We start from the raw sequence: 144179 nt of genomic DNA, 5'->3' as shown, positions 1-144179 counted from the left end.
ATCCATATTTCTCCTGTCAAAATGATGACCCTGGAAAAATATGGAAAACCCTAACCATATAAAGCCAAATTCATCTCTGGTGTAACTCCTCACTCAGGAGCCAGCTGAGTTAAAGAATGGATGAATTAGGCCTGTAGATTCTAAAGTTTGTTCGATGCAGATTATTTTTTAAACTAAGCACACAAAAATGCATGTGTTTCATTCCTGGGGACTTCCTCTTGTGTGTGGTTTAAGTGTGCCACAGGAAACTGGCACACAAGAGGGTTTTGGCTGCTTCCCTCCTCTGAGAAATATGGCTTTGGTTCTGTTGTTACATGAGATGGTGTGGGGAGCTATTATTTAATTATGACAACTACACACATACAAGCCATTGCATTGGGAAACACACATACACCATCTGCTAGGTACCATGATTTAGCTGTAGGCGTACAAAAGTGGAGTCTTATGAGCAATAACTCTATTCTGGGAGGCTGTAAATGCAGGTCTTCTTGCACAGTGCTGCCGAGGGAGGCATTTGAGGAGAGAACATTCCTCGATGATATAGTCATTACTGTTTCAGAAAGATGTTAATTTTTACAATAAATAAGCGTAATCCTTTTATGCAGATCGTTTTAGAAAATAAACAGGCCATTTTTATGAGCTAGTTAGAACAGGGGCTGGGATGGGATTTGCAGTAAGATCCTGCATATGCTATAAATTGTAGGCAATTTTTAATTCCAAGGGAACTCACTACAAACCAGTTGTCGTTGTTGCTGTTTTTATATAATATAGAGAGATAACAATTTTTTTAAAAAAAGTTTCCAAACATGTAAACAACTAAAACATTGCTTAGTGGAGCTAATATCTTGGTTACTAAAGAAGAAAGGTTTTGTGTTCTGAGTCTGTGGTTTTAACTGAGGATCTTTATTTGGTAAAGCTCAGAATAATCACGTGAAAGACCAAGAATGTGAGAAAGCAAATGATGGGGGCTAAGCACAGACGTGCAATTCAGGAAATCCTGAGTTCTAATCCTGGCTGAGGCACCCATGTTGTCTCTAACTGTAGCAAGTTATTTAGGCCACATTTCTACTACCGTAAGCACTGAAGTCACGTGTGGGGGCAGGTGTAACTCAGTATAGATCTGGCCCTAGACCTCGAAAGGGCACTGTAAGGATTGTTGTCAAATGTTGCTGTTAAACAAGAAGCCATAATACAAGCAAGGCTCTGACATGACAGGACGGTTGTAAAAACATTTGCAGTTTGAACAATGTTGGTATTATTTGAGGTATAACAAAAGTGCTGTCTTTCAGAAGAAATATAAAATAAGGTCCTAACTATTTGTAATAATTAAAGATCCCATGCCACTGGCCATGAGTTGCAGTCAAATTCTATTCTTTAAGAAATGTCATTCTGCGATACATTCAGAGGACATCACCCTTCATTGTCACTCTGGATATGGTAACTTTTTGCCCTAAACTCTTTTGCAGTGTGACAGTGTGATTTAAGTAGCTGTATCCGACGAAGTGGGTATTGACCCACGAAAGCTCATGCTCCAAAACATCTGTTAGTCTATAAGGTGCCACAGGATTCTTTGCTGCATTTAAGTAGCTGTGCCATCCCACAACACAAGTGCCTGTATTTAAGTGGTGCAAAAATGGTATAGTGGTTAAGCCGCTAGCCTAGGATATAGGAGCTCTAGGTTCAATTCCTTGCTTTATCCCCCAGGTTTTTGTATGAGCCTTTCTGTGCTTTGGTTGCCCATCTGTAAAAGGGGAATAATAGCACTTTCTTACCCAACCTGGGTGTTGTGAGGATAAATACATGAAAGATTCTGAGGTGCTCATACACTACGGAGGGCCATGAGATAGACAGTTTGGCAGTGTACTGTTAAACAGCTGTGTTATTCCATTCCAGGAGTGTCTGCATTTCAGCAGTTATTCCATGACATTTAAAGCACTTTCCTTTCCTTTGGGATAAGAGGTGCAATATTAATGTAAGACAGTATTCTTGTCATCCATTGAATGCAGCCACCTAGATATCATAATTTAAAAACACAGATAAGACACCAAGTAATACAAAGACAAAAATCAACGGAGGAGTTGGGTTAACATCCCAAGACATGAAACCAGATTGTCACTGTACCTTAAACACCTTGCACATCTGCTGGCTTTCATTCTTGTGTACCCTTGTGCCCGAGGGAGATATTTGGCTTGTGGTGTAAGACTGGCACTCTGTCATTACCCGTGTGCAACAAAGGCTAGGCTTCAGGATGTAATACAGCAATTATTCTTTTAAAAAATGTTTTTCTTTTAACCAATTCAAATATAACTGGGATGAATGAAATTACATGAGTAAATATCAGTTTTGTGTAAAAACAATACGAAAAATGTAAATGGAATCTGGGTGTGTGAGAGGAAGAAAAACTGTTTTCATCATGAAAGCGCCTGTAATTCCCAATCAAGTGTATAATCTAATAGCCGACAATTCTGTTCACTCACTCTGGAGGCCACCACTAACATCACGGTCAGGAGTCCAGCAAAGCTCTTGTTTGTCTCTAAGAGACAGGTCATACTGTTCAGTTCCCCCCAATTTATTTAAATCTGTTACTTTATTTCAAGTGCTAATTATCTCTCACAACAAACAGAGCCTTGTCAGCTGCAATTACTGGCATTACAATAGATTATCAACAGAAAAGTCTGTCTTGAAGCAAGAAGGGTTGCCTTGGTTACCAACCCAAAATGCTTCTGTATTTCAAGTCTAACCACAATTTCCTGACTTACTTTAAATGTGGCCTCATTGATGCAATATTTCATCTCTTTTCTCCTATTTTAATATTACATATTATGGGCCAAATTTGACCCTGTATATTCCCATTGAAGACACTGGTAAGTGTGAGGACTGAACTGACCATACATGTTACATGACAGAGGGTCAGGTTCTGCTGGTGTTTTCATTCGTGTGAGGCACAAGTAATTCCTTTATCATCACCGGAGTGACTTCTGACTTGCACTAATATAAACAAGAATAGAGTGTTGGTTTCTGGATGTTTATCGGGTGATCTTCCCAGCATGGGACAAAATATGAAAGTGCTTTTTTTGACAAGTGGGAGATGGAGGCTGGTATCATGGACTGATTAAAGGTGGGTGTCAGCCTTTCAGTACTGGGAAGACAAGTGTGTTCTGATGAGCTAGAGAATAGGAAGTCAGTGAAGGGGCACAAAGTGATGGGCTAGGAAAATGATGGTTGAAGCAATGGCCATAAGTGGGGCAAAATTGCATTTGTCAAGGTTGGTGCAGTATTTGGGGGTAAGGAATGTCTTTTGTTCTGTGTTTGTACAGTACCTAACACAATGGGGTTCTGCTCCATGACTGGGGCTCCTAGGCACTATAGCAATGCAAATAATAATAATAATTATAATTAATAATCTTGTCCAGTAAAACAAATCATACACTATTTCAATTAGTAATAATGCACTGGTAAAACTGCAGACACTGAAAGTTGTGTTGTCGGTAGGAATGGGCCAGAACCTTGAAGTTCAGCTATGGATCAGGATCTAGATCCAAAACTCAGCAGCACTAAGATACAGGCTTTTGGTTTGGGTCAACATAAAGAGAGTTAGAATGAGCTCCAGATACAGATATGAAGGTTGTAGGTGTTTATGTTTTGGGTTTTTATTTGGCCCTATCTCTGATTCTGAGTCACAAAGCCACAGTTAAGTGTCTTCAGTCACCTATGAAACATTGGGTCTGATTTTATCTGTAAATCAGGAGAATTTCAGAGTCAGTGATGTTACAGTGGCGTAAACTTAGTGCAAGTGAAAGCAGAATATGGTCCATAGACTTTAGTAGTTAGATCAAGCCTTAATTGTAGTTAGATTCTAAATGTGACATCCTTACTAAACAGATTTGCTCCCTATGTGCATTAGGGACTGCTGAGTTTAGTGATAAAGATTAATTATTTCTCTTTTTACTCCTGTTAGTACTACAGAGCCAACACAAGTAGAAAAGAGTGAGCTTCATTCCATTCTTCCTTCTGCATCATCCCCAGACTTGTTTACCAAATTCTAATCCATTCCTTTTGTGCAAACCTGATACAGGCAGTTGAGCTGCACAGCTGCCACTGTGGGCCATGTTTGGCCTGAAGAACTGTTATTCCTGGTGATAGTGTCCATGAAGGAAAGAGTCCACCTTAACTCTCAGATCCTAGGCTGAGTTTACAGGACTGGGGGAAAATCCCCTATCTCTGTGCTTATAAACCGAGCATACTTGATCCGGAGATTGTTGATACAATAAATGTGAAACCCTACAATGCTGCTTCAAAGGTCACTTTTCAGAGCAGAATTACACTTCAATATATTCATTATGTTTATTGTAAGATGAATGTAATATTTATTGCTTTTCTAAAATGGTTTCCCCTACATTTAATTTAATCTTTGGTTTGGTCATGGTGCTGAGCAGGGCTTCAGATTCAGAAGATGTATTGAAGAATTGAAGTGGAAGATTGAGGGCCAAGAAGAAATTAGAAGAATTTAATAGCCATAATATCAAGACATGTAATTAGAAATTTCTTAAGTACATCAGCAATAGGAAGCCCACAGGACACTCAGTGAGTCTACTATTGAGCAAACAACGATAAGAAGATTGTAGAACCATTAGCTGATTTCTTTTATTGGTGCACAGAAGGAGAATGGGGAATTATGTACGTTGGTGTTACTATTAGTACTGAGAGCTAGTCATTGTCAAATGTAGGTATCAAAAAGATATAATTTTACATCATGAGAAATAAAATTAATGTAGATTACCAAGATCAGGTAGCACTCTCCAAATGACCAGAAGAAACTAAACCACAAAGGACCTATTAACAATAATAAGTAACATATTTGTTAGTTTCAGGGGATGGTACTAGAATACAGAGCCTCTCATCTCTACAGTCTTTCATTTCTGAATCAAAATTATCGCAAGCCAACAGTGATTAATAGTTATCATCTGAAGGCTATTTACTGGTCTCAGTCTACTTTCCAGTGGTCTCTGACTCACATCACAGAAATCATTGGTATTAATTAACACCTTTGTTGGCAGTATTAAAAAGCAAGCAAGGACTGAATAGACATGAGCCAAGATTTTTAAAAGTGAGTGCCTTAAACTAGACTCCAGGGGAGATTTTTCAAGGCAAAATGGCTGCTACGCACCTAACTGCCATTTATGCCACTGAAAACTTCCCCTTAAGGTCATATTTAGGCACCTGAGTAAGTTGCCTGGTTTTCAAAATTGCTGAGTCAATGGGAGCTGCAGTGTGATCAGCACTTCTGAAAATCAGGCAGCTTATTTGAGCATCTAAAACATGGATTTTGGGGTGCAACTTTCGTCACCTATTCTTGGAAAATTTAGCCATGGAGATTAATCTACCTTCTCTCCAGTTGTACTATTGTTGCCCATGCTGTTCTTGTTTTGTGGCTAAATGGATGGCCGCACTCCAGGGCTGTAAATTATGAGCAACATGGTTTCTTAATAAAGTACATAATGAACCATAGGTACTATCCTGGAGTGTTGGAAGGTGGCTAATCTCATTCTAATATTTTTAAAAGATGCTACTTGTTTGAATCTTGAGTATTGATACTGAGTGCTACAGTGTGATAAGCCTGACTTTTACAACTAAGGAAAACAGTTGAGAAAATGAGTAACTTCAGAGTTATAAATATGATAAGGACAAACCAGCATGGGTTTTGTATTGGGAAATTGGAGCCTGCTAAGAATAATGATTTTAGAGCCCACTGAAGTCAGTGGGATTCTTTCTACTGACCCAAATGATCTTTGGATCAGGTCCCATATCACTGAAGTGCTAGAGTGGATTCCTCAAGCTCCATGATTAAAATTCCCTCACCAAACTAAAGGTAGAGCTGGGGCAATTTCCTTCCTGATAGAATTCAGCTCATCTGGAAAGTGCTAAATCATCCCTGCTACAGTTATCACCCCTGAGCCACACGCAAAAACAACAACAAAAAAACTTATGATGAGCCCTTTTTTTCTACTTTAAAATAACCAGATTGTACTAAATGGCAGATTTTTTAAAAATACCTTTCGAAGCATACCCAGGGTCCCCATTTTATTAAAAGTCTCCCCTCCCCCCTTTTTAAAGTTCTGCTATACTCTTAGTATGCGGTGCTAAAGTCTGTTTTCAGGAACAAAGTGTAAACATTACCAGCAAGGTACAGTTCTAATATGTGTGCCTGACACATGTGTATGCCTTCTGGTTAAAGTTACGAGGAAGTGTTTTTGTTTAAATTGGAAAACACTAGAGCTGAGCGTAAAATTCTGAATTGAGACACAGTTATGAAAACTTGGTAACTGTTCAATAAGAGTTAAAATCCTCTCATGTATGAAAAAGTTGAATGGGATCAAAGAAACAAAGTTTAGCAATACATTGCCAATTGCCAGGATATAAAGATCAGCACTAGAGGATCACCTCCTCCCTCCACCCCCACCCAATCAACATGAGAACCTGTGTTGGGCAATATGTTTATTGACCAACCAAAATAGGGAGAAGATGATGGAAGGAGGAGTGACAAAGGTCTCTCAAGTCACAAAATCACTTAGATTAGCCAAGAAAAGGAAGGACTGTGATTCTGATATAGTGATTACTTCATAGAGACGGCTGGGCTACTTTAAAGTTAACTCTTATTTTTAATTCAATTTCTTAATTAAAGGTAAATCTTTAAAACTGCCCAGGTGTCTGCAAAGCATAGCAGCTGGGATGGCGGCATGAAGGAGGTGTGGACTGATGGGAGGAGAGGTCCCAAGGGAGAAGCAGTAGCACAAAGGAAAGCTCAGAGATGGCTACTTAAGAACTTTGCTTGTTATGCTGTTGCTAAAATAGATTGTGTAAGTTCTTTCCCACCTGCTTCCCAGTCTGCACTTTGAACTGTTGAACTGCACCATGCACTACTATATATATCAGCTAATAATCAGAGTGCAGACAAAGGAGTCTGGAGGAGCCTTGTTTTCAAACCAGCCTAGCCACTGATACAGACCAAGAGCTGCAAATGATCTTACTAATGATTTTGGGTGCACCCACTATGTTAGTGAGGAACTTTTTACAGTGGCTTAAGTTGGACCCTAAAATCTGCAATGCCCAAAATTGCTGGTCACATTTACAAATCCTGGCTAGACTTGGAGACCTTGGCAAATTCACTGACTTTTTTGTGCCTCAACTGGAATGTTGGGAAAATACTACACACAAGCAAATAATGAAAAACATTTTCCATGAATATCGTGTTAGACACAGCCGTTTGCGTGCCCCTCTTTTGTAACTTTTCTTAACGACATCACACTGCTTCTGATTATACCCCTGTGAGCCTATACACCAGCATTCACCTTAAGATGACCAGCGAATGGGTTTAAAATACAACTTGACCTGCCTACATGTGTCTTTTAAAATGTGTGTGTTACCTAACACACTTGGGGGGAAAAAATACACCATCCAAAATTATTCCTCTTCCTTCTTGGGTGATCATTAAGCCTGGTCAAAATTTTTCTACTGAGACTTTTTTTGGTAGAAAACTGTGTATTTGACAAACAAATGTTTTCACCCAAAGCATGTGCTTTTTCTCAAGTTCTAGGTTTTTAATCAGACAAGTGAAGTTTGGAAAATTTTGGCTAAAATTTAAAATTTTCACTTTCTGGAATGAAAAGTCAAAATTTTCTGCTGAAAATTACAATGAAAAGGAAATAAACAAAAATTGATTTCATTGTAAGGTTCCACTGGGGAAACAATCCCATTTCCAGACCAGCTCTAGTAACGACACTCTTTGAATACTTGTTAAAAGTGATCATATTTCCCCTTAGCCCTGTGAGGGGGCAGTAACTATGGCAGAAGATGCTGGAAGCCGCTCCTTTTCCTCAGTGTATATGCTCAGGTATATGCAGGGATACCATAATGATCAGTGTAGATAGCAATTACACCAACAGAGTCGGCTGTATTTTTATCTTAGTGCTAAATTGTAGTCTTGTTTTGCTATGATGGTGTATTTAAGGCAGGGTGGGAGGATGTTGAGGAAGTCTGAAGTCCCACCTAGTGCACTGGAGTTGTTACTTGCAGTATCCCAGTACATTTGTTGGTTTCTATATGTGAGTATTCAATGCATTCCCTTCAGCTCTTAATGGTTTGGCCAATTCATGAGTCTGGTATTGTTCCTGGCCTCAAAGGGGGTGTAACCAACTAGTGTGTACATGTACTAGGGAACTACTCCTGTACACTTGCTGGCAACCAACTGAAGACAGGCATGGGGAGGTTTATGTCATTGTTCACTGTGCTAAATTAGGGGCCCCTAATGCAAGTTTTCTGCCTTTAACCTGTGCTGGAATATCTGGGGCCATGTCATCTGTAAAAGCTTCAGAAAGGAATAAGGAACTGCACATAGATAATTTACAAAACAGTGAAGTTATGATGTCCCTTAGGTCTGCCTGCACCTGGGAAATTGTTCTTCCTATGCTCATATGTCCATCTTGCAATGGAATTCTGAAACTTTAACAGGAGATTCAATGTCATTTTGTACACTGCAAGGTGAACCAAATGCTTTCTGTCCATTTCATTGCTGAGAGATAGATCACTTCCATGTTCTTGCAATCACATTCTTTGCATCTGGAATGAGGTGTGGACACGTCTTTGTAGTAATTCTTTAAGTTAACTGGAAGAAATAAATCCAGTTTGTTTGTTTTAAGGCAAGTTTATCCCACTAGCATAATTTGTTTCTTAGCCATAAGAATTTAGAAGGAAATGTTCAGGATCACAACATATGGAGAAATAATTGTGTCTTATTATTTATTGTTTGTTCTGTGGTAGCACCTAGGGGCCCCAGTCCTGGACAACGACCCCATTATGCTAGATGCTTCCGTGAAGAGCTTACAGTCCACGTATTCATACATTCTTTCCAGCAGCCAGTTCTTCTGGCTTCATCATTACTGCACTTCTCTGAATCCCCTCTCATTTGTCGATCGCCATAAGGCCTGATGCTTCATTCCTCGCACGCCCAAAACTCCCACTGAATCCAATGGGAGAATGGAGTGTGCAAGGAATGTAGGCTCAGGACCTTAATCTATTTATATTGAATATACTCACCCCTCAGATGGGGAGCTCCACTAGAACAGAAATAACTAACAACAGTAGGATTACTTGAAAGCCACATAGAGGGAGGGCAGGAGGGAGGAGATTTTATTCACTTCAGCAGTACAAATAAAGCAAGAGCTTTCTTTCTAAAGGCATGTGTGGGAAGGGCAGCAACAGAGCAATTACCTGGTGGGTGGGAAAGGGGATTTTGTCACTTTGGCAGTGCTGACAGACAGAAATAAACTGCTTCCAGGGGGGAGAGCAGGATAAGAACATGCACATCAAGAGCGTAAGCAGAATTAAAATGGGCCCGTAAGGGGATTTATCGAGGTTGTTTATTTTTAAGTGCCAAAGGCCCCTGCCATTTCATCATGTGCATTAAAAAGAAAGCGAGCAAGTTACATCCAAATCAGTAAGGAAAAGTGCAAGAGGCAACAAAAGGGTTGTGCCCCTTATGCAGCTATCACAAACATGGGAGGTGGAGAGCATACACTGCAAGTCCTGTGGTGGTAAGATGCATGGTCAATCAAAGCCAAAACCCTTCCTTATCCCCACTGGAAGCAAGGAGTAAAGACGAAGCAATTTAAAACTCCCCAAGGCAGTAAGAAAAGGCTCTTTTCCCCTTCTATGCATGAAAATACAGACCTTGGTTGCAGTGCTGTGTCGGGCATAACTACCCCTTAGGGGACACAGCACATTGACAGGGTGAGCCAGTTTTGACAATATGAGAGCTATTTGAACCAGTGTGAATTTGGATGGCTGCTGTTATGTATTCAATTTTTAGTTAGTAAGTGCAAGGGCACTGTGTCTGTGATGCATTTTTCTCAGAGGGCCAGATTCTGTTACCCTTACATTGAGTAGCACCTCGCTCTATAGCTCCATTGACTCTCATGGAATAAGGTGCTACTTATTCATGAGAACGAATGGCAGAATCGGTCCCATAATGACTAATGCCGAGATTGCAATAGGGGTGTGAAATGTGGCTATTTTGTACCCACAGTTATGGATTGTTGATATTGTTCTGCTGGAAGGGATATTATTATGCATTATATGAACTATAGATAATTGGTGTATGGATTCTGAATATGGAGATGGTTCTATTTCTTTAGTCTGGTTTGTTAAACAAAACCCAACATTCCGCAACTGATAGACATGAAAAATTGCAACACAATTCTATATAATTCACAGTTAGAAATATTCGATTGCTGTATATATTTAAACACAGGTATTGCATATTCATTCACGTTATAGGGAAAGTTAGGTCTTTTCCAGCCCCACTTGCCTCTTACGCCAGATGCAGAGGGACACACTCAAGACAAGAGTCCAGTCTCTCTCTGTCTCCATAGGGGAAGCAACCACAGCAACTGGGAAAAAGTGCTAGGGGGTGGGCAATGGAAACCCTCCGGGTTCTTCCTGACCCATAATGTATCCTTGTATTTCACTAACAGGTCTCACCCTAGATGCCTAGAACTAATTTTGAGTTAGTAAGTGGTTGAGTGCCAAAGACTGGGAAACTCACTACATTAGTTCAGCACAGTATCACTTCTATTAACAAATGTGCTTCCATATGGTGAAAATACAGATGAAAAGAAAGCAGGCACACCTACAGCAAGACAGACAGCCTAGAGATTTTTCAGCTAACATGTGATGTCACATGAAATTGACATCTTCTCAGACAAAAGAAAAAAGCTTGACTTAATGAATTCTATGGGTGGGTGTAAAAGAGAAAGATTTCTCTGTGCATTATCATTATCTGGGAAGGCAATTTTGAGTTAAATTGGCATGTCGGCAATTAAGGGCCAAGTTTATAACTCTTGGTCATTGTAACTGTTTGAATTTTCAAATTGCTTATTTTAGAATTACTTTTGGTTGAACTGCCACTGACAGTCCCATCACTTTTCATTCTTAGAAAGCTTGAGTGGCAAATTGATGAGGCTTGTATCGAAGAGCCCTAGTTTTCATGTTGATACCAAACTTACGCCTCTAAAATAGAAATCCACCTACTAACATCAGATAAAATCCTCATTCATTGTGATTTGATATACTACTTCTTGATAAATGTAACACCATATGCTAAATTCATTCACTTAAGCACTATGATGTCACCATCTTTATTTTGCTTTCTGTAACTTATTTAATTTTAAATTCTATTTTGAGTAATAAAGCATATACATTTACAAGACTTTCTCAGCAAATTTCATTATTTCTGGAAGCAACCTTACCAGAGCTTTAAAATGATTCTTAGCTGCTCTTCATTTTATCTGCCAATTGTTTTAATTCTCTTGTCATCCCATGAAGTCAAAGAGAGTGGGAGAAAGGAACCATATTTTTATTTTAACAATTTAGGAATTTGGCTTATTCTGTAAAATGAAGGAAGTGGATCTCTTTAGCTTTAGTGGGTTGGCCTCTTTTTTTATCTCTGTACAAATGTATTAACTTATCATGCACTTTGTACTACCAACTCAGAGACAGATTTTTTTTAAAGTTTTTCTTCCTCTGTACTGTCACTTTTGATTCACAGTTGCTAAGCGTTGCAAGAGCTCACCAGAGGGACACTCTCCTAGTGTGATTTGCAAACTTTGAAATAACACCCACCAGCAGAAGTACCATATGCTACAAAGTTTCACAATAAACTGACAAGAGCATTTAATTTATAATTTGAAATTCAAAAAGTGTCAGGGTTTTTATACCAATAAATGCCTCTCCAGTTAGCAATGGATGATGCTTCCCTCTAAGTGGACATTAAGTAATATTAATTTCCACTGTAATTCCTACAGCGTTTGATGATAATGATGGCCACATTTAAAATCAGATCATTTCATTGTGGTAAGCAGTGGCATTGCTGCAAGGTACATTTGTGAATTTTCCAAATGTGTATCCAGCTCGTTGGGTTTATCTATATATGGATTATGGCATGGGGACTATTTCCTCTCTGTAACTTTGGTATTTCAGTGTACCCTTTTTGATAATAAAATATAGTACCAAGGAATATTTTTTCTAATCAGTCAAAGGCAAACTTCATATAAAACACAAGCTGTTCCCTTTGTGATTAATTTTCATCCAGCTGCACTTAACTACAACAGAGCCAGCAGAGAAAACTACTTGGCAACACTTCCTAATTAGGGGACGTTAATTACTGCTAAATACTATACAATTTCTATGTTATAAGAGTTCATCTAAATCAATGTTATTACAGTACTAAAGGAATTAATAATGATTTCATACTTAGAAGCTGTTGCCAAACTACCCATTAGTTCAGAGTTTAAAAATGACTTTACAATGAAATCTCTAAATCTGCATTACATAAAGTACTGGAACAGTCACAGCCAATCACACTTGGCATTTCTATTATGGATTAATAACTGCACCTGGTGGCCTCCCTTTTTCATGATTGTGCTGATGGGGTGAGTAAGAGGGAGAGGCAAAAGGAGCCATGAGGCAAAGTTTCTCCCCCTCCAAACTGAGACAGTGATGACTATCTCATATGAAAACGGATATTGATCTGGCTCATCTAGCCCTAAAGCAGGAGGCACAGCCCCACTCATCTAAAATCTTGTTTGGCCACCCACTTCACATGTTCCCTGAACAGTTAGGTAAAGGACTTGTATTGCCTTTGTTACATTATAAAGTACCCTAAAGAGCTTTCCCTTATATTATTTTTAAATATATCTGTAAAGCTTAAACCATCTGGTCTATTTGAAAATATTATTTCATACAACCTCCAGAGACCTCAAAGCACTTTACAGAGGAAGACAGTAATATCATCCCCTTTTACAAAATGGGAAACTGAGGGGGGTGAGGGAACATGAAAATAATTATCACAGTAGCCACTAACTGGCAACCTTGGTGGTGGGGTATCATTCTATTCACCACTGGTAACAGACTTTCAAAGGGAAGAACCACGGGTGCCAAAGTCAGTTGCTGAGGGCCTCGTCTAGGAGCAGTAGAATTGTGTGATTCCATCCCAGAAGAGATAAAGGCATGCAGCTGGACACCTCAGGGGTGAACTCGGGGACCAGACCAGAAACGGGCCAGAGATGAAGCTAGCCCCGTAGCTGTGACATCTGGCATAAAGGAGCCAGAGCAGACTGAAAATCTCACCCAACCGGTCCCTCTCCATGATGAAGTATATTGACTTGAACTGCCACTGCCTTTGGATTTCTGTGGTTAGATAGAGAACTTCAGTTTCCAGCGCTGTCAGGCTGTCATCTTTCTGCTTTGTTTTGTTTTAAATATGAGAAATATTTATCCTAACAATGAAGATATGCAGTCAGACTGTTGTGTTTTATGTGTGCAGAGCAGATAGCTGACTTGTAGGACTACTATTTTGATAAGAGTACCTTATGCTTAAGAACCAGGCTTAAGGTTATTTTTAAAGAATTATTCTAAATACACATTATAAAATGTTGATATGTGCACTTAGGAACATAGTTATGGTTTCTTTGTTGTTGTTTTTTAAAATAGTCTCTTTGCACATACTTAAGATGTCAGAAATGATTTGTGGTTCCCTCACCCTAAGGCTGTGCAAAAGAAACTCTTAGAACTTTAAAAGTGCTCCTAAAGTGCACATATAAACAAATCAATTGGCACATTTCTGCTGCTCCTGCCTCTTCTCATGTAGTCTTAGGGCATGCCGAGAAACTCTGAGCAAAGTAGAGTTTTTCTGTCACCTTTAGAATGTGAGAGGATATGCTCTTGTGACAATAAAAGCACTGCTAAGTGCACCTCCAATCATAAATCATTTTCAGAATTGCGCCTGGCTTTTTAATTTCTTTCATTTGTAGGATTTATAACACACTGACTTGTTAAAATGTTTATTCAATGCTTTTTGCATCACATGGACACTCTTGGCAAGATACCAGATTCTCATGTGCATTAATCTAAATCTCGGCAGCAATAATCTATGTTTTTAATAAATGACCAATAATTGTGTGCGGGGAAGGAGGATTTTCTGCTATTCTTGTACTGATTAAAGTTACCACCACTATGGATGGTTAAACTGGATAGTTCCACTCTTCCCTAACTAATATTCACCATTCTTCCTTTGTAACATTGTGTCATTTAAACAGAAAGCTTCTTGCCTGAAAATTATTTATAGAGCGTTGCAGAGCTTTATAAGATTTTTATATGCTCCTCTGCAAGCCAGTCTCCTTTTGGAATAGAGTTTGCTTTCAATTTTAGTTCATGGAAAAGAACTATTTGATTTCTTTTCATAGTTCTCAGCTCCAGAAATGTGTATGAACATATATCATCTCTTCTGACAACTTCCTTATTTCTGCTGGCTTTTGGGGAAAGCTGTATAGAATCCTAGAAGTTAAAGAGAGATTGGATGATCTAATGGTCTCTTCTATCTTACTCCTAGTACAAAATTGTGCCCTTACAGTACACGTCTGTCTAGTATTTTATTCAATCTAGTCCCAAGTGATGGGACTTCTGCTATTTCCTCTGGGAGACTATTGAGCAGCCTAACATCTTACTTTCAAAAAGATCTTTTATATTCATCCAAAATTTAACCTTTGTTAGTTTAATCTTATACTCCTAGTTCTATTACGGTGTTTACACTAAATCAATAGAAGTTAGGAACCTAAATACTTTTGAGGATCTGGGCCAAAGTGTTTGATTCTTCACTGTATTCTGCTATTTTATGCTGCTGCACTAATTTGATTTCAATGGGCTACATTGGCATAAAACTGGAGTAACACAGTGGGGAATGTGGCCAAAAATAGTTATACCTGTTGCATGTCATCAGTGTGAAACTCCTGAGTGAGTGCCAAGTATTACTCCTGGGGGAATTCTGCGTCACCACGCATGCAAAGAATTTATGTTCCCCACAGATTTCTTTGCTTTCCCACAGAAAAATTACTTTCTGATGGGGAAACAAAGGGAAGCCACAAGAGTGGTCTTGCGACCCTCCCTAGCAGTATGGTCCGGGTGCCCAGGGCAACCAGCAGAGAGGTAAATCACTATGGGGTAGGGAGCAGGATTGGGGAAAGCCAGGTTGGTGGCTCCTACTCTGTGCCAGTTTCAGCTGTTAGCCCCAGCTGATCTGGGGAGGGTGGGACTTCCTCTTCCCCTGCACAGTATCCAGGGCCATGTTAAACCCACCCCCAAATTTCTCCCCTGGGTGTAGGAAGCTCTGTAATCTCTTCTCCTCCCACACTCTCCCTGCACTTCCTGCACCCATCACTCCTCAGATGCAGGGTGGGGGATCAATGTACAGGGAGCTACTCCCCCATTTGGCCAACCCCTGTGCATCCAAATCCCCTCATACCCAGACCCTCCCACCAAGCCTCACCCTCCCCTGCACCCAGAATCCCCCTCCCGACAAGCCCCACTCCCCCTGCACCTGGACCACCCCAATGAGCCTCACATATCTGGATTCCCCCCTACCAAGCCCCAACCATCTGTGCCTGGATCCCCAACCCACTGAGTCTCACTCCCCCTGCATCTGGACCCCCTAATTGAGCCCCCCACACCCAGACCACCCTTCTGATCTCTATTCCCCCATACCCAGACTGCCCTCTGCTGAGCCCCAACCTGGACCCTCCTGCACCTAGAACTCTCCAACAAGCCCCTGTGCATCCAGATCCATCCCCCCCCCGCTCCCAGATTCCCCCCACTGAGCCGCTGGCACCCAGATTGCCCCACACAAACCTTCTCACCCCACACCTGGATCTCCCACACTAAGCCCCTCCACACTTGGATCCTGCCTTGCTGAGTCTGCCTGCCCACACCTGGAGCACCTGGAACAGAGGGGCAGGGCCCTGGGGTGTTTCTGGGGCAGGCCCAGTCCTTGCGCTGGATCAGGGTTGGGCGCAGCCTCACTGCTGAGTCTGTGTCCGGGGGGGAGCTGCACAGTGATCGCCCACCTCTGTGCAGCCAGTGGCCTGTGCTCCCCAATGCCTTGTTGGAGCCTCCACATTTATTTGACAAATAAAATTTGCAGAATTTTAAAATGTTATGCTCAGAATTTTTAATTTTTCTGTGCAGAATGCCCTCAGGAGTAGGTACTGTTAACAATACCTATACCACTGCCCTCTAGTGGAGAAAATGTCAGACTTCCTCAAGAAAATAAGATTAAGTCACTGCTCAACAAATAAGCAGGTGTGCATGTTGTATCTAAGGGCATAACACCCGAACTTCTCAGATGCACCACAGGGCCCAGAAGTGTAGCATTATACCAATGTTTTGTCCAGGCCTGGACTTCTGGAAAGGTCCTAGCAGAGTGGGAGGAAAGGATCATCATCCTGCTTTATAAGGGGTCAGTTCCACACTTGCAGTAGCTACAGGCCACTAAATCTGCTTTCTGCTCCCAGAAATGTCCAACTCCAGACTCTTCTTGTGAAATGCTGTTACTCAGGGTTTCACTGCTGGGTGACCTACAATGGAGACTCTACTTTTTACTCTTCATCTGTTATCTGAGCTCCATTTGACAGCAGCATATGTTGATCTAAGGCCACCTTTTGATTATGTCAACAGAGCTTCCCTATGGAAGACCCTATGGGGCACTGGAATTTTCAACATCCTCCTGAAGTTAATTCAAGATCTACACAATGACTCAGGGGCACAAGTGTGATGGAGGACTCATAGGCCTGATAAGATTACGTTAGATCTGGGGTGAAGGAGGGATGTATCCTAGTCCCAGCCCTGTTCTTCCATGCAATGGATTGGCTGCTTGAACAGGTCTCCACAAATACTACTGTAATTGTCAGTTCAACTTCTTTTACTGACCTGATGACATCATCTGTGTAGTCCTCTTTGGCCAGGATGCAAATATCCTTAAATAAAGATTAGGGCTGTCAAGTGATTAAAAAAATTAAACACGATTAATCACGCTGTTAAACAATAATAGAATACCATTTATTTAAGTATTCTTGGATGTTTTCTACATTTTCAAATATATATTATAACAGAATACAAAGTGTACAGTGCTCATTTTCTATTTCTTTTTATTACAACTATTTGCACTTGTAAAAACAAAAGAAATAGTATTTTTTCAGTTCACCTAATACAAGTACTGTAGTGCAATCTCTTTATCATGAAAGTTGAACTTACAAATGTAGAATTATGTACAAAAAAAACTGCATTCCAAAATAAAACAATGTAAAACTTTAGATCCTACAAATCTGAAAGCATGCTCCACACCTCATCCCACTCAGATTTTGGAAGGCACTTCAGATTGTTAAACCTTGGGTTGAGTGCTGTAGCTATCTTTGACATCTTACATTGGTACCTTCTTTGTGTTTTGTCAAATCTGTAGTGAAAGTTTTCTTAAAATGAACATGTGCGGAGTCATCGTCCGAGACTGCTCTAACATGAAATATATAGCAGAATGTGAGTAAAATAGACCCAGGGACATATAATTCTCCCCCGCAAGGAGTTCAGTCACAAATTGAATTATCACATTAATTTTTTAACAAGTGTCATCAGCATGGAAACATGTTCTGTGGAATAGTGGCTGAAACATGAAGAGGGATACGAATGTTTAGCATATATGGCATGTAAATACCTTGCAATGCCGGATACAAAAGTTCCATGTGAATGCCTATTCTCACTTTCTGGTGACATTATAAATAAGAAGTAGGCAGAATTATCTCCTGTAAATGTAAACAAACTTGTTTGTCTTAGCGATTGCCTGAACAAGAAATAGGATTGAGTGGATTTCTAGACTCTAAAGTTTTGCATTGTTTTGTTTTTGAGTACAGTTATGTAACAAAAAAAAGCTACATTTGTAAGTTTCATCTTCACAATAAAGAGATTGCACTACAGTAATTGTATGAGGTGAATTGAAAAATACTGTTTCTTTTATCATGTTTACAGTGTAAACATTTATAATCCAAAATAATATAAAGTGAGCAGTGTACACTTTGTATTCTGTGTTGTAATTGAAATCAATATATTTGAAAATGTAGAAAAACATACAAAAATCTTTAATACATTTCAATCGACATTCTATTGTTTAACAGTGCAATGAAAACTGTGATTATTCACAATTAATTTTTTTATCACAATAATTTTTTGAGTTAATCGCATGAGTTAACTGCGATTACTCAACAGCCCTAATAAATATGCACTAGAGAACTTCAGCATGTGGTAGTTGCCCTTGGACTAAGATTTCTTGGGCAAAAACAAAATCCAGAGTGTCAGCACAAAAGTTGTGATACAAGACATCTGTGCCGCTGGACAAACCCTGGAAGTATTGGATGAGTTCATCTGTCTGAGCAGTACATTTTCATCAAATGGGCACAGCCAGTAAGACTTCCAAAGGAGAATCAGTTTAGCAGCCCCGACCATGAAGGACCTGCATAGTATCTGGAGCCAAAAGAAGGTGAAATTATATGCAAAAGATTTCTCAAACCTGCATGCTTCCAGTCCTCTTATATGGATCTGAAATATGGAAGTTGCTTAACCAAGACAGCAGCTGGCTGGAGGCATTGCATATGCATTGCCAGCAGTGACTTCTGGGCAAAATATGGTTTGATTTTTTCAGGAATAGGGATGTATTATTGAGGACTAGCCTGGAGAGGATTGAAGTCAATTGTCACATCTTGGTCATACAGCCACCTTGGAGATAAAGCCTCTGCACATTGAGCTCTGACAATCCGACTTGAGGTCAGGAAGAGACATTTTCTGGCCACTGACTGGAGGTGGCCATGTGGTCATTCACAACTAACCTCGTAGCACCAGATCAGTAATAAGCCAGTGAAGCTTTTAGACACCTGAAATAAAGCCATACAATGTGGCCTACCATGGACATTTGGAGCTATGGACCTCTGCTGTCTATACATGTTGTTTGTTAACAACTGATGATGATGTTGCCCTTTAGGGGCTGACCCAGAGAACACATGAACTATTAACACTGAATAAAGATTTTTTTTCTTTAGCTCGAGGGAAAGGGGTCTTTATTTTTTTAGCAGGAAGTCTAGGGTTTTTTTATTATTGAGAACCATGAGGTTCTGGTGCAGACAGATTAATGGGAAGAATGCAGGCAAGCCATACTGGGGACGTTAGCATCACAACAGAAGCTCCATTTGTATTGATGGGAAGTGAGCTCTGCAGGGTGGCAGTCCACATCAGTGTTTCTTCCTGGTGTCATGAAGAGACAACCTTCTGATGCTTACGGACAGAGGTGAGACTTGATCTCACAGTGATCTTTGACACTTCTGTGCCTAAGATGCTGTTGACTCACCCATGAGACCTTGAAAGGATGGATGGAGTTGCATTAAGCTAATTCTGCTCATTCTTCTCTGGCAAATACCAAAGAGTCATGACGGGCAACTGCTTCTCCTTCCCGAAGGCTCTCACCTGTAGGTCGCAATCCTGTCACTATTCAACATTTTATGTGAGAACACTAGGGGTGACTTTTGTGACAATATGGTCCCCACTGCCCTCACTCCACCAGTGACATCAACTCTGTTTTCCTTTCTCTTCCCTCAACATCACTGTTTTCTCCCAGCTATTTCTGAAGCAAATTCCATCTTGTGTGGAAAGGAAATGGTCTCAAGATAGATTTAGGAGAGCATGGCATTGCTGGAATAAAAAAGAAAATGCCCAGAGAAGTTGCAGAAGCTAGGCCACATTCCCTCTTGGGGAGGGTGGGGGAGGATCTGTACCCCCACTGGAGAAGAAAGTACGCAGTACCTGGGTGCGGCTGGATCTATCAGGCCTCCTGAACACGTTACAACACTAGGCAGACAGCTTCTGTCATTTTTAACTAGCCAGGAGATTATGCTCTTTTCTTTAAGATGAAGCCTTAGTCTCAGTTATTTGTGCTTTTGTCACCTCTGTGCTGGCCTGGTGTAATAAATTGCCTAGGACTGAAGGGAGATATCAGGCAAAAAATTGCATCTGTTTCATCCCCTGAAAGCATTCCATCTAAGTGGGACAGATGCACACTAGTGCTCTGGGAAGTTCAGTGGGTCCCGGAGTCTCTTCAAGGTGTAGGTCTTTAGCTTTAAACGGCCCCAGTCATCTCACAGACCACATATCACAGTAAGCCATTACCGATGAAGACTACAGCCACCTGACAGAACCCTGAATGAAGCTCTTATAGGCTGGGACAAGGCGTTCTCAGTGGGATTGCCTGCTTCCAAAGGTCACTATGAATTTACTATTTGAAGGGAAACATTTTAAGGTTCCTCTCTGTGCAGGCCCTCCCACAACAGCAAACAGGCCTAGCAATGCCTTTCCTCTCATTAAACAAGATAATCCCATTGATGACATCATCATAAAAAATAAAAGAGTAGGGAGGGGAGTAGCGTGCAGTCCTTTGTTCATAGATCCTAGAGGTACAAATGTGTCACAGCTCGGTGCTAGATACAGTGTGATCCTATCCCTTTGCAGGATTTTGTTTTAAACATTAGAGAACTCATCAAACCCTGTAATTCAGGATTAAAGGGTGCTTGGGAGAAAACCTCCTGGATATAGTGTACTGTAGCTTTAGAGCTCCAATTCCCCAACCTTGGCACTCTCACAGTGCATCTGTTTAACATCCTGCAGGTCCTGGAATTCACTCTGAGAACTGTTCTAACACAGCGTGCCACAGAACCGTCCCCCCTGTGCTCACATTATGCTTCTCTTCAAGTTCAGAGGGAAACAACACAAGTTCTCTTTTTCCTACGCTTCTTCTCTTATCCGCTGCCTAATAAAGGTGTAATATGAAATGTTGGAGAAAAAGTAGCTGTTTTTCCCTACAGTAGAATTCCTTTTTCAGTTATTTTTAATCTGACATCTATTTTAACATGTATTCACACTACATTTATTTAAATTTCTCCCTCCCTTTTGTTTTATTATTTACCTCCTGTTCCAAAGAGATCACAAAAGATGTTATTTCTATGAACAAGGGGTGGTGGTGGTCTTCTTTACTTTACTCCCCACCTTTCTTTTTTCCCTATCATCATCCAGCCAGGTGCCTGGTTGAAATTGTGATCAGATGGGGGTGATTTCACCCATATTTTTGGAATTGGATTAGATTTCCACTAACCAGACAACTAAGTGTGTCTTGCTCAGAGGCTGGATCACTATGCTGTGCCTTGATTGAATTCAGTTCCTGAAATAAGTCTGAGCATGAAAGAGTGCTTTGGGTTAGACAAGAAGACCAAGGTGCAGTTGATGCTGTTAGTATCCAGACAGTACCCCACTATAGTGCTGCTGCATGGATTCTCTTCTGGCGCTGAAGAGAACATCCACAGTTACATTATGTATGATTTAAAAATATTATTTAAAAAATATAAATCCTCATGCTTCTAGTCATAAGTCAACAACTAACTCACGGGTGTAAGGCAGAAACTTCCTCTATCGGCAGCTAACTTCAGCATAAGGTTTTAGCACCTTCCACTGAAGCATCTGGTGATGATTGCTGCCAGAAACAATTTACTGAACTAGGTAGACCACATGTTGGACCCAATTTGGCAAGTCCTACACTGGATCAGGCCAGTTGTATTCTTACCTCACAAATAGCAGGGAGAGAGAAGGAATGTGGCCAGTTAAAAGTATTGCTCTTGAGAGTATGCCAGGAATCCCAACACCACAGATCTCCAGGTATCCAAATGGAGTGTCAGTCCAGCCATGCAGTGCTATAGACTCCTTTCCTGTGGTAGAACATAACCTACTTTGTGATTATGCTGTTGTTGGCTACCTGGCCTTCAGTTGTGGGCTTCTACTGCTTCTGAGAAGAAAAACTGGTGGGTCTAATGTTGCTTCTGCCAGAAGCAGCATTAATTTTCAAGGAGAAAGCTGTATTTCTCCTAGAAGAACATCCATTGCAAAGTAACTACTTTGTGGCTCTTCCACCCCTGCAATCTGGCTACATCCTCCCTGAAATCACAGTCAACCTCAGACATCATTGGGTGTAGGAGCAGCTGGTACTTCATGAGGGTAGGTCCTGCTCTATTTCATATTTAGTGCATTTGTTCCTCTCCACACTGACTGGTGAAGGGGTGCTCTTGCTCTCCCTCTTTTTTTTTTTTAAAACCAAGGTACCCTTGTTATCAGCATGTGAGAGCTGTTCTATCTCAAACACATGATGCAAACCCGCTGTGGCTTGTAGAACTCTGCAAACAAATTTCACACTAATGGCAAAATGGAGAGGTGGTATTTTTATTGGTTTTGCAGAAAAAACACCGTGTTTTTGTGCCTCCAATTTTTACAACTACATTAAACAGTGCTTACTGTGCCGGCAAACTCCCTTTTCCATGATCCCTAAATAGGGAAAGACAATTGGGCTTTTGTGCACCTACACCCTGTAAATAGAGCAGTACCAAATGATTTCTTTTGAAGCATCTGGTGTATCTACCAATGCCAAGGGCAGCATAGTGTATACGATGGAGCAATATTTTGATCTGCTGAATAGTCATTTTGCTTTGGATAGAGATAAAGGGAAAACTGTAATGCAGGCCAGAGAATGCAGTAACTGCAATCTCTAAATAAATAAAATAGATGACTATCATATGATCCGTCCATAAACAATGTGATGAATGCATGCTGAGTCTGAGTCAATGGAACCAATGGGAGAGGATGAGAAATCAGTTTGATTTCATGATATTCTCTCTCTAAGGTCAAGTGAAAGATGATATAGGACATAAGAATGGCCATACTGGGTCAGACCAAGGATCCATCTAGCCCAGTATCCTGTCTTCCAACTGTGGCCAATGCCAGATGCTTCAGAGGGAATGAACAGAACAGGTAATCGAGTGATCCATCCCCTCTCTCCCATTCCCAGCTTCTGGCAAACAGAAGCTAGGGACACCATCCCTGTCCATCCTGGCTAATAGCAGACATCCCCTTCCTTTAATTTTCCTCTCATACATGTGCTAGCTGCATTAGCTGTTATTAATCAGCCATTGTTTAGCATGAACATGTGATAAAGCTGGGATACCCACTGTACTCTGTCACTTTTGGCATGATCTATAGAGCCACTGGGACTTAGGTGCTTGTTTGTCATGGTTGGTAAGGAGGGAATCCAAATACTATTTGCCAATATTACTTTTAAAAATAATTTAGAACATAGAATTTGACTGGCGTGTCAATTCCAAAACGAACTGTAATAAAGTCTAACAACTGTGTTTCCATGAGTTTGGTTTTCTAGTATTTCTATTTGGTAGTGAAATGTTCTGCTTTTTAGTCCATCTAAGGCAGCAATTCTACAATGTTCCCTTGAGCAGACAGGTCAACATTTTGAAAAGTGACTAGGGATTTTGGATGCCGTACTTGAGACACCTTAAAGAGGCCTGACTTTCAGAGATGGCAGTTCAGCAATTTCTGAGAACTGGCATCCCTAGGCTATCTCAAGTTAGGCACCCAAAACTGAGGCAGTTAAAATCACTAGACATTGGAATAATCTGACCAGCACTGGAAACTCCTTGTTTCAGCTGCTAAATGTCAATAAAAGCTAAAACTGGAATAAATTATTTGCAAATATTAATTTTCCAAATAAGCAGTTTTTGTAGTTCCTAATGGGAGAGGAGGTATCTGAACAATCTGTCTATTAAGATGTGGTCTCTACTATGTAAAAGTTCTTGATTGCGTGATCTAAGGTATTTCTAGGCCACCCATCACATGCCTGCCACAGCTTGAAAGCGGTGCTCTCTCCAACTCCCTGACAGTACAACTTTATCACTCTTAACCCAGTTTAGACTATCTGGGATTTCAATGCAAATGGTCAGTTGGCATTTTATATACTACATCTTTGTACCAAGAATAGTCTCATCCTCATCTGCCCTATTAAGAAGTGACCAGATGGAGATTTTTCTGTCTTTCCCTCCTGGGTAAATTGTATCTAATTAAAAATTATTCCCTCCCTCCCCCTTCCTGCTACCCTCCTACACATTTTATATATCATCTAGAGCAGTGCTTCTCAAAGTCGGGCCGCTGCTTGTTCAGGGAAAGCCCCTGGTGGTCCGGGCCAGTTTGTTTACCTGCCGCATCCGCAGGTTCGGCCGATCGCGGCTCCCACTGGCCGCGGTTCACCGCTCCAGGCCAATGGGGGCTGCAGGAAATGGCACAGGCCGAGGGATGTGCTGGCCGCCCTTCCCGCAGCCCCCATTGCCCTGGAGCTGCGAACCACAGCCAGTGGGAGCCACGATCGGCCGAACCTGCAGACATGGCAGGTAAACAAACTGGCCCAGACCACGAGGGGCTTTCCCTGAACAAGCGGTGGACCAGCTTTGGGAAGCACTGATCTAGAGGTTACCTCTGGTTATTTCAGCAAAGGATTATCAGGTCCTGGATAAAACTTGGGGATTTTCTTTGGGGAGGCAAGAAGTCAAAGTTCTAACTGAGCAAAGTAAAATTAAAAGTAGATCAGGCTGTCCTGATGTTATGTTTTACAATGTACAGGGTTGGTTGTTTACTTTAGAAAAGGGGATGGATGGTGGGCTTCTGCTAGAAGGGCATTACAGCTGTCAAAATACAATTGACACAATCTGAAATTTACACCTAGGATATAATCCCTATTGAAGTTCTTTCTTTGTTATAAAATATAACAACTGAAAACAATCTCCTTTTTTGCCATGCATATCGGCACATGCAGCATCTTAGAAATGTTCTGAGCTTGGTTTGTACAGCCTTTCACTTGATTCTCTATGGCAAGAATTTTTTTCTTAATAAAGAAACTAAAATGCTTTAAAAAGGTACACTAAGATCCCAAATCAATAACAGGGCACTGAAAATGTCCTCATTTAAAAAGAATGGTTTTACATGTTAGAGCTACAGCAGGACTTGAAACAAACTTTGCATCATATCATCCCATGAACTCTGGAACTTTGTATTTACAGCTGAACTGCACAGGTGGCTGCTGCATCTCTAATGGGCAGAACATAGCCTTGGATCTGAACTTTCCCAAAGTTTGGAGTTCTTCAGATATGGTGCCAAACTTTCCATGCAGGCTATCTCCAGTTAGTAACTGACTTCAGGCACAGTCTGTCCTATGTTTCTTGGCAGCAGCTGATACCATCATAATAACCTAGGCAGGGGCTCATCTTCCTCAGGGATTTATTTGACAATATGACCTTAATATCCTTCAAGCGGTTGTCAGAAAATGGGAAATGGCTGTAGCAGTGGACAGGCTGGAGGAGGCAGTACAAACCTAGGGCCAGTCACATAACACCAGCAGACTGTTTATTATTAAAAAACAAAGCACAAAACAGGTTTAATGTAATCACTTTTATTTTTATTCATTTTTCCTCCTTTCTCAGTGTATCATAAATTCCAAGACAGAAGCATTTAAAATGTGAGCAGATGATGCTTTCTAGAAGTTCAGCTTTTTCAAAATATTGATTGTCCAGTTGAACAATATTTTAGTTGGGTCATTTTTTTTTAACACCTTGAAGAAAAGACGTGAGGAGCAGTGGATGGCTCAGAGGAGTTGCAAAAGGCTGTGTTTAAATCTAGGTTTACCTCAATGGCTGTATAATGGGAGTCTAAAGACAAAGAAAAGAACAAAATAAAACAAACCTGGGACAACAGGTGTTGCGGGTCAAGAATTGGGAGTGCACTGGCAGAAATGTGTGCAATTTTGCTTGGCACCTAACTATGCTATGCGGCATATTCTGCCACATTTATTTAGATTAAGTAATACATAATTATAGGAGTAGCCCCACTGAAATCAATGAGATTATTTGCAAAGCAAGGTACTCATGTTGAGTAGTGAAGGTGGCAGCAACTGGTCCTTTAACTGTATCAGCACCTATACAGCACTCTTCGTCTATGGATCTCAGAATGGTATTAGTCCCTATGTTGTACATAAATTCTTACAAAAATGTCTGAAATTTAGCAATTACAAAAATAGCTTTAGGCCATAATATAGGGATTGGAAGGTCTTAGCACAGGAGTTACATTTTTCCTTCTCTGAAATGGTTTGGTATAAAAATACAAAAATATGCTGCATACATGTTATGGTTTACCTGTTATGGTTGCTCTTCTCTGACTGTGACTTAGGCCTGGTCTACACTGTGGGATGGGCGGGGGAGAGAAATCGATCTAAGTTACGCAACTTCAGCTACATGAACAGTGTAGCTGAAGTCGACGTACTTAGATATATTTACCATGGTATCTTCACTGCGGTAAGTCAATGGTTGACGCTCTCCCGTCGACTCCGCCTGCGCCTCTCGCCCTGGTAGAGTACTGGAGTTGATGGGAGAGTGCTCGGCGGTCGATCCAGGGGGTAATGTAGACAAGCCCTTAACAACAGCAAGTGATACTAGCCTGCCACCTATTCCATGTGAAGTGGCTGCATTGGGCCATACCTTTGCCTTCCACCACAGCATGGGCGCTCAGGCACAGGAGCAGAATTTTGCCACAAAGTTATTCTACTCAAGAACTGGAATTTTCCTTCATAAAGACTTGCAATGAAGTCAGAGAGAAGCTCTGTGATAAAAAGCACCACCTTCATTTTGAAAAAGAATATGGCTACACAGCTCAGTCTAAGAGACTGATTCTTGTGTGCTGCAGGAGAAAACCAGAAAAGGTCAGAGGCACTTGGAGTCTATTGCCTGCTAGGAAATCAGCTTAAAACACATTTTCTAGTACCAAGTATTGCATATAGGATTATATTCTCTGCCAATGCTGTACTCCATTTTTCCTGCTGTTCAGTTTATCCATTTGTCTAATAGTACAGTACGCTACTTTAAAGCACTGGAACTCTGGTAGAACTTCAATATTAAATAAACCAAATCTTGATTTTTACATTACAAGAATCTCCTTGAAACTAGCAGTTTGATATGTGGCTAAATCCCTCCCACCTTAATCACACGATTAGTCCCGCTGAAGTCAGTGGGACTAGTTACAGCAATGAGATAATCAAGATTTACCATATTTCTAGTTACCAAGAAGAATGTAGTGATGACACAGTACATTCAACTCACTGAAGTTTGATCAGCAGATGGGTAGTGAGTTGGGTATTATTGTTACAGTGCTGTAAGTATAAACACTACTTTACCCAACGTGTAAAAGACAGGGAGCAGCCATGTGTATATGAAACCTCTCAAATAACTTATCTTTTTACATATACATTTTAAAAATGTCAAAAGTAAGTTGTTTTTAGACAAAGTCGAAAACTCAGCCTGTAAGTTCTTGTACAGCAGCAACATTCAGAAACTGACACTCTGAACCTGTACATCAAAATGCAAAGTTCTGCATGAACGTGTTTAAAAATTAGGTTTTTGCCAAGCAAGTTAGGCTGAAATTTTCAAACTTGAATGTCTAAAGATAGGCACCTGAATGTATATTTAGGCATCGAGATATGGATTCCCTGATTTTCAGTGGTTCTGATCTCATTAACATCAGTAGCAACAGTGGCTGCTTAGCTGTTCTGGAAATCAGGGATGTAGATACCTAACTATAACTACTCAAGTTTGAAAAATTTGGCTTTAGCTACAACGGCACTTTATTTAAAAAAAAATAGCCAAGTTTCATTGTCTCCGATTACAGTGTCTGAAATATAATTTAAATAACAATTAATAGAGCAACATGTCTATGGCTAAAGCTGCAGCCTAACTGACATTGAAAAAACCTGCAAAATCTGTAGCTCTTGAAAGTAATTAGAGATCTGTAGCATTCCACAGATACTTCATATTCGGCTTCTGGAAAGCATTACTAGGCGATTTAAAACTTTTTCATAGTATTACAATGTTATCATTGCCCCTGATATGCTTTTCAGGCTGGTCTGAGGAAGACTTTATGTTATTAACACTGCAAATCTTTACTAACTATTTCAGATTTACTTTCTACCCCTCCAAATCCCCCCATTTTGGCTCAAGCACCACTGAATAGACTTGAACATATTTTTAAATACCACAAAAATATGAAGACAGAGAATTGGTTCTTTTATATGCACTTTTGGACTCCGTTGCAGGAAAGACTTTAGGACATTATTTTCTTTAAATTCTCTTTATAAACATCATCCTGAATTATTCATATGGCTAAGCCATTGGCAGGTCATGGTAAGCTGCATATCTGCCAGTCACATGATGGTAAATCTGCAAGGAAAAGGAGAATTTATAATGGTATCATACACAACTAAAATTTAAAAGATATCATTAGCCAACAAATTAATGACATGTTGAGGGGCAGCTGGGTGTTAATATATTTTAAAGTGTGTGTGTGTGTGTGTGTGTGTGTGTGTGTAAAGATTTCTATTGACTACAATGGGCTTCAGAACAGACTCGTGTTGAATATAAAATGTACTTTTTATTTATGTCCCTCTCCCCCACCTATCATTTGGCTACTGGTTGCTTTAGAGATTGTAAACTCTTTGGGCACTAGAAGCAGATGAATACTCTAGAATGGGTGTAACACGGCCCTCTTCCCTATGGCTGTTCAGTAGGAGGAGGCAAAATCTCCTACTGTATGCTGCTACTACTGCAGAGGGTTGTATCTTACATCACTGGCATGGCAGGCAAGCAGTTCCTAGGCAGGTACCAATATCTGGCCACATCCCTCCTTTGCTAACACAGTCTCACTTCCTGAAGGGTGAGAAACAAACATGGCATAGCTGCAGGCTTTGGAGCTCAGCAGCAGCAGAGTGACTCTGAGTGGTTGAAAGCCAGCAGAGCAGATTCTCTCTGCTCAGCACTGTGAGCCTGGCCCAGGTAGCTGCCTAGGGAGGCAATGCAGACTGACTGGATCATGGAAGCCCCCTAATGACTCCCTGTAGCAACAAGCTAGATTTAAAGAAATTCAGCATGGAAGCAAAATTGTAGTTCTTAAGTAATTAGAATCGTGCTCCATTATCCTTGAAATGGTGTGGAATACATATTTCATGAAAGCAATAAGCAAACATTTTCTAGAAAAAATGTTCTCTCTCAACCAAGACTGGAAGGAACCTCCCTGGGGCCTCAAATCCAGTCCCCTGCTATCACAGAACTAACCTGTCTCTCGATATCGGACAGCAAAGTACTGGCACCTAGGCGAAAGAGGTCTGATTTCAGCCATTCATCTCCTAGCTCCTCCTTCATCAATATGAGCCAGGTAAGAGCATCCTTTGCAGTACGAATGCCTCCGGCAGGTTTAAATCCAACCTTAAGAAAAGTGTAATACATACAAAATACTATTTATTTTCAGTGATTTGTCTTCATTTTAGGAGAAATGAAAATCTGCATATCTCCAGCTGGGAAATGTCCACAATGTACAGCCAAGACTCTGTTATGGGTTAGGGTCTAACTTTAGGCAAAGCCTTGAACAAGCAATAGTGTGTAAGCTGCACCAACTCAGGAGTAGTCCTGGAAGGCTTTGTGCCTCAGACACCCCTGTGAAAGGTACAATTCCCTCCCTGCTTCCTCCTTGCTTCTGGAACCCCAATGAGAGACTGGGGTAGAGGCTAGACTGTGCATTCCCAGCCACCCCTCCACCCCCCACTCACATGCTCTGGGGAAAGAGGGAGAGGATAGGTAATGTCTCCAACTCCTACATGCCTGTTCCCAAGTTCTGAGTAGCTGATGTAGGGATATAAAGGATGATTCTTATTCCTTTGCACAGGCACAGTCACCATCTAGTTCTAAATGTCTAATAATAAACACACACACAAACATCTCCTCAAAGATGTGGGAGTGAAGAGGTCTGTATGCAATGGGAGTTATCTGTCAACAACTGAGAGGCTTCGATATTTTACTGAAAGCGCATGCATGATAATTACTGTATATGCTACCAGTCTGTACTTTTAAGCTATATTTAGTACACTACAATTAATATACAGTTAATTGCCTGGATATAATAAATCTTTCTAGAGGGATGCACCAAGTTGGGTCTGTCCCTGCTAGACACATGAAGTTTTGTTTGTTTGTTAATTTGGCAAATACTATCATTCCAGGGAACATCCACAGAATGTGTTTTTTATCAGAACTGAAATGTAGGGCTCACAATATATGAAACAATGTAGATTTGAAGTTAAACAATGCATGCTGTGTTAAGAGAACACATTCTGGGTCCTATGTCGGCTGCATAGCCATACACTTTTAGGATTGCAGAATCCGTCCACATCACAGTCCTTAAGAGCCTAGGAGTTCCTACACTAGAATGGACCATTTATCCATCAAGTTCATTATCCTGCCTTCAGCAGTGGTCTATACATATGCCCTGAAGCTTAAAAAGCAAAGAGAATAAGAAGCAGGCTTGCTGGTATTTGATGTAATGCAGGAACAATCTGGATAGTCTGCAGTGTAGTATATAGTGGTGCTTTCACAATTCCCTCCACTCCAGGAAGATTCTCCTCAGAGAGCCCTGAGATCTTCCCTGTTCCATTTTTTTCCCTTTCATTCTGCTTTCTCCTTACGCCCTCACTCCCTGAGAGGATTATCAATCTGCTAAATATTTGAAGCAGTTATAGCCTGGAAAGCACGAATCCCATTTTTTAGAGGATACAGTGAGATCCATAAGAAAATTTACTGGAATTAAAAAAAAATAATAATTTAACTACGTATTTGGTAAAGATTATAGTAGTTTAGCAAAACAAACTTGTAGAAGAAGTATATTTCTCTCACACTGAAGCATTCTAATAACACTATTTCTAAAAGATAAAACAGGAAAAGCAGCTGAATCTGAAATGCAGAGAGAGAGAGAGAGAGAATGTAATAGCTCTAGTTTTCCAAAAATAATTCAAACCACAGCAACTGGAAAAACATCTGCAATGCAAAGAATTAAAGCAAAGGGTATATGGTGTCCATTTTTCTTTCACAAAGGGAAAAACTAATGAAAATCTCATTAGATTCTTCCTACCAGTGTCAAAGCTCTTTGAGATAATCTGTGGCTAAAACAAGTAAACTTCACGTTTTCTTTAAAAAAGGGTGAGGAGAGAGAAATTAAAAATAACACTTGCACAATTTTTCCTGTTCAACATGAGTATTCTAAAGAAGTTTTTATTTTTGCAAAGAACTGGCAAAGACTGGCCTATCCTCGCCTTCATTTCCCAGCTTTCCAAAGAGCACATCTGACTGCCATAAAAATGCAAAAAAAAAAGAAAAAGAAAAAAAAAGAAAAGATATTTAATTCAAGAGCTGCATAAAGTCTAGCTGCCTTTTCCCTGCTGTTTCACAGCATTTCATTATTTTGTTTAATAAGTTCATCTCCTCGAGAATTTTCTCTTCACCTTATATTATTAAAAGTAATATGTTTTTCTGGATTGGGGGTTTCCCAACAGAAAAACCAATTTGTGTGTGTCCTTCAATAATGACAGGAAAAGATTATTTCCCATTATACTGCATGCTTTTCATATCACTACCACAGCTTATCATTCAATAAATGTTACTCTGCAACCTGTTCCTTTCCTTGAAAAAGTTTAATTTCTGTATTAACCTGTTTTTGCCGGCTCACGCCTTGCTAGAAAGCTTCTGTACAGCAGCAGAATTCGTTTGTTAAAAGAACCATTTAGAAATCTCTTGTCACTGATAAAATTGTCTTCAGTTAATAGAAGGATATAAAGTCAGTTTACATCTAATTCTCTCTCTCTCTCACACACACACACACACACACAGACGGAAATAGTCAATGGCGTCACATAGGCCTCATCCAGACTAGGATAAAAGGTGTGTTGTTGGAACGTACCATGTTGGGGGTTGGGGCACGAGAGGGGGCTAGGGGTGCAGGCTCCAGGTGGCGCTTACCTGAAGCAGATCCTGGAAGCAGCGGCATATCCCCCGCTCTGGCTCCTACATGAAGGCACAGCCAGGTGTCTCAGTGCGCTGCCCCATCCACAGACGCTGCCCCTGCAGCTCCCATTGGCCGTGGTTCCCAGTCAATGGGAGCAGTGGGGCAGCACTTGGGGCAGGAGCAGCGTGCGGAGAACCCTGGAGGCCCCTACGCATAGGAGCTGGATGGGGGACATGCCGCTGCTTCCGGGTGTCCCCCGGGGCCATGGCACGCACAGAGAGGGGCAAGCACCCGTCTGAAGCACCGGAGCAAGGCAAGCCCTGGACCCTGCTCCCCAGCAGAAGCTCAAGGGCCAGATTAAAATGTTTGAAGGGCCGGATGTGGCCCCTGGTCCGTAGTTTGTCCACCCCGCCCTACATGGCCAAGAAGAAAGCAGTAGAATTTGTACTTGGGGTGAGACTATAAATTAATCAAGTCAGAAGATACAACATTTTACTTACAAGTATTGCATGTATTGGGTCAATTCTCAACTGATGTAAATCTGTGTTGCTCCATAAACTTCAATGGATCTAGGCCAATTTCCATCAGCTGAGGATCTGCCCCACTGTTTATTAAAATTCACATTTAAACAGCCTAACTAGTAAACCAAAACACTATATATATATGCAATGGGGACTGAATGGATGCTGCACAAACTTTCCCAGGGGGGAAAAATTCCTCTTTAACTGAGACTTAACATGGGACGTTTCAGCCAAAAAGGAACATTTTTATAAGCAATTACAAAGAGGCAGCTATAAGGAAAGTTGAGTTGCAGCTTGACCTATATGAAAGCTAAGATATATGTTCATCAATCAATCAACCAACCAATCAATCATATGTTCTGTATTTTGAAAATATTCAGGTTTTACCACAACTTCTCAATGACATTGTTTTCATTTACACAAAAGATTCCGAAAGTAAGAATTACCTTGTTGCCAGTTTTCCAGTAGAAATCTCTAACAGCTCGCACCATGACTATGCCTACTGGAAGGGTGGCATTAACTGCTTCTTTTCCTGTAGAGGTCTTAATAAAATCAGAACCTTAAAAGGAACAGAAAACTCCATGGTAGTTTTATAATAACAGTAATTCTTTGCATGTATATATAGCTCCTTTCATATTTTACAATCATTATTAAGCCGTACATCATCCCTGTAATGTAAGAATTATCCTTATTTTACAGCTGGGGAACCTCAACCACTGTGAGGTTAAGAGTCCTGTTCAAAGTTTCAGAGCAATTCAGAAGAACAACCAGGGGAGAGAACCTAGGCATTTCTATGATTAGTTCCTGTCTCTAGCCATCAGAACACAATCTGTCCTCGCTCATGTGCCAATCAGCTAATGTTATGATATACGACATTTAATGCATGGTCAGTAATATATGTAGGCATTAGAGAAACATTCCAAAGAAGTGGACAGTTAGCCTTGGTTCCTGGCTTATTTCACACTGCATTTTCATTTGAATACAACGTTATTCTTCACTTTGTGGCCTGAGCTCGTGAAGTATTGGTTGTACCCGGCTGCATTTCAGTGTTGTCTTACGTGAATCCTGCAACACAGTACTCAGTTTGCAAAATACTACTTTTTTTTGGAGGGGGAGGGATGTGAGCATAGCCAGGTGTCTGATGCTGTTCCCATACAGTTCAATAACATCACTCCCATTGACTTCAGTGCAGCAGGCTGGAGCCCTGGAAACTGCAGGCTCTTTAACTAGCAAAAGTAGTCCGGGAGACCAATTCAACCATAGTGTAAGCCTGCCGCTCCCATTTAAATCAAATTACATCTGCTTACACCTCGACATCAAATTTAGCTCAGGGTTTGTTTTATAGCTCATCTGAATGGTGGCATCTTCAGCAGCACAATGCCTTCTAGCAGTAATCTGGAGCAGTTTCACTACGAGAGGAAAGCAAAGGAGGCCATCTCTTGAATCACACCACATCCCACAACACCATGGGTTTCCCTGTAAGTTTCCCATTCAAGTACTGAACAGACCAATTGCTGTGTAAGCTGTGTCATCTGATGAAGATCACATTTTGACCAGATGGGGCAACACAGAAACTCTTCTTAACACCACGGGCATGCAATTTAAAGTAAAGGGCAATTAACAATTGACGGAACTTTGCAAAAAATTATGGTGGAAAAGGTAATCTCTTTTATTGGACCAACTTCTGTTCTTACCTAATCCTTCTTGTCTCTCTAATATCCTGGGAAAAACATCGCTACAACAACACTGCAATCAAAGAGTTAAGGTCACCCAAACACTAAACAAGTTATGTACTTTGGGGCCACTCCCATTGAAATCAGAGTTTTTCTTCTGATTTAAAAGGGAGCAGGATTGAGCCCACTGTATACACCTGATGGTCACATCTTTTTTTTTAAATGGAAATGAAACTTTAACACTATCAAATTATATTTTTTCAGTTTTTCTTTTAAGTGCAGAATTTAAGTCCTTCATTACAATACTTCCTCTCCCCACCACAGTACAAGGTAAGTCAAAGCTTTTATAAGTCTTATAATTACAAGTCTCTATGGTACAGTTTCATTAAAAACTTTCATTAAACAACAGCTGCCCTTGTATATGGTCTTCTAATCAATTTGGTCAAACAGAATGACTTCTAATCAGCTGTTGATAAAAATAGAAGATGAAATTTTAATTCTAATAGATTAACCACAAACTCAAGATAGTCTTCAAAATCCATCTAGCTCCATTCTCCAGTGGATTTAACGACTATTCAGCAACTCATTACTAAATAGAACAAGATGAACATTTTCCAGTTCATTAAAGAAATGTACTATGTATTTTTGCATTGTCCTCATGATTCGTTACAGGGAGTCTTAATTACAAGATAATGGATAATGGTTATTAAATGCAGACTCCAGTAATGAAGCTCTATTCATTTGCGAGCCTCAGAGACTGCGAAGAGGGGAAAATAAAATTACTAGCTTCAAAAGATTAACGGATCAAATTATTATTCAATTTTGAAAATTTCATTGACTTCATAGAAACAAGAAGAGATTAAAAACTATTATTAGTAGAAAAGTAATGCATTTATTTATTTATTTTTAAATAATATCTTAAGGCTATTATCAGAATAATCAGCTTTTGGATGTGATCGTTAGACAAACATACAGCCAATTTAGCATCACCTCCTAACAATGAAAACAATACATTTTTATTTCATGAACAAATTCTATTTATGATACAAGAGCTTGCTAGCAGGATTCCATAAAGAATCTTGCAGAACCCAGAAGATGTATGCTACTAGAGAGCACTACAGGGTAAGGTATTATTAACATTTTATATTTCACTTATGAAAAAAAGGGATTTAAAAATCGACCACTGCTTTAAGGAGCATGCCATTAAGTGGAATTCATGCCAACCTTGTAATTGGAGTTTCTGGTGACATTATTCACCAGCTCCGTGTTTTCTATACTTGTAAAAAACAAAAAACAAAACAAAAAACATGCTACTGACAAAAATTCAGCAAGAGTTTGATCAGGTGATTCAGATCATTTTGAACCTATAACCATCATCTAGCCTCCCTTTTATGAACGCACATACACAAAGGCAAGTTTTCAAATACATTTCTAAATAGCTTGTGAATTAGAAAGTGACTCAATGAAATACTAAGACTAAGATCTTCAAAAACCGGTGTCTAAAATTAGGCTTCTAGGTCCAGATCCTCAAACGTATGTAGGTGCCTAAGTCGTTAGGCACTTAAATATCTTTGAGGATTTGGTCCTTAGGTCCCTATATAGGCCCTGATTCCAGATCATGCAGAGCACAGGTGGAAGGGTGTGCCAATGCAGAACCATTTTGTTTAGGTTTTCAGTGGCGCTTGAAGGGAGTTAGGCACCCAATTCCCATTGCATTTCAGTGGGATTTGGGTGCCCAAAATCTTTAGCTAGCTTTGAAAATCCCAGTCATTGACTTCAATGGAGTTTTGTGCATTCTCATTAGTATACCTGCATGATATATTATACATAGGGACCTACCAAATTCATGGTCCATTTTGGTCAATTTCAGTCATAGGATTTTAAAAATTGTAAATTTCATTATTTCAGGTATTTAAATCTGAAATTTCATGGTGTTGTAACTGCAGGGGTCCCGATCCAAAAGGGGATTGTGGGGGGATTGCAAGGTTATTGTAGAGGAGTCACGGTACTGTCACCCCTACTTCTGCGCTGCTGCTGCTGGCAGCCCTGCCTTCAGAGCTGAGTGGCCAAGAGCGGTGGCTACTGGCCGGGAGCTCAGCTCTGAAGGCAGTGCAACTGCCAGCAGCAGTGCAGAAGTAAGGATGGCATGGCATGGTATTGCCACCCTTACTTCTTCATTGCTGCTGGTGGGGCGCCGCCTTCAGAGCTGGGTGCCTGGCCAGCAGCCGCCGCTCTCTGGCCACCCAGCTCTGAAGGCAGCGCAGAAGTAAGGGTGGCAATACCACGACCCTCCTACAATAACCTTGCAACCCTCCCACAACCTCATTTAGGTCGGGACCCCCAGTTTGAGAAACACTGGTCTTCCCTGTGAAATCTGTATCGTATAGGGTGAAGTACACAAAAGACCAGATTTCATGGTCTGTGACACATTTTTCATGGCCGTGAATTTGGTAGGGCCCTAATTATACAGAACAAGGGACTGTGGTGCTAACTAAGTGTCCTAATTTACAAAACACTGAGTACCCAGCACTTTTGAAAATCCCATTGGCTACACTGGGAGCTGCTAGATCAGGCCATGTATTTAGGTACCTCAGTGTGGACTTAGGAACCTATATGTTTTTTTAAAAAAAGATTGACAAAAGGGTTCAAACATCTGTTATTAGACTGGAATAATTTGCAACACTGTGGTTACAAGAGAGAGATAGCCCTGTAGGGATCTCTTTCTTCAGGATTTAATTATTTATTTTGGGGATGTAAGGGAAGTGTGACGGGATGTCTGCCCCACACAAGACTGGAAGGGGTTAAGGCGGCCAGGCAGGACAACTAACTCCACAGGCTGTATCTGGAAGGTGAGCCAAGGAGCAGGGAACTGAAAACAGGTTCAGCTGGGCAGGAACAGACAGGGCCTATAAAGCCAGGAAGCTGTCAACAGACAAGGGAAGACTGAAGGAAGACTTTGGGACCCCGGAAGGGGGGAAACAGAGGTAATGACCTAGACAGAGGGCTGAGTCATGAGAAGGAGGCTGCCGTTTCTGGAGCAAGAGGGGCCACAGGAGGAGAGGACGGTGAGAGAGACACCACCAGAGGAGGGCACAATGCCTGGCTAGAGCTAATCTCTAGGATGACCAGCAGGAGGTGCTACCAGTGGTGAGTGGACCCTGTGACAGGGAGATATTGCTATTTAGTACAATCTGGTGCATTTCAAAAGCAAAAAAGTGTACTTTTCAGAAGAAAAGCTTTGTGAGCCAGAAATAGTTGCAAATACCTAGTAAGGATGGTTTAGCAGCATCTAGACATGAGGATGAGCTCTACCAGAGGTAGAGACAGCTACACTTCTATCTTAGGTACTTGTATGGCCCCATTACTGTAGTAACTTATTCTCACAGTACTCCCATGAGGTAGGGCAGTGCTATTATCCCCATTGTAGAGATGGGAACTGAACAGAGAGTCTAACTCACTTGTCTAAGGCCAAATAGCCAATCTATGGCAGAGCAAGGAATTGAACACCAAGACTCCCAGGTATCAGCTTAGTGGCCTAACCACTGGACCATCCTTCCATACTTCCCCAATTCACTTCACATAGCAAAGATCCCTTATATCCAGTGACGAGCTGCCAGAATGTTAATAACCAGTTCCCTACCGGGTCTTCAGCAGCACTTCGGCGGTGGGTCCTTCAGTGCCGCCGAAGACCCGGAGCAAGTGAACGACCCACTGCCGAAGTGCCACCACCGCCCTGTCCCCTGACTGCCCCGAACCCATCCACCACCACCCTGACAGACCCCCGGAACTCCCATGCCTACCCAACCCCCCCATTTCCCATCCCCTGACGGCCCCCCCGAACCTCCGCCCCCTCCAACCGCTCCCTTCCCTTATCCAATCCCTCCTCCTAGCCCTAGCCCAGCCCCCTTACCATGCTGCTCAGGGCAGCATGTATGGATGTCGCACAGCCCGCTGGAGCTCGCAGCCCCACCCCCTTACCTTGCCGCTCAAAGCGGCAGGAGCTGCCCAGGAGCAGTCCAGAGCGCTGGCACCAGTGGCGTGGCACGCTGAGCCCCTGCAAGAGGGGGAAAGGCGGGGGAGCCTCCCCAGGCAGGAGCTCAGGCAGGCCAACCGGGACGGCCCACAGGCCAGAGTTTGCCCACTCCTTTAACAACTGGTGCTAAACCGGCTTGTAAATTTAACAACCAGTTCGCGTGAACCGGTGCAAACCAGCTCCAGCTCACCAGTGCTTATATGTGTAAATGTAATTGAGCAGCTGATTAACACTGTCGAATGTTGTTTAGATTACAGTTTTCAGGAACAATATTATGGTTCTATAATTAAGCAATAAGAAATAATAAGCAGTGTAGCAATCATGGAGTAATCACAACCTTTGGATTGCAAAGCACCTCAAATGCCTTGCGGGCATGATTATCTCCTGATAACTGCACACTGCTTGTAGTTGCTTAGTCCTAATAAAGAACAAAGATGTGGCTGGCACTTTAAAATAATGGGCAATTTTCCTGCAATTCTCTATAACTACTAGTAAAGCACTCGTGAAGATTTCTTTGTTATTGTACCCCGGTTACAATACCATGTGGCAATATGAGGTAAATGTATGTCCCTACAAGATCTCTAGGTCACATATAAAATGACTGGGTGCCAAGCTGACTTAACACAGGCACACAGTGATTGTACCACGTGTTGAAGAGTAATTAATACATATTGTCAACAATGGATACATGTTTTATGGCCAAGATTGTTTAAAAATGTGCCTAAAGTTAAGCTCCTAAGTCCATACTTAAGCATCTAAATAAGTGGCTTGACTGTGGGAGCTGCTAGGTGCTCAGCTCTTTGAAAATCAGACTAGTTAAGGATTTATGTGCCTACTTCTAAGTTACTATTTTGGAAAATTTTGCTCTATCAGTTTACAGTAAAGTCATTTACATTGTCAAATACTGCATAGTGCATTTCTGCTCTGAAAAGTGGCTGTAAAAAGTACATCAGAGCACTCCACACTCCCTGTCTCTCGGTAAGCCCATATCATATTTGCTCTGGTTATAAATAAAAGGCTGACCTTTCTAATTGCTAGTCCTGCCATCTCTGCTTGGGCTTCAAGAGTCAAAATGGGTTCTTCCCTTCTTGCATATCATCACCAGTAATTAAGATTCTGCCCTTAGGGACACTTGTGGGCCTTACACAAATCATGAAATCCTTCCTCATGCAAAAGTCTCTCAAGACAATAACTCTGGTCAGAGCAGGATGCTGCACCCATAGATGATGTGTGGTGAGAATGATGGCATTAGAATCATTCATGGTTAGCACAATTATAGTGTCTACTGCAGTTCTCCATAGGATAGGAACAGATCATTAGTATTGTGTTTCTTGCATGTTCATTTTATGTGTGTTCTTCTTAGCGATCCAAAAGGAAGAGCTACATCAGCTTTTCTTATTCACCAGTCTGCCCTGTGTGTTGAATATTTTTGAGAGGGGTTCTTCCAATCCAAATTTCACCAGGCATAGTTGGAGGTAAAATACATACTTTATCAATACAATCATGTATAATGAAAATTTCATTTTTTCCTAGCTGAGGTTTTCATTTTTCTAATGTAAAACTTGCATTTCATTCAAGGGTTTCAGAGCATTTTATCTATATATAGATTCAAAACACCCCTGTATGGTATTATCCCCATTTTGCAGATGGAAAAACTGAGAGGGATAAAGTGACTTGTGTAAGGCCACATAGTAAGACAGAGGTAGAGATCAGGAAGAGAGCCCATGAGTCTAAATACCCACACTCACTCCTACTGAAATCATTAGAAAACACTCCCTCAGCTTATCCAACAAGAATGGAAGCTTGCCTATACTATGTTTCTTTACCTAATAATTGCGTGATTACTATTCATAATTGGCTCAGTTATTGAGCAGGGCAGCATAAATAATGGAGACATGGTATGTGCCAATTTTCATCATGTTTGAAAATACCATGGTGTGTCCAATTCTGAGTATTCTAGTACACGCGATTTCCCATTTTAAACATACAATTAGGTGCACTGGTTTGAAAATCTATCTTTACTTGAACTGAATTGCACTGTGTCACTCACTAGCTCTTATTAGGGTAATCTAAACTAAATATCTAGACAATAAAACTATTGTACAATATGTATAATAATATATCTACTCTACATATTATTTATTATTTATTGACTGTCCAAGTTTTAGATCAATATTGTTTAGTAGTACAAGATATTGTCCAGCACAACCTCTATTACACCCGTTTTAGGCACTAACATATGTAACTATAGCAACATATGCTCTGCCACAAGTAACACTATGATTTGGAAGAAAGTAATAGATATGTACAAATAGTTTAGAAGAATAGCAGTATATAGCATAATATGCTACATATGATTTGAGCAACTGGGTTTAATTTTGTGCTTTCTAATGCCGATAATATATTTGTTCCAAACTCGCTAACACTAAAAGTCAGGTATGCTTGAGCATTGTCTATTAACTTGTGAGAAAATTACTCAAATTGAAGAAATAGCTGCTTAAAATGGATTTAGAAATACATTGTACTGAACAAAACAAGCTAGAAAATTAGTCTATTTCAGGATTAGAAAGTGCTATGAATTCTAAACATAACTTTTAAAAGCCATATATAACACAACCAAGATCATGATACTTCAATGTCATCTTGAATATTTTTCCAATATTTTATGATAAAAGTACTTTAAGATGCTGTCCCTGCTCTCTAATTCAGAGAGCGAGAGAATGTGTGAAGGTTATATGCCATGCCTGAAAACTTAGAAGACAGAGTCTCTCCTGTAGTCAGCTTCTGCTCAGTGAAGAAGACTATGGAGGTAGCATCATGACAGTTATGGCACCAATCATAAGGCCCAACTAATTTGGCTGCCTTTCTCCTGGGTCCTAGCTGTCATCCACTGCAGTTGCACTTCCAACACCGTGTATCTCTGGCCACAGCCATCCCCAATTTGAAGCTAAGATATCTTCTAGGCCTTGTGACAGGATTTTTAGATGGGGGAATATAAAAGGGAAGATGGAGCATAGAAGGGAGATCCTTTACAAATCTTAAAGGTCTGGCAATGGAGATGAGGAAAACATTTGGGTCAGTTTTTTTTAAATGAATGTATGCCCCCTCTTGCTGCATGTTAGCAGACATGAATTTACCCTAGAATGCTGGGGCCTGATCTGCAACTCTTCCTTATGACTGAGTAGGCACTACTCCCGTTAGTAAGGTTTGTAGGACTGGCAATTCAATGAATAAAACTCTCCGTAAATTAACTTCTCTACAGGAGGGATTTGGCTCCCTATGCATTTTAAAAGTCAGCTACATATGGCCTTAGCTACTGTCAAATTGTGTATTTGTATTTCACATGGATGCTTTATCAACACCTAGTTTGGTAATACTTGTAGTCTGACTGAATTTAACCACAGTGCTAAAAAAAAAAACCAAACAAAAAACCCATACTCTTGCAGGTATCTGTCAGAAGTGGCTATAATCCAGGGAATGGCTAAACACTATGTTGGGGGTTTGATTCTCTGGGTCCACTAGTCAGCAGTGTCCATTCCTGATCTGGTAACAGGCTACAAACCATCTTCTGGCTTCCAAACCAACACCTCCCATTACAAAATTAGTAATCTGATTTAAACAGCCATTTTTTTTGGTAAAAGACCTTCTAAAAAGAATAAATATTCACACTTGCTTTGCATATTACCCTACTTTATAAACCTACATATTTATTTTTAAATGTAGATCTTACTTTTTAAAATATTTTATATATTAATAAAAATCATTTTGAGTTTTGGCATTTAATTCCAAATACAGCAGATGGGAGGAACTGAACATGAAACCTTCTTTGTATTAGATGTATAAATCCTGCCAGGTATTTGGTAAGGAGTTATTAAATGTCAACTTTCAAAGAGTCTGTATGTATAATGTCTTTTTTTTTTAAATCAACTAAAGATGGCAGTCTTGTGTGAAGAAAAAAAAATTAAGGTACTGCCTTTGACAATATTGGCCACTTTCAGGCTACCTCTTCCATATTTGCATACACAGGAAAAGTGGCCAAGTAAAATATTGGTCTCCACTCCAAGTTTCCCAACATACAGACTTGTCAGTAGGTAGATCTTCTGCAGTTATAACAACACAGGAGACCTTGTGCAGAAGAGCATGATCAGCTCCCTGACATGGCTATTTTGTCCGTAGGATACTCATGTGATTCCAACGTACACAGTGATACTGCAAAAATTAGCACTAACGTCTGTCTATCTATACAGCACTATATATGCTTTGTGCAGTGTATATATTAGCAGACATTATATAAAAAACACAACCAATCAGCATAGTAGCCCGGAGAAATAGAGGCTTGAAAAATCTGGCTCTGATCTTTTGAGCTGAGTGTATTCTTTAACTCTGTCACCATTTGCTAATATTTAAGCTGATGTATTGTACCAGACATAAGAACAATTTTTCACGGCTTAGGTTTCACATTTATTATTGTCTTGAGTGATCTATGTAATCTAGTGTTGAAATAGGATCATAAAACTCACTACTATATTTTATGTCTTCTTCATGTATAACCTAACATATGAATATTTATACAAAAATGAACAATAAAAGAGGAGTTTAAACATGATCTGTATATTTTTGAACAGCAGTTGCTTTTAATTATATTAATTTCTTCACTGTTTAGAGCATGAACTAAAGATCAGGATTCCTGGGTTTCATTCCTAGATCAGCCACTGATTTGCTATGTCATCTTAGACAAGCCACTTTGGCTAAAATTTTCAAACTTAAGTGCCTGAAGTTAAGCACTTAAATATAGACGTATGCACCCAAGTAAGCGGTCTGAGTTTCAGAGGTTCTGAGCACTTGCAGTGCCTACTTAAGTCAATAGAAGCTATGGGTGCTCAGAATCTCCCATCTAAATTAGGTGGCTAACAAGGGCTTGAATAAGGCTCTAAGTGCAAAATATTAATACTTTTGCACCTATTTGGCTGGCTACATTTTTAATTTACTGCAACTAAAATACCTACATTAAACAGAATGGCAGCTAGTAATGGGAGGCAATATTTCATCAACCTGCTAAGATCACACTATGCAGAGTTAAAACATGCAAGATGAAACAGCATAATGTCAGCTGCCCCAGGTGTGTGTTTATAACAGAGTGTTTAAATGTGACTATCAGATGTATTTGCAATAACTAAAGGGCTAGCCTTCCCCCCAACCCACATCCCCGAGGCTACCAATAAAATCAAGGGAGGAAATACCATTGATTTCAATAAGAACTGGATTTGGCAACTTATTTAACAACTTTATTAAAATAGTTCATAATCACTAAAATGTAAGTGCTGAAAAAAGTGGCACATGAAAGGTAAATATTTATAAGGTGGTTTAAAAAATACATTTCTTGTAAATTTTGGCGGCGGAGTAGTCTGAAAAGAATGGTAGTAAAAGGAAGTTTGTTGTTTATTTCTATAACTTATTTTGGTCTAAAATGCCATTAAGAAGCCCCAACATCTGCTCAATAGCAGCTGTAAGTAACATTATGAACACTCAGACAATTTATATCTTTCCTTTTTATTAAAAAATAAACAGGTCTTTTTAAATTATTCACTAGAAAGTTAACATAAAATCAGTGTGGTAGCAGCTAGCGCTCTGCAGAAAGGCATCTACAAGCTTTGTAGGATCCTGCTGATCTAAATCTTTCTACATTTCACTGACTACTCTGCTTTTTATATGTTGCCGAACCCAATTTAGCAAATGAAAACACTGAAAACCTATATGCCATATCAAAATCACATCCATAAACAATAAAGAATGGAAAATACATCTAGTGCCCTGCTAATTACTTTTTCCAGCTTGAAATGGCTCCATTCTCAGCTCCTCTTTGCAGTGCACCAGTCCCAGTCAAACAATCTCAATCCCTCCTTGCATCCATGTTCCACAACTCCAGGAATTAGATATTAGCCTCAGCTCTCCAATACCTTCTGAATAACTACGTGTTCTGACAGAATATTGACACAAATTAATAATACTTTGTGCTTATCTAGAGCATTTTCCTATGTAGATATCAAATCTCCTTGCGTCCTATTTGCCTGCTTTGGAAGCAACACTCTCAAGCGTGGTACAAAAGACAAGGGCACGGGTTAGATCACAGAAACCCCCTTGGGAACTGCCACCTGATGTGCTGAGACTACCTCTAAGCCTGTTTTCCCTGGCAGCTTGGGACTTCAGAACCCTGCCTGGTTGTGCCAGACATGCTAGCCTGTTACAAATACAGACCCAGGTCTGAACCATGTCCCCCCAAAGCTGCAGGCTTAACTCAAAACAGCTTAAGAAGTGCTCCTGTCTCCAACACCCAGTTCCCATAGGGTCCAAACCCCAAATAAATCCATTTTACCCTGTATAAAGCTTATACAGGGTAAACTCATAAATTGTTCACCCTCTATAACACTGATAGAGAGAGAGGCACAGCTGTTTGCCCCCTAAGGTATTAATACATACTCTGGGTTAATTAATATGTAAAGAGTGATTTTATTAAATATAAAAAGTAGGATTTAAGTGGCTCCAAATAATAACAGACAGAACAAAGTGAATTACCGAGCAAAATAAAACACGCAAGTCTAAGCCTAATACAGTAAGAAAGTGATTACAGATAAAATCTCACTCTCAGAGATGTTCCAATAAGTTTCTTTTACAGACTAGCCTCCTTCTAGTCTGGGTCCAGCAATCACTCACACCCCTGTGGTTACTGTCCTTTGTTCCAGTTTCTTTCAGGTATTCTTTGGGGGTGGAGAGGCTACCTCTTGAGCCAGCTGAAGACAAAATGGAGGGGTTTCCAGGGGCTTAAATAGACTCTCTCTTGTGGGTGGAAACCGCTCCCTCCCCTTGTGCAGAATCCCCTCCACAAGATGGAGTTTGAGTCACCTGGCCAAGTCACATGTCCATGCATGACTTGTTCTCCACAGGAATGTTCCCAGGAAAGCTCAGATGTGGATTGGAGTCTATCAAAGTCTATTGTCAGATTAAGTGTTTCTTGATTGGGCACTTACTGAGAATAGTCTTTTCTCATGGAGCTGACCAAATGCTTCACTGAGGCTACTTAAAATCAAACAAGTACACAGATAATATTCATAACTTCGAATACAAAAATGACACATGCCTACAAATAGGATGAATATATTCAGTAGATCATAACCTTTGCAAAGATATGGTACATGACATATGTAGCAGAAAACATATTCCAGTTATGTCACATTTACTTTCATACGCATATTTCTAGAAAGCATTATGGGATGCAACACCGCAACCTCTTAAGACCATACAGAGGAGGTGCTCGCCCTTAAGTCAGCCTCTTTTGTCTCCGCTTCTCTAACGTTTTGGCTGAATGGTTCATGCAAAATAACCCCCCAAAACAGTTACTAATCTTTTGTAATGGTTGTTCTTTGAGATGTGTTGCTCATGTTCATTCCAGACTAGGTGTGTGCGCACTGCGTGCCCAGTTTCCAGAGATTTTTCCCTTAGCGATAGCCAAAGGACCAGCTCCAGTACCCTCTGGAGCTGTTCATGTATGTGCTGGGTCCTGCTGGCTCAGCACTCTCTCAGTTCCTTCTTGCTGATAACTCCAACAGAGAAGTAGGAGGGTGGGTCCATGGAATGGACATGAGCAACACATCTTGAAGAACAACAGTTACAAAAGGCTAGAATAAAACATGAATATATGGAGATATACCTATCTCATAGAACTGGAAGGGACCTTGAAAGGTCATTGAGTTGAGTCCCCTGCCTTCACTAGCAGGACCAAGTACAGACCCTGACAGATTTGTTTTTGTTTTTTGCCCCCAAATGGCCCCCTCAAGGATTGAACCCACAACCCAGGCTCACAGGACTTGGGCTCCAGTGTTATTTAAATGCAGCATAGACATCTGGGCTCAGGCTGGAGTCTGGGCTCTGCAGCCTGAGCCCAAATGTCTACCCTGAAATTAAACAGCCCCACAGCCTGAGCCCTGCGAGCCCTAGTCATCTGATGGGCCAGCCATGGATGTTTAATTGCAGTGTAGACATAGCCTTAGGGTCTGATGAAAGGGTCCATGAAAGTCAATGGGAGTCATTCACCAGGTTTTAGATCAAACCCTTATTGATTAACAAAATCTTCTTATGACTAACTTGGTTCTTTATACTGGAATATTTTCGCATGAGTAGCTTTCTGTCTCTTTTTTCTATCTTATTTTGCCATTTGTTTATCCTTTTGTATACTTCCTGTTTTGTATTTGTATGTTTTATGAATCACTCAGATTTCTTCTGCTATTTATCACAAACCAGTTTTATTTGAATGAATGCAGACAATGTTTCGTGCTTTGCTACTGAAGATGTTCTAGACAACAAATTCCTAATCAATTTTCTTATTCAACATGTTTTTCTTTTAAGTCAATTTCATATTCCGCTACCTTAGGCACACGCCTTCAAGATAATCTAAAATCAGATAAGCATGATCTCTACACCGAGCCCATTTAAAGAAAAACAAAACAAAACCCTAAAGTCATGCCTCTTATTTCCACAACTGTATTAAATTTCTTTTAATGGTGGTGAGTTTTCCAGCTATTGTTCCTCCCAGCAACCTCTTAAAATTACTTTAATATTTCATAAGTCAATTTTGCATTTCTATAATTTCTAGATACAGTAAGTTAAATATTTATTTCTATTTATCGCTTGTTTTGTTAAATTTAGCTGCTGCTCAAGTAATAAAAAACAACCTGAAATAACACAGAAAGATACCAGTACCCTGTACATCTATTGATTTTCATAATATCTACAGGTTTTTAAATTATTTCAACCCATTACCTTCAATAGAGAGTCTTCACAGATGCTAAGTTTATGCTATGAAGCCATATTATTTTGATGGCATGTCTGACTAGAACTATCCACTCTGCAATAATTTCTGAGTTTGATGCGGTATGAAACTTCAGAAGTTTTAGCACAAACTCTAACAAATTATTTAATAGGATAGCAAGCTTTCATTCATGAGGACAATTAACACAATAGGGGTGCAGTCTCACCTCTATGCGTTGGTAGTTAGAAATGGAAAACATATCATTTACTTAATGTTTGCTGCAAAGAGCTTTAAGATGATCAAATGAAAAATGTTATGCAAGTATTAGCACTAGAATATGAATAGAATGTTGACCCTTCACAACAGTAGCAATAAACCTTATCATAATGCTACTCCGTGTAACCCACTGTTCAGCGTAACTTATGCATCCTGCTCCAGTGCGTGATTCAGTGAACCACTTGCTCTTTTTCCCTCAAGTGGTAGAGATCTGTGCTGAAGGTCCTGGTCCTTGCTGATAAGCCATATGGGAGGGTTATTACGCTGATGTAAGATGACAAAGGCTGTCAACCCTTTGACTAGTGTAAAACAAAGCACAGTTTTACTGTATAACTGTGATGGTGGTTTCATTATCACAAAGACAAGTCTCTAAGATACATTTAGCAAATTAGAGAATGGTAGGCAAGATATAAATGGAGTGATCTCATTGACTGCTCATGCTTTAGGACCGTACTACTGAAGACTTATAAAAGGTCTCCCTTTGGGTCAGATCCAAGCCTAGTGAACTCACTGGAAACACTACTATTGCCTTCAATGGGTTTTGGTCATTCATCCATACCTATACTAGATAGTATCATTTCAACAGAGTGGAGCTTGCACCAAGCCCTGGGGTATCCTGTGCTGCCAGTGAAGTGCTGCTACTCCATCTCGCATGCAGGTCTCTCTGTTCTGACTCCATGTTGCTCAAGGCAGAGTCAACACTGGAGGCATGGCCATAGGGAAGAAATGTGATACCGCTGCTAGGCATCCTCAGCCAGTATACTGCATTCCTCCTTACACTGAGCTCCTCAAGAAGCGTACCATGCAGCTTGTTGAATCTCTCCCATTGCATAAGAGAATGATCTAGGGTATGTTTTAGTTGGATTTCCATGCATGCAGCATATGGGGTGGGAAATTAGCTGCTAAAGAAAGGCATCCTTTCCTGCTCCAGACCCAGCACTACACCACCCACCTGGCTCTCCACTGCAACCTGCAGCAGCGCCCTTCTTCCCAGCTGCTGCCTCCCCTGTTTCTACCACAGACTGTGCCAGGGGTCAGACCCAGCTACTCCCACCCAAAAACTTCAGGTCTTCCCTTGCTGCATATTTGGACAGCCCCTTTGGAGGCTTAGCGGCTTAGCTGTACTCCTACTTTTTCCTCACCAGCAGACCTGAGCAAATAAAAGACCGTTATCTTTTCCGTAACTGGTGTTCTTCGAGATGTGTTGCTCATTCCCATTCCATAATAGGTGTGCATGCTCGCCACGTGTATCGGTGCCAGATGTTTTTCCCTTAGCAGTATCCATAGGGGACAGGCTCTGGTGCCTTCTGGAATGGTGCCTGCCAGCTCCCCCCACCCTCAGTTCCTTCTTGCCGGAAACTCCAACAGTGGGGAAGGAGGACGGGTTGTGGAATGAACATGAGCAACACATCTCGAAGAACAGCAGTTACGGAAAAGGTAACTGTCTTTTCTTCTTCGAGTGCCTGCTCATGTCCATTCCATATTAAGTGACTCCAAAGCAGTACCCTTGGAGGTAGGTAGGAGTTCCCGGACGTGTAGATTGCAACACAGCTCTGCCGAACCCAGAGTTGTCCCTGGCCTACTGAGTGATAGCATAATGAGCGGTAAATGTGTGGACAGAGGACCACGTTGCGGCTCTTCAGGTGTCCTGGATAGGGATGTGCACCGGGAAGGCCGCTGAAGATGCCTGCGAGTAGGTTCTGACAATCAGTGGCAGCGGAACCCCCGTCAGGTCGTAGCAGGTCCTTATGCATGAGGTGATCCAATTGGAAATCCTCTGCAAGGACACCGGGTGACCCTTCATCCTATCTGCTGTAGCGATGAAGAGTTGAGTCAATTTTCGGAAAGGCTTGATACATTCTAAGTAAAAAGCTAAGGCCCTCCGGACATCCAGGGCATGAAGACACCTCATTTCACTGGTCTTGTGCGGTTTGGGACAGAACACTGGGAGGAAGATGTCCTGATTCATATGGAAGGTGGAGACCACCTTTGGCAGGAAGGCCGGGTGAGGCTGCAGCTGAACCTTATCTTTGTAGAAGACCGTGTACGGAGGTCCTGGGGTTAAGGCTTTAATTTCAGAGACCCGTCTTGTTGATGTCACTGCCACCAGGAATGCGACCTTCCATAACAGGTGGGAAAGGGAGCAGGAACCCAGCGGCGAAAAAGAGTGGGCCAGTGAGCCTAGAGAAGACCAAATTAAGATCCCACTGTGGGACAGAGGTCCGTACCTGTGGGATGAGTCTCTCGAGCCCTCTCAAGAATCTGTCTGTCATGTCCTTGGATCGGTGGCTGAAAAGTGGAGATGGCCACAAGATGCACTCTAATGGAAAAGTGTGCCAGGCCCTGGTTACTCAGATGAAGCAGGCAGTCTAAGACTGTACGGAAGAGTGCGAGGGAGAGATGCCACATCCGAGCAGGTCCGCTCCTCTGGGTTCAGCCATGCAGCATCCATGCTGAGAGGTGGAGGACATGAGGTTGGGGTGCAGGAGCCGAGTGTGGGCCTGTGACTGCAGGTCTGGTCGGTTGGGCAGGGGCCAGGGAGGAGCCACTGTCAGGCTCATGAGCATGCCAAACCAGTGCTGGCAAGGCCACACCAGGGCTATCATGATAACCTGTGCCCTGCCTCTCTTGATCTTTGCAAGGACCTACTGATGAAAGGAATTGGAGGGAACGCATATATCAGGTTTCCTGACCACAACAGGAGAAAGGCAGCGGAAAGGGACTTTGCCCAGACTTTGCCACAAACAAAACCGATGGCATTTCATGTTTAACCTGGTAGTGAACAGGTCCACTTGGGGAGTTCCCTACCTCTGGAAGATCATTCAGGCTACCTCTTGGTGGAGCGACCACTCGTGGTGAGAGGAGAAGGCCCTGCTGTGGTGATCCGCTAGCATGTTCTTGACACCAGGGAGTTGACAAGCTTCCAGATGGATTTCGTGGTTGATGCAGAAGTCCCACAGATGGGGATAGCTCAGTGATTTGAGCACTGGCCTGCTAAACCCAGGGTTGTGAGCTCAATCCTTGAGGGGGCCACTTAGAGATCTGGGGCAAAATCAGTACTTGGTCCTGCTAGTGAAGGCAGGGGGCTGGACTCAAATTCCCTTCCAGCTCCATGAGATAGGTATATCTCAATACATTATTTTAATAGCCAGGATGCCTTTCACATGGAGATGGCCAAAGCCATGGTGCGAGCTATAGAGTCTGCTGTGTCCAAGGCTTCTTGGAAGCCACTCTCGCTGCAGCAGCGGCCTCTTCGAGGATCGCCCGGAATTCCTTCTTGGACCTTTCAGACAGCGAGACCTGGAACTTGGCCATGGCTTGCCACATATTGTAGTCACAGCAGCCAAGGAGGGCTTGGTGGTTGGCCACTCTCAACTGAAGGCTAGAAGACTAATAAATTTTTCGCCCAAACAGATCCAGTCTCTTCGAGTCTTTATTCTTGGGTGTAGCCCCAGGTTGACCCTCCCCCTCCCTCTGATTAACGGCCTGAACTATGAGGGAGTTTGGGGCTGGGTGACTATAGAGATACTCATGGCCTTTAGTTGGCACAAAATATTTGCACTCAGCCCTTTTTGAGATGGGTGGCAGGGAGGAGGGGGTTTGCCATAGGGCATTAATTATTTTCGATACAACCTCGTGTAGGGGTAAAGCCACTCTAGTGGGTGCTGTGGACCAAAGGACGTTGAACAGGGAGTCAGATGGCTCCTCTAGCTCCTCTGCCTAAAGCCCCAGGTTGGAGGCGACCCTCTTCAAAAGCTCCTGGTGAGGCTTAGCGTCATCTTGTGGAACTGGGTGTGGGAGACCTGTAATTGCTTCATCCGGCGATTATGAGGATGAATCCAGCACCGGGGGATCCATCACATCCCCTGGCAGTCAATCTGGCTGCTCCCCTAGGTACTCATGAGCCTGGGGGGGGCCTTTCCCTGTGGGGCCTCCACTTCTGGAGGAGGGCGGGATACTGCAGCTGATGGCCTATCTGAGGCCCCCCACACTAATCGGGCAGCCTGGGAAGACTGGGTGAATCCCCATGGATTCCAGGGGTACCACGCTGCTGGCTATTGGGTCAGAGGCCTGGGGTCATTTGCAGTACCGAAGAAGTCAATGGTACCTCTGGTGCTGGGACCTGATCAGCACCGGAGTCGTAAGCGGAGCAGACGTTGTGGAGTGACCTCACCGTAGTGCCGGCCGCTGTGCCTCAACGCTGACCTGTCCAATCAGGACTAGCCCCTCCCGTGGGACCCCAGGGATCTTTGATAGATCTGCATGGGTAGACTGGCAATCTACGCCTCATGCTGCTTGACCTGTACTGGGATCTAGAGTGGAACTGGGAGTCGAAGCAGGCCAGGCGTCGATAGAATCTCCCTGCAGGGCCTCGGGCGTCGATGGGACTTCAAGTCGATGGAGGCCTTCGTCACTGTCCGGGGTGGCAGGCATAGTAAGGAGGGGCTTGACTGCTTGACATGAGCTGGGGCCCAACTCCCAGATGGAGTTGTCGAGCCGCCCAGCACGGGTCTTGGCTCTCCTCCAGCCCTTTCCTTTTCCTTACAGGAAGTGGGAGATCTTCCCTTCGCGGATCCCTTGGGCTTCTTGGCCGAGGCAGGCTGGCTTGGAGACGGCAGCGGCGGGGCGCTCCGTACCGACGCTGCCGTGCTCAGGGCTGAGTCGGACCTCTGCTCCGGTGCTGGGGTCAGTGCCGACTCCGTCAGGAGTGCCCTGAAACGGATGTGTCTCTGCTTTTTTGTTCTGGGTTTGAACGACTTACAGATGTGACACCTTAAACAGCTAACGTGTGGGTCACTGATGGGCATGGGTCGCTTACAACAATCGCATGGTTTAAAGCCTGGGGATTGGGGCATGCCACATCCCTAGGCTGAGTCCTGTCCGGGACCAACTAACTAGAACTAATACTAAGGATAATTACTAAACTATATACAACTATTTTACAAAGAAACGTTTGTGAGGCACATTGAACTAAGGCAAAGCTAGCTGAAGCACCAGAAGTTCCAGCACCGTCACTGGCAGCAAGATGGAACTGAGGGTGGGTGGAGCTGGTGGCGCCCCTTATACCACGCCATGAGGGCACCACTCTAGAGAGTGCCAGAGCCAGTACCCTCTAGATACTGCTAAGGGAAAAACTTCCGGCACTGGTACACATGATGAGCACACACACCTAATATGAAATGGACATGAGCAAGCACTCGAAGAACTATGTTTTACGACAGAAGAATGTGTGGACAGAAATGCATCTCCACTCCACAAACAGATCTTCTCTGAGGAGCATTTGGCCTTCATTCCTTACTCAGGCAAAATGCCCAATTCATCATGTGCCTTTAAGCGGAGTAATATTTTTCATCAAGAAAATTCTCCCTCCCCCCCCATTTATTTGGTACCTTTCATTCAAAATGTTCTACAACCTTTACAAACATTCATTAATTAATCTGACAAAAGGACTGGTGAAAGGTATTACATCCATATTACAGATGGCTAAGCAGAAGCCCAAGGAGGTTGAGTGACTTGTCTAATGTCAATAGCAGACTGGCAGTCAGGAGTCCTAATCCTCGGTCTTCTGTTCTGTCTCTGAGTATACTACTTTCTTTAGTTGTTCTCCCTCCCTGACCCGTTTGTCTGTCTGTCCATCTGTCCCCCAAGAGCTCCTTGGGGAAAGCACAGTCCTGCTTGCAGGGCTGGAAATCACCTTGCATATCATGGCCGCTACCAAATGAAACTATAATAATTCATAAATAGTAGGCCAGATTATCTGGTTTAAATTGGCATGGCTGCTTTGATTTAGGGGAGCTAAGAATTTGCCCCAGTGTGTTTGTATATGTGCAAATAAGCCACACTGCTAATTATGATCGTTTGCAATTTCTTGTCAATTTTGTTTTCTAATTACCACTTTCTACATATGCAAACATCAAGAATCAGCAAGTGTCATCATTTGAGAAGTAGGGAGTGCCCCAGCACACACCCTGATCTCCCTTCCAATACTGCTATAGAAGCCAGCTAGTACACTTTTTGGTAAGTAGAAGACCTAAAAATAGGCAATAAATGTGTGGTGCTGTATAAATATTTGGGTTTGCAGCTTATTGAAGTGTAAACTAATGAAATTCTAGTATTCTCATTTTATTTCTATAGCGCTCAGACTCTCCCTTGCAGGGGTTTTCTATTTTTTTCAGTGCCTCTGTTTGTTTCTGGTAGTAGTTTAGCTCTCTACTTAACCACATTCTCTTCTGTTCCTCTTTTGACTTTACTGGAAGAATTTTTATAAGATCCCCTACTGTTTCTTAACTACTTTCCACTCCTTCACTTTTGATTCCCCATACATAAATTATTGAATTCCAGACAGATTTTTCAAATCTCATTTTGCATTCCTTCAAGGTCTGCTTTACCCACGTCCAATATTTTTTTGTGTCACCATCCTTTTTATGGACTGTCATCAGCAATTCAAATCTGAGGATGATGTGATTGGATCTTTAGAGCTTTTCAACTTCAAATTTACCTCTCATGCCTACATTATTTCCAAAGATTAGTTGTAGAATAACTCTAAGCTTGTTGGCAATTACACCATTTCAGGGGGCAGTCCTACACTGCCTTATTGAACATGCATCGTCCTTCATTTTTCTATTACTGCTTTTTCACTCAGAATCAGAACAATTGAAGTCCCTTTTATTGCTATACCAGCCCTTTTCAGAAAGAGAGAGAGAGAGTCCTATTTCTGCACAAACATTTCCTGCTCTACCTTGTCATCCAAAAACATTTTTAGTCCATAATCTAATTTAAATGTTTATTCAAAACCCTCCTCTCTGTCCTGCACTGTGATACACAATTCCATACAGCTGATCTCCAGTGCACAGAATCTATACTCATTCTTTACACTGAACTTCTGGTGATGTCAGCTGAAGTTCTGAATGTGCAGAATAAATGCAGACTATGCAGGATGCAAGACATCTGCTCTGCAGAATGGAGAGAGTTATACAACGATAGTGTGGTTTCTTTCTGTTGATTATGGGCCTGATTCTCCTCTCACGAAGGACCAGATTGTGACCTGCTGTACACACCCATGCAGGGAAGGAAGAAGGTGTAAAGTGCCTCCTTGCTCTGACTATCAGTGTATCATGTGTCATCCCACGAGTGGAGTGACGGAGCAGTCTGAGAGGCTGCTATACCCTCTTCAACAACAATGAGTTGGAAGGAGCAGGGATTGGGTCAAACATTAACTTCATTCCTCCCCCATCCCAACACGCCAGTCAGTGCAGTGGAACTGCTGTGGAGAGGAAGCAATTCATGCCCGCTATGGGACTCACACAGATTACTTCCCTCTGGAGGGATGAAAGGAACTAGGCACCAGACTGTTCCTCAGGCTAACAGTCTGGACCTGTGTGCTCTTGGAGCAATTATCCACTGCCCCTTACTCAGGACTTATGGTAAGGACACAAGCTACCCTTTACCACTGTGTAAAGCAGAAGTAAATTAGTGAACTCAATGATATTGCAACTCTGTAATAAAAAGCAAAGAATAGGGCTCAACATTGTTACATCTCTTGCCACACCTTCTCCTGCTTTGGTTTGCTTCTTGCTTTCAGTTTCATAATTAACTAGATCTCTGCAGTTTTAGTTACAAATCACAATATTCCTTAAAGACAATATGCTTTGAACTCTGAGTGACATCTCAACTTCTGGACGGAGCATAGGATTTAAAGTCAGGAACGCCTGAGTTCTAATCCCAGTTCCTGATTTGCTCTGCCAGTTGGGTTCTCCTTATGTAAAAAATCAAAAAGAGACTCCTTTTACACATCAGTGGGGTGTGGTAAAGGTTACTCTGGCAATGTGTGTAGAGTGCTTTGAAGATGTATATAGTTATCTTAAGTGCTATATATTATTATTTATTCAGAAGTCTAGTTGCCTAAACTTTCCTATGCCTAGTTTTTCACTCAGGTTTTGCTAGCTGGCTCGCCTCCTTTGTTCATTTCTCATAAAACATTTGCTTGGAAGAATTTTTCTCCTTTGGAGCAGGATAGTCCACATGTCACAGCAGGAATATGTTCCCAGCACCCAGACAGCTACCAGTATGTTTACTGCCCTTCATAGAACAGGACATGGTGCTTAAAATGCCAATAATTGCCAGCTCCTTTCTGCCCATGCTCCCAGTATTCACAGCATAAGTGGAGCTGCACCAGCATTAGGAACAGAGGAAATTTTGTGGGGGAGGAAGTGAGACAAGACTCTATTTTCTAGTGCCCACCCTCTAAACACCTTGGATTGTCCTTTCTCTTCTTTTAAGCTATTAGCCTGTCACATCCCCTCTTCATCAAACTGTGGGTGCCTGTGCAAGGTGGTGTACTGGCCCTTTAAGAATCAGGCCAGTACTACCATGTCCTAGCACAGGAAACAGTATCATTGAGGGAGAGGAACTCCTCTAGGGTTTGTGAAGAAGCCCAATCTATTGCCTGTGGCTTCAGGGGCCCTAGGCTGGGAGCAGGGCCGGCTCTACTGTTTTTGCCGCCCCAAGCACCGCGCCGAATTGCCACCGCAGACTGCGGGGGCAGTCCATGTGCCGTTAAGGCAGCACACGCGGTTCCACGCTGGCGGCAATTTGGCGGTAGCTTCTGTTTTCAGCCGGAAGACAAAAGCCGCCGAATTGCCCCCGCGGGCAGCTGAACATAGAAGCTACCGCCGAATTGCCGCCGCCATGGAAACGCATGTGCCGCCCTAACTGCACACGGACTGCCCCCACTGTCTGCAGTGGCAATTCAGCGCGCTGCTTGGAGCGACAAAAACACACGGACTGCCGCCCCTTGCAGATTGCCGCCCCAAGCACCTGCTTGGAATACTGGTGCCTGGAGCTGGCCCTGGCTGGGAGTTCTATGAACAGGGCAGGCTAGAACTTCTCCCTTCCCTCATTAGTCAGGGACAAGGCTGGCTTTTTGTAAGAAAGCCAGTCACTTTCTGAGATCCAGAACAGCAAGTCTGCTGGGAAATGTCTTTCCTAACAGTCCTGGTTTCTGGGAAGGTCTGCTGGGAAATTTGGAGGGGTATATAAACAGCACCATTCTGGCCAAAGAGCCAGACTGTGCTAGTGGGCTTTCCTCAAAGCAGTGGGTAAGAGAGACCATTTGCTTCAATTTTGGTTTGGTTGTAAAAGTTTAATTGTTTTTTATAATGAGCTGTGGCAGATACTTCTGAAGGGTGACTAGGAAACTGGGAATTTTTTTCTTTTCCTGTTTGAGCAGACTGAAATAAAGTCTCGGTCAGGAAATGTTTTCTGTTTACGAATTCCATCTGCCTTTTTTCTTTTGTCTGGCCTGCCAGTTAGCCCTTTCACATAGCAGTTTTCCTCGCTCCTTTATATTTTTTGCTGTTGTTATAATACATAGAGATCACAGGTGTTAGCTTGTTCAGACATTTGCCTCATCCTCTTTTTAAACTCAATTATTCTAGGATTGTATTTCCAAATGTATTTGACTAAATCCATTATGCTTTGATATGCAATCATTTAATTTCCTTAGGCATATTTAGTCATTTCAAAGAGCACCTTTGTTAAGGAGTATGGGTTACACCTTCATGACCTTTCCGGGGGTAGCTGCATACTTGTGTGAACACTTCTAATAGTCTAATAAACCCAAACATCTATAACAGCTTCAGAATCTCTTCCCCCACACTTCCCAGGGGTGAGACAGAGGAGGGTCTGAGTGATATCAGACTAGCTTTCTTGTGGGGAAAAAATGACACAGACAGAAAACTAGCTCCTAAAATGGGTACATTTATCTATCAGTTTCCACATCTCAATCCCCTACCTGCATCCCTTGCTCCATAAAAGTCTTCAGGTGCTAATGGGATATTTTTGAAAATTGGACAATACGGCTAAAACCCATTTTTCAAAACCAAACAAACTTTCTGCATGCAATGTGCCCTTACTTAATTCATACAGAAAAGGTTTTCCACATGTTTTTTGAAGCTACAGCTGCCTTCCCCATTCTTGTGCAACTGGCTTGCCAATTTTTTGATGTCTTTGTCAAAAACACACAGGCCTTCTTGTCATAAGCAAAGCTGTGTACACAGGCTAAGATAGAAGCAACGATACATATAAAAACAATTTCCAAGCGGAGAAAAACTTAGCACAGCGTCTACTGGTTTGGAGAAAATGTGCTCTTATTTGGCCCCTTTAGTCTTGGTACTGCCAATAGGTTAAAAGGATTGAATATCTGCTGTAGGAATGGGCACGACTTGCACAGCGAGTGCGGCCACCAGCACAGGAATGCCACTGATTGGTTCAATCTCCTCAGTGTATGGCAACCAGCTGATAGAATCACAGGTGTAATCAGTGTCCCTTAAGAAGCTGATCTTCCTTAACCCACCTCTAAGGGCATGTTTTCACTAGCAACATTAAAGCTTTAACGTGGCTGTGTAGTCGTGGCACCAGCTCTCCCAGAGCTGTAAAAATACCATGAGGGGAGTAGCTCCCAGCGCTGGTGCACTGTCTACACTGCCACTTTACAACACTGAAACTTGCAGTGCTCAGGGGGGTGTTCTTTCACATCCCTGAGTGAGACCACTGTAGTGCTGTAAAGTGCCAGCGTAGACAAGGCCTAAGTGTATGTCTACACTGCAATTAAAAACCTGTGACTGGCCTGTGTCAGCTGACTTGGGCTCGAACTTAGGGACTGTTTAATTATAGTGTAGAAGTTTGGGCTCAGACTGGAGCCCAGGCATTAGGATCCTGCAAGGTGGGAAGGTCCCAGAGCTCAGGCTGAACAGCTACAAGCCTGAAAAGCTACACTACAATTAAACAGCCCCTTAGCACTAGCCTAAGTCAGCTGGCATGGGCCAGGCATGAGTGTCTAATTGCACCATAGACATAACCTAAGACTTCAAAGACCTCAAGAACTGACAGCATGGCAGATAAACAGCCAGTGATGTAAGATTCATGATTCATATTGAATTGCAGTCTGCTTTCTTGAAAATAATGTACTTCCTCAGCCACTTATGTGAACTCACTCCCAGGTGCCACTATTTTTTCCCTAACACTGCAAGAATTGCATCTCTTAGCTAACAGATTATCTTTAGAGGGATGTCAAGATCTTTGTAGCTATTTACCACAGGGTTAAATAAAGAGAGGTGTATAATGTTAAATATTCCAGAAGAATTAATACTGTCAGTCAAATCTCAAAGACTTCATCTGGGCTTTCCAAAAGAGCTTAAAAGGAGGCAGGTGTCTAGCTCCCATTGAATTTCAATGGAATTTAAACACATATTTTCCACTCCTTTGAAAATCACAGCCTTCAGCTAGGCACTCGTTTTGCCAGATCAGATGAATGGTACATGTAGTCTAGTATCCTGCTTCTGGCTGCTGTCAACACCTTATGTTTCAGAGGACAATGAAATGCTTGAATAATGTGGCTACAATGCACTGTGCAATGCTGAACATTCAGAATGTGGTTGGGCTGGGGATAACGTAATGGGGATGTTAAGAAATTGAATATGAAGGAGCACTTCCTTTAAAAAAAAAAATCTGTGACTAGTGTTGACATGTGCCTCATGTTCTCTAAATAGTAATGTAATCCAACAATATGACTGCATGCAATAAAGTCACATGGGCTGATCCTCTAACTTATTTTTTGGGTTTGTTGAATAGCTGAGCTCCAAGCACTTGATCCCCAACCTTCTCTGGGCCTAATCCTAAAACCGTTAGGCCAATGGGAGTCTTTCCATTCATTTCAATGGGTATTGGATCAGGTGAAGAGCGCTTGCTAAATATGTTGCCTAGCAAAGTCTAAAGAACAGGTAGGAATCCTAGGCCAAAGATGGACTTTTGTCCTCTGCCATAAGGAAACAGAATTGGGATGTGAAATAACATAGGACCTGTCTACCTGGTGACAGAGGGATACCTCACCACTGCAATTAAGACCATCCTTCATTATAATCTTGAGAGGACAGAAAGGCGATAGGGCCTTCTCGGTCCCAAGAACTCTCACCCTTTGAATATTTACTGAAGTATATCCCTGGCCTGCTCCACAAATTCCTGTTGTTTAAGGGACAAAGAGTTTGTTACCATTGGGAGGAGGGTTAGTTTGCTGACCTGGATTTAAAATAATGACACAGAAAAAGTTCTTTTGATGTAATTCTGGGATTAATTTGGGATTGCTGTAGTGCCTACAGGCCTTTTGAAATTTGCAGGACTTAAGGAATTAATATTAGCACTGCAGCAGCCAGTTGTTTCTCCAGTTATGTTTCGATATCACTGGCAACATAAAATCTAATGTAACCCATTATTTCCTGGTTTTCGAAGGTGCTGGGCACCCATAGTTCCTACTAAAGTCAAACTGCCATGAGTGTACAATACCTCTGAAAATCTGGTAGTATCCATACAGAAATGCTTAGACAAAATAAACCCTTGACAAATTATCCCGGGAGTCAGCCAGAAGACGTCTCTTACTTGCCACCAGTGTTCAAGGTGCACACAAGGTTTGGAGCGACAGATGAGAGAAGATCAAAGACCCTAGACATTAGACATAGCATTTTTCAGGAGTGAAATTAAGACACAGAGAGGAGTTGCACAGTTAGCACCCCATTGAGCTGAAAGGAGGAAATTTCATCTCTTTTAGGGGCAAATCCCACCCACTCCCCAATGGGTACGGATGGCCCTCCTGTAGCGGAACCAGTTCTAGTATGCAAATGGAATGTAGCAGCACTTGGAGTGGCTATGCAGAGCAAGTGGTACAGAGGCTTCTCCAGCCATGAGGCTGTAAGGGCAACAGAACTTCTCTGCTGCCAGTGATTGCTCAAGGGCAGAAGGATTCCTCCCGCTCCGGCCCTGGAGGAAGTTGGCAGTGCACAACCTGACTGCTGAGACTGTTTGCTAGTCCCAGGTTTAGATCTCGGGGGCCTGTCTGTTTCAGATTAGCTGTCGGTAAATTCAAGATGGCAGCACTGAATCGGCCTATGTTCAGAAGGGTTCCTTCACCAGACAAGGGTGAATAATTTATTTTAGATTAAAGCTTATTCTACAGAAACTTCTGGCTAAGATCCCACCAACTTGTCCCAGAAAACTCCCTATGTGCCTTGGCAACTGGATTACTTAGATTGTAACCACTTTGGGGCAGGGATGATCTTTTTGTTCTGTGTTTGTAAAGTACCTAGCACAATGCAGTTCTGGTCCATGACTGGGGCTGGTAGGCACTATTCAAATACTACTACTAATAGTAATAGTTAAACCACAGAAAGGCATATCTGTCCATTTGAATTTCTGGTGTCCTTACTCTTTACACTCTTGGGGCCCGTCCCAATCTAGGAACCAGATTCAGCATCACTGTAACCTTTTTAAAAGTTAACAGGATTGACAGCATGCTTCTTGCTAGTAGAATTTGTAGCTGTTTCCATGAGTAATTTAATGAGGGTGAGGATTTCAAAAATAAAGAAAAAATCAAAGCCCACAGCTGTAATGCTTTTTAAATTATGATTCTTCTGTGGTGAAAAACTTATTATGGTCGCAAGAATTAAGCACATTGAAATCAATGGGAGTGGCTGGATCTGCAGCTGTTTTGCAAATCAGGTGACTTCTTAGCATGCCTAAATATGGACTTAAGAGCCGAACGTGGAACTCAATTTTGAAAACCTGAGCCCAAGTTCACAATTTTGACTTGGTGTGGTACTATCAGCTTCAGGCAGTAACAGATATTTAACAGCAAAATAATCCGATCACAACAACAGTACAAATGTTTACTTTTTTTAAAAAATCCTCATCTCTGTTAGGCATGATAGCAAAAAGTATGCTGTCAAGCCCACTTTTCTCAGGATCATGCAATGGCAACTTTTCTTTTTTTTTGCATCCATGCATGCAAAATGATAGTTTCTAGCATGGTCCAAGCAAGACATAGCGTCAAATTTATCCTTCATGCAACCACCTAGTTCAATGGGTCTGCTTGATGATCAGCACATATGAAAATCAGTTCATGTATTCAGGATCTGAAATAAAGATTTAGGAGCTGAAAAGTAGGCACAGCTTTTACAAAAGAAATCATAGTATTGGTTGCAAAGAAGTTAGGTGCCTGAAAATAGAGATTTAGGAACCTAACTTTAGGTGCACAGGCTCAGATTCTCCAAGGTATTTAGATGCCTAACTCCTATTGATTTCAATGGGAGATAGGCATCTAAACACCTGTGAAGATCTAGGCAACAGCACCTTATTTTTCAGAGGTGCTAAGCACCTGCAGCTCACACAGACTTCAACCGGAGTTTTGGGTTCTCTGTCTATGTGAAAGTCAAGCCCCCATGTTTCCAAATTTGACCCAGACCCCTTGGATACAGCTCTCCAGTCAGTTCAGATTCCCACACCCACTCTCAAACAGAAAGCAAGAGATCAAAATAAAGAAGCTATTATACATATTCACAAGGATAAGTACTTACAAAATGAATCATGATGCAAGGAAAATCATTAACAATAGAGCCACCTGCTGTACTGCAAGAAAACTACACAGTAAAAAAAAAAGGGGGGGGGGAGGAGATAATGTATAGAATAAACCAAAATAATTTGCAGTTTTCAACTATTATGTATTACAAAAGAGGTGAAAATGATCAGCAAATCAAATTAAACTACAGTGTAATTGTTATATGGCTCACCTCTTGTCACAGGTCACCTCTTTGATGTATGGATAAAAAACATATTTACAAGCATAGTCCTCATCACTGTACTATGTGAATATCTCAAAAACACTAAGGAATTGAGCCTCTCAACACCCTTTAGGTAGAAAAGTATCATCTCTATATTACATAGAGAGAAACTGAGGCACGGAGCGAGGTTAACTTGTACAGGGTCACAGAAGAAAGCTGTGGCAGAGCCGAAAATTTTTATTAGAGTAGTATTTGTTCAATGTCGATAATGTGCTTGGCAATTTATCCTACACAAAAATAAAGATATTCTCTGTCTCAGAGAGCTAACCGTAATAAAGATGGGCACAAGCAAGACAGGATACTCCAGAGATGGGGATAACTTAGGTGATTCTAATTTAAACTTCCCTCCATCTAATTCAATTATTGAAGTCTCTTCTTAACGAGCACTGTGAAATACGTGGGTTTGTAGAAGGGGTTTTGAGAATAGAATCCTTGTCAGCTAACTCCTAGTTCTGAGTCTTAATTATGAGACCAACTTATGTCCCTAAAACAGGGGTCAGCAACCTTTCAGAAGTGGTGTGCCAAGTTCACTGTAATTTAAGGTTTTGCGTGCCAGTAATACATTTTAACGTTTGTAGAAGGTCTCTCTCTCTGTCTATATTATATAAATAAACTATTGTTGTATTTAAAGTAAATAAGGTTTTTAAAATATTTAAGAAGCTTCATTTAAAATAAAATTAAAATGCAGATCTTATCAATTTAGTGTGATCCTTGCCTGGGGTTCCAGCCACCGGCCCCGCTCAGCCCGCTGCTGGTCTGGGGTCCAGCCACCAGCCCTGCTCAGCCCACTGCCGGTCTGGGGTTCCGGCTGCCGGCCCCTTGCCAGTTGGGGTCCCTGCCGCCGGCCCCGCTCAGCCTCCTGCCGGCCTGGGTGAGCAGAACCCCAGGCTGGTAGCGGGCTGAGGGGGGCCAGCAGCTGGGATCCCAGCTGGCAGGAGCTGGCGGACGGAACCCCAGACCGGCAACGGGCTAAGTGTCTCAGTCTGCTGCCGGTCTGGGGTCCCGGCCACCGGCCCCACTCAGCCCACTGCCAGTCTGGGTGAATGAAACCCTAGGCTGGCAGTGGGCTGAGTGGTGCCAGCAGCCAGGACCTCAGATTGGCAGCAGACTGAGCCACTCAGCCCACTGCCAGTCTGAGGTCCCGGCCATCGGCCCCACTCAGCCCACTGCCAGCTGAGTGAATGGAACCACAGCCCGGCAGCGGGCTGAGTGGCTCAGCCCACCGCTACTCTGGGGTTCCGGCCGCCGGCTCCTGCCAGCCAGGGTCTCAGCCGCTGGCCTGCTCAGACCGCTGCCAGCTTGAGGTTCCCTGGGGGTCCACAGGCCAGCAGCGGGCGCTGAGTGGGGCCGGCGGCCGGGACCCCGGCTGGCAATGGGGCAGCAGCCGGAACCCCAGAACGGCGGTAGGCTGAGCCGCTCAGCCTGCCGCTGCGTGCCATCAAAAATCGGCTCGCGTGCCGTAGGTTGCCGACCCCTGCCCTAAAAGCTTGTGTAGACTAAAGGAATTTGCAACGGGCTAATATACATACATTGCACTGGTACAAAACAGTGCTTGAACTGTTGTCATGCACCTACCCTAGGGGGGTTGCACCGTCACAGCTATATCAGTGCAAAACAAACAAACAGTAAATCACTTCCAAAAAAAAAATCACTTCCTGTTTATGCTGAGCTGTTTGTCTCCCACTTACTTTGCAGCTTTCAGCTGAGGCTTAAGGATCAGATTAAAAGTAATTTTCTTTGATGTTTTCAACAAGGAGGAAATATTTTGCAATTTTGGAGTGCCTCTTAGCTGCAGATAGAGAACACTGCTGTTTCTCGGTGTCCCAATTATAACCTGACTAACCATTTTACCGCTAAAATATCTAGTTGATGTGTGCTGTTATTACTCGCTGGAGATTTTGCATGTAGAGTATCAACATATGTGATTTGGGAAGCTAACCGTTTCATGGAGCTGTTATTCTCTACACAATGGATGTGAAGATGGAAATGGGGGTTTTCCAAATCAATCTTTCTAGGCAGTTTTCACTGTATTTAAAATATTAAAGTGACAGAATCCAAGCTGGATATCTATCTGTAAGTATTTTGGAATTGCTTGGACCAGGGCTGGCCTTACCATGAGGCAAACTGAGGCGCATGCCTCAGGTGCCAGACTGTCGGGGGGGGGCACCACTAGGACCCAGACTGTAGAAAATTGTGTCTGCTGCTGGTGCATATGTATTCTCTCTGCTCTAGATGCACAGAGATGGTGGAGTGCTGTGCTGGAGGAAGGAGGGCACAAGAGACATAACAGGCAGGCAGGAGAACAGGTGAGAGAGAATAACAGAAAGCAGCAGGAGCTGCAGAGAGAGAGAGAGGAAGAGGAGCCTCTTATGTACATCTCTAACACCAGCTTCTCAGGGAGCTTCCTGTTTCCTGCTGCTTCCCTGAACCCACTTGAGGAGAACAGGCAGTCAGCTGAAGTAGTAGGAGCCAGGTAGGCCCTTAAGACACTGATCTCTTCCCTCACTCAGGCCCTGCTACCAGCCTGCTTATTTGTCCCCTTCAGTGTAGCCCTGACTTCAGTGTAGCCCTCAGTGTAGCCCTGAGTGTTGAGAGCCACTATAGCTGGCACAGAACAGACAGTCATGAGTGAAAGAAGAAAACGCCCCTCTGGGGCAGCATTCAGAAGAAAGAAAGAAAGCAAAGGAAGCTTTTCTATCTAAGCAGGAAGGAGCTCTCCAGACCCAGTGAGGATGTGAGTGGTGAGGAGATGTCTGATCTTCCAGTTATTCAGAGTGCAGGTGACCTGGCAGCTACTGCAGCATCCATATCTCCGTCTCAAATGGATGTAACCATGCACATTCCTGAAGAAAAGTGTAGATCACAGAAGAGTGTGGTGGAGGCACAAGAAACAGCTGCTGCTGAATTTAGTTCCTGGAGTCTAAATGATCCAGGACTGTGGAGCCACTTGAGCAGTAGCCTGAGGGACTTCCTTGTACTGCATGGGCCACAGCAAGTGAAAAACTTCATGTTCCCCAAAGACAATGAAAATAGAAGTTTCCATCCAACATATTACTGGCGTGAAATCCCTAATGGTGAAAAGTGGAGAGGCCATGGCTTATGTACTCAAAAACCCAGAATGCTGCATACTGTTTTTGTTGTAAATTCTTCCAGTCTAATGTTCCAGCCACATTGGGTTCTACAGGAACAAAGGACTGGAAAAATCTGGCTAGAAATCTGGCATGCCATGAGAAGGCAGCAAATCACCAAAGAGTTTGAGATGAGACTAAGGTTAAAGGCCACCATAGATGATCAGCATCAAGAGAAGATTGCATCAGAGTCTCTTTACTGGCAAAATGTTCTGAAAAGGCTCATTGCCATTGTGAGAATGCTTGCTACCCAAAACCTAGTGCTGCGTGACACTTCAGATCAGCTGTATGTGCCAAACAATGGAAACTTCCTTAAAATTGTGGAGCTGATGGCTGAGTTTGATGCTGTACTCCAGGAAGACTCATCTAAGAAAAGTCACCACCCAAGAAATGTACACACACCACTACCTTGGAAAAACAATTCAAAATGAGATCATACAGTTACTGGCAACAAAAGTCAAACAGAAGATTTTGACATATCTGAAGTCAGCAAGATATTACTCTGTTATTCTGGACTGCACACCTGACATCAGCCATACGGAACAAATGTCTTTAATGGTACGTTTTGTAACAACAACACAACCTAGTGAAAATGTCCCTGAAATGGTGACTGTCAGAAAACATTTTCTAGAATTTATTGACACTGATGATACTGGTACGACAAATGTGCTTCTTAAAAGGCTGGAAGATATGGGAATTGCGATAGCTGACATGAGAAGTCAGGGCTACGATAATAGTGCCAACATCAGAGGAAAGAACAAGAGTGCAGACACAGATCCGAGAGTTAAACCCTCGAGCTTTTTTTGTCCCATACAGTTCTCATTCATTGAACTTGGTGGTCAGTGATGCAGCATCAGCTTCTAGTGAGGCTGCTGAATTTTTTAACGTAATTCAAAGCATCTATGTATTTTTCCCTGCATCAACTCATCAATGGCAAATTTTGAAGCAACAGCTGGGAACATCCTCTCTGATACTGAAACCGCTGAGTACCACACAATGGGAAAGTCGAGTGGAGGCGATAAAGCCTATCAAAAACTAAACTGGGAAGATAGATGATGCCATAGTTGCTCTTATGGATGACAATGCTATGACAGGAACTGTTCGAGGGAAATGGAATCACCAGAAACATACATAACTTCAAATTTCTGTGTGGCTTAGTGTTGTGGCCTGACATACTGTTTGAAATAAATGTTGTAAGCAAGAGACTCCAAAGTGTTGACCTTGATATATCTGGAGCAATGGAACAACTGGACAAAGTGAAGTCATACCTACAGTCTTACCGGTCAGATGAAGGATTTCAAAATGTTCTAAAGAGTGCACAGAAGTTAGCAGAGGAACTTCACACTGAAGCTATTTTCCCACCCATTCAAGAATACAAGAGTCACCGAAGAAGATGACATTTTGATCACGAGGCACAGGATAATCCCATAAGAGACCCCAAACAACAATTCAAAGTCGAATTCTTTAACCAGGTGCTAGATTGTGCAATACAGTCATTTGAAGAACCTTTCATGCAGCTCAAGGAACACAGCAGTATATTTGGGATATTTTATGATATTCCAACCCTCCTCACTATACCTGAAGAAGACTTACACCAGCAATGCAGGGCACTAGAGACAGTATTGACACATGATGACATGCGCAATATTGATGCGAGTGATTTAGGTGCTGAACTGAAAGCCCTTTCAAGATACATTTCAGCAGGATCAACTCCAAAGGCTGTTCTGGAATATATGTGCACAAATAAGATGACCACCCTCTTTCCAAATGCTTTTGTTGCTCTGCGCATACTTCTAACACTTCCTGTAATGGTTGCCAATGGAGAATGCAGCTTCTCCAAGCTGACGTTAATAAAAACACATCTACGCTCCACAATGGCATGGGAGAGGCTGGTCGGCCTTGCAACCATCTCAATAGAGCATGAGCTGGCCCAGACTGTGGACCTTCAGCAGGAAGCAGTTCAAATCTTTGCAATCAAGAAGGCACAGAAAGCACCACTTTGATTATTCAAACAGATAAAAATGCCAGTGTTTACTATGCAGACAAGAAAAAAGTTACATTTGCTGTTCAGGCGTTTGAAAGTTGTGTTACTTACATTTTTTGAACAAGGCATTTTAAGTTGTTAGTTCTCCTGTATTGGGGTAGGTAGCAGAGCAGTGCCATGAGAGGAGAAGAACAGGAAGAAGGCAGAATTGAGACTTTTCAAAGTTTTGGCTCAAGCAAGGGAGCTCATTTGAGCTCCCTGCCTCAGGTGCCAAAATGTTGTGGGCCAGCCCTGGCTTGGACAAGGATCCACCCTCCCTCCCCCCAAAATTGTATGCATCCCTGTTCAGATGCACTGAGGATGGGATGCTTTAGCAGACAACATTTGCTCCCTGAAAATGCAGAGTGGCCTTGTCATTTTGAAGCTATCTGCACACAAATACTAATGAACGTTATCTGTAATGCCTATAACAGCCACAGTATAATAGTCTTATAAAATAAATCAAAGCAATGCTTTACTATCAGTGTATAAAAGAATTCTCTAAAAGAATGATCAAATGAATAAAATCCATTAAGCACTTACTGGATATGTTTTCAGTTTTCATTGATCTGACTGTATTCTAGTACTGAGCAGTACTTTTCCACTGCAAATTTCTATTATACATTTTTAGAAGGGCTTGTCCAGTCAGGATGTTAATGCACAACAAGTCAAGGTGTGAATATATAGCATGCCAGCTTGCCACACAATAACATCCCATATGCACACTGCTACAGTACACTAAAGTTCCATTGTCAGAGTGCATTATGGAACTTTTAGTTCACTATAGCAGTGCCCATACAGGACGTTACTGCATGGCAAGTCAGTGCACTGTAGATTCGCACGATGGCTTGCCATGCACTAACATCCTGAGTAGAGATGCCCTAACATCGGGTGATATTCATACCTGTGCAGAGGCCCAGCCCAAGGCATATGCACCACTTAAACCCTGAGAACATCAGACTTCAGGGTCTCAAAGGTGAATTTCATCCTCAACACACAGATCTAAATTTGTACCTATATAGGGATAGACAGGGCTCATCAACATGAGCTTACAGGAGCAATCCCAACAATATTGGAGCAATATGGCCTAGTGTATAGAACACAGGACTAGGATTAAGAGTCTCTAGTTCTATTTCCATCTCTACAACTGACCTACTGGGTAACCTTATGTAAGTCACTTTACCTCTCTTTGCCTCAGTTTCCCATCTGGAAACTGGATATACTAATCCGGACCTCCTTTGTAAAGTACTTTGAGATCTAATGAGAAGTGCTATTTAAGAACATATGAGGAGGTAGAATTATTATATGGGACTTACTCGTGTAAGTGGTCATTGGTATGAGTAAGGGTTGCACAATGTAGCCCAAGGTAAATGGAAATAGTTCTCCCATATGTACTATTTGGCAAATTAATAATGTTTACAAATCAGATTTTTTTGTCCATATTACAACTGGTCCAAATGTTTTGAATTCTGAAATTTTGATGACATTCTGAATTTAGATGAAACTTACCACTTTACTGTAAGTTCTTGAGAGGAAGAAGTGTTTCTTACTATCGGTTTGTACTGTGAGTAGTAGAATGGGGCCCAGTCTCAACTGGGGCCTTTAGAAGCTGCTATAAATATAAATAAATAAAAATATAGGAAATTTTTTTTTTACTAAACTTTTGCAAATTATTCTTCCCATTTTATGACCAACTCCAGTAAATATCATAGTTTTATACAAAACAAGTGACATATCTTACTACCTGCGATATTAATCGTTACTAACTGGGGTGTTAGATCACAGTTCTGTTTATTCTAAGTATTTAACATCCAACTGTCAAGCCCCTAATTTAAAACGAAAGATTTTCGTGACTGTATTATATACAGAATGTTTAAAAATGCATATATTTACCTGCCATCATCGCTACCATGCTGGCTTTGTAGACATTGGTAAGTGATCCCAGCTCTCCTGTTGCCAAGATTGTTTTCATGTGAGCATCTCCACAGGCCTGACGAAACTGACGGATCTCTTCATAGAGGCCTACAGGGAAGTCATTTTAAAACTATAAAAGCTGGTCAAGAAACATTCTGAAGTATGGTGTTTATTTCCACTTCTGGATGAATGCAAACAGGTCTAAGAACTAGTTATAAAGCAAAATGTTAAAGATTCAGTGAATCACATTGCTGTGTAGGTAGTTAGCACTGCTATACAGTTTCAAATTCATTTTAATAGCTGTTAACTTCATTTCATTTAAAATCAAGAAACTATTCAAATATGTATGGCATATGAGAACAAGTCAGCAGTATAAACAGGACAAAGACTTAAAAATCTCACTGACTAGCCCTAAATATACCAATAAAACATTATCAATACTTCTAAAGTCTCTCCTGTTTGCTTGTTAATAGCTTTCCTGTACATTCATTGTGTCATTTTTCTCCTTCTCACTCCAGCCTTCTGATGCTCTCGGCCTTGTCATCAACTTTCTGGAATGTCTTCTACTTTCTGGAATGTGTTTTGCAGCCTGTCCCACTCCATCTCATCTTCCACTCCTCTTCTACCCAACCATTTCTAATTCTGCCCTTAGATGACATACACAGTTCCCAGTGGAGTTGCATACATGCATCCAAGGGCAGAATTTGGCCCTTATCCTTATCCATAATTGATAAGATGAGCTGGTTAGAATTCAGGAAGGAGCTCTTGTGTGAATCTGTAGCTATTAAACAAACAAACCAAAAAACTCTGCTTTTGAATCTGAAACGATTGTCATAGCCACAGGAATGCCACGCACCCAAGTGCCCTTCCCTTGCAACTTGACAGGCTCTTATTTCAGTATGGACTAGAATAAATTTGAAAACATTAAGAAACTTCTAATTGACATTGTTTTAAAAAATGATTACACCCCTTTGACCTGATCAGATAATGAGGGGTGAGTGTGGAAACACTGGAAAATCCACCATATTTTGGTGGAGACTGAAGTATTCTAAAATAACAAAGGATGGGAAATAGCCGCTAGATAAATCCAAACATGAATATTAATACACAGTCATGCTTTTCTAGTAAAATATAACTACAGACATTTTGAAAAAGGGCATATACTCCAACATTAGCGACCTGGAGAAATCAAGTACGGGAAGCCCTTTTAGTGGAAACAATGACAGACAGCTTTATATCAGAATCAAGTAGTTTCTATAATATAGTGTTGCCATTTTTGAAATTTTAACAAAATAAAGATACAGATAAAAGGATGATCAACCAAACTAGGTAACAAATTCAGATTACGAGTAAGATTTGTTAATACATGAATGGAAATCAATGTATATTAATACACCTCTACCCTGATATAACGCGACCCGATATAACACGAATTTGGATATAACGCGGTAAAGCAGTGCTCCAGGGAGGTGGGGCTGTGCACTCTGGTGGATCAAAGCAAGTTCAATATAACGCAGTAAGATTTTTTGGCTCCTGAGGACAGCATTATATCGAGGTAGAGGTGTAATGATTAACTATATTTAAATACATCTTTGCTGTGCAATGGACCATGATAACTGTGGACACTACAGAGCAAAGGCATGTTTAGTGATAAACTAGCAATCCTCTCTCCACCCCCAAGAGACGCTCCAAACCATTCAGTGGACTTATCAAACTGCTTCACTGCTGGTCCTCCATTCCACCTGCTGTGCTTCTGCATTCTATTGATGTCAGGATGTAGCTGCTGTGTTTGATAGCACTGCAGTGTTCCACTGCGACATACTATGCATATTAGCAGACAACTGGCTAATGCACTTAGTGAGTCCCTTTATAGACACCTGGCTTACCTCACATCTCACTATGTACCCAAAGTGTGAATTAATCAGTGCTACCATACAGTCAAACATGTATTATTGATACTCCAGAAGCCTCCTAGATCAAATCAACACTCAGAAAGGAAACACAAAGAACCTGTGTTATTTGCTTGAGTAGAGGATTTGATAAGTGATAATATGACTGGCTGATGCTCATGTTAGATCATGATACAGTCTCTTTTTGTGGAGTGACTATTTCCTGAAGCCTTTAGAAAACCAAGAAAACAGCTTTCATGTTCTACTAGTTTCAGTAGCAATAAGAAAAGATTCAAGTTTTCTCTAGTTCTAAGACATGCCGCCAAAAATTTCAAAACAAATTAATAGAATGTAAATTTAGGTTGGATGCCATGAAAGAAAATTATCTTGTTCTCTGAAGGTAGTGCTGTAGTTATAGTATTATTCCCCCCCATTGATATGTGCTTCTATATGAAATTAAGTATCAGAGGGGTAGCCGTGTTAGTCTGGATCTGTAAAAGCAGTAAAGAGTCTTGTGGCACCTTATAGACTAACAGACGTATTGGAGCATGAGCTTTCGTGGGTGAATACCCACTTCGTCGGATGCATGTAGTCTATAAGGTGCCACAGGACTCTTTGCTGCTATATGAAATTAGTGCAGGAATGAGTTAACTGCCTCACTAGCCAATGGCATGTGTGGCACCTAATGAAGAGGAATAACTGAGGCTCCTCAGCCATCAGTATCTTTTCTGCCACATTCTTCAAGGTAATGGTGAAAATGCAAATGTACTTTTTCCCCTGACTCTAGCAGTGGGGGCACAATAACATGTCTGTAATAGTTACCATATATTCAGAGAACAATTGTTACAGATATCTTGTTTTTATATGGTGCCTTTGATCCTAAAATATCCCAACACACTTTTCAGCTTTACAGCACCTGGGGGGGAAGGTACCCTACGGGCACAAGTCATATTGCAATATAGTAAAGAGAAAGGAAGTTTTGATCACGGATTCAGTATTCACACAGAGCAGACGGGAGGCCATTTTAGGGTTGCATGCAAACTATTTGCACAAGCTTCATGATACTCAAGTTGCATGCTTCCTAAGGAAACCGGGCTGAGTAGATCATACCGGACTTGAACTCATGGTTTCCTGGTGCCTGGGCTTTGTACGTGGTAGGGTTTGCTGCCAAAAATGTGTGTCTGTTGTTCAGCTCCACCAGTCCCATTACTGGGAAAGTGCAGACAGGATGCTAGCAGCCCTTGGTATTTTAACCACTATGTTGTTCAGATTTCCTGAAGAGGGCTAGGTGACAAAGTGGTTAAAATGCCAGTGACTGCCTCATGCCTTGTCTACACTAGTACTCCTTTTGCTACAACTGGTGGCACTGAACCAGTTAGTAGTAATGGTGAAAAACTTCTTTTATGTAAAAAATGACTAGTGTAGAAACATCCTTCTCGTTTCAGATGTGAAACTTAGACCATTACACTATTCCACTATCATTGGAAAGGCTGTGAGAGAGCCAACTTCTGGCTGTTGTAAAAAAAAAACTGGCCAACCAACCCTCAACACTCCAGGGAAAATTGTTAATAGTAGCATCTTGATACACAGAGCAATATCTGTATTAAAAGTTGTCACTTCAACTCAGCAAAGACTCAAAGGGGAGAAAGAGAATCACGGCCTGTCTTCTAGCCTTTAGATTTGGGCAAGATCCTCAGCTGATGTGTAAATCAGCATAGCCCCATTGACTGTTGTAAATTGGTACCACTAAAGTCAACAGAACTGTGTCAGTTTACACCAGCTGAGGAGCTGGCTGAGGTACAGTCTGTGCTGATGGGGATGCAGAGTGGCATGAAGCAACAGCAGCTTTGTTAAAAGACTGAGCCCCTCAGTGACTCAGCTCAATCTTAACCTTCTCCACGGCCTGCCAAAGAATTTTAGTGGATTTGTGGCCCTCTATTATCTTAAAGTTGCCCAAACCTGTTTTAAGGAATTTCTCCTTTTCTGGTTTGACTTTCACTTGCTCTTTCGTTGGTTGGTTGATTTTTTAATCTTTCTTTCCTTTCTCTTCTCACAGTTCTCTCCCCTCCGTTTCCATTCCTCACCCATCTTCTTGCAATGAGAATCAGAAACAAGGTCCCCCGCCAAATCCAGGCAAGTTTTGGAAGGCGAGCAGGCAGTGAAGTGATTTTGTGGATGTCACGCTCCAAATACAGGTCTGTCAATAGCCCCGTTAACAATGCAGCTTCCTGTTACCAAAGTCCAGTGGGCCAATGGAGATGGAGACAAATGTTGAAGTGTCCTATTGAAAAGGTGACAGATCCTTCAATTCCTTAGTGGCATCCGAGAAGGAAGCCTTACTGGAACCAATATTGGGGAGGGATTTGGTATGCAGTTCCCCTGTGGAATTTGGCCTTCAGAAAGACATTGGTGCTTCAACTATAATAGAGCAGCTGATGGTGGGCTCATAATTACCTAGAAGGGATTGGCGGAGATTGAGCAGCATGATCATGGCATCTCAGCAGGCTTTGGGACCATAGTGCCCAATCCCACACACCTATTGATGTCAATAGAGAGATTCCCATTAACTTCAATGGGCCATGGATCATTTTTTGACACATGGCCTATACTGTTGTATAGTGTTCCATTTCCGTTTCTGCAGCCTATTGCTCTCCCAAACAAAAATGTAATTTGCCTTTCATTCATGATATGCCAGTGGAAAAATCAGATAGTTAAGTACACAATACTTTCTGAAAAGTACTACTGTACTAAATCTGCTCTTTAACAATTTTTTTAACATGCACCATTAGAAAGCATGTTAAGAAGTTGTTAAAAAGCAGATTTAGACTATTATATTTCAAGTACAATAAATATATTCAACAATATGTAAGAATAGCTTTAAAGTAACTCTCTGTATAATTGGGTGTTCACTAAAATACTTAATATAACATTGTCCAGCAACTTTTTAAACAAAGTCACAAAAAAATTAGAAAATGCAGTTTTCATCTATCAAGATGACTCTAATTATCACACAGTCTAGGGGGGAAAAGCTGAAAAAATACATAGAAACAGAAAGATCTAGTTTGCAAAATAAAAAAACCTAATATAAACCACACATATTTTTGTCAAGAACACCTGAAGTTTTGAAGAATCACAGCATGAGAAAACAACCATAAAAATACACTGGGGCTACAAGTATATGCAAAGGTTCTGTCATTATTATAAAGCACATGAGCAAAGCAGTTGTGGTTTATGAAGTCATTGGAACAAAGATGTATTTACTGCCCTCGCCACCACTTTTCAATTTTATATAACACATGGGTCCTGCTTGGAAAGACTTCCTTAGCCCTTTCTCTGGCTTCCTCAAATAAATTGTAGAATGCAAAAAGATTTATCATTTCTAGACATTACATATAGCCAGAGTTTGGGCTATATTATAAATCATATATATGTCTGTAGAATGTTAATCCTATATACTGAACATCAGCCTTGCAACAAAATTTCCTCTCATCCACTAGAGTTCCTTTCCTTGATGGGCGAGTTAAATATCAGGGTTTTTATTCCCCCTGTTAACGTCATCCTCAATGTTGTAAGGGTGGGTGAGTAAATTTTGTTCCTTGGATAGTTCTCTTTTCATGACAAATACAGTACACACAGATGTACATTCCTACATAAACTCTCAGAAATCTATCAGTGATAAACTCAGTGACCCCCTTGTGGAAATAAATCACAACTATTTATTATAAAAAAAAACTGCTTTCTTCACGTTTACCACAACATTTTCTGTGGATAAAAGAAATGAATAAAATGACGAAAAGTCAAAATCTGATTTGTTTACTTTTAATCTACTCCACCCACCCTGTCACATCTGAGTGCTCCTCCCCAGTTACTTCTGTTCCTACGTAACTGTCTGTCACCACATGCAGAAAAAGCTGATACAGTTCAAGTTAAAACATACACACCACAGCTGCAGTGGTGCCAGTTCATCCTGTTTCATGGGGCAAAGCCTAAGACCTGCAACTTCCGATTAACTTCAATGGGAGTTAATTCACTTTAAGGCCAGGAAGGTCCATAGTGATCGCCTAGTTTGACCTCCTGCATAACACAGGTCACAATTTCACACAGTAATTTCTGCATCGTGCCCAATAACTTGTGATTGAGTGTCAGGTGCTCAGGATCTGTCCCTGTGACAGGGCAGCTCGGCCCCGCACTGGTACAGAGGGGATTAATCCTAGCACAGGAAGCCCCACCCCTGAGGCTCCGCTGGGCATGCTCCACCTGGAAGTCAGGTGTAAAAGCCTGCGGAGCTGCTCAGTCAGGGCTGACTGCCGAGGAGGGACACTTGGCAGGGGCTCCAGCCTAGGAGCCATTACAGCCCTTACCTACGAGAGCTGAAGAGCCAGAAACCTGGATCAGAGGCTTGCTGCTATCGGAACCCCAGGGAGTGTCTGGTGCTGAGGAGCCTGGAGACCCTGATACCATATGGACCCCTGCTGCAGGAAGTGAGCCAGAGAGGGCGAGGGAGTGGTACCTCCCACCCTTATGAGGTCAGTGTGTTTCACTAGATTCCCTGCTGACCCTGTGGTGGACTGTTCTGCCGCTGGTAGGGCCCTGGGTCAGGGCATAGTAGAGTCGGGTGGGTCCAGGCCCCCCTATCAGGGGCTGCCACTCCCTTGTGATGGCCTCCAGGCACCAGCCACTAGGCCCCCAGTTTTGCCTCCAAAGCTGGCTGTATTGACTCTCGCCACTAGGCCACGCTACCCCACTAGGGGAGGGGGAATTAGGTGGACTTTAGCCATTGGGCCGCATTGCCCTAGGGGCACATTGAATGGACTCTGGCCACTAGGCAGCATTATCCCACTCGGGAAGAGGCAGTAGATGGGCCCTGGCCATTGGGCCACACTCTGCTGACTACCAGGCGGGGTGGTGTGTGTGTTAGAAAATGGACGTAGGCATAGAGAGGCAGGGTTACCTCTCACCCCCCTGACTTAAGGAGTCGACGAGGTACAAAGCCTGCCACAGTCCCTCTATTATTTCTTCTTTGACATCCCTTTTCATAATCATGTACAATATACTTTAAATTCTATTTTCTGTCGATTACATGGGGTAACTCGGTGACCCCTGTTCTAAGAAGTTTGTGTCTAAAGCCTGCCCATGCTGTGACCTCTGAAGCATGGTAACTGCAGGCATGTTCAGAAACAGCTATTCAGCACTGTTCTGCACATTAAGCAGAACAATTCTTGACAACTTTTTCAGGCACCAATTGTCGCTACTCTAGGGCAGATTGGTGTTCTCTTGTGGATAGGGCTCTCTTGCAGCCAACTGGGTTAGCTGGAACTGTGCTCAAGACTAGTCCTCACTCCCGTTCCTGGATATGCAGTGATAATATGCTTTGTAACTCTGATGGTGAACAACAGGACAGCTATGAGAAAGTGATAGGGCTGGATGGAATATCTGAACTGTATGAGAACAGTGTAATTGTCAGATGTCTGTCTGAACACTAAAGAAGGAAAAAATACAAATACTGCATTTTTTTATAATATGGCCACCACTGAGCAGCAGTGGCCACTTCAAGTCTGCTGTGGGGGTGCAAACCCTGCTCAAGCAATAATGTGGAGATAGTCACGTAGACGCACCCGTTTCATATGTGGTTCTCTCCTTGCCCATACAAAAAAAAAGGGGGGATGAGGGAGGAAATTGCAAACTCTTTCTATTTTATATCAAGTCTTGCAATATTTGATGTTTCACTTATAGTCCCAGCTCCCAGAGACAAGCGATTATACAAGAACTTTAGTTTTCAGTTACAAAGTTTATAGCTCTCACGGGTTGTGGAGAAAAGTTTGTGAGCCAAGTGAACCCTAAAAACTCTAGAACAAGAAGGCAAATCAAAAGAACTAATTTTTTTTGCGGGGGGAGGGGTTTTGTTTTAAATCTCATGCTTTTTGCATACTTGGGTTTGGCAGTACTCTCTGTCCAGCTATCCATAGCCTTAGAGATCCCTGTGTGGGCAGGTGGAAGGTGCTGTGCCTTTTTTTTCTCTTTGGCATTCAGCTGATCTTAATACCGTCCAAGTTTGTATAGCTCCTGCTGCAATGCGGGGCTCCCTTAGGAGGACTGTTGGTGGGTCAGGGAGCCTTTGGCTGTGGCTGAATGGAGTGGAGGAAAGCAAATAAACTCAGAGCAAATGTGGAGACAAAGGGGCCTGTTGTGCAGATGGCTCTGGCCTCCAGTAGGATTTAGAGGATGGGGAAATCTGAGTTGAACCTTTTCTTTTCTCCTTAGGTGGATGGGACAAACCCTGCCTCAATGACAGAACTATCTAATGGAAACACTATGAGGGAACTTTTCGAATATCCCCCTCACTGATCCCAGTCAGTGGGTTTTTCCACAGAAGGGCACAACCTGCACTTCTAAAAATTAATTTGTTCATATCTGATAACTAATTATCTGCTTTTTTTAAATTTAAACATTTTGATTTTTGCAGCTCTCAAGAATGTTTAATAGTGGAACTATATAAGTCGCCCTATCATTTAATTATTTTGGTCCATATTAGGATCCTACACAAAAAAACTATTATTCAGAATTTGGTCAGATAGTAAAAACAGAAGGGGGGGGATTAATGCTATTGATATTCTGCATAGTGTAACCCATTAAAATGCTAAATATGTTTATGAGAAGATTATTTATGAATAGTTCCATTTGTATACACCCTATAAAACGTGCTAGAAGTCTGTGGCTCCACTAATGTCTCTATTACTACTTCATAATAGCTTGGTTTGTGTCTACACTAAGCAGTTTCTGAACCACGCAGGAAAGATGCTACAGAATCACATTTGAACCCAACTAGTGCGCACACTGTTCCAACTAGAAGTCTGGCACATCTAATCTTTGTAGTCTGGTCACTCAAAGGGTATGTCTACACCAGGGGTAGGCAACCTATGGCATGTGTGCCAAAGGCGGCACGCGAGCTGATTTTCAGTGGCACTCACACTGCCTGGGTCCTGGCCACTGGTCCAGGGGGCTCTGCATTTTATTTAATTTTAAATGAAGCTTCTTAAACATTTTTAAAACCTTATTTACTTTACCTACAACAATAGTTTAGTTATATATTATAGACTTATAGAAAGAGACCTTCTAAAAACGTTAACATGTATTACTGGCACGCGAAACCTTAAATTAGAGTGAATGAATGAAGACTCAGCACACCACTTCTGAAAGGTTGCCGACCCCTGGTCTACACTCATAAAATGCTTTGTTTTAGAAAATGTGCTAACACACACATTTTAACTCGCATGATGCTAAACACAATTTGGAGCCTACTGTAAACATGCATTTTTGTGTTTAAAAAATGTGTTAGCTGATCATGGGAGGGGGACATATGATTAACCACAATCAATTAATATATATATTTTTAAAACCCACACAATGGTACTAGTCTATTCTAGAAGATAAGTCATGTTTAAGTTAAAATGGTGCTAGCTCATTTTCTAATGCAATACATTTCCACAGTGCAGAAAAGGCCTAAACTGGCTTCTAAAATGGTTTCACTTACCACTGTTTAAATTGTACAAAACTCTTTTCAAAACCAGTTTAGCTTCATAGTAACATGGATAGGGCATAAGTATCTCCCATGTCACTGAATTAGACTAATTTTTGCAACACAAAAATCAACACAACAAATTAGCTTTAAGATGGCATTTGAATGATAATGATTATTTATATCTCCATTTAGATCCTTAGAACAAATATATTGTGGACAGCAGCTGTTTGAGCTTTCTGCTTACTTTCCAGTTAGTATATTTCAATCTTTTACTGGAGGTATGACCTCTAGTGGAGGAAAAGAGGATCATCTACTTACCATGGCAATTTCAGTCTTGTTATTATTTATTATTTGTTTCAGAGTAGCAGTCGTGTTAGTCTGTATCCGCAAAAAGAACAGGAGTACTTGTGGCACCTTAGAGACTAACAAATTTATTTGAGGATAAGCTTTTGTGGGCTACAGCCCACTTCATCGGATGCAGGCAGTGGAAAATACAGTAGGAAGATATAGATATACACAGAGAACATGAAACTATGGGTGTTACCATACACACTCTAACGAGAATGATCAGTTAAGGTGAGCTATTATCTTTACTATTTCCCCAAGCTTATTCCCCCCCACACTGTTCCTCACATCTTCTTGTCAATTGCTGGAAATGGGCCATTTTCATTACCACTACAAATAGTTCTTTTTCTCTCCTGCTGGTAATAGCTCACCTTAACTGATCACTCTCCTTATAGTGTGTATGGTAACACCCATTGTTTCATGTTCTCTGTGTATATATCTTCCTACTGTATTTTCCACTGCATGCATCCGATGAAGTGGGCTGTAGCCCACGAAAGCTTATGCTCAAATAAATGTGTTAGTCTCTAAGGTGCCACAAGTACTCCTGTTCTTTTTATTATTTGTGTTCTGGTAGCACCTAAGAGCCCCAATCATGGATCAGGACTCCATTGTCCTAGGCACTCTACAAACACAGAACAAAAGGACTGTCTATGCCCCAAAGAGCTAACAATCTATGAAAGATTGCCAACAAAGGTTGAACTAGGATGGCTTTTGTGATGCAGATGTCAGTCCACAATGATCTGGACTGAGATCACCAACTTATTTACTGCATCTGAAATCAAAATAGCCATTTTGAAAGATAGCCAAGCTGATGCCAGCAACCTGGGTTGCTGCATATATTTGAGTACAAGCTGGTATAAGTGAAGAATATGGTGCAAAAGATCAAGATACATGAACAAGTTAGCACTAGGATAACACTCATGAAGATACAAATATTGGCATGTTGCAACTGATGAAATTTTAGTCCAATGCTAATTGTTAATTGAAGGAAGACAGAGATCAGAAAATATGGTATGTCACTATGATGATTACATTTCCTTAACTAAACTCAGTTATCATATGTTCCTTTCTGAAGTGTTCTCAGTGAAGGCTATTAGTGCTCGTTTACCTTTACATGGAGATTAGTTATAGGACCATTGTCAGCACTTAAGGCAAACCATTCACAGTACATTAAGGGAGAACCAATTAGAGTGAAACCATCTCCAGTATTATTACACGTACTAATTAGAGAGAGAGAGAGAGAGGGAGGGAGGGAGGGATAGAGAGAACACTAGTAACAATATGAACTGTAAATTTGTACTCTCAACTTCAAAGAAAAGCAATTAGAAGACACATCCATTTTTGTCAAGAACCAAAACACACATTTTAACGACATACCATCTACACTGACAACCCGTTTGGGTATTTTTTTGACCATTCTGTTTGTGGGTACTTAGACCATCAGCATTCACTTTTCTGCTGTCTCATTTGAACTAAGCAGAAGTTGGGAAATTATTTTTCAAATATCTCTTTATATAAACTCTTTCAAGACTCAATCTAAAAGTCAAGATTTTCCAAAGTGAGCAAGTGATTCTTGCTGTCTAATATGACATCCCTTAAAGTAGCCTGAATTTTCAGAAAGTGGTAAGCACGCCCACCATCTGAAAATCAGGCTCTTTCAGCGTTTTTCCAGTTCAGCACTCAAAAAACAGAGGTATCCAGATCACTAGTCATTTCTGAAAATCTTGGCCCACAGTGAGCAATCAAAAGTCAAATTCTGCCATCACCAACATGGGCAGAGGATAAAAGTTGGCTCCTTAGCTTTAGCAAGTGCTTACCTTCCCACTGGCCAGTCAGCACAAGGGTTCTGTTAATTACAATGTCGATCTCTCTGGCACCATCTTCCACTGCTATCCTAATCTCTTCTAATCGGTTTTTCAGTGAAGTCTGTGCAGCTGGAAACCCAGTTGCCACTATGATGAATGGGAAAAATAAAGTTGTGAAGTAAGCAAAGACTTTTATATAAATATAATTGTTATTAAGGCAGATTGGGGGTATAAAAAGTCAAGTTTTTTTTTTCTTTTTTTCCCTGAGAGGGAAGTTACTCTACAGCTCCAGTAAAGACTCAAAGACCTAGGAGGCACCGAATTCATCCCCCACCTCATTTACAAGAACATTAGTTCTCCCCTTGAGTTCCTTAATCAGTGCTTTGCTCAGTTTTAAATGTCTCCTGCAAATTGATTTCTCCCACTTTCCTTACAGCTATTTCCAGTTCAGCCTGGCTAATACATATAAGTCCATTGCCTTCAATGGAGTTCTGCCTGCATACACAAGCTCTGAATTTGTCCTAATGTGTGAAATCATCTTTGATATGTATGTTCTTCAGTCCTCCCAAATTCTTTGTAAAAGGTATTTGAAAATAAGTGCAACTAATACAGGCAAGTAATAGTCACAATATAAGTAAAGTTGAATGCAATCATACCCTATTCAACAGTCATTTGAATTTTTGTACTTAAACAATATAAAGATAACTTGGAAAGGAAAAAAATTATCCTTGTTCCACTCCCTCCCCCTCTCTCCCCTTCTGATGTATAAAGAGAATCTGGAAAAGTTCTCTTTCCCCCTTGCAAACACAAACATGTTTTTGTGGTGTTTTTTCAATCCTAAATTCCACATTGTCTCCTCTCTGTGGTGCCTGAAGAACTAGTAAAATGATGACATCATAAAGAGTCGAGACAAAGGTATTTTTACAGGGCTGGACCCTTGCACCTGCACAGAGCCTTGCTGACTTCAATGGGGTGGAAGGATCCACCTGCATGCAACCTAAAAGCTGAGCTATTAAGCAAGGAAGGGTTTTGATTTGTTGATGCTAACAGCTATTCAGCTTTAATGACTAATTCCCCTTGGGAGAAAAAATGTCTGTGTCAAATTAATTATCCCTACGCCTTCAGTTCAGGTATGAGATCAACATACACACCTCATAGACCCCCCCCAAGAGATCCTCCGCCAGCAAAATTTAGACTTGACAACTAAAAACTTGACATTCCAGATACTTTTTAGTGAAAAACAAGGAGTATCCTCCCCACCCCAACCCACCCCCAGCAAAAAACCAACCAACAAAAAAACCAACAACCCTTTCAGGTATTCTTCACCCATTCTATAAAAGCAAAAAGGGCACAAGCCCACTGGGAAAATAATCTTTTAAATAATACTTGTAAAGAAGAGAAACTTACCTGAAGCTACTGGTATGTTACAACCAGCAGCCTTGAGTGCTTTAACAGCATCAGCTACTCTAGCTGGATATACACAGACAGCCGCTGTAGTAATACCTGCAAAAAGTTAAAATCCACTGTTTCACCTGTATATTTCTATGTAATGTGCATTGTCTTCTAGTCCACACTGTGGCCTTGTGTGCACTAGATTTTTTTTTTAAATCTCCTACTCTTGCACAACCACTAAGTGCTCTCTGCAGGCTGTAGCAACCGTGAGAGCTTTAATGACAGCAGGGCTCAGGTGGCCACTGGTAGAGCTACCACCATGTCCGTCAGCCCTGCCCTGAGAACACTGAGGCTGCATCAGTAGTAGCTCAATCGCAGACACAGTTTAAGGCTGGAGTTCTTTATACGCCAGTTTCAGACCCGTTTGCTCTGGGATTTATGATGTCAGAAACTATGCTAATAGAGTATTGTACCTAGGGACCTATAGCGCAGTTTGACTAGCATGGGATACCGTTTGTGTTAGCACAGTTTCACTGTGTTTCTATTTCAAATTTTATTCTCAAAGTCTAAGAAACTTGGCCTGATATTTAATAGTTTTTTTTTAAATGTATAAAGGATTAGAAAGAATTCATAAATCAGAGTTTAAAAAGGGATTGGGTCTTTCCTATTTCATGACTATGGCTAACAATCCAGGGCCTGATTCACCACTGTGTTACTCTAGTTTTACACCACACACCTCTGTTTAAAACAATAGAGTTATGTCTGTGTAAAACTTACCATTGAGATTCGTCGATCAGGCTCCAAGTGTTTATACAGTATTGGTGGGTTTGGTTTTTGTTTGAATGTTGTAGTTCAAACAAAGCACCAAAATCATGTGGCATTTTAAAACAGTCTCCTGTATCTGACACATCAGTGATATTAATACTTCTGAGAAGTTACGTTGTGCAATGCTGAATACTGTATGAAAATACGCCATTTTACGGCCGTCATTTAATAGAAACTCTGTATGGCCACATCAATGCCTTAACAATTCCATTCCAATCAGTATTGGGTGTAAGATTTAGACTTATATTGAGGGCCCAGTTCTGCAAGATACTTTGGAAATGCCTATGCCACAGCAGGGAGGTGTGATTCCCAGTGCAGGTAGACAAACTTGTGCTAACTCTGCTCAAGCTAGTGTGCTAAAAAGAGTAGCATGGAAGTTGCTGCAAGGGTGGTGGCTCAGCTAGCTGCCTAAGCTTGGACCCAAGGAGTCAGGTGGACTTGGACAGCTAGTCTGAGCCACTGCCCATGCAGTGATGTCCACACTACTATTTTTAGGGCACTAGCAGGTCTGTCTGCCCACATTGGGAATCATGCATCCCAGCTGCAGTGCAGACATACCCTTACGGTCAAATCCTGACCCCAATGAAGTCCCTATTAGTAAACACAACTACCTGCTATTTTCATCCCTTTCTTAGTTACTGACATAACTGGGTGGCAGAGACAATTCTGAGGAGAGAAAAAAGCCAATTTTTTCAACACACAGCACGTGTCTGTATCTAATTGTCTGCACAAAGGCGAAGAGCCAGATCCTGGAGCTATACAGAATAACCTCAGCCAGGGTTATGACCCAAAATATTTACAGACACTAAAAAAAGCCCAAAGGTTTATTGGGGATATCACGTGCATTTAATGCAAATAGATTTAGTGCCAACTTACCATCCAGTTATTAAAAGAGAGATGTATTTTTTTATATTTCATAGTTTTATTCTCTTAATGGTTTCCATCTCAAATACTGTAGTGTATTCTATAACTGCCCCTATTGCAATCTCGATCTGGGATCTGTAAATCAAGGTGAGGTTTTTCCCACCCAATTCTTACATCAGAACTAGGGAGAAAGATTTTGCAATCAGAACTTATTTTACCATTTCTTTGAATGAGACTTTCTAGGATCCAGTTCACTCTTCCAGGGCTGTTTGGCTGTGCAATACTAGCGCTAACATCAGTAATGTTCAGGCAGTAGAAGTTGAAAAAGAAGACGTCAAGTTTATGTTCTGTCCATAACCAGTTTTATAAAGCCAAAGCTTGCAAGTAATGTAACCAAAACCATCATACCTTTATCATGCATATTCATGGCTCTCAAAAGATCTTCTCTGATTGGATGCTTGGCTTTGTAACAAAGCCTGTGAATGTTTGAAGGGGTGTCATCACCTGAAAGGGTGGTGAGGTCTATGCAGGTGACAGCTCTCAGTAGCCAAGCAGCCTTTTTTAGGGAAAAAAAGTAATACACAAAAATAGATTAAATTTTTAAATGTGGCCCAGGTGATTTAGGAGACTAAGCCTATCTCAAAAGTGAGTCACTTAGGCACCTACGTTTCATTGACAATCAATAGTGCTTTTGAAAATTTTACCCAGTGTCTAAAAACCAGCTACTATATAGTCAAAGGACAAGTTCCAATTTATGGCACATGGATCAAAGGCTGAATAATGAGCAGGAATCCTGGCATATTATTCCACCAGGATCCTAAAACAATGATGCTTGTATCTGGGCAACCCACTGGAGGAAGGATGCAACCTCTCCCCAACAGAATTGGCCATGTGCCCATAACATGCTAAATCTGCCTCATGCAGAGCCAATCTGCATAGAAAGCATGGACATTTTGCCAGTTACTTCAATGGAGCCAGGATTTCACTCTAGGTGTCTCACATATGTTTTAATATTTGGGTCCTAAACGCTAGGTGTCTCCGATTTCCTGTCTGTAAAATGGGAACAATAATATTTACCTATCTTCCTGCAAAAAAAGTTGGGAGAATTGACTAACATTTCTAAAGCATTTCAGTATCCTTGGATGAAAGATACTACAGAACTTCAAAAAATATTTTTAACTGTGATTGGGTTGTATTTTTTTACTTCAGAAAGTTAGCTTTTTACATCAACGTTTTTTTTTTATAACCTGGTTTAAATTAAAACAAAAATTGTTTTCCAAAAAGAAGGGAATATTTAATCAGCTGCTAAGAAAGGGATTCTAGTCTCATCCCTTAGGAAATGAGTTGTGAAGACAGATGTAGTAAACTGCTTCCAAGAAATGGTGTGAACTTTATTTGTTTTAAAATAAGATTTTGGCTATATATATACACATACATACACACACACACACACACACACACACACGGATATAGACTTGAGCCACAAAGTTTGGATGTGGAATATTATCTACATCTGAACTTTCCCCAAAGTTCAGGGTGTTCAGAGTTAAGGATCATATTCAGGCCCATCTCTATTTGTTAGGCAGCACCTGAGTAGATGAAAAAAGATGTTTATGAAAACAACCCCTCAGTGTTCTTTAAAGAAAAACTGAATTATTTAGCTCAACAGTAGTGTTACTACATAAATAAAGAGCTGAAGGGTACCAGGGGCAACAATGCATCTGTCCTGCAGACACATTAAGGAGGACAGCAACCCCAGAGTAAATCACCACCCCAAGTGATTATATCTATGCAATCCAAGGGGCTGATCCTTCACTTCGTTGCACCTTATGTGAATATGTGGTAATTTACAGCAAATCAGAATGCTCCTCATAGATATTAAGGCCATAAGGGACCATCATGATTATCTAGTCTGACCTCCTGCACATTGCAGATCACAGAGCCTCACCCACCCACTCCTGTAATAGACCCCTAACCTCTGACTAAGTTACTGATGTCCTCAAATCATGATTTAAAGAGTTCAAGTTACAGAGAATTCACCATTTACACTAGTTCAAACATGCAAGTGACCCGTGCCCCATACTGCAGAAGAAGACAAAAAAATCCCATGGTCTCCACCAATCTGAACTGGGGGGAAATTCCTTCCCAACCCTAAATATGGCGATCAGTTAGATCCTGAGCATGTGGGCAAGACCCACCAGCCAAACATATGGGAAAGAATTCTCTGTAGTAACTCAGAACCCTCCCCATCTAGTCCCATCACTAGCCATTGGAGATATTTGCTGCTGGTAGCCGCAGATCAGCTACATGCTATTGTAGGCAGTCTCCTCATACCATCCCCTCCATAAACTTATCAAGCTAAGTCTTGAAGCTAGTTAGGTATTTTTTTTGTCTCCACTGCTCCCCTTGGGATGCTGTTCCAGAACTTCACTCCTCTGATGGTTCGAAACCTTACTCTAATTTCAAGCATAAACTTGCTGATGGCCAACTTATATCCATTTATTCTTCTGACAACTTTGGTGCTTAACTTAAATAACTCCTCTCACTCCCTGGTATTTATCCCTCACATGTGTTTATAGGGAGCAATCAGATTTCCCCTCAGCCTTCTTTTGGTTAGGCTAAACAATTCAAGCTTTTTGAGTCTCCTCTCAGAAGGTAGGTTTTTCATTCCTCAGATCATCCTAGTAGCCCTTCTCTGCACCTGCTCCAGTCCAAATTAATCTTTCTTAAAGACGGGAGACCGGAATTGCACAGAGTATTCCAGAGGCTTCACCAATGCTTTGTATAATGGTACTAACACTTCTCTATCTCTACTGGAAATACTTCGCCTGATGCATACTAAGACTGCATTAGCTTTTTTTCCACAGCTGCATCACATTGGCGGCTCATGGTCATCCTGTGGTCAACCAACATACCCATGTCTTTCTCCTCCTCGATCTCTTCCAACTGACAAGTCCCCAGCTCATAGCAAAAATTCTTGTTAGTCAATCCCTAAGTGCATAACCTTGCATGTTGCACTATTAAAATTTCATCCCATTTCTATTGTGACATTGCACCCCATATTATTCATAGTTTTATGATTATGATATAATTATGATGCATTTATAACAAGATGGGTCATGTAATGTGTCATTGGAAAAGTTATGATTTGCTGAATATGATTATCTTATTTGTATGCATGTATCATTTTTGTATTTGAAGTTATGAATATTGACTTTGTACGTGTATTTCACAGGTAGTCACACCTGGATGACATCCACTAGGCAAAATGCTTCCAAGTCTAGATAGCTGACTGTGAAGGGCCTATTCAAAGTAATGGGCCATTAGGAAAAACAACAGGCCTTAGGAGATGCGTATCCCCCACCTGGTGAGCCTTCCTGAGAATGCTGCAGACAGCTTGTAAGTAATGGCTGCTATGACTCAGCAAGGTATGCAAGGGCATGTGGCCAGGCCACATGACACGGAACCCCATCTTGGATACCAGTGTTTTTCCACAAACTGAGTTTGGTACAAAGGGTTCCCACCCTATGCTAAAGCTATGTAAGTCAGGGAGTGACATCATCTGTTGTTCTTCACTCCCCCACAACTGAACACCTAAGAGAAGCTCCTAAGGAAAAGGACTTGGAACAGGGGTGGGTATCCCAAGCTGCAAAGCAAATGCAGCTTGTCCCTTAAGAATCTGCAAGCTTGCTATCATCAGCCAGGGTGAGAAACTGCTAATTCATATCCAGTCTATCTAGTACGTTAAACTTAGTTTGCGGTTTTGTTTATTTGCTAGGTAATCTGCTTTGATCTGTTTGCTATCCCTTATAACCACTTACAATCTATCTTTTTGTAGTTAATAAACTTATTTTATGTTTTAATCTAAACCAGTAAATTTGGCATGAAGTGCTTGGGAATCTTAGCTCAAGGGGCAGGGGCTGTTGCATTGCCTCTCCACACTGAGGGAGAGGCAAACTCTATGAGCTTATGCTGTACAGTTCCCTGTACAGTGCAAGATGGCATAATTTTGTGTTTATACTCCAGTGCGGGTATGCGTGCCTGGGGAGCTGGAGGTTATCTTGACTGTAGCCTCTCTATTGTTGGTTCGTGCAGTGGCTGGTCAGAGAGCCTGCAGGTAACTGCAGCTGGATGTGTCCCTGCCTGTGTGAATTCTGGTGGAAGTGTAGGACCAGGAGCAGGTCTGCAGCTTGTCACAGCAGCACAGTGTGAAAAGGAGCCCAGACTGGTGAGTCAGAGGGCTCAGTGGTACCCCAGTTCCAGGTGGCACCCTGCGGGGAAACCTGTCACATCTGTTACTCCAGTTTTCAAAATCATCCAGATCTTCTTATATGATATTCCAGTCCTCCTCCAGATTGGCAACACTGTACCTCCCAACTTTGTGTCATCTGCAACTTTGTGTCATCAGCCTCACTTCAGTCCCTGGCAAAATCATGGAGCAGGTCCTCAAGGAATCCATTTTGAAGCACTTGGAGGGGAGGAGGGTGAGCAGGAACAATCAACATGGATTCACCAAGGGCAAGTCATGCCTGACCAACCTGATTGCCTTCTATGATGAGATAACTGGCTCTGTGGATATGGGGAAAGCAGTGGATGTGATATATCTGGACTTTAGCAAAGCTTTTGATTCGGTCTCCCACAGTATTCTTGCCAGTAAGTTAAAAAAAGTATGGATTGCATGAATGGACTATGAGGTGGATAGAGCGCTGGCTAGATTGTCGGGCTCAACGGGTAGTGATCAATGGCTTGATGTCTAGTTGGCAGCCAGTATCAAGCAGAGTGCCCCGGGATCAGCCCTGGGTCCAGTTTTGTTCAACATTTTTATTAATGATCTGGATGATGGGATTGATTGCACCCTCAGCAAGTTCGCAGATGACACTAAGCTGGGGGGAGAGGTAGATACGATGGAGGGTAGGGATAGGGTCCCGAATGACCTAGACAAATTGGAGGATTGGGCCAAAAGAAATCTGATGAGGTTCAACAAGGACAAAGTGCAGAGTTCTGCACTTAGGAAGGAAGAATCCCATGCACTGCGACAGGCCGGGGACTAAACAGCAGTTCTGCAGAAAAAGACCTGGGGATTACAGTGGACAAGAAGCTGGATATGAGTCAGCAGTGTGCCCTTGTTGCCAAGAAGGCCAATGGCATATTGGGCTGTATTAATAAGAGCATTGTCAGCAGATCGAGGGAACTGATTATTCCCCTCTATTCGGCACTGGTGAGGCCACACCTGGAGTATTGCGTCCAGTTTTGGTCTCCCCACTACTGAAGGGATGTGGACAAATTGGAGAGGAAGGCAACAAAAATGATTAGGGGGCTGGGGCACATGACTTATGAGGAGAGGCTGAAGGAACTGGGGTTATTTAGTCTGCAGAAGACAAGAGTGAGGGGGGATTTGATAGCAGCCTTCAATTACCTGAAGGGGGGTTCCAAAGAGGATGGAGCTAGGCTGTTCTCAGTTGTAGCAGATGGCAGAACAAGCAGCAATGGTCTCAAGTTGCAGGGGGAAGGTCTAGGTTGGATATTAGGAAACACTATTTCACTAGGAGGGTGGTGAAGCACTAGAATGGGTTACTTAGGGAAGTGGTGGAATCTCTGTCCTTAGAGGTTTTTAAGGCCGGGCTTGACAAAGCCTTGGCTGGGATGATTTAGATGGTGTTGGTCCTGCTTTGAGCAGGGGATTGGACTAGATGACCTCCTGAGGTCTCTTCCAACCCTAATATTCTATGATTCTATGACCTATCTCGCAGACGTCATCACCACCAGGAACGTGACCTTCCGTGACAGATGGGAAAGGGAGCAGGAACCCAGTGACTCAAAGGGAGGGCCAGTGAACCTAGAGAGGACCAAGTTAAGATCCTACTCAGGGCCAGCTTTAGGAACTGCGGGGCCCGATTCGAATACCCGGCGGCGGTCCGAGTCTTCGGCAGCACTTCAGCGGTGAGGGGTCCTTCACTTGCTCCGGACCCCCCGCCACCAAAATGCCGAAGACCCGGAGCGAGTGAAGGACCCCCGTGGACAAAGTGCCGCCAAACACCCAGTCCACCGCCAGGTATGTAAAAAAAATTAAAAAATTAAAAAGGCACCTAAGGCGCAGGGCCCAATTCCGGGGAATCAGGGGAAATCGGCCTAAAGCCATCCCTGATCCTACTGCAGGACAGGAGCCCACACCTGCGGGAAGACTCTCTCGAGCCCTCTCAAGAATATGTCATGGGAGAACACTGTCTGGCCTTAGAACAGCAGGTGAAAAGCAGAGATGGCCACAGGACCCTAATGGAAGAGTGCCAGGCCCTGGTTCCTCAAATGGAGTAGGTAGTCCAGGACAGCCTGTATGGAGGTACACGAGGGAGAGATGCCCCATTCAGATGCCCAGTGGGAAAACCTCATCCACTTAGCCAGGTATGTCAGTCTAGTTGAGGGTTTCCTACTTTTCAGGAGGACCTGTTGGACTCCTTCGGAACAGCTCCGCTCCTCCAGGTTCAGCCATGCAGCATCCACGCTGAGAGGTGGAGGGACCTGAGATTGGGGTGGAAGAACTGACCGTGGTCCTGCGACAGCAGGTCCGGTCAGTTGGGCAGGGGCCAGGGAGGGGCTGCCAACAGGCTCATGAGTATGCTGAACCAGTGCTGGCAAGGCCATGCTGGGGCGATCATGATGACCTAAGCCTGGTTTCTCTTGATCTTTGCCAGGGCCCTGTTGATGAGTGGAATTGGAGGGAACGTGTACATCAGGCTCCCTGACCACAACAGAAGGAAGGCATCGGAGAGGGATTCCTTGCTCAGACCCTGTGGAGAACAAAACCAGTGGCATTTCCTGTTCTGTCTGGTAGTGAACAGGTCCACTTGGAGAGTTCCCCACCTTTGGACGATCATACAGGCTACCTCTGTATGGAGCAACCACTCAAGTTGAAAGGAGAAATCCCTGCCGAGCTGGTCTGCCAGCATATTCCTGATGCTGGAAAGGCAACAAGCTTCCAGGTGGATTTTGTGGCTGATGCAGAACTCCCACAGATGGGAGTGCCTCCTGGCAGAGAGACAACGAGCATGCTCCCCCTTGCCTGTTGATGTAGAAATTGAGGCTGTGTTGTCTATCAGTACTCGTATCACCTTGCCCGACAGGTGGGGCAAGAAGACTCCACACACCAGCCGGACTGCTCAGAGCTCTTTGACGTTTATGTGTTATGCGCTTCCTCCGGGGACCATATCCCCTTTGTCTAGAGGTTGCCAAGATGTGCCCCCCAGCCTAGGTCTGAGGTGTCCGACACCAACTCGATGGAGTGAGGAGGGTTGTTGAACGGACCCCCTTCCAGGACTGTCCTACAGTCAGTCCACCAGCTCAGCGAGGTAAGTATCGCCTGGGGAATGGTAACCATCTTCTCCAGGGGGTCTTGGGACTGTGAATAGACTTTCACCAGCCATTGTTGCAGGGGCCACATCTGGAGCCTGGCATGGCAGACCACGTAAGTGAAGGCTGGGGACCCAGTGGTCTGAAGTTATAGTGGTCCAAGCCAGGAGGAAAGGGGAAAGGTGGTCAGATAACACTGGGAAAGATGGATCCAGGGAACAGTCTGGTAGGTCGCCCTCGGGCGCACCCTCAAAACGACTATTTGGCCCCCTGCTTACAGGTTGAGCCCAAATGGGCAGAAGGTGGAGGCAGGTGACTCGGGCGGTGCTTGTAACCCTTGGCTCGTTTATGGGGCTGGTCTTTCCGAGGCTGGCTCCCCTGGCCCTGAGGCTGCTGTGCTTTGAACCGCTTGTGTGCCAGGGCTGGGACGTAGAGACCCAGGGTTTTCAGGGTGGTGCAGGAGTCCTTGAGGCCATGCAACTTGCTGTCTGTTTGTGCCGCAAATAGGGCCCTGCCATCGAAGGGCAGGTCCTGCAATGACTGCTGGGCCTCGCTGGACAACCCAGAGAGGAGCAGCCAAGAGACTCACCACATGGAGATAGTGGAAGCCATGGTGCGGGCAGTAGCAGCAGCATCTGACGCTGCCTGGAGGGCCGCCTTGGCCGCAGTCGTGCCCTCATCGAGGATCGCTTGGAAAGCCTTCTTGGAAGCCTCAGGGAGCCACCCTTCGAACTTGGCTTGCCACATATTGAAGTCATATCGGCCAAGAAGGGCTTGGTGATTAGCTACTCTCAGCTGAAGGTTGGAAGACCAATAAACTTTACGTCTGAAAAAATCCAGCCTCCTCAAGTCCTTATTTCTGGGAGTGGCCCCAAGTTGTCCCTGCCTCTCCTTGTGGTTAACCGCCTCAACCACAAGGGAACTGGGGGCTGGGTTGAAGTATAGGTTTTCGTGCCCTTTGTTTGGTACAAAGTACTTACGCTTAGCTCTTTTAGAGATAGGCGCCAGAGAAGAGGTGGTCTGCCACAGGGCATTAGTGATTTTGGAGACCCCCTTCATGAAGGGGTAGGGCCATCCTGGTGGGAGCCGAGGACCAGAGGACATCAAACAGAGAGTCCAAGGGCTCTTCCAATTCCTCTGACTGAAGCCCCAGGTTAGAAGGGACCCTCTTCAAAAGTTCCTGGTGCATCTTGGTGTCATCCTGAGGAACAGGGTGAAGGGGCCCCCATGATAGCTTTGTCTGGCAATGATGAGGAGGATACTGGTGCCACCTCCACATCCATTGGTGGTCCAGCAGCTTGGTCCCCCGGGTCCTCCTGGACCTGCAGGGTCTTACCCCCTGAAGTCTCGAGCACTGAAGGGGGACTGGATACTGAGGCCGCTGGCCTCTCGGAGGCTCCATATACCAATTGGGCAGCCTGGGAAGGTTGGGTGAACCCCCAGAGGTTCCATGGGTACCATGGTGCCAGCCACTGCACTTGAGGCCATGGGACAGGTTTCAGTGCTGATAATGTAGTCGGCACCACCGATACCGGGGCTTGCCCCACAGTCAGGAAAGCTTGCTCAGAGCCGGAGCTACCAACAGAGTGGTCGGTACCAGGTGACCAGAATCAGGCTGAGCGGTGGCTCTTGTCTGACCGGTGCCGGTCTCAGCGTCCCAAAGCCAACCTGTCCGAGCGAGATTGTCTTGGTCGGGCTCTCAGGGACCGACAGCGTTTGGTGGATCTACATCGGATACCCGGCGATCCACGCCTCACGCTACTCGACCAGTACTGGGACATCAAACGGGACCGGGAGCTACTACAGGCTGGTTGCCGGGAGGATCACCCTGAGTAGGGCGATCTCCTTCTTGGAGATGGGCAATGACAGCCTGGCGATCTGCGGTCTCTGGTGTCCAATTGGTCCCGGGATCGGTACCATTCCCTTGCAGACGGTCGGGGCTGGTCCCGGAGTTCCTGCCAGGTGGCACGTGCCCCAGAGGGTCTGCACCAATCCAAGGTATGCCTCGAGTCCCTCGATCGGTGACCCTGGTGCAGGGACCGAAGAGGGCTCAGCTTAGCCTGCCTCTCTAGTCCTGAGGCGTGACGGCTTCAGGCAGGCAAGCGATGGCAGGACATCCCTCTCTTTGGGGAACGGTGCCACTGAGGCGGGGACACACGTATAGGTCCCACCATGGGTTTTCCCCTGAGACCGGGATACCACTGGAGCCAGTGTGGGCGGCACCAGGAGGGTCAGGATGTCGTGAGCCACTTGAAGGGCTTCGGGTGTTGACGGTACCTGAAACTGACCTGGGCCCTCACCGCTATCTCGAGTCGCAAGCAAAGTATGGGATAGGCTGTACCGCTCGACCTGAGCTGGGGCCTGAGTTCCCAATGGGGGTGTTGAGCTGCCTGGCACGGGTCATGGCTCGCCCCCAGCCCTCTCCTTTCCCTTGCGGGAGGTAGGTGAGCTTCCCCTCACAGTCTTTTTTGGTTTCTTGACCAGAGCTGTGGAGGGGAACTGGTGCTGGCTTGTGGATGGCACCAGCAGAGCACTGAGCACGGAGGCTGCAGTACTCGGTGAAGAGTCGGACCACTGCTCTGGTACCGGAGTGAGTGCCGACTCCATCAGGAGCGCTTTCAGACAGATAGCACACTCCTTCTTTGTCCTAGGTTTGAAGGACTTGCAGATACAGCACTTGTCACCTATGTGCCATTCGTCCAAGCACCTTAGGCAGCTGGTATGTGGATCACTGACGGGCATAGGCCATCTGCATCAATCACAGGGCTAAAGCCTGGGGACCGGGGCATGCCCCATCCCCTGGCCGAGTCCCGTTCGGGACTAACAAAGAGTTGAGAACTACTAAGGGTAACTAAGAACTACTAACTATATACAACCATATTACAGGTTTTCAAAGTTCTCAAGAACTGAGAATGAAACAACTCTAGACAAAGCAGCAAAAGTTCCAGCACCATCACCGGCGGCACGAAGGAACTGGGGGGGGGCAGAGGGGGAGCAGCCAGCGGCGCCCCTTATACCGCGCCATGCGGGTGCCACTCCAGAGGGTGCCAGAGCCAGTCCCCTATGGATACTGCTAAGGGAAAAACTTCTGGCACCGGTGCATGTGGCGAGCACACACACCTAATATGGAATGGACATGAGCAAGCACTCAAAGGAGAACTTTTGGACATACCAGAGACTTATTGCAAACTAGCAGATTAAATATCACTGCTATTAACCCTGATCTACAGATTCTGAAATCAACTGTAATGTATATGATTCATTTTAACCATTTAATAACTCTCTTTTAAAAGCCCTCCACGCGGGCCCAGCCCGGAGCTGCCCCGCCGAGAGCCGCAGGAGCCAGCCGGGGAGGAGACGATGCCCTCGGATCTGCTGACCCCCTTCGTGGAGCTGGACGATCCTCTGTGCCAGGCCTTCCTGAGGCTGAACGTGGGGGAGGAGCCTGGCCCCACGGCGAGCTGCCCGGTGGGATACCAGCGCGCCTTCTCCGCCTGCCCGGCACCACCGTCCGGCAGCGCCGAGCCCCTGGACGATGCCCTTGGCGCCTCGGATGCCCTCTGGTCTCTCCCCGGCCAGTGGGACTGGGCCCCGGCGCTGCCCCGCACCAGCCTCCAGCGCATCCCGTTCCGGGCGGAGCGCTCGACCAGCATGATCGAGGGCTGCCGGGAGGGGGCGGCGGCCGCCTCGTCCCGCTACAAGACGGAGCTGTGCCGCACCTACGAGGAGAGCGGGGTCTGCAAGTACGGGGCCAAGTGCCAGTTCGCCCACGGGGCCGGGGAGCTGCGGGGCCTGAGCCGGCACCCCAAGTACAAGACGGAGCTGTGCCGGACCTTCCACACGGCCGGCTTCTGCCCCTATTGATCTGGAGTGAGTTTCTGGTTCTTTGGAAATGGAAGAACCTAATATATGTGATTTCTGGTTTTAATAATCATTTATCACAGAAGTCTGGGTGATGCATGAAGGGCTAAAGGGCCTGAAGGGGACTGTCTGTGGCTCCATGATAACTAGTACAGTATTTAGGAAGAACACATTTGTTACTGGCTTGGTGAAGTATTATGGTAGAATACACCACCAGTCTGCATATATGCCCTGTATTCTGGCAATGTGACCTGAGATTGATTTTAGCTGTGTCCCAAACCAGGTGTCATGACAATTGGCATAGTCTTGGCAGGATACATATAGGTCAATAGGGCTTTGGATCGGAACCCAGCACTGTTAACATTTAAAGTTGATATTGAGCGTTTTAAGGGTTAAAAGTTAGTGACCATGAGTCAGTCACAATCCTATGAGGTTATGAACTTAAAAAGTACGTAAAGATAGAAGAATAGGTCTTACAGGGGACATCGCCGATCAGGACATGAGAGATTTGCTCATGGAATGTGACCAAAAGGCAGCAGCAGAGGCAATCCAGATGCAGACCCTGGCGAACAAGCAACAGTTTGAGCATGAAGAAAAAACGGCAGAACTTCAAATGAAGGAGAAGGAGGCTGAGGATGCAGAGGAAAGAGAATACCAGAGATGCTTAGCAGAGGCTGAAATTGAAAAGGAGGCTCATAAAATGCACATGGAACAGATACAAGCCAAGAGAGAAGCACATCAAAAACAGGTAGAGGCTCACAAGCTGCAACTCCACGTCCTGAACAGGCAAAGAGAACACCCTGTGGATACTTCTCCTCTCAACAACAGAGACTGAGATAAAACCTGTCCAATTTATAAAGAATCTAAGTAGCTTGAAGAATTTTTATCTACTTTGTGGTGTTCGTAAAATTCCAGAAGAAAACTGGATGCCGATTCTCCTGACCAAATTGACTGGTAAAGGGAGGCAAGTGTTTAATGAAATGGGGGTGAAGGAAGCTTTGGATTATAAAAAGATTAAAGCAACTGTACTGAAAAGGTTAAAATGCCTCCTGAGCCCTATAGGTTGAAATTTAGAAATCTTAAGATGTCGGATAATGTTACTTATGTGGAATGCACACATAAACTGCTTGGTTATGTTAAGAAGTGGGTCATGGGAGCAAGAGCATATGATGACTTTGGTAAACTGTTGAATTTAATTACTCTAGAGCAGTTGCTTAGGCTGACACCTGAAGACGTTAAGGCTACAATATGTGATAGAAAGCCTGACTCAGTTTTAAAAGCAGCAGAAATCGATGACAAATATATAGCAAATAGGGCTCATGAGGGGTGTAAGCCCCCGAGGAAAGGTAATCCCTCTGCACCCCAATTTAAAAGGGTTGAAAGGTTTAATAAACCTAACCCTAATTTTGTTAAATAACCTCATAAAAGTCCAGAACATAAAACCTCTCACTCTAAGGGGAAACAGGTGATCTGTAATCACTGTGGAACCCCATGCCATATAAAACCAAAATTGCCCAAACCTTAAAAACACTCCACAGTCTGCACCCACGAAACCTGCTTTGAGTGCTAATGCTGTTACCTTAAATACAGAGGCTAACCATGTAAGCACTAACACTGCCACCTTGAGTGCAAATGCTGTCACTTAGCCTGAAAGGAGATGGAAAAGGAAGGGAATGATCCCACAAATTATATTAATGCTGAGTCTCTGGATGGTAGCAAATAATTAACAGTGCAAAAGTTAATAATGTTAGCTGTGTAGGATGGCACTGTTAAGCATCTGATATTACTTTAGTTAAAGGAAATCTTGTCAGAGCAGGAGATTTGTTGCCAGATAAGTGTGTGAATATTTTGGCTCTCTGAGTTCTCTGTGAAAGTACTTTTGGCCAAAATCCACCTGGAGTGGGAAAATGTTAAAGGTGATATTGTGGTTGGTATTCGCGATTTGCTACCCACTGATATCTTGATTGTTAACAATATAATAACTATGTTTAATCAGGTTAATATCATAACCAGGTCACAGGGAAGGTATGGCTCTGATGCAGGTACCCTGCCTGGTATCAGTGAGGAAAACTTTAGCAGGTAGAGTGTGTCTCCCAGCTTATGCCAGTTGAGAACTTGTCTGATACGATTCTGAGGTGATTCTGGACTTAAATTAAACACAGGAAGAATTTGTTGCTGCTCAGAGTAGTGCCCCAGCTGAAGAAGTAAGAGGAGGATTTTTTTTTTTTTTATGAACGATGGATTTTTGTTTAGGAAGGCTCCTTCAGGGAAAGAGAGGCTTCCTAGTGAACTTGTAAACAGATAATTAATTGTACCTAAAGAGTGCAGGAGAGAATTGCTCCCACTAGCTCAAGAAGAGCCATTGTCTGCTGACAGTAGCAGTGTACCCACTGAAAAGGCTGTCCCAATTGCTAACTGCCAGAGCTTTCCAGCTGAGCACAGCTCCACTGACTTAACTCTACAGAGTACCAGGAAAGGTGGCTTAGCAAAGGTTTCAGAAGGGGAAAATGGAAAAAGAATTTTTGGGGAATATAAAGACGCCCTGTAACCAGTTGGCTTTGCCTAACCAACATTTTAGAGTAATAGAGTTGTTGGCACATGGGTATTCCTATGCTGATTCTTTAATGGAAAATGCCCAGGACAGAGAGGCTGATGCAGCACCTGTCCATCTAGCTTGTGTGTCAGATCCTGCTTGGGTAACTGACTTTTCAGAGCAGAGCAGCCGTGCAGACGACCCCTTGGGAACACAAAAGGTGGTGGAAGACAGATTGTCACCTCTAGACCCTTTGAATATGTCCTAGTGAGATCACGCAAATCTGATTCCACGTGGAAGCACAATTTAATAGTTGAAAATCACCAGGACACTGATTCTGACATGCGGGTGGAAGCTGACTGTATCTCTTTGAGACAGAGGTCAGTCTTTGAACTTGTAATGGCTGTAGATTCAAAATCAAGCAGTGAGCAGTGTCTGCGAACATGAAAATTAACTGGCTGGGAGGGGGAAGGGAGCTTTGCCCATCGCCACTTAACCAAAGAAAGCTGCTGAGAGGATGCTGCTAGAAACAGACATTCCTAGTCAGCAAGTAGAGTCTTTTAACCATGAAGGCTCAGATTACAACTGTCCAGGAACAAGAGGCGGAGAAGGGATGGATCCTGAAGGTGAGGGCCACCAGTTAATCCCAAGAGGGTAAATAGGCTTTTTGCATGTGCACAACCATGGCGTTGAGAGACAGCTCCACAGAGGATCTGCTAGATTCTCCTACATCCTTACCTCACCGAACCCTAAAATACCACAGCCCTAAAGATATGATTGAATTAAAAGCATATGCCAAGGGAAACATTAAGATGAAGGAAAATCTAGTGACTAGTTGTGGTGCTAATGATAAACCTTGTTTTTCATTACACGGTTTATCATAAGCATCATAATTTTCATTACAAATGAGTTTTTACAAGTATTTTTGTTATACCACGCTTTCTGCTTAGACAGTTTGCCTCTGAGGTCAGTTTGTTCAATACCCTTCTTGAATCTTTGCACAGTGATGACCATGTTTACACTAAGGTATCTTTTTTTTTTTTAAATACAGTATCACACTCTGAATGCAAAATTGATGTAGGAATGGGTGTCCCAGATACTGCTGAATACATCCTAAGAATTTCCCATTCTTTGTAAGGACTGTTATGGGGGCCATGCCCACAATGTCACTGAATCCCTTTACAAACTTACTGTAACAATTAGTCAGACCAATAATGGATTGGACCTGCTTCTTTGTTCTAGGGGCATGGCCTTTACTTCTAAGTCATCAGGGCATACCAAACTATTGTTCATCCTGTGTCCTATATGGATACTTTTGCAAACCCTATTCTGCATTTGGAGACCTTGGCAGTGAGGTTGAGTTCCTTCAGCTTTTGTAACACAATTCTTACATGATTTATGTGATCTTGCCAGGAATTACTGAAACCAGCTAAACTGTTTATACAAGCTCTGGCTAATGTTTGTAATCCATTCAACACTTTGTGAACCAGTATAGTGATTTTATGGGCTAACAACTATGTCGCCTTATGTCACCACCAGTATGAGGTATATGCCCTGTATTCTAGCAGTTTGACCTGAGATTGGCGCTTTTACCCATGTCTCATACCAGATGGCGTGACACCTAGATTATCTTTAATCTCCACCCCATCCTCAGCATTTAGCGGTGCCATTTCTTCTTTACTCATTATGTTCTTATTTATATGGCTATAGAACCTTTTACTACTGGTTTTAATTCCCTTTGCAAGGTCCAACTCCGCTTGGCTTTTGGTAGTTCTCCCTTTATCCCTACACTTTCTGACCTCCAAGAGGTAGCTTTCCTTGCTGATCCACCCCATCTTCCATTCCCTGTTGGCTTTCTGCTTTCTCTTAATCACCTGTTTGAGATGCTTGCTCATCCAGCTTGGTCTCAAATGTTTCCCTACAAGGTTTTTCCCTTTGCGTGGGATGCAGGCTTCAGATCGTTTCTGCAACTTTGACCTATAGTAATTCCAAGCCTCCTCCACATTTAGATCCTTGAGTTCTTCAATCCAGTCCACTTCCCTAACTAATTCCCTTCGTTTTTTTTAAATTTGCCCTTTTGAAATCAAGGACCCTAGTTGCAGATCTATTTTTTGTTTATCCTTTCATTTAGTTTAAACTGAATTAGCTCATGATCACTTGAACCAAGGTTGTCCCCTACAACCAGTTCTTCTATAAGGTCCTCAGTACTCACCAAAACCAAATCTAAAATGGCATCACCTATTGGTGGTCAGCAATATTTGGTGAAGAAATCTGTCCGCTATAACATCCAGGAAAATTTGGGCCCTACTATTATTAGTAGCACTTGTCCTCCAATCTATATCTGGGAACTTAAAGTCTCCCATAATCACTCAATTCTCGGTAATATTTATTTCATTAAAAACATTAAAGGTCTCTATATCCAAATCGGATCCTTGTGGTCTGTAGCATACCCCATCTGTTGATCAAGCACTATCCCAGGGGAACCACTACCAGCTTTCTTCCCCAAAGTGATTTTAGCCCAAACAGACACTGTCTTATCCATTCCATCACTTCTAATTTCTTACCAGTCTACCTCATCATAAATATACAATTCTATTCCACCACATTTACCTTTATTTCTGTCTTTTCTGAACAGCACATACCCTTCAATACCTGTAATCCAGTCATGACTACTATTCCACCATCTTTCTGTTATTCCTATAATATCTGGTTTCACTTTCTGCACCAGTAGTTGTAGTTCCTTCATTGTGTTACTCAGGCTCCTTGCATTGGTATACAAACATCTTAGTTGTTTCTGCTTGTGTTCACCCACATTCCTCACCCAATTGGGTACAGTCATTCTGCTGCCAGTATTGCCTACCTGACTGTTAGCTTCATTGGTATTGGCACTGTCTTTCCTCTTAATGTTCATTTTCCTACTCACTGCTGTTCCTTTCCATTGCTGTATCCTTTCTTACCTGATTTTCCTCCTGCTCAACATTAGAATCAGGTGTGGCGATTACATGAGCATCTCCCAACCATCTCCCCCAAGTTCCTAGTTTAAAGCTCTTTCAATCGGTGGTTCCAGCCTCCATCCCAGAAGTCTATTTCCCTTCTTATTTAGGTGGAGTCCATCCCATGAGAATAGTCCTCTGTCCATATATGCCTCCTAGTGGTCAGACATCCCAAATCCCTCCTTATAGCACCACTGCCTGAGCCATCTGTTGATCATCATAATCCTGTTTCACCTTCATTCTCCTCTTCTAGGGACTGGCAGAATCCCACTGAAGATCACCTGAGCCTTCATTTCCTTAAGCATCTTCCCCAGTCTGGCATAGTCTCCCTTGATACGTTCCAGCGAGAGCCTAACAATATCATTTGTTCCCACATGAAGGACAATCAGTAGATTCTTTCCTGCTCCCATTAGGATCCTCTTCAGCCTCAGGTCCACATCCTGTATCCTAGCTCTTGGCAGACAGCAAACCCTTCTGTTCTCCAGATCAGCACTGGTGACAGACCTGCCTGTTCTTCTTAGTAGGGAGTCCCCAATCACATAGACCTGCCTTTTCCTGGTGATGGTGCGATTCTCCAGACTTCCTCCTGTTCTTTCTGGTTGCAAGTCCTCTTGTCATTTATTCTCCCTTGCAATCTTCTGCGAGTCTTCCTGTATCCTCCTGGGGCTCTGAACTCTGGGTATCTCCATTAGCTCTTCCCTCTTCTTATAGGACTAGCCACTCTTCTCTTCTTCCTTGTCCTCCCTCCTGTGCGCCTTCTTCATTTTCCAACTCAGCAAACCTATTCCTGTGCTCAATTTCCCCTTAACTAGCCAGCCTTTTCCTCTGCCTGGTTCTCATAGTCACATGCTTCCACTGGCCACTTTCCTCACCCAGCAGTCTCCTCTCCAAGTTCTTCAGTCCAGCTTGCATCTTTGAGTCTTGGCTTTTCCCTTCAGCCTGCTCTTGCCTTCCCTCCATCATCTGCTGCGATCCCCTTCAAAACTCAACCATAGTTTTCACCTGCATCTCCCATCCTAGGATCTTCTCTTCAATCAGCTCTATGAGGTGGCACTTCATACAAAGCAAGCTCTTTTCAGGTACTTGCTCAGGAAAATGCACATGCCACAGTTTCCACATCCAGTCATCCTCATTGTCTCTTCCATTCCTTGGATCACTACCACTGCAGCCTCTATAGCGGTCATATCCTGCCCTCCTAAGCACCTGTCAATGAAAAAAAAAAACACACCAAAACAAAACTAGACATCCCCGTCCCCCAAGCTGTCTTTACACACTCCCACTCAAACTACCGTTAGCTGACTCCTGTGCTGCTGGCTGACTGCTTGCCTGACTTTATAGGACCTCTAATCAGCAAAGCCCCACCCCCAATCAGGGTTCTGCTTCTCGCACAGCACACTGCCTCCTACCAGCATCTGCAAACTGAACAGGGGAAAAAAAGAAAAAAAAAAAACCCTCCCACAAAACAGAAAAAACACACACAAAACACACTCACTGCCTCTAAGGTACAGGGGCTTGCCTCCTCCCTTCTCCTCCAACAGAACTCCCACTCAAACTCCCGTTTACAGCTTTGTTTGCTGGCTCCTGTGCTCCTGCTCCTGTTTTATACCCATTTCACACAGGTACAAATGACTGCCCAGGGAGAAGAGAAACAGGCCCCAAGCATCTAAATGTTCTCTAGGTTAAGAAGCACTCCAAGATTTTTTTTTAATCACTATTGGTATTTCTCAACCTAGCATTGGGGGAAGACCATATAGCTACAATGTGACTCTAAACAATGCAGGACACTCATAAGAGAGACTGTAAACCAGCTTCCAACCTGCCTTAAACTTGCTGTAACAGACTGGGGGGGGCAGAATGATGTTTAAAAGTGTGTTTTTTAACTATTAATGTTATGATTGTTGAACACTTCTTACACCAAGGTAGAAAGCTGTCTTCCAGATTCTTCCACTGGGTTTTCACATTGATAGCACCAAATGCATCCTGACGTAAACAGAGAGAACTTTCACTGTAGTTCATGGGAACTGTGCTAACTTACACCAGGGTAGAATTTGGCCTCTAGCATCACAAGTTTTGACAAGAGGGCTGCCTCCAGCCATAAGCTCAGAAATACCAATTATAATGTAACAGTTTCCTAATTCAATGTTTAAAGTTTTCAGTTTATTCCTGGAGATAAGCCATTTTTCCCTATGCTATGAATTTTTATACAGCTGGCCTGAGCAGAACAGGTGTAGTTTTTCTTTAAGACACTACCACAACTTCCTATGGGTCAAGTTCTGCCCTCCAATAGGGCTCCCATGGGAAATTCTGAAAGCTGTGTGTGTATTTGAAGGCAAAATCTGGCCAAGTCTTGGGACACTCTTGCACCTTGCCAGGTTTTCTATCACAGGGTCCAGTTCCATACCTTTTATGCATGTTAAACATTTATTAATGCAAGTAGCCCCTCTGAAGCCAGTGGGACTCCTGGCAAAATACTGCTCAACATGCATAAGGGTTGCATGATGTACCAATTTCTTTACCATGAGTCCCACAGTAAGTTGCGTATTTTGAATTGTACATAATTGGTTAAGCAAAAAAATCACACATTCGGGATCGTTAAGGAAAAAAAGAGTTAGGTAGGTCAAACTTGACAGGGACCACAATCATATCATACAGCTTTAAAATTAAAAAATAAGACTTTGTAGAGAGATCTGTCTGGGAAACAATAAATATGCTTGGATAGTAATATACAGTTTAATCCACTCATGAATAAAGATGCCTGAAATCCATTTGTAGTTTGGCCACTCATGAGTTATCAGGTTTTTAACTTTTTTTGGAGAAATGAATCATCTTAGTCCAACTCATCATCATCAAATACAAATTATTAAAATAAGACATGGACAACTGCAATCCTTTAGGTTTACATGCATCTTGAATGAAATCCAATACTACAGTCTAGAGAGGGGACATGACGGCTTTAAATATACAGAAACAGAATGCTTAAAAAGAGCACTTACTTGCCAATCCTTTTTCACAGTTCTTCGTGACTGAATTTGTTCTGCATGCCTTATAACTGCGGGTTGATTCACTTGCACTCTTGAGATCGAGCCAAGGTCTAGGAAGAAGACTCCCATTAATTTTAGTGTATTTTTAATATATTTTAATGGTATTTTAAAAGGAAAGGTCCTTATAATTCAAGTCCTTTGAAGGTAGCTTTGGACTCGTGTGCCCCTTTAAGGACTTAAAGGCCTTTCACCAATGCAAAATATTAAAAACCCCTTCAGCATGACACTTTGTCAACACTTATTCAAGGGAAGGGTCTGTGAATCAGATGTATATACTGGCTTTTTGTTTCCTTTTAAAACTTCTGAGTTACTGGTAATTTAATGGCGTTGAAGGATGGCAGATTGCTAGTCCTGGACTCTGAAATCTTCTATGCCTTTAAGAAGTACAGCAGAGAAAATGGCAGTTCAGTTTCCTCACACTGCCCACCAGTGTGCTTCACTAACCTCTGACTTGTCCCTTGAGGGGCAAGATCATGCCCGTTCAACCTTTGGCTGCTCTGCTCAGGCTGCCAGTTATAACCAATTGTGATGTGGACACTTGTCTCCTGGTATCTATGCTTCTGCCGTCATATTCACCAAAGCTACCACACAGCGCCTGTGATGGTAAGGAGTTTGGGTCACTATTGTCCTAGGCAAATTTCAACTAGCAGCCTACAGATCAGGCCCTGTATTCACCAGTTTCCAGAATCATCCATTCTTTGAAAAACACACACACATGCAAATTGACTCTCTCAAAACCTATGAGATGCTGCATACTTCCTAAGAGGTGCTAAGCACTTTCAGCCTTTAAGGAAATTGAAGGCAGAACATTCAAAAGTGGGTACCGATTTGGATGTTAGGTGCTGGGATCCACAAACTGCAAGTGAAGTCAACAGGAGCTGCGGCTTCTTCCCAACTCTGATAGTCAGGCCTAAGGTGTTCCAAGCTGAGCACCAAAAATTGGAGGCACTCAAAATGAACATCCGCTTTTGAAAACAGGCTAAATAGCAAATGAGAGCTGAGGGCACTCAGCACATTCCAGGACTAGGCCTTCTACATCTTCAGCTTTGAAACTTTCATTGGCATGACAATGCAAATGTTTTAATTTGAATTAATGTTCACTTGTGTACATATCCTCTTGATCAAATAATGAGTCAATGATGAAACTAAAGGCAGATGGATATAAGCAAAGAAAAATATTCCATAAATCTATGGTCAGTTAAACTCCAATTAGTTCTTCCTAAATATCTCTTGACCAGGGAATTAAGCCCTGTGGTCACTCTGAAGACAACTTACCTATGGATAGTGCAAAGACTCAAGGATAAGATTTCCAAAAGTGACTAGTGATTCCGAGTGCCTCCATTTTTTAAAGCCCAAGTGGAGGTACCTTGAAGGGGCTTAATTTTTCAGGAGGTGGGTGCTCTGCACTTTCTGAAAAATCAGGTCCCTTTTAAGGGTCTTAAGTTGAACACCCAACAGCTGAGGCAACCAAAAATCACTAAGCACCTTTGCAAAAAGCGACAAAGAGTCCTGTGGCACCTTATAGACTAACACATGCGTCTGACCAAGTGGGTATTCACCCACGAAAGCTTATGTTCCAATACTTCTGTTAGTCTATAAGGTGCCGCAAGACTCTTTGTCACTTTTTACTGATCCAGACTAACACGGCTACACCTCTGATACTAAGCGCCTTTGGAAACCTTGGCCCAAGTCTTTTTCCTCATTGGACTTTAGGGGTGACGATGGCCAGCTAACACATTTTTAAAGTTGTTAAACCTTGTCTATGTTTGTGTTTAAAATTGTGTTAGTTCAAATATATTAGACAATGATTTTTCAGCACAGCCCGTTTTCCTAATTTATATATGACCTGGGACCTTCTGGAAGCTCAAGGAGGAAACAAGTGTGACTGGGAGGTTAAGGGGAGATGTGGTGGGAACACAGAACGAAGGCAAGAAACCAAGGCCTGGTCTATGCTAAAAAGTTAGGTCGACTCAGTTATGTTGCTCAGGGGTGTGAAAAATCCATACCCCTGAGTTATGTAGTTAAGGCAACCTAATCCCCAGTAGAGACAGCACTAGGTCAGTAAAAGAATTCTTCCATCGATCTAGAAACTGCCTCTCAAGGAGGGGGATTACCTAAATCGATGGGAGAACCCCTCCCATCAGTGTAGATAGTGTCTACACTGAAGCGCAACAGCAGGGTAGCTGCAGCTGTGCCACTGTAATATTTTAACTGCATTTATCAGCAGAGTAACTGGAGATATCTGTACAAAGCTAATACAACGCAAAAATTTAACATCCCACCATGCCAACATTTTCTTACTACCATGTATTTATTTACAGATAATTAAACAAGCAACAAAGACATAACGAAAACACTGGCTGCAAGCAGAGAAATCAAAATGAACCAAGTGTGTCAGATGTAATTCTAGAGAACAAATGATCATTTACAAATTTGTAACATTTCCATCAAGACTGTAGCAGCTTTCACCATACACATCCACTTATGCTTTAAAATCAGAGAGGAAGGAACTTATGTAATTGCAAACACATTTTATAACAGAAGAACCTCAATGATTCTGCATTGGGTAAGACAAAAACCTGCACATTCTGTTTCAAAGGAACAGCACTCTGGTCTCGCCCCACATCTCTGAAAACATCGGAAAGTGCTATAGCTTATATGTTCTTATAGCCTGGGGTTAGTGGTAGAATTTTCACCCTTTAAGAATTTTTGACAAATGAAATGCAACTGGAAGACCTTTGAACATGCACATATAAACAGTTTAACTATAAGGTAGCTGATCCCTTAGAGCTTGTACACACTAGCACTTACTTGGGTATAACTTTAAGTCTCTCGGGGTGTGGAAAAGCCACCCCTCTGAGCAATATAAGTTACACTGACTTAAGTGCCGGTGTGGACAGCGCTATGTCAACAGGAGAAGCTCTCCCGCCGACTGGAGCACCCACGGGAAAAAAATAGTGGGTGCTCAGCACTCACCAGCCACAGCTGATCGGCAGCTGAAGGAGGGCAGAGAGCAGTGAGCAGGTAGGGGCCTCAGGGAGGGGGCAGAGTGGGAAGAGGCAGAGCGAGAGCAGGGCATTGGGGGAGGGGATGGAGTGGGGGCGGGGCCTAGGGACAAAGCGGGAGTAGAGCACCCCCAGGGAAAAGAAAAACTCAGTGCCTATGGATGGGAGAGCTCTCTGCACTAGCAGCGCTACAAGGGTGCAGCTACATCGGTACAAGCTGTGCTGCTGCTGTAGCAATTCTAGTGATGTTGAGATCCTGAAGTGATCAGTGTTCCCAGAACCATTATATACAACATTTGACTTAGTCTACAGAGAGGAATTAAAACATGGATCTGTGTCAGAGCTGTGATTCTCCTCCTATGTGCCTAGTATACAGGCAGAATCATTAGACCTTGCTGCAATTTATCAAGACTCCTGATAACTTTAGTACACCTCTACCCCAATATAACGCTGTCCTCGGGAGCCAAAATATTTTACCGTATTATAGGTGAAACCACGTTATATCGAACATGCTTTCATCTGCCGGAGTGTGCAGCCCCCCCCCTCGGAGCACTGCTTTACCACGTTATATCCGAATTCGTGTTATATCGGGTCACGTTATATCAGGGTAGAGGTGTACCTACTGGGGGCAGCATGACCTTTCAATCCCTTTGGAAGATTTGATCAATTATTTTAGTAGCTCAGTACCTTGTCTGAAATGCTTTACCTCTTCTCTAATAAGACCTACTGTCCACAGTTATTCCGGCACTGGACAGCAAACAGTGAAGAGTTCTCTTTGTTCATAATGTCCTGATTCTTTCCAGACTCACTCACTGTGTTCAAGGCTATGAAAGACAATTGAGTTGATCTGTCAGAAAATTAACTTTGTATCACTTCTTCATGGAGCTAAAAAGTCTGTCGTAACACGTGACTGCTTGTACAGAATATGGAAAGTATGCAGAAGAGGAAGGATTGGAATGTTAAATCCAATTTGTTACAAATCGGTAATTCTTTCCTTTTGTGCTATCCTATGCCATAAACCTAAATCTGACTGAGCGTGAGTCTACACAGCCAAAGCTGTGCACAGGTTAGCCTACCAAAGTGACACAATAGCAGTGAGGACAGCGCAGCACGGACCTCAGAGTGGGCTAGTGAGCCGAGTACATACCCAGGGACCATGCAGAACTTGTGCTACCCACACTGCATGGTCTTCACAACTGTTATCTACACTAGCTGGATTCAAGCACGCTTGTGTCAGCTAGCCTGCGCATCGCTTTTGCTGTGTAGACAAACCTTCGGGGGGTAAGACGAAACTTCCCCTGTGGGCAAGTTATTCCATTATTATCCACTTTAGAGTCTTTAGCAACTTCCTCCGATGCATCTGATACTGGGCATTCTTAGGGACATAATACTGTACTACAGTGGTCCCCAACCTTTTTGTGGCTAGTAGCACATTCATGTTTTCAGAAGAGTGTGGCGGGTGCCAACAATTTTTCAAGACTTATTTTGTATTTGTACATTAAATAATTTGAAAAACATCATATTTAATATTACATAATATATGAATCCATAAGATAAAAAGGGTAATTTTACATGTAAAAGGTATTAATTAAATTATTCGGCAATTACTCTTTCACCTTACCATGTGAATTTGCTCTTTTTTATCTACCTGTAAGAAAAATTAAGGAGTTTTTACAAAATAAATATCATAAACAGTTTTAATCTTATTTATTTTTAAAAAGTAAAATGTTGAACTGTTGGTCCAAATATATTTATTATTCTTACTTTAACACAGAATGAAGCCTGCAGCCCCGGAGTTCTCTGTCCCCGGCAGGTGCAGGGCCATGGTTTCTCTCCGGCTTAAGCTGCGGTCCTGCGCCTGCTGGGGACAGAGAACTCCGGCGCCCACAGCCTGCAGCCCTGGAGAAGCCGGAGAGAAGCCACAGCCCCGGGCCTGCCGGGGACAGAGAACTCCGGCACCCACAGCCTGCAGCCCTGGAGAAGCCGGAGAGAAGCCACAGCCCCGGGCCTGCCGGGGACAGAGAACTCCGGCACCCACAGCCTGCAGCCCTGGAGTTCTCTGTCCCCAACAGGCGCGGGGCCATGGCTTCTCTCCCCTGCTGGGCACTAGGTGGGCACACATAAATGCCCCGCGGGCACCACGTTGGGGACCACTGCTGTACTAGATGATCTAATCTGGTTATGGCAGTTCATATGGTCCTAGTTAACCCATTGGTCAAAGCTACTGAGGAACTCTGGAAGGGAGAATCACAGACATATATTTGAGGAAGTAACACGCACGTTAACAGATATATTTGGCTTAAACAAAAGACACAACTGAGTCTGTGCCATTCGAGAGATGGTTGGACAACTGGGGAAAACCAACTATCCCATTAAGGGATTCTTCTGTTAACTCAACTTACGTTTTCAGTTTTCCCATTCAATACCCTCTTAAAAACTCATCTGTTCAATATTAATGATCATTACTACTACAACACCGAAAAAGCATGCCAGAACAAATAAAACAAGAGCCCAGATTTTTACAGATTACAGTGCTGAGCAGAGCAATGCCTAAATACCTTTAAAAATCTGGACCAAAATCCCTGCCAAGAAGAATTTACAATGTAATATTAGACGTGTGAGGGTAACAAAAAAATTGTAAGGGATGTGGTGTGGAAGGACAAAGGTTATGGTAATAAGCAGGAGCAGATGGAGTCTCCAATGCAGCACAGATCTTTTCTTCAAGCACACATCTCTATTAATTAAGAAGGGGATGGGGAAGAGTAAAATAAATAAATATGTATCAGCATAATCATCTCTAAATAGATTTTCAAAGTTTCCCATGTGGGATCTTACCAGACCTTTAAACATAAATGTCTTTATTCAGAAAAAAAAATCAGTCTCAATCCTAACTTATGTCTATTAAAATTCAGAACATAACCATTATTTTAAACAGAACTGTTTGCCTTGGATTTTTCCCCCCACTTTATAATTTAGAGAGTCTGGCTAGGGAAAACTATATTTAATTAGGCTCATTAACCTTGCAGTGTGAACACTCCTTTTTTTTTTTAAATAAGTCATCTGCTAGTCATCTGCATAGTCATGTGGCTTCAGGGATAAAAGCAATTAAAGCAGCTACATTACAGCTAATTAGCCAATATTCTGTAATCACACTCTTAAAGTTTACTTTTTCCTCTGAAGACATCTGAAAACCTTCAAAACTGTAGTTAAAGTTTTAACAGGAAAACCATTCTCTTTTGAATTGGTAACACAAATCCAATAATACTAAGCTTTTCCATCAGTAACAAATAAATAAAAAAATCTGCTCCAATACATAACCTTATAAATACCCAATCTACATAACCCACTCTTTTTTTTAATGCAGATTTGCTCCTGACCAAAAGTTGGACTTGTATTTAATCCCTTTGAACAGCTAAATTGAATGCTTAAAAATAACTATTTTTTTTAAAGATAGTGTTTGCATTTTTAGTGGTAAAGTGAGAAATTCAACTAAACATAGTCCAAATCCATCCTCCCACACTCATTTACATAGGCCTAATGAGTTCAATGGAACTACAAATGTAAGTAACAGCTCAAGGATCAAATCTCATAATGGAATGTGTTAAGTTGGTTACCACGTAAAGTGGGTTTTGAGGTTTGATTTTTTGAGTTAGAAACTATAATCATGTGAGACATTTTGGGTATCACCCAAACCAGTAAGGGGTTCTGTCACTACATACACTGTAACTCTGGGGGCCTTTGTGCTGTGCGGCGGTTGTTCAAATTTCTGAAACCAGCGTTACTTTTGGCAGGGTGACACTAACAACTCTTCCAATCCCAGGTCTCCCCAAATATGCCCATTGCAAGTTCTTAATTACCAAACAGTCAGACCGTCACCCTTTGGTTCGTCATCCCTGAAGGCATGAAGCCAGCCCCTCAGTTACCAGCTCACTTTGGCACACACGCTCTACACAGTTTGCACAATAGAGACCCGCTTGGGATAAAAATAAACAAAGTCCATTTAATAGAAAAACCACAGATCCAAGGAAGAAATAGCAAAAGAAAGCAAACATATACAAGTTACACAGAAAACTAACATAAAGATGCAACCATTCTGATTAGATACAATTCCCCTTTCTAAGGCCTGGTCTACACTACGCGTTTAAACCGGTTTAAGGAGCGTAAAACCGATTTAACGCCACACCCGTCCACACTAAGAGGCCCTTTATATCGATATAAAGGGCTCTTTAAACCGGTTTCTGTACTCCTCCCTAACGAGAGGAGTAGCGCTAGTATCGGAATTACCATATCGGATTAGGGTTAGTGTGGCCGCAGATCGACGGTATTGGCCTCCTGGTGGTATCCCACAGTGCACCACTGACTGCTCTGGACAGCAATCTGAACTCGGATGCAGTGGCCAGGTAGACAGGAAAAGCCCCGCGAACTTTTGAATATTTCCTGTTTGCCCAGCGTGGAGCTCCGATCAGCACGGGTGGCGATGCAGTCCGAAATCAAAATAAAAAAAGAGCTCCAGCATGGACCATGCGGATGTGATCGCAGTAAGGGCAGGCAAATCTGTTCTATCAGCGCTCCGTTACAGAAGATGAAATTCAAAATCATTTTTAAAAAATCTCCAGACAGACGCCATAGCAGGGACTCAGCGCACTGCTGTGTGACAAGCGTAACGGAAAGCCAAAGAATCAAATGGACGCTCACGGAGGGAGGGAGCGGGGACTGGAGGACTCAAGCAATCCCACAGTGCCTGCAGTCTCCGAAAAGCATTTGCATTCTTGGCTGAGCTCCAAATGCTTCTAGGGTCAAACACAGTGTCCGCGGTGGTTCAGGGCATAGCTCGGCACCACCCCCCCGCCAGAAGTGAAAGGGAAAACAATCCTCTCTTGACTCTTTTACATGTCACCCTATCTTTACTGAATGCTGCAGATAGACGCAATGCTGCAGCAAACACCAACATCCTTGCTCCCCCCCCCGCCATGGGTGGCTGATGGTGCAATATGGCTGATATCCATCGTCATCATCAGCCTATTGGCACATGGGGCAGTGCAAAAGGACTGGTAACCATGCCGACTAGCATTCAGTGAGGTCAATCATGGGCGCCTGTGTAAAAAGTCCTGATTTTTCCTGGTAGATGGTGCAGTATGGCTGGTAACCGTCTTCATCATAGCAACAGGGGGCTGAGCTCCATCAGCCCCCGCCCTTCATGTGTAAAGAAAAGATTCAGTTGTCCCTGGACTAGCAGCGGGATGCTGGGCTCCTCTCCTCCACGCTGCTTAATGTCCTGTCTGGACTATCATAGCAGCTGGAGGCTGCCTTCCACTCATTTCTCACTAACAAGTCACTGTTTCTTATTCCTGCATTCTTTATTGCTTCATCACACAAGTGGGGGGACAATGCTACGGTAGCCCAGGAAGGCTGGGTGAAGAATGGAATTAACAGGTGGGGTTGTTGCAGGAGCACCCCCTGTGAATAGCATACAGCTCATAATTTCTGCTGGATCTGACACAGAGCAGAGCTCTCTGGTTCTATGATACAGTGGTTCTCTAGTACACTTGCCCATATTCTAGGCAGGACTGATTCTATTTTTAGATACCAAAAAGGAGGGATTGACTCAGGGAGTCATTCCCAATTTTGGCTTTTGCGCCCCTGGCTGATCTCAGCCAGGGGCACTTATGACAACAGCAAATGGTGCAGTGCAAAAGGACTGGTAACCATGATCATCTTATTACCAATTTATGGTATGGTAGATGGTACAGTATGGCTGGTAACCATCTCTGCTGTCATGCAAAAGCAAAAGCATGCTGCTGTGTAGCGCTGCTGAATCGCCTCTGTCAGTGGCATCTAGTACACATACGGTGACAGTCACAAAAGGCAAAACAGGCTCCATGATTGCCATGCTATGGCATCTGCCAGGGCAAGCCAGGGAAAAAAGCCGCGAAATGCTTGTCTGCCGTTGCTTTCCCAGAGGAAGGAATGACTGACGACATTTACCCAGAACCACCCGCGACAATGATTTTTGCCCCATCAGGCACTGGGATCTCAACCCGGAAATTCCAAGGGGCAGGGGAGGCTGCGGGAACTATGGGATAGCTACGGAATAGTTACCCACAGTGCAACGCTCCAGAAGTCAACGCTTGCCTCGGACCGTGGACGCACACCACCGATTTAATGTGTTTAGTGTGGCCGCGCGCACTCGATTTTATACAATCTGTTTTGCTAAACCGGTTTATGTAAAATCGGAATAATCCCGTAGTGTAGACGTACCCTAAGAAGTGTTACCTATTACCTTAAAACAATTTCTTAGCCTACCCCCTAGCTATACAAAGGACTCAGGGCTTGTCTACACTCGCACTCTACAGCACTGCAACTTTCACGCTGGGGGGAGGGGGGAAAATACCCCCACCCCCTCCAAGCACTTCAAGTTTCAGCACTGTAACGTGCCAGTATAGACAGTGCCCAGCTCCCAGCGCTGGTAGCTACACCCCTCGTGGAGGTGGGTTTTTTAGAGCGCTGGGACTACGCGACTACACAAGCCACGTAAAAGCACTGCCACGGCAGCGCTTTAGTGTTGCCAGTGTAGACTAGCCCTCAGCATTCATGGACAGCCTGGAAACTAACCCCCAAGCTCTGGATACTCTTCAGTTCAAACACCTTCATTTTAAAAGGGGTCTGAATTTTGTTTCCACCTCAGTCACTAAAGATATTTAAAGTGGGGACAACTCCTTCCTTTCTTAGTTCCTGAAGATTGGGGTTTTCTTTTCAATTTCAAGCTGTTCCCATTTGCTCTGGTGGTTCCTTACTGTTTTTTCCTGGCCTGGACCAGGGGCTAGGTGCTCAAAGCCAGTCTGGTTTGGTTGGGGAGGCAGCCCCACTCCATGCCTGATTGCTTCGCTGCCCTGCTGCAAGGTGATGCTGAAGTTGCACTACAGTTAAATTTTTGTATATAGATAGATAAGATAGATACACACACACACACACCCTTCATAACTGTATCCTATATGCTTATCTCATGATTAAGTTTTATGTATTACAAGCTTTCATACAAAATAATATAGTATGCAATCAGTTGGTTTAACTGCTTATTTTGGGGGGGGTTAAACCTTCTGTTCTCTTGTTCGGGTGGCTGGATGCTGCTTGTCACATCATGGTAATACAGTGGTCCTTGCTCCCCATGCTAGGCTTCCAGTAGGGCTGCAGTCGTCTCTGTCCTTCCATGGCCCCAGTCTAACTGGATCCACGCAGGTGACCCTCGCGCACACAGACAACCCCATTGACCTCAAGAGGACGCTGCATAGTTGCAAAGATCCACCTACTCAAATCCAATTATTATCAGGCATGTTAGGAATGTGCAAGAGCTCCTGTATTACACACAATCACACAAATTACTTTCCATGGGTCAAATCAATCAGTTCTAAAATTAGAGCTGGTCAAAAACATTTTAAACAACTCTCAACAAAATTTTAAGTTGTCAGTTTTGCAAGGTTTTTTTTTTCACATTACCTAAAAACCTAGTGGAGGGAGGGGAGGAGGTTGGTAAACAAAAATGTTGATAATGATTTTTACAAAAATGTCATTGAGAAACTGCGCACACAGAGTTGGAACTACAGTACATGAAATTTTTCACAACACTTTCAGCTAAACCACGGTTGAAGCTGTTTGTTTTTTCCAGAAAGGCCATTTTAAAAAAAAACACTAGTTAAAAATTGTCCACCAACTCAACCTAAGAGTATTTTTACAAATATTTTCATTCTTTCTCCTAGAGGTGGGGAGAGCAGTGCTAGGTGGAGGAATAACCCTGGGCAATGTGGAGTCCCACATTTCTCCCAATGCACAGAGAAGCATGAGTCACTGTAAAGGCGCACACATGTAAAGAATATGATCAGGAAACAGGTATGGAAACCTAAATAAAATTACATTAAACAAATGTCAAGGTTGCAAAGTCGAGCACCTACAAGTTATGAAATGCCAAAATTAAGATTGCCTGTGCTCTGAACTCCCCTTTTCCCTGCCCCCAACTCCTCTCCCATCCTCTCTCAAGCTCCTTCCCCTGTCCCCCAACGCTGCATCTTTTCATCCTCCCCCCTTGCCCATTCCCCCCCCATCTGCATTCCAGTTAGGTTGCATCCTCCTACTCTACCATGCTACCTTGATGCCAACAGAAGGCACATTGAGCACACAAGAGACAGTACTGTGAATCTCAAGAAATCAAAAATCATGAGTTGGCCCCCAAAAGTTTGGCCAAAAAAATTATGATTTTAAACAAAAATATTATTTTTTTGCAGTCTGTCCTTTGACTTTTGAACTCCCCCTGCCCCTCCCCAGTGTGTGTCGGACAATCAGTGGTGCCCACTCTTCCATCTGTATTGGGTAAGGTGACTATGGCCCTTGCTTCACGATCTCTCACCCCCACATCTGCCCGCCCATCTGCCCAGCATTAATCCTGTCCCTCAATGCCTCCTCTACCCCCAATTCAATCTTTCCCCTCAGTTCAGCCTCCCTACTCCATCAGACCTCAAAACCCTCAGTTCAGCCCCGCCCCCAGAAACCTCCACCATCAGTTCAGCAGTTCCTACCCCACTCAGTTCAGCCCCCTCAGGCAACCTTAATAGTCAGGCTCTACACCAGGGGTGGGCAAACTTTTTGGCCCAAGGACCACACCTGGGTGGGAAAATTGCAGGCAGGAACATGAATGTAGGGCTGGGGCGGGGGTGCAGTGTGCAGGAAGGGGCTCAGGGCAAGGGGTTGGGGCAGATGAGGGGTGCGGGGTTTATGAGGGGGCTCAGGGCAGGGGTGCAGGGAGGAGTGCAGGAGGGGGCTCAAGGCAGGGGGTTGGGGTCCAAGAGGGGTGAGGGGGTGCAGGAGGGGGATGAGGGCAGGGGGTTGGGGTGCGGGGTACAGGAGGGATGCATAGTACAGGAGGGGGCTCAGGGCAGGGGGTTGGGGTGCAGGAGGGGTGCAGGCTACAGGAGAGGTGCAGGGGGGATCAGGGGGTTGGGGTCACTGGCTCCATGCCGCTCCCAGAAGCAGCTGGCACCATGTCCCTGCAGCTCCTGGGGGTGGGGAGGGCAGATGGCTCCGCGCGCTGCCCTCACCTGTGGGTACTTCCCTCGAAGCTCCCATTGGCCGCGGTTCCCCATTCCTAGCCAATGGGAGCTGCGGGGGGTGGTGCCTACAAGTGAGGGCAGCGCGCAGAGCCCTCTGACTCCCCCCAGGGACCACAGGGACGTGGTGCCGGCCTCTTCCTGGAATGGCACGGGGCCTGCAGCACGATGGGGGTGGCAATCCTGTGGGCCGGACCAAAGCCCTGACAGGTTGGATCTGGCTCGCGGCCCATAGTTTGACCACCCCTGCTCTACACAAAGTAGTTGCATCTCTGGTTTTAAGCATCCTTCTTTTTATCTTCCGTCTGTAACAGGGCATCCCTTCTTCCTCTGATGAGGCTACCTCACATGAAAATCCCTCTGGGAGGATTATGATAAACTTCCTGGTGGAAAGTCTGTATATCAGTTTGCTAACCCCACAGTGAAACCAAATGAGGCAAGAGGGGAATGCTAGAGGCATGCATTACAAAAGTCACTCCTCTGGAGAGAATTCTCTCCAGCAAAAGTCTATTTTATTCATCTGATACAGACGTAGCCTGTGGCACACCAAAGCAGACCAATGGCCTATCAAATCCACTATCCTGTTTCCAGTAGTCTATACCTGGTGCTTCAGAGGAAAGTGGTAAAACACGCAGACTAAGCACCTGGTCAGGGCATCTTTGGAAGCAGTGTGGGAGGGGGCAGATTCCTTCCTCCCTGGATTCCTGTGACAATCAGTTTATACATAAATACCTGTATTTATTCCCCAATCTCAGCATGTATAGCTACAAATGGTGTAGATTGTAAAATCCGCTAGCCCTTTTCAAAATCTGCCTTCAGTACGTGACTCTTGTGGCGAGCAAATTTCACAGGCTGACTGTATTCTGTATGAAGTGGTATTTCCTTTTATCCGTTCTAACTGCACCTTCCCTTAGTTTTAATTAAATAACTACCTTCTTCTGATATTATGGGACAGTGGGGGAGGGGGCGAGAAGATGGAATTAATTATTTTTAATGCTTTATTTTACAGAAAATAAGGAATGTAAAATTGCAATAAACAAAGAGTGATTATATCATATGACACGAGTTGAGGACAACAGTCTCACTTTCATTTATGGAAAAGATAGGCATGCTATAATCCTGGCATCTTATAAGACATTCTAGATGTACAAGTGACATGTTTTAGCAGAGAAGAGAAGAGAAAGGAAGAAATCAAATGGAATAATCTTTTAAATCTTTTAAAATTCTTTGTAAATATATTTGACCACTAGGTGTCTACTAGAAAACTTGAATCGCCATCCAACGATTGTGTGCAGCAAGCATTACCGGGTAGGCATGAGGCAAATGCTTTGCACTGCCACTGAAAAGTCATTAGCACAAGCTAGCTAAGCCCTTAGAATACCTGCTGAGCCCTCCCATTTTGCATGGGTCTAGTAGAAAAGGTTTGTAACATGGGCAGCTGCCAACATAGCAAAGCCATGAAAATGGCAGAAATGTAAATGTTCAAAGTGTCTTTATTTTAATGCTTCTGACTCTGATATGAAAAACTTTCATGTGATCCGACCAAATTCATTCTCTGCGTTCCCCAGTGTAAATATGTCATTGACAGTTAAATCACTGCCTCTTGAGAATCCATTGGTGTCCTCAGCTGCTTGTTTGCATGCTCTGTCCACACAATGCACTTTATTTTAAATGACTCTTTCTGCTTGAAGTTTATTTTACATCTAAAGAATTAATACATACAGGACCTAAGCAATCCAAAAATATTTAAAACAGCAGCTCTCCAAAGTTTTTAAAAAGAGTATTTGATTTTATTATTATTATTATTATTATATTTTATTTTATTTTTGCCCAATTTGGAACACCTTGGACCTGTTTTTTTTTAGAAATGCTAAGCACCCATAAGTCCAACAGAAGTTAATGGGATCTGCAGGTGCTCAGAAAATCTGGCCCTAGGTGTCTCAGATTTGACTCCCAAACACTAAGGCACCTTAACATTTGGGACACAGTCTATGTCGCTCCATAAGGAAGGTTTTACTTAACTAAAAAAAAAAAAAAAAAACAGACCTGAAATATTAATATTCTTTAAGAAATGGATTTAAAACATTCTTCCAATATGCAGGCCGGAACACCTCTAACATTATTTTAAATGGCACTATTGATCCTGATGGATCCCACAGTGGTTTCCATACTATAATCTTGCACTCAAAATAAGTCAAGGAGGAGAGCTGTTTTGGAGAGGGGAAAACAATTAATTTCAGAAGGGAATACTTGCTATTGAAATGTTTTGAACACACTGGAATGTGCATTACAGAATGAGTGGTAATAATAAATTTATGTAATGCTTTTCTGCTGTAGATTTCAAAGTACTTTACAAATCATTATTTTGGAGTTTTGTTGTAGAAGGTAGAAACCAAGGAATAGAACGGTTAAGTGAGTTGGCCAACGTCATGCAGCAACTCATGAACTGAGCCAGAAATAAAAACCAGGTGCCTCTGAGTTAGTCCCATAACCTATCCACCAGACAATACTACCTCCATTATATTCACTTAGATATATGGATCTATTTGAGGACAATTTACTGAGAGGGATACAATCTGCTTTGCCTGGTAACATCATAGGATTCTACATAAACACTTCATAGTGAACCACATAGGTGATCACTATATAAGATGTGAACACTAAAGTAAGTGTTTAAAAAAAAAAAACACGCAATCTGCATGAATAAGGTTTGCAGATACTCTCCAGTATGATGGTATGAGTCAAACACTGAATACTATCATACATATGCCAGCAAAAAGATGCCTTTCAGATAGGGACACTTAAGGGTCACTTCAGGTTACCCCAGATCATACACTAGATCAGTGGTTCTCAACCAGGGATACACATACCCCTGGGAGTACACAGAGATCTTCAAGGGGGCAGGGGCAGAAGGTTTGTATAATTTTTGTTGATGTCCAGAACGGGTTCAAGCCCTGCCCTCCCTCTCCCACCCCGACCTAAGGCTCTGGGGGGGGAGTTTGGGTGCGGGCTCTGGGAGGGAGTTTGGGTGCAGGCTCTGGGCTGGGTAAAGGGGTTGGGGTGCGAGAGAGGGTGAGGCGCTTACCTCAGGCAGCTCCAAAAAGTGACCTGCAGCAGCAGACCTGGCAGCAGCTCCTAGGCGGGGAGCCGGGGGATCTCTGCATGCCACTGCCCGCAGGCACTGCCCCTGCAGCTCCCTTTGGCCTCAGTTCCCTGCCAATGGGAGATGCGGAGTCGGTGCTTGGGGCGGGGGCAGCATGCAGAGACAAACCCCCCTCCCAGGGCCACAGTGATGTGCCGGCCGCTTCCAGGAGTGGCGCGGAGCGAGGGTGGGCAGGAAGCCGCCTTAGCCCCGCTGTGCTGCCAGTGGTGGTGGCTGGGGGCCCCCTGGGGCCTTTCAAATTGCCTGAAGGCAGCAGGCAGGGCCAGGAGACACTCTAGGTGAGGCACGTGGAGGCGGCAGGCAGGGATGGGGGAGAGACCTGGCCCCGAACATTGGTGGAGCTGTGCCCCCGGGCCCTGAATATTCCTGGAGCACAGGCACCATGGGCCCATATAACTCGCCACCCCTGCTGGGGGTACATCAACTAATCTAGATATTTGCCTAGTTTTGCAATAGGCTACATAAAATGCACTAGCAAATTCAGTACAAACTAAAATTTCATACAATGACTTTTTATACTGCTTTATATTCTATACACTGAAGTGTAAGTACAATATTTATATTCCAACTGATTTATTTTATAATTATGTGGTAAAAATGAGAAAGTAAGCCATTTTTCAGTAATAGTGTGCTGTGACACTTTTGTATTTTTATGTCTGATTTTTGTAAGCAAGTAGTTTTTAAGTGAGGTACAACTTGTGGGTACGCAAGACAAATCAGATTCCTGAAAGGGGTGCAGTAGTCTAGAAAGCTTGAGAGCTGCTGCACTAGATCATAGTACCTCAGCAGCTTGCTTGTAGGAAATGCAACAATTCAAAGACATGGAAACAAAAGATGTCCTTTTGGTTAAAGATAATGTAATGGAGGACAAAAAAAATTTTTTTTACCAGAAATCTTGTGGGAAACTCAGAATCAGTCCAGGTGGGGAAAATAATCACTTTCACTCCAGGAAGAAAAAAAGGAATGTACAGAGAAAGGTGAATCCCTTGATTCACACATGAGGATGCAATGAGTAGAAAAACATCCCATTCTCCCACCACCCAATAAGGATGGTGAAAGGAACAGAGAAAACATTGATTCAGTCAGAACCCTAGAGTCACAAAACAATCAGGGCAGGGAGTCCTGCCTTGTTTTTGTGGCACTGTTGGCATTTGCCTAAAGCTGCTTGGAATAGCAGTGGTGACAACTCCTGAAATGTCTTTATAAATCTTGCCCTACTGGGGTATTACTTAAAGCCTCGGGTTCTGGAGATAGGTGATTACAAGTGAATCTCACCATTAATTTAACAACAAAATATATTTCTAGCCTTCATGGTTATGGAGAAAAGCTTGACAATGTGACCCACGATTAGCCTAAAGGCTAAAGAACAAGGAAAATAAGAATAACCCATATTTTTTAAGCCAATCTCATGATGTCAGGGGCCCTGACTCAGGATATTTGAAATTTTGAGGTTGTCAATACTGAAATAGTGTGAAAATCTGTTTTATAAACACATCCTTGGATTATAAACCACCAGGTTTGGAATCAGCCCCTTCATACTGCTTTATTGGTCTCTGTTTGTGAGCAGTTGCACCCTTGGACTTTTGTTTTCACAAATGTTTATGGACAACAAATTTTGGGCCATGACCCCACATTTGTTTAACCAAGAAAATAATGTTTCAGAAGAAAGCAGTTCATAAAAGTAAGGTCAACCGTGTGGCACAGATGACTAATCACTAAGTTCAAAGACCAAATTCCAAATACTTAATCATCAAAACCTTGAATGATCCATAGGTGAAATATGCTCATAAAAGCTACTCATCAATTTTACATAATACAAAAACTCATTTAAAACTGTGATCTCCTCTCAGACAGTGCAGCAGCAGGATAATTCATCATATAAAAAGTTAGCAAGTAATAGTTCAAACAGATAGAGCCAACCCCAAGACGACAATTCCATTGCACGACAACTTTCGAGCTTTGGAACAAAAAGAAAAACTTTCAAACGATTTCACAGAAGTGAAACTGGGAGTGTGTAAGCCATACCCCAGGCCAGTACCCGAGCCACCCAGCTAGAGAGAGCCTCTCATTCTCTGTCCTTCCTGATGAAAGTTCTGTGGAAATTGACATGTTCCCACCTTGATACTAACTGTTCTGGAGGGGTCCAAATGTCATGTTGTTGGGTCACAGCTGGCCCATGCTGACTTCTCTACAGCTGCTGTCCAGGAGGCATAGATCTACCAGCAGCAACAACAAAACCTGGGAGTCCCATTATTACTTCTGCACACACATCCCTTCCCTGAAGGCTCAGGCAGGGATTGGGGAGGATAAGATCCTTAGCGCCCCAGTGGGCTGTTGACAGCTTCACCTCCACTGGGGAGTCCGTACTGTCCCCTAGGCACCTGAACGCTGGACAATGTCTTGACTCCCTCCGTGTGTCTGCTGCACGCCCCCGCCCCGCCCTCCCCTCCATTACACGTGCAGGCTGCGATCAGCTGCTGTCCCTTACCCAGCTCTGTGCCCGGGTTTCTAGCCGACATGATCAGCACCAGCACCAGCAGCCCCCCCGGCCTGAGTGCGGTACTTCCTGGGTACGCCCCTGCTGAGCCCTTTGCTCCCTCCCCTCGCACGGCGGGCAGGAAACACGGATCCCGGGCTGGGCGGCTCTTTCGTTCCCCCGCCCAGGCTGGGAGGGGCTTGGTGCGCCAGCTCCGCGCTTCCCGCCAAACTCCGATCAGACCCTTCTGCGCGGCAGGAGAGCCTGGGGGAGTCGCGCTCCCCAGGAACAGGCCACCCTTGCATTGCTGGCTGCGGGCAGGGACAGCCCGTTAGCTGCTTCCCCGCCTCCATTATGCACTCGTGCGTTGCTGTCGGCACGGGAGGCAACCACTGCATCTTCCCCCCGTGCACAATCACACATTGCTGTATATGCCTCAGGGGACATAAGCCACTGCCCCGGCACAATTATACCTCGCACTCTCCACCCCGGGGATGCTGACCGGCTCCCTCAACGAATGAAACCCTGAATTGTTGTCGGCCGGTAGGGAATGCTGCCTGGTGCCTCTTTAAATTGGTTCAGGTGTTTCTGGTAAGGGCAACACCGTCTTAGGGGTCTGTTGGAAGAAGGCACTGTATAGGGCTTGGGTAGTTTTAGTTAAAACACTGCAGCTAGAACATGAATTTTTTTCACATAAAAATAGATAGTGTGTGTGTGGCCTTTCTTTTCACAGCTGGTGAAATGCATTTTTTATTTACAGCCTTGAATAAAAATTAAAATAAGCCATCACTCACAGCTAACCCAGCTCCAGGGATTCTCCAGACTTTAGTCTTCAGTATAAACAGCCCACACAAAAAAATCTAGCTTCAGCAACATACTTTCTCTTCCTCATAATAAATCACAGCTAATTGTGTTTCCCTTCCTGATAAAATCTATTTTCAGTTTGTGTATGTGGCACTTTGTACCTCAGGGGAACACCCAGCACCAGGCCGGCTCCAGGGTTTCTGCTGCCCCAAACGGGTAAGAAAAAAAAAAAGTCACGGCAGCGCTATGGCACCACTCCACTCTTCGGCAGCAATTCAGCAGCAGGTCCTTCGCTCCAAGAGAGACTGAGGGAATTGCCACCAAAGACCTGGATGTGCCACCCCAATAGCAGCTGGAGTGCCGCCCCTTCGTATTGGCCACCCCAAGCACCTGCTTCTTTAGCTGGTGCTTGGAGCCAGCCCTGCTCAGCACCCCCCTGTTCATCCTTGTAAAATAATTGTGTGGTATCCAATGCAGTTTGTCAAGTCAGGTGTCTCCAGAAGGCTCATGATGCACTGAGCACTGTTACAGTAATGTTATAGTAAGGTTATAAGCTATAATTTCATGTACGTAGTTATGAGGCTGAAAATGTATCCTCATGCCTTAAAATAAGCCCAAGCAAAAACTCTCTAAGAGCAGAGAGATAGTTCATACCTCATCAGGGCAGGTATGGGACAAACCCAGCCCAGTGTCACAGGAACAAAGGACACTGGCCTAGGCAGCAACAAAAGGATCTGTTGGACTCTCCAGTGAGTCACCCCCCTTCCTTGGGCCGATTTGGGACTGCGATGAGGTAACGCTCACCTGACTCTGAAAGGGTGGGGGGGTAGGGGGCAAAGCCAAGAGAGAAGAAAGAACATGATAAAAGGAAGAGATTTGCCAGGCTCTCTCTATCTCTCACCTCCATCTACAGCCACCACACCAAGCCACTGACGCACTGATCAAAGCGGAGAGCCTAGCTAAAGGACAATCAGCCAGCCCATGGTGAGAAGCATCTAAGTTTGTAAGGGTACTGAAAATGTTAAGAGAAGCTTCGAATGCATTTTGCTTTTATTTCATTTGACCAAATCTGACTTATGTTTTGACTTATAATCACTTAAAATCTATCTTTCATAGTTAATAAGCAGTGCATTTGGTTTAAAGCATGCCAGAGACCTCCCTTGGGATAAAAAGCCTGGTACATATCAATTTCTTTGTTAAATTGACAAACTCATAAAAGCTTGCAGCATCCAGTAGGCATAACTGGACACTGCAAGATGGAGGTTCCTAAGGTTGTGTCTGGGACTGGAGATACTGGCTAGTGTCATTCAGTTGCACAATCCAAGGAGCAGCTTACATGCCAGAGGCTGTGCGTGAACAGCCCAGGAGTGGGGGTTTTCTCAGTAGAGCAGGGTAAAGCTGGCTCCCAGAGTCAAGGATTGGAGTGACCTAGCAGATCACCGGTCCAGATAATACCAGAGGGGAACGTCACAGCATACACATTTAAAATTTGTTAGATCTTATTTAACTTCCCTATGCACTCATTTTTCAAAGTTTGGGTCTCACACCCAAAACCTTTTCATATAAGTTGGCTGTTTTGGCCCCATCCTTCATTCTAGCACCAGAAACTGCAAAATTTCACTTTGATAGATCACTACAAGAGAGCAGGGGTCAGTGCTACAAGATTTTGATACAGCATATAGACTTTGGATAGTATTTTAAGCTATTAGGTAAAGACCAATTTAAAAATTAGATTAAAAAGCAACTAGGTACTTTTCAACACAAACTTCAAGATATGATAGTTGGAATTTAGCTTTTCAAACTAAGGCATGTACCTGATTTTTTCAGAAATGTTGAGAACACAATAGCTCCAATTGATGCTAGAGGAAGCCACCAGGCAGCTGCGTGATTTTTGAAAAAAGGTGAACACCTAAGTAGCTATTGGATGCTCAACTGTTCTGAAAATTAGGCATCTGTTTAAATATGGATTTAGGAGTCTAAAATTAGATTATTCATTTAAGATCTTGGCATTGTCTATTTCTAGTCCTCCACTGCAATGAAGTATTACTTTTGTAAAGTCTGTTAAAGTAGGGTCAGATAGTTTTACTATAAATTACATTTGACAGTTACTACTACTTTAAAATATGCAAAGAAAACAAGGAATCATACTATGTTTGACTTATTTTAACTTTTATAAATCCACTTGAACTCTTACCTGCATTCACAAAGTTCACTTTTTAAATTTTCTTTAAATCTTAACAAGTATGATAACGCTACATATCATATTTCTTTTGAAGAAGCCATTCTGGTATTTTAAGGACTGCAAGTCTGAACACCAGAAGTACAGGAAACATTTTAAAATCCTCATCCCCATGCCATGAAATTCACATTTTGGTTCACTTTGAATTTATTTGGCAGACTATAACAGCAAGAAGACTGTTTTGTCAAAAGCTATTTCTCTTGAAGCCACATTATTTGATAAATGATGCCTTTATTACCTCTCAGAAAGGAAGAAAGTTGTGGCTATCAGGCTGCTGCACACGTGCACTATACAAATGAAAAGTTATACAATATTAAATAAGTGACATTACAAAATTAAGTATGGTAATAACATGGCTTTAATGAAGAAAAATATGGTTTATATTGAAGGAAAAGAGAAACCTATTTTGTAAGCCAGCTTGGATGACTAAAAGCATGCTCTGTACAAATCCACTGTAAAGGAATATGGTCAGCTTCTGAAACAATTCTGATGTACAACCAAAATATGTTTGCAGTATATACTTCAGGTGTTTCAAAAAATGATCTTTTAGAGATTTTAACTAAGTTTAAAGAATAAAAGATACAAGACTTGTGAAGCAGGGTACCCGTCACCCACTATTCCAGAGACTTTAATATGAAAAAATGCTCGTTCCCTTTTCCTCTTTGTAGAATACTAAAAAAAATGAATATTAGTAAGAACTGAGCAATAACAAGTGCTCTTCTATTCCATGAACCCAATGTTAACAACAATAAAATATGAGTCTGTTGTCAAGGCATTTTATTTAGACAACTGAAAACAGTTAGATGTTCAGAAGCGGTGTACAATGAAACAGAAAAACCGAACCAAATACTTGAGCACATAATCCCTTCTTTACAACTAAAGCCACATCTGTCAACTTTCAGAAAAAATACTGGTAAAAGCCATTACATTTTTTCTCCATAATAAAGAAAACACTACAATAAGTTTAATTGAAATTGGAGAGATTGGATCTTGGCTTGCACACTTCACTCAGACAGTAGGCAGGTGTGCTAAAATATAGCAAAACACTACTACTTGTCTTTTTAGATACTCAGTTCTCTTATGGATACCACCTAGCCAGTTCCAACATATTCTCATCAATTACTGCCCATCTTTGCCTTATGTAGAGAGCGCACTCTGGAAGGCTGCTGCTTATCACCATTTGCTTGATTTAGTCTCTATGTCCATTTGTTGCATAACAGCTGTGATGGTCAAGCCTTAACTTCAGGAGTTGAGCTGTAGATGGAATCTGAATTTTCAGAAGCAAGGTCTTCTGTGGTTAAAATAGGAAAATTATTTTCAAACTTCATCTTAGATACAGAAAATAAAATAACCACCATAGCAGGACCTGAAACCATCTTTAAAATTAAACTTTTCACAAATGTTTCACCATATCCCTTTAAAACAGTTTACAAGATTACACACAGTTCTACTCACTGGTCTATAATTTTCTCATTAGCTTCTTAATTTTTTTTTTTTAAATGTTTGGCTATTTCCACATATTCTCAGGAAACTAGGTTCAGGGATCTTGTGAATTTTGAAAAGCATCAGTAAAGAGCTGACACAGTATCCACATATACTAAAGGAAATGTTATGCAGATTAATCCCTGTGGATTAGTTCTGACACTGTTAGGTGTATTTGAAGTAGATAGTTATCAATACATTACCTAGCTCCTCTTCTGCAGTTCCCGGAAGGCTGACCCTTGCTTTTGCCAGCTCTCCACCCTCCTCTTCTGTGAAAAAGAAAAACATTTCTTCTAATTTTGTTAATCCTAATCCCCCATTCACCTCAGACTCTGATAGAAGATCCCCAGTTATTTTTAAGTGAAAAAAAAAATAGCTCATTTTAAAACTTTGTCTAGTGGTGAGAGGGGCAGGAGGGTTGGCAAACACTTCCAATTACTGGAGAGCTGCTCTGCATGTGGCTAGGCATTTTACTGCTGGTTTTATCAAATTTATTTTTAAAGTTCCCTCAATTTTATAATACCACTCTTTGCTTCTCTACTTATGCACACTTGTTTCTACTGTCTTGTCCTTGCTTAAATTACTGAAAAAAATACAGTGTGTCATGTGTTGTTTGAATCTTATTTTACATTTCTATAACACCAAAGGAAAAAACTCTACATGAGACTATTTTGCTTAGAATATTCACCGAGAACGTGTTTATTAAATTAGCTTATTGGTTTTAAAAGGTTAATTTTGTAGCTGCAAAAAAGAAACAGCAAGTATTTATTAATTAAATTGAATGGGTCTGATATAGAGATTGTTAAAGGAAAGAAGTTACTCTGCCAGGTCTGACTTTTAACCGGCAACTAGTTGTACAAGATTGACAGGTATCAGAGGGGTTAGTCTGGATCTGTAAAAAGCGACAAAGAGTCCCGTGGCACCTTATAGACTAACAGATATATTGGAGCATAAATTTTCGTGAGTGAATACCCACTTCGTCAGACGCACAAAGTGAGTATTCACCCATGAAAAATTTTGACAAGTTCTGATGCAACTGAGTTTTACAAAAATACACACAAAGTTCTTACCAGGAACTACACATTTCCAAAGACCGTATGTTTTCCCTACTGTCGTCTGCCACAGTCTTAACGTTCCATCCTCAGAGCCACTAGCATACAACTCTCCATCTGGGCTAAATCTCACACAGTGAATGGGACCAAAGTGTCCTTTGTAAGATTCTATAAGAAATAGTTTTGGCACAGTGTTAAATTTCAAATCTTAGGCAACAAATAAATAGAACTAATGAATTACTGGTGAAGAGGGGAAGGAAAGGAAGAAAGAAGTTTTTGTTTTGTTTTTTAAATACAGCAGTTTCTCAAAAGGTTGCACATGTATCTTCTCAGACTAAGGAGTACAAGCTACAATTGCACCCCAGTGAACTTGAATTTTGGTGCCTATCAAAATGTGCTATTGAATTAAAAACTGACAAGTTAATAACCAATTGCTAGTCAGTTCCAGGGAAATAACCATTTCCCTTCTTGTATAAAGCAAGCATGCCAACAAATAAGACACAGGTATCACGAGTGCACATCAGGCTCTTCCATCCATCCTCCCAACTATATCCATTATTCTAAACTAGTGTGGGACTTGAATTGGCAAGATTCTCATGTGCTTCAAAAACAAGAATATTGCTAAATTCATTTGGCTGGCAAAAAACAGAAAGAATGTGGAGAAACAAACACATGCATTGTCCATACAAGCAAACGAAATATTTAAGTAACTTATTTTTTCGCGCAACCAGTGAATGCTATACTATTTTACACCCCATATGCAATTTACACTACTATTTACATCAACACTGAATCTGACTCATGGATTCCTATTGGAGTGGATACCTGCTTATTCCAGGCTGCTCTGAAAATGTTGTGTTAGGTTTGTTGGTGCAGGAGGCTGCGGGCTATATTTTTTAGACTAGTTAAAGTTAACAGCATGCCTTTAAATATGTAACAAATGTGTTCTGAAATAATGAGAGAGCTAAATAAACTTCCAAATTTAATCTGAGTACAAGTTATCAGAAGATATTGTGAAATCAAATTATAATCTTTACCACATGAAAACTGGAAAACTTACCTAGCTCTTCTCCTGTATTATAGTCATATTTATAAAGTTTAAAGTCTTCACCACCTGCAACAAGAAATTCTTTCTCAGGGTGAAGAGATGCAGAGTTGACTGTAGCAGGAGCTTCAAACGATTTAATCTGCTCCAGACTAGGGAAAAGGTTTTGTTAATGCCATACATGTTTTTAAAAAACAGCACTTTAAGCCTGTCAGTCTAGGAAAATGTGATGCTGTTCCTACAAATCACAGCTTTCTTAAAAATGCTGTTTCCAGTATAAATCTTAAGATGGTAAATTCGCATTTCACTAAACTAAAGACAAGCTATTACACCTTAACGCTTTGTGACCAATGCCTCACTTATTGTATGCACTGTAACAGTTCTCTTGCATGGGCTACTTGTGTTGCATTACAACCTCAGATTTTTACTTTAAGTAAATCATATACAACAAAATTAATTTTGGTTTAATAAGTTATACATGCAAAAATATTTGCTGCCTGATGATACATGCATAGCCAAACAAAGTCGTCATATTCTTGTCTGCCGCCCTTGTTCTTCCCTTAATCTCTTCTTTTTCCTTGTCTTCAAATTGTTTTGTCTAATTTTGTATAGTAAACTCTTGGACATTGGTACCTTGGTTACTTATTCGCTAGTACAAGAGTCTTAACAGTGAGTTACTGAGTAATTTGTTAGAAAGTTGTCCTTTAACAAAAAGGCTTCTTAAACCATAAGCTCTGTGGGGAGTTTGTCCACAATTGGGCCCTGATCCTGATTGAGGTATTATATAGAGAAGCCAATACAAATAATAATTCTCAACAAGAGCATTTATTATAAGTACTATACCCACATATAGCTGTGGCAAATTTATATGCCCATTAGTTTAGAGGTGTGTGCTAGTAAGTTTGATTCTAGGGCTGACTGAGTAGTTCAGTCCTCAACCTCAGTCAAACCTTTGCCTTTCTACCACCATTCCGAACAAAGATGCTAATCACTACAAACTGAGGTGGTTTAGTGATACACCCTTTGTGCAATAAGAATTAGACAGAGACCTGAAAACAACTGTTAGCTGGTAATGATTTTCAAGTACTAGTTCAGCTAGATTTTTATAGTTAAACTAAAGATGAGGGTCTATGCCCCTTTATTTTGGGGAAAACAAGGGTAGAAAAAAGAAGAAGGGGAAATTTTAGTTTCATTAGCGTGGCAGATCAAGATCCTTTTCCCCACAACCCTACTGGCTCAGTGTCACCTGTCGCCCCTCCCATATGCCCTCTACTCCTCTTTATACTTCTGAAGATTTCAAGTTTGAAACTTACGTCTCTGCACTATGAAAAGCAATAGTCCTCCCATAGGTTATCACCAGTATCTCCCCCTCAGGAACATACTCCATGCTGCTCACAGACATTGCAACGTTTATTGCTTTTACTTCAGTCATGGTATTCCGGTCCCAGAGGCTGTTGGGAAAAAAAAAGATACTTAAAATTACTTGAGTAAACCACATTACTTTCATTCACATCAATGCAAGCCTTTGGTTCTAGTCATTCTAGATTGTTAATGGTATGCTGAACTGGCCACAACATGCTCTTAAAATACAGCTACCTCTGGAGCAGAATGCAGCAAGGGTTCTGCTACAGCAACACTTAGTGATACTTACACTGTTAAACTGGTTTGGTGTTTCAGTCAGTCACCCAGGGATGATGAGCTCTGTACACAATCACCAGTGCCCTGAGCAATCCAGCTTCCCAGTGATAACACTTATGATCAAGACTTCATAAAAGTGTTATCACTAGGAAGCTGGATTCTGGTGCGTGTGCAGTGGGACCAATGCTAATACATGACTGTAAACTGTCAGCTCTAGGGCCTCTGCTAAGCTTCAGCAGAGTGAAAACTAATCAGGATATTTCCAGTTTTAATTACTATTATTTCAAACCCTGTGAACCCATCAGTTGCTGATGGAGATAAAGGAGACTGAGGAGGAGGGACAGAATGGCAGTTGACCCCACCCCATTCCACAGACCTCTCTACTACTCTGCACTCAATATCACATCAGACAGAAGTCTAGGGGATGAGGAGAGGAGAGGAGATAACACCCTGGTCACAGCAGCAGTAGTAGTACAGATTCCGCCAAGTTTGCTCAGGAGGTTCTAGGCTATGGGGGGAAAAAAAACAAACAAAAAGAATGCTCTTCCTTTCCAGTCAGAGGGGCTGTGGGGGCTTCAAGTTTATCAGACACCTACTAGTCAGACTTGAGCCAAAGATATAGCGATTGGGGTAGGACACTTGTAAAAATCCCAGCGCCCTCCCCTTTCTCACTAGTGTGGCAAGGTGGGGAAGAGGACTGAGCCTGTCACCAGAGCACTGCCTCCAGATAGCAGAACTCTTCCCCATCTTTTATATCAGCTTCTGACTAGTGAATGCCTGGTACATTTTTCAAGCTTGACTATGATGGACATGGTAGTAAAGGCCAAGTTATTTGTTTGCCACTATCTCTTCACAGGCAATAAGAGTTCCTTCCCAATGCCTCAGTGACAGGACTCATCCCAGTTATGAATTCATCGTCTCTGGGGTTTTTGCCATGAAAAAAGCAGAGGAAAGTGACTTACAATATGAAATTAATCAACTGGTATATTGGGGCTTAGTGACAGAAAACATATTTGATAAGATCACATCAGTAACAATTCTTATCTCAGCTATATACCCTCATAGATTAGGACATTAAGAAAGGTCAATATAAGACCACCTCACCCGGTATATCATAATTAGAGATTCCACATACCACAAATCAGACACTGACTATTGACATTTATATACTTAAGTTACAGAAATAAATGAATCTGAGTTCTAAATATAACCATGTTTTTAGTATTATAAATCCAAAAGCCAACTGTACCCAAATACAATTATATGGAGAGAGAACAGCATTTAAAAAAAAAATGGAAAGTTAGTATTTCTTACCGGACAGTTTTATCATCAGCTGAAAGGATCTGTTTGTCATCACTGCTCCATAAAGCCTTTTTAATACCCGAAGTATGTCCACTGACCACCTGAGGTTCTTAAGATTAAAGCAAACATCTTAGTATATGAAATAACAGGGAGATTAAAAAAAAATCTTACCACTTAAAATGAACAAACCATTTCACCTTGTTTATAAGTCACTATAAATAATTACCAGTTGTCATAAATCAGTAAATGGCATCAGGATGACAATGCTGTCAAGTTGCTAGAGTTGTATTTTATTTTTTACCTGAAGTAATTCCAGGAGTGAGTGACACAGGCCTAGTTGATACCTGCTTCTTAGTGCTTGTCTACACAAGAAAGTTGCACCAATTTAACTTCATGTATGAATTTAAACTAATGAAGTTAAATTAATGCTAACTCTCTTACTTCAGCTGAGTCTCAGTTGAGAACAAGTAAATTAGGAACAGGTATAAGCTAAACTGAAATGAGCCACTCAAACCAAAATGTCCACACATGATTTTGCACAGGCTCAAACTAACTGTTTAAAAATCCGTTTAAATTAAACCAGAGTAACTTTATTGTGTAGACAAGCCCCTAGTCTAGAAGCACTGGAAACGTTACAAAGTAGCTGGTGTTACTACTGTTTACATGTCCCTGAAGGTAAATGCAAGATGCGAGCACACAGAGCCTGGCAAACACACAAAGGCAGGTACCTTGTGTGCATGAACCCATGCTCCATACTGATGAGACATCAAACTGTTTAAATGATTGCACATTTTTTAATTCTTTAGCTCACCTTAAAAATAGAAAGCTTCAAATCAAGCTAGTGTTGACAGTAAAATAAATAAGAGGCGATGCAACCTGAAGGATGCTATTGATTTTCAGCACATCCTACAACAGTAATTTAGATCTCAAATCCTATCAACACCAACCATTAAGAACAGAATTTCAAATCTTGATCTCTTAAGTATAATTCATGAAATAGAACAGATTTGAATATTTTCAAAGGAACAGTCAACTGAATTATGTGCAACTCTACAAAATGAATGCGTCAGTAGGATAAGAAAAACGGACTAACCTGCTTCTGGCTTGCTCAAGTCATAAATACGCAACAATTTATCTTGTCCACCTGTCAACAGGTAATTGCTGTCCTGAAATAGTTAGAAGTCATGGCGAGTCAGCTTTTTTATTAAAAAACTAAAATGTTACTTTTACTATGAATATTACAATAGCACTTTTCTAGTAACCCGCTAAAACACCTATTACAATCATTTCATCCTCAGAAATGAAAGGTTCACCTGAACCTCCCCCTGACAAAGCATAATGCACATGAAAACAAGGGCAGCAGTTACATCCAACTGTTTGACTCCCTGACAAGTAAGACGAAGATTTTTCATACCTCAGTAAAATCCACACTTTTGACAATATGTTTGTGAGCCAGTGTGATCAGTTCATCCCCTGAAACAGCATCCCATACTTTGCTGAAAGACAAGAAAGTACAAGTGTGGTTTCATTAACCAGTACTAACTTTATTACAAGCTAATTTGGCTATTCTGGTTACAGGGACATTTCCCCGATAACTACCATTATTTCTAACACAGTAATTATGTATAAAAAGGTCTATGATGTTCTGATCATTACTGCACACTAGGGATCACCATTCTGGATAAAGGTGGGTTTCTCAAACAGTTAAAACCCAGTACTGGAAAAAATTAGTTTGTGAGAATACTCCACCCCCGCCCCCAAAGCCATTTCCTTAATTCTTTTGTACTACCAGCCCATTCCTCCTACCTCTCTTCTCTCTGAAGCAGTTCAGAATTAACAGCACTTGTCGCTTTAGAGGTAGATTGGTACAGTATTCCTACTTAGATCTACATAGACTAAGTGCTCATGAGTGGAATTCACATTTTCACAAAGACTTGCACACATATTTAACTTTCCATACTGCAAAGTATCCCCAGTGACATCAAGGTGATGTAAGACTGAGGCTCAAAAATATCCAATATTCATCAATTTCACATAACAGCAGGTACTTTGAGTTACATGCTTCTATGCAAAATCTTGGTGGGAAAGTTGTATAGATTACTACCTGACCCGTGAGCAAAGGAAAAACGGAGTGTTAAAAGTAGGGAATTAGCAGTGGTGGAACAAAATCATTAACTCTGGTATCCCACATAATTGCAACATAATTAAGAATTATGAAGGATACCTGAATTGTCTGTGTAGGCCACTATATGCTATTAATAAGGCTGTTCATCCATAAAATAGGGCAGTTATCCAACTTGACAGTATTAACTACCATTCCTCTCCCTGGATCGTTATCCTGTTGTGGTGGAGAGGCTTGTGTGTCCCAATGACCCTCAGAACTACGTCATCCGGAGTTGTGTACTCTTGGTAGGGCCACCCTTGCTGAACAGTTCTGAGGGGAGGTTCCAGACAAAGCATGCAGAACAGGTGTATTTCGAGGACCTGTCAGTTCTCTGCAGCTGTGAAGGTGGGTAAGGGCTGCAGCAAGACTGAGACCTCCGGTTGTCTCAAACTTCCCTGCCACCAGCTCCAGGGCTCCTTCTTGTCAAGTTTTGTGAGGTTGCCACTTGTGCACTGGCTCACATTAAAAGATTTCACACATAGGCCTCTACCAATGGTGTTAACATCTCCCATTAACAAAGTCCCCTGGCAATGGATGAGTAGTGGGGGGGGGAGGGAGGAAAGACGAGCAGTGATCTCTGGGAGTCCCTAGTCACTAATCTGCATGCAAGTAGTGGCCGTGTGTTGGTCATCTTGCACTTGGACTTTTGAGACAGAAGCACAATTCGACAGCTGCGGCCACTACTGAGCAGTCCTTTTCAGGATTCCTTCTGCTCACCATGAATGGGGAATGGACTAGGAAAGGTGTCCTAAACATAGGCTCTCCTAACCCCTCCGCCCGTGCAAGATCATTCTACCTACAGTCAGAACATAAGAAGCAAAGTAATGAAGTTCACCCTTGGAATGTTCACACCCTCTCATGGATTTCCCGAGCAGCGACTATCCTGAAAGAAGTGCCATGACAGCTAGCGAACTTGCAGGATATGACATCGAAATTGCTGCCCTCAATGAGAGCTGTCTGGAAAATGAAGGCTAACTGAAAGAAGATGGAGTTGGCGATATCTTCTTTTGGAAAGGAAAGTCATCTGAAGAGGCGCATATTCATGAGGTTAGTTTTTCGACCAAAAACAAGATTTCCAGCCTTTTTTTTTTTTTTTTTTTAAACTCTCTATGGGTATTAATGAATGTCTGAAGTCTCTTCGTTTTAAGCTTAGTAACAACCAGTATGCCATGGTCATCAGTGCATACGCTCCCACACTTGATGATGAAAACAACAGGGACAAGTTTTACTGTGCTCTGGATGTAGTCCCGACTGACACAGCAAAGGAAGACAAGCTCATCCTCAGGGATGACTTTAATGCCAGAGTTGGGCAACATCCCAAACTCTGGAAAAGCACCATTGGGAAAGAAGGAGGTAGGGGAAAGTCTACTCTAATGGCATTCCCTTCTCAGCAAATGTGTGAAGCATGATTTGCTTATCACAAATACCATCTTTAGATAGAGGCACAAATATAAGACCACTTGTAAACACTCACGTTTCAGGCACTGGCATCTTTTTTTTTTACCACGTCATCATCAGGGCCTATGATCACACTGATGTCCATATTAAACGAGCCATGAGAAGTATGGATGACTGCCAGACAGATCAATTATGAACATGCAGCTTTCACCACAACGCCGTAAACAACCAAAAGGAATGCAGAAGAGATTTGGCATTGTGGCACTTCAAAACCACACTAGTTGTAAGACCCTTCAGCAATGCCTCATGAGAGGCTCTCTGACCTACCCAACAACATCAATGATATCCAAACACACTGGGAGGAGTTCAAGACCATTATTCACAAGGGGCTGAAGAGATTGCATACTCCACTCACCGCCATTAAAATTAGTTTAATGAGAATCAGGAAATCTTAGCACTTATTCATCAGAAGAAAAGTGTAGAGAATGCCATTTTACACTTGGCAAAATGAACCTGCAAAAATGAGAGACTTAATATAGGCTTAAAGCTGTAGTTCAAAGCAGGCTGCAAGACATCAAGAATCAGTGGCAACAGGCAAATGCCAGGGAGATCCGGAGTTTCGCTGATCAACCTGAGATGAGAAGCTTTTTTCAAGCAAATCTCAAGACAGCTCCACCCTCCTTAAGGGCAATGCAGCCCATAAGCAATGTTGGAAGGAGCACTTTAAAACTATTGAATCGCAAATCTGAAGTCTCAGCTCTCACCATCAAGTCCATTTCTTAGCATCTAGTAACAGAACCGCTTGCAGACCCTCCCGCCCCATCTTCTGAGGAAGTCTGGGGTGCCGTTACTCAGACTAGTCACAACAAGGGGCCATGCCCCCAAGACAGTGTCCCTGTGAAGGTCTTCAAATTGGTGGAATAGCGCTCATGTAAAAACTTCATCAACTTCTTGTTAGAATTTGAGTTAATGAGGAAATTCCACCCGACCTAAAGAATGCTAATATTATGACCATTTTAAGAAAGGGGACAAGTCAATGTGCAGGAATTACCGAGGCATTGACCTTGTATCCATTGCCAGGAAGACCCTTGCTTGCATCCTTTTGAACCATTTCCTCCCTCTTGCTGAAGACGTCCTTTTGGAATCCCACTGTGGTTTCAGACCTTCTCAGGGCACCACCAACATGATTTTTGTAGCACAATAGATCCAAGGAAAGTGTAGAGAATACCACCAGCCATTATTTATGGCATTTACTGACCTATCTAAGGCCTCTGATTCCATCAATCGTGGAGCATTATGGAAGGTGCTATCTAGGTTCAGTTGTCCATTGAAGTTCATTTGCATTCTCAGGCTACTTCACGATGGTATGACCACCACCATCTTCTCTACTGGGCTGGAGACAGACCCATTCATCATCTGTACTGGTGTTAAGCTGGGCTGTGTTACCGCCCCAAATCCTTTTTCCAGCTATCTTGCCATTATCTTTATTCTTCTTTGTGACTGCCTTTCTGCTGGAACTGGGATTACTGCATCACATGGAAGGCCAGCTCTTCAACTTGCGGCATCTTCATTCTAAAACTAAGGTCAGCAGGACTGTTATTATTGATCTTCAGTATGCTGATGATAGTGTTATCCTCACGCACACCAAAGCTGACTTGCAATCCACTCTAGATCTTTTCTCAGGCACCTGTGACTTTTCCTCCACATTGAGAAAACTAAGGTGGCTCCACCAGCCTGCACCAGCACAAGTTGCCCCCTTCTCTGACAAATTGTCATCGGTGGTAAACTCCTGGAACATGTTGACTATTTCCCTTATCTTGGTAGCCACCTCTTCCAGACAGCCAATTTCAATGTGGAGTTTGAACACAGGACGTGTTGTGCCAGAGCATCCTTTGGAAAGTTGCTTCATCATGTCTTTATTGGCAGAGATCTGCAGATGGAAACTAAGATCCTGGTCTACAAAGCAGTAGTCATCCCCACTCTTCTTTATGTGTATGAGACATGGATGACATACCAAAGCCATTTGGAGTGATACCACCAGCACTGCCTTAGGAAGATTCTCCGTATCAGATGGGAAGATCACTGCACCAAATGCCAGCTTTCTCTCTGCAGCTACCACCACCAGTGTTGAGTCGAAGATTATGAAAAATCAACTTCACTGGGCTGGTCATTGTGTGCAGATGGCTGATACTTGTCTTCTGAAGCAAGTCCTCTTTTCTCAACTTAAGTCACGGTACAGAATTTGCGGCGGGACAGAGGAAATGTTACAATGACACCCTGAAAGCATATCTTGAGAGTCACTGACCCCATGAATTGAGAAGAGTTGGCGGGCACGAGACTGCAATGGTGTTGCATCATACATCAAGCCTCAGCCTGTTTTGAGCAAGGTGATTCTCTTCAAGTTGCTGAGGAACAGTGGAGAAGGAAGGAAAGTGTACAGTACCCCAGTCAGCAGTTGTGCTCTCTCCAAGCAACCACCTGTCATATATGTGGTAAAACCTGTTGAGCATGGATGGGACTCCTCAGCCATCTTAAGTCTCATAAAACTGTAATTGCTTTAACACCCCAATTCAGAAAAATATAGTATCACAAGATGAAACCACAACACAGTGAAATTTCAGTATTAATCATTACTTACGCTGTAAAATCTGCAGCTGCTGTAGCTGCTTTAGTGGCGTCCCTATTCAGAGTGGCACCCCAGACAGCACCTTTATGACCTAGAAATGTTCCAATCCAGTCACCCGTGTCACCCTGGCGTAGCATAGGTTTACCATCTAGGCAAAAAACAAAGATTAATTTTCAGATAAAACAGCTTTACTTTGCTTAATAGAAAGCATAGTTCTAATGGAACAGTTCCAGTTACGCTACTGTATAACAAAAAAGAAAACACCAGAGCTCTTTGGCAATGGAAATGTGATGTACCTTTGAAACAACATATTTTGTTACCAATTTAATTAGAGATGGAGCTTTAATTTTGTATCTGTTCATATAGGGACTGACTCTTGCTATGTGTATCTAACAAAATGGTGCCATAATTTTGGCTGGGGCCTTTAGACACTACTGCAATACAAATAATACCACCTTTTTTTGTGTTCTGGTTCATTTACTAATTAGTAGTTTTCTGTCACCCTGTTAACAGCGCTGTACTTGTTTTAGTTTCAGCATATTAGCACCTGCTTTTGATGCCAACACTGCTTACAAAAAGTTTCATTTTAAAATTGTCTGATATATAGATTACTTTTCAGATACATATAGCAGTTGTAAATATGAAACAGAATTAGAAAGTGGCATTGTAGATAGACAAATACAACCTAGACTCAGTAAAAGGTCCAAAAGAGCCTTTTATAGAAGGGGATATGTAGAGAAATAAAATGTGTGTGCATGTATTTGGTGGGAGGGTGGCATCTTTATGAGATTTGGAAGAAAGCCCTGCTGGAAAGGGATATGAGCATGAAGAAAAGTCAATTAGAGTGCTAGTATTACAGTACATTAGCAGCACCGAAGTCCAATTATGAGCCAGTTAATTTATTTGAAAAACATCTCATTTAATAATCAGCTACCACCTAGAAAGTGCAGAGGTTGAAGTGGGCTAGGCTCACAGCAACTTGTAGAACTGCTATTTTCACCAGGGGGTGGTGCCTAATTTCAGAATTTAAAAAAAGCCACTATCAAAATTTTTAAAATGTTCTACCCCTTTAAGATTATGACGAGAACTGTTAAGATGTGAGCTGAACATAACTCAGCTAGGTAATGGAGTAATGACTATCTGAGTATGCACAGTCTGAAATAAGCACGAATTGTCAATATTCTTTTCAATTTGCTAACACCCTAAGGGTGTTTCCACAAATATCAGCACGGGTAGGTATTTCACTGCTGACCAAAGCATGCAAGAAATAACTGTTACAACTACATAACGAATAGCTGTGCCATCTGAGATGTCAAACTGAGATCATGCTCACTGTGGGTGGAATGTGACACAATCCCACCCATTATCTTCCCCCCAGAGCGACCCCTGGGGATGCCTCTATCCCAGATCAGTAACTCAGCCTGGGTATAGGGCAAGGCATCAGCAAGTTTTTGTCTCCCACGCTAGGGTTAGGACTTAAGGTGTGTGGGTGTCTCCCACGTCACCTGCTTGCCCGTGTCCACAGCGCACCGTGTCCACAGCGCACGGTAACGCAACTAGAACTGGGGGGGGGGGTGTCTCATCCACCAGCTCCGGGGCACCCCGATGGAGGCCGCACCCAGACCTGAGAGTAGAACAGGGGAAACCAGCCCCTCTAGGGTGACCAGACAGCAAGTGTGAAAAATCGGGGCAGGGTTTGGGGGGTAATAGGAGCCTATATAAGAAAAAGACCCAAAAATCGGGACCGTCCCTATAAAATCGGGACATCTGGTCACCCTAAGCCCCTCCCCCTCGCATCTCTCCCCCGGGAGGGAGGGAGGGAGCGGCTGGCTGGTGTGGGAGCGGAGCCCCCCCCCTTCCCCGCCCCCGGCTCATTCATGGCAGGAGCGCGCTAGACCCCCCCCCCCGCCCCGCCCCGCGCTCACCCTTGCAGGCGCTGATGAGGAAGTAGCCGTAGGGGGTGATGTCGCTGAAGGCCAAGTCCACCACGGGCCGCGTGTGCCCGGAGCACGTCAGCGGGGTCTGTCTCATCGCCATGGCGGCGGCGGCGGCGGCTCCGGGGCGGCGGGAGGAAAGCGCGGCGCGTGCGGCGAGGGCTGCGGGGTGGAGGGAGCGGGCGGGCGAGCGGGGAAGGGGGGAGGGAGGCGCACACACGGGACAGGAACACGCGCGAGGCCGACCTGGGCTGGGCAGGAACAGGAAGCGCCGGCGGCGGAGGAGGAAGTGACGACGAGCCGGAGCAGTTGGTACCGCCGGAAATTACGTTTACCTAAGGGGGGCGGGGGGAGAGAATGGAGCTCGGTGTCTGTTTGTCTCCGGGCGGAAGTTACGCGCGTCCTCGCTCTCGCAAGCGGTGGTTCCGGCCATTCCTCCCTGCGGGGCGGGGTCCGAGGCGCGTTAGGCGCCAGGGGCCGCTGCCTCGCGGGGGCGGGGCTGTGAGGTCACACAGCGGGGAGCCCTGGCGGGTCCGTGCACTCGCTGCCCCTTCTTGGCGCAGCCGCCCCGGGGGGGGGCTCTGGGACGTTTCGCTCCGTTCCGGGGGTGGGGCGTATCTCGCCGTTACCGTAATACACAGCGTATACACAGCTGCATCAGGAACAACGGGGGGGTGGGAACAGGTGCCGGGGGCTGTGACGTCGCTGGGTTGTAAACGTAGCACTGGGCGGGTGGGTCCGAGCCCAGCTGGCTGGAGGCGTGGCAAGGTCCCTCCCCCCCCCCCGCTATAGTCTATTAGCTCTCAAGCCCCGCTAGCACGGGTCTGGCTCCCCGGGCTGGGGGAGGCTCCCTCCCAAGTGCCGTGTAGACACAGTGGCCCTTGCCTCTTTGGCACAGGCCTCTAGTTTAATGGAGCAAATCCCCCACCTTGGGCTGTTTTCCTTGAGATTTCAAATGTCTCAGTAAAACCTGAGGCAGGACTGAAACGAATCCCCAAGCTAAGTGGGTCTTGAGCAGTGTGGTCCCTAGACATTTTGGTGCCCTACGCAGGTCCCCCATGTGGGGGGGGGAGGATGGCCAGCCCCAGGCCTCTGCAGGGGGTGGGGCTGGAGCAGGCTGGGGGGCAGGGAGGAACCACCCCCCAGCACAACTCAGCAGAGAAGGTTGGGGCTGGGTCACTCAACTTCCTGCTGCCCAGTGATTGCAGGGCATGCCCGACCCTGCTGCAGTCCCCCAGGCTGTAGCTCAGGGGAAGGGATGGAGTGGGGGTGGGGCTGAGGTGGGGGCTTTGGGGTGGAGCAGGGATGGGAAGAGGTAGAGTGAGGGCAGGGGCAGCTTTCCTGGCTGGTTCAGCTGACCGGGGGATTGAGCTGGTCACTGGAGCAGCACGTAGCTGCATAGGGCACCAGGAAATTTGGGGCAAGTTGGTGCCCCAAATTTCCTGGTGCCCTACGCAGCTGCGTAGTTTGCATATGGGTAAGGATGGCCCTGGTCTTGAGTCTGACTGTCATTCTGTGACTATCTGAGGAAGATTCCAGTGTCGGTGTCCTATCCCATTGTTAAGCTCTAGAGCAGTGGTTCTCAACCCAGGGGCCCGTTGTGACCCAGTCAGCACATGGCTGCAGCCCATGTGACGTCCTCGTCAGAGCCATACAGGTAACAGATATTGTGTGGCTGCATCCCACATAACACAGAGAGAGCTGCATATGGGGTCCAGAATGGTAAATAGGTTGAGAACCACTGATCTAGGGAGACAACAGCGGTGAGAGGGAAGTGACATATTTCACTGTCTTAACACTCAGTTTATATAATCTTTCTATTGAATAAGGCAGCAAGATTTTTAAAATCCAATACCCAAATACGTTGTGTAATCCTGTCACAGAGAGTACAGGAAAGGTGTTTAAAGGAAGGGATATGTGTGATGCTTTTCTTGGGAATAGTTTTTGGAATTTGGGGAACATTTATTGCTTTCTTTCTGTTTTAACTGGACTTTAAACCTTTTCCTATCCAGCACTATCCTTTGCCTCTCCTTTTCTCTCTCCCACATGCCCCTTAAAAATTAAGCTAGGCTCATGTACTGTGTTGGGTCTCAGAAGAGCACTTCCCCTCTGAAATGTACACTCATAGACTTTAAGGTCAGAAGGGACCATTATGATCATCTAGTCTGACCTCCTGCACAATGCAGGCCACAGAATCTCACCCACCCGCTCCTGTAACAAACCCCTAACCTATGTCTGAGTTATTGAAGTCCTCAAATTGTGGTTTGAGGACCTCAAGCTGCAGAGAATCCTCCAGCAAGTGACCCCTGCCCCATGCTGAAGGCGAAAAACCTCCAGGGCCTCTGCCAATCTGCCCCAGAAGAAAATTCCTTCCTGACCCCAAATATGGCGATCAGTTAAACTCTGAGCATGTAGGCAAGACTCACCAGCCAGCACCCAGGAAAGAATTCTCTATAGTAACTCAGATCCCAACCCATCTAACATCCCATCACAGACCACTGGGCATACTTACCTGCTGATAATCAAAGATCAATTGCTAAATTAATTGCCAAAATTAGGCTATTGCATCATACCATCCCCTCCATAAGCTTATCAAGCTTAGTCTTAAAGCCAGATATGTCTTTTGCCCCCACTACTCCCCTTGGAAGGCTGTTCCACAACTTCACTCCTCTAATGGTTAGAAACCTTTGTCTAATTTCAAGTCTAAACTTCCTAGTGTCCAGTTTATACCTGATTGTTCTTGTGTCCACATTGGTACTAAGCTTAAATAATTCCTCTGCCTCCCTGATATTAATCCCTCTGATATATTTATAAAGAACAATCATATCCCCCCTCAACCTTCTTTTGGTTAGGCTAAACAAGCCAAGGGAATGTGAGATGGATTAGGATGGAAACTACACGCCGCTCGGGAGGGGGGCAGGGGCTAGGGCCGCTCGGGGGGGGGACGGGGCTCGGGCCGGGTCGGGCCCTAGGGCCGCTCGGGGGGGGAGGGGGGACGGGATCTCGGGCCGCTCGGGTGGGGGTGCGGGAGTAAGGACGCGCGGGGGCTCGGGCCGGGCCGGGCCGCGCCGCTCGGAGGGGGGCGGGGGCTAAGGCTCGGGAGGGGGGCGGGGGCTAGGGCCAGGGCCGCTCGGGGGAGGGGGGGAGGACGGGGGCGAGGGCCGGGCCGCGCCGCTCGGGAGGTGGGGGCTCGCGCAGGCCGGGGCTCGGGGCTCAGGCCCCGCCGCTGGGGGGGGGAGAGGGCGGGGGCTCGGGCCGCTGGGGGGGGGGCTAGGGCCGCGCTGCTCGGGAGTGGGGCAGGGGCTAGGGCGCCGCTCCGCGCCGCTGGGGGGGGGGGGGCGGCGCTTTTCTTTTCTGCCTGGGGTGGTTATATCGGCGTATAACACGCACACATCATTTGCCCCCTATTTTCAGGGGGAAAAAGTGCGTGTTATACGCCGATAAATACGGTAATTAGAAAGAGGAGATATCTAACTGATTATACTTAAAACAGGACAAAACATCTTTTGCTTTGATGAGTGAAACATTCTGTGCTGGCACCTGTGCTCTTCATGGCCTTAAATTCAGTATTAAAAATTAAGGCCTTCATATTCTACATATTGTGGGCTACCTACAGTCTGTGGGCTACACTTTGACTATCCCAATTTAATTTAAATGTATTCCGTTATTTTGTTTAGGTAGAAAAATGCTTACACATCACTCATTCCTCTTTAGCAGGTTAATCGTTACTTATTAATTAAGATAAACTTATTTTGTCAAGTCTGGGAACTCTGTAATTAAACAACCAGGTTTTTAATGTATTTTTTTAAATTTAGTTTAAAAAGCACTTTTGTAACTGTCACAGAAGATTGATATAAACTGAGGGGGAAAAAATCCAAGGTCAGCAAAGCTGAAACTTTAAAGAAACTTGAAACACTTAAAGCTCAAGCACCGATGACGTTACAGACAAGCTGTGCACAGGAAAGTATGGCTTTAATGGTCCCACAGCTTTGATTAATTTTCTTTAATCTTGGACTGCATTTTACCCTCTGCACAAAGCAGCAATATGATCTCTAGTTGGGGAGATATAAAACGTTTAAGACAGGGAAAGACATAAATGTCTCAAACATGATGAAATGCAGATGAAAACTGTTGAGATGTCAAGCCTATTACATTCAGACTATATTAAAATCTCACCAGGCCAGACAAAACCCTATAGCTGCTTGTCTCAAAAACAGAAAATAGGGCCATAAAAAATATGGCTCATGGTGCATCATTTTATATAGATCCTACCATTAATTCTATAAACTAGGGGTTTCCATATGCTGCAGAAACATGAAATATTAAATAACATAATTGCTGTTGCTAAGAGCCTGCTTTCCAAGCACTTACTACCAAGGGCTTCTTGCCATGAGAGTAAGCTCATTTACTGCAGTGGCTGCACTTCAGTTTTCAGGACTGGACTTTATATCTTCAGATAAACCAAATAGTTACAAACAACTGCATATGGATTCAAGCTACATGGTTCCTAAATTACAGTGAGGATTACTTTAATGAGGCCTAGATAAAATAGTTAGGATATGGAAGACTAGCTTCCAAAAAACTAGCTGACTTTTGTCTATACCACTGAAGTTGTTTATATTTCTGGCCACTGAAACTTTTACAGTAGTAGTACAGCTTAGGTTGAGATAGCACTATTCACCCAAGCAGATTTCAAATTGTTTCATGTGGCTGAGAAATAGATAGTAATATACAAACCATACATGGGAATAACTTGATACACCCCTGAAACAAGCTACATCAGGATGAAATGCAGCAGCTGTTTAACAGCATAACAACACTGCTGACTGCTTAGAACAGCAAGTGAGCAATACTGTATTAAAATACAGGGGGATTTTAGGCAGACATAAAATTATCCTAGGTTGAGACACCACATTTAACACTGAAAGAATTCTTACAGAAATCACCACAAGATCTTTAATGCCCACACAGCTAGCCAAGCCCTCTGTTTGAGGGTATGTCTACTACAAGTGCTACAGCAATGAAAGGTATTTTTCCATTGCTATAGTAAATCAACTCTCTCAACAGGTGATAGCTAGGTTGATGGATGAATTTTTCCTTTGACCTGGCAGGATCTACTCTGGGCCTTAGGTTGGTTTAACTGCATTTCAGGGGTGTGTGAATTTTTCACACCCCTGACCAACATAGCTAGGTGGATGTAATTTTAGGTGTAGATCAGACATTATATCTCACCCGAACTCAGGCAGCACCAGCAGTACAGTGCCTCTTCATGTTGCATTGATTTAGTACTGATGTAAAGAGTAGTAAGTGTCCTATCTGTTTAGGCTCTGATTCAGGAAAGCACCTCTATCATCTTCAGGAAAACATTCAAAACACGAACTTTAAGCACATGCCTAAATAATACTGAGACAAATGAGATTTAAGCTGGTGATAACTGATTTCCTGAATCAGTGCCTTAATGACTAAAACCACTTCCTGGGTTTGCCTGGGACTTAGAGGACTCCCATCAAAATACTGCCTGGCCTACCTTAAGCTAGTCACAGGAAAAATGGAGGCAGCATAGGGAAGGAGGAGGAAGGTTAGAAAGAGTAGGGTAAGTAAGGCTACTTATGCAGACTATGTTTCAGAGTAGCAGCCATGTTAGTCCTT

The 144179-nt window shown here is 43.0% G+C and overlaps 2 protein-coding genes across 4 annotated transcripts; both read right to left on the bottom strand.

Annotated features, from left to right (window-relative positions):
• Positions 1-26139: 26139 nt before the first annotated feature.
• On the bottom strand, positions 26140-120974 carry DERA (deoxyribose-phosphate aldolase). 2 transcript variants are annotated; one of them, XM_045000770.1, is made up of 10 exons: positions 120859-120974; positions 103552-103702; positions 103060-103157; positions 83744-83891; positions 81662-81757; positions 80267-80401; positions 68676-68804; positions 32627-32739; positions 28947-29096; positions 26140-28055 (listed from the first exon to the last, which is right to left on the bottom strand). In XM_045000770.1, the coding sequence occupies exons 2-10, from the start codon at positions 103580-103582 to the stop codon at positions 27999-28001; spliced, it is 957 nt and encodes a 318-aa protein (XP_044856705.1). In that variant the 5' UTR covers positions 103583-103702; positions 120859-120974; the 3' UTR covers positions 26140-27998. The 2 variants fall into 2 exon arrangements, with proteins under 2 accessions (XP_044856705.1, XP_044856703.1); XM_045000768.1 differs by lacking the exon at positions 103552-103702 and having other exon boundaries at positions 120859-120969.
• A 3129-nt stretch (positions 120975-124103) lies between these two features.
• On the bottom strand, positions 124104-139028 carry LOC123357033 (serine/threonine kinase receptor associated protein). Of its 2 annotated transcripts, none has more exons than XM_045000290.1 (10): positions 138522-139028; positions 136609-136744; positions 131823-131904; positions 131502-131574; positions 130421-130517; positions 128782-128919; positions 127484-127620; positions 126442-126591; positions 125575-125640; positions 124104-125180 (listed from the first exon to the last, which is right to left on the bottom strand). In XM_045000290.1, exons 1-10 carry the CDS (start codon positions 138631-138633, stop codon positions 125119-125121), a joined length of 1053 nt encoding a protein of 350 aa, XP_044856225.1. In that variant the 5' UTR covers positions 138634-139028; the 3' UTR covers positions 124104-125118. The 2 variants fall into 2 exon arrangements, with proteins under 2 accessions (XP_044856225.1, XP_044856232.1); XM_045000297.1 differs by having other exon boundaries at positions 138777-139027.
• Between the last annotated feature and the right edge of the window lie 5151 nt (positions 139029-144179).

The sequence above is a fragment of the Mauremys mutica genome, chromosome 1, assembly GCF_020497125.1.
Source record: "Mauremys mutica isolate MM-2020 ecotype Southern chromosome 1, ASM2049712v1, whole genome shotgun sequence".
In the NCBI taxonomy this organism is placed as follows: Eukaryota; Metazoa; Chordata; order Testudines; family Geoemydidae; genus Mauremys; species Mauremys mutica.
This window is presented reverse-complemented; position numbering and strand designations above follow the sequence as displayed.

Excerpts from the sequence above, each read along its gene's own strand:
- LOC123357033 (XM_045000290.1), bottom strand. The coding sequence starts at position 138,633 with ATGGCGATGAGACAGACCCCGCTGACGTGCTCCGGGCACACGCGGCCC. Across the intron at positions 131,575-131,822 it reads AAAGTGTGGATTTTACTGAG|GACAGCAATTACCTGTTGAC; the intron begins GTATGAAAAATC and ends TAACTATTTCAG. Across the intron at positions 125,641-126,441 it reads TTGGAAATGTGTAGTTCCTG|AAGAGGAGGGTGGAGAGCTG; the intron begins GTAAGAACTTTG and ends TCTTTTTCACAG.
- DERA (XM_045000770.1), bottom strand. The coding sequence starts at position 103,582 with ATGATCTTGCCCCTCAAGGGACAAGTCAGAG. Across the intron at positions 103,158-103,551 it reads CCTCAAGGGACAAGTCAGAG|ACCTTGGCTCGATCTCAAGA; the intron begins GTTAGTGAAGCA and ends TCTTCTTCCTAG. Across the intron at positions 83,892-103,059 it reads CTGTGAAAAAGGATTGGCAA|GCTGCTTGGCTACTGAGAGC; the intron begins GTAAGTGCTCTT and ends TCCCTAAAAAAG.